Consider the following 126,847-nt stretch of genomic DNA (forward strand, 5'->3'; position numbering starts at 1 on the left):
TTTTTAATGCTCTCTATCTAGGCGAGCTTCCCTACTAAGCACGATTTCTCCAGGAACGTAGTTGCCAACTGCATGGTTTGTTCTAAACTGGGAAATAAAATGTGTCCACTAGCACATTTCTGGTCCTCTCTGCTGCAACACAGGCGGTGACTGCTATGTGGGAGAGACACTGGCTCAAATTCAGGAGGTAACTATTTTGCATATCTCAGCTGATGACATGGCAAGACAGGAGGTGTTTGCTTTTGCTTTATACACTTACTTGAACTCATTCCCCCTCTTCCCCCCCCTCTGCTAAAATTTTGCCCTTTTCCACTTTTCTCCAGACAAAAAAATACCCTCCTCATTTTTCAGTGATGCTTTGACTTAGTGGGTGCTTGTTCAGCATTGCTCTGCTCTTCCCTCAAGGGGCAACAATGTCAAGTTGTTCCGAGCGTAGCCCAAAATGAACATACAGTGCCATGTGTGGGTTGTTTTGCAAGTGCCTTTCATACGAATTGCTTCCCATGACAAATTGCACAGAGGTGGAAGCAGGGGCTGTGGGCATGTTCTGACTGCAGAGATAGACCAGGAGATCCTGCATCAGGGGTCTGAGCATCCAGGTTAGTCCAGCTATACTCAAATGACTACCTCTCTGCTGGTGCTGAACTCCTGGGTTCCCCTTCCCCCCTGTCTGGGGGTTGCTGGGATTTTGCATGTCAGATGTCATAATTCTTTCTGCTGCACTCACAGAACTGGGCTGCTCTATGATTCTTTCCCCGTGACCTGCAGGAGAATTTTTCTGTCCTTCTGGGATCATCGAGGGACCTGTGGGAAGGCACTTTGGGGTTATCAGCAGTCAAGCCGTTTAACCCAAGTTGCAAAGTGAGTACATTATCAACTCCATTGTAAATGGTATCCAGCTCTAATCTATGCTTCCAGCTGTTCTAGCTAGCCTGGGTGGGATAGAGAGTTTTGTGTGCAGACAGGAGGAAATACACTTGGGCAAAAGGGGCTACACCTGGGAAAAAGCCTTAGCTGTCTCTGTAGGGATGAGATAATTTTTATGAAGCATAGTTAAAGGAGAAGAGATGTCAACATGAAATGAAATGCCAGTGAGCCAGAGTAGTATAGGAAAACTCTTCCACATGGTCTGACCCTCTAGCAGAAAGGTCTTACACCAACAATGAGTGAGGACACTGCACACAGTGAAGGGAGAGAGAAAGGTGCCAAAGCCACTTAAAGAAACTGGAGAGTAAAGACAGAAACAAGGTCCATCAGGTAACTTAGAGCTAGTCCTCAAAGAGTTTAGAACTAGCCAGTTTTGATCTTGATGGGAACCAGTGGAGTGGCTGAGCCAGATCTGACATGATTATAATGCTCAGAGTATTTGAGAAGGCATTACCTGAAATCTAGAGAGGTTGGCTTAGAAGGCCATGGAGAAGAGGGCTGCAATGGGGAAGGTCAGGATGGGCAGGCTGACTAACATGGCAACTGTGAGAGTAGATGAGTGGGAAGAACCCACTCATCATAGTTTCACTTAGTGGAGGCAAATGGAAAGCCAGAGCAAGGAGAACAGAGAGAAAAATATTTGAGAATTCACCTCTACCCCAGAACTAAAGCCAGACACTTGTGTTATAAGACCATTGACTGTAGGCAATGAGGACAAAGTCATCACAACAAAGCAGAAAGGGCACACAAGATGTGGTGATAGGTAGCAGCACGACAAAAGTTTGACGACCAAACTTTTAACAGGGATGCGCAGATTTGAAGGCCTTGCCAATGCTCTCTGGGGCAAAAATTGTCTCTAGCTCTGTGTTTGTCCAGCACTTGCAATGGATTCCTGGCCTCTGACCAGGGCATCTGAGCAATGTGGGAGTACACATAATTGTACAAGAAAACTTGCACTGGCTTAATTAACAGGCCACTAGTTTTGGCTCTGCTAAGTAATATAATCCTCACTTAAAGCAGTTCAGCTCCAGTCAGTAAGTTACCAAATGAAGCTAAACTGATTTAAGCAAGGGTCAAAGCTGTTGTAAGTTTGAACCTTTACATTATGTTATGCACAGGCTTGTACCAGCGTCACGCGTCACCTTCAGATTTCAAGTGATCTCCTCAGGGTGTAAATACAGACTAATGTTACCAAAGTGAATGAATTAACTCTGGATTTACACTGTTGCGGCCGAGCTCAGAACACTGCGCAGGGAGTTCACACCCAGAGGTATTTCTCCCTAAGCAAATAATCTGACAATGTGACCCACTATAGCAAAGAGAGTTGCTGTTAGAGGTTACATGTTACTTTTAAACGGATGCAAGGGCTTGCTCAGCTGAAGTCCACAAATTCTGGTCAATAGCATAAGCTATACATAGTCAAGGCAACCGCATACTGCTTTGCTGAAACCCAAGAAAGCCTGGATAATATCCAAGAGGCACACTTGGTTCCCATATCAAGCCAACATCATTCTCTCACTGCTAAAACCCAGAAAGGTTTGCATTCAGATGAGGACCTGGATGCTTTTATAAGGGACTACATTTCATCCCAGCCTCCCAAGCACTAAGCACCAATCAGAGAAGGTAATACCATATAAAGAATTTCATTCACCCTGTCCCAATGGCCAGCCTCCGCCTCCCTCATGTATCCCATGGTCAGGCTCCTTGTCAGTGCATCCAGGAGGGTCCCTCTGTTCTGATTAAAGCAGTAATGAAGGGAGCAGTTAAGATGTGGGAAGAGTGAGAGGACGTATGGTCTCACCATGTTACCTCAAGTCTCTGGCCACTACAGTAGTGTAAGTAAGGGGGACAAGCAGGGCACCAGGCCCAGGCACTGAATCGGAGGAGGCACCAGTCTTTGCCATGACAGGTGCAGCCCTGCACTGCAGGGCCATAAGAGCAGTGCATCTGGAGGATGGGGAATGGTGACCCCACAGGGGAGATTTTATCAGAGCAGGTGCAGCTCTGCAACCCAGTAGCATATCTGGGATGGGGGGAAGTGAAGAGGGGACCAGGTCCAGAGGCATCCTGCTGAAAGCCAATCCAAGCCAATGCTACTACAACAGTGGCAGCAGTATCTGCTGTTTTCAGTGTGCAGAGAGCCCAGGCAGATAAGACTTCTCATCACTACCCCTCCTGGCAACAGTGGTCAGCATACCCCTGCCCCAGAGCTTGCTGCTCCTCTTCCAAACCAAGGTCCTCTGCCAAGGGGAAAAGGTCATGAGAAGCTACCACACCAGCAGCTCAGGAAGGGGGAAGCTGTTCTTTTCCTTGACTGCCAATTTATTGTTGAGCCAGTCCTCACGTGTTTGTCCTCTGTGTGAGGGTACCAAGAACTTCCTCTCCTTAGCTTTGTTAATCCCCCTTTGCACTTCTACAAACTGTGACCAGGTCCCTTTTCAGCCTGAAAATGCAGAACAGAACTTCTCACTCCTTATGCACAGCTAAAGCATTTGAGTTTCTGGATACTAGAGCCTTCCTGCAAGCAAAGGTGTCCCTACTATAGTAGGTTTACACATACATGTTGCATACTGTACTGGTCATTAAGCATAGTCATTGCCCTCTACAGGAATATATGGCTTCCAGTTATTTATATTGCCTTCCTCTGCTAACTCAGCCCAGTACAAATTGCCACCTTCTCCGCCATTGTATATTGGTATGAAGGTGGCGCTAGAGTATATTCAAGTTCATATTCCTTCCAGTTCATATTCCCTTTCTCCCTTAACTCACAGAATGAGGTGTTTTTTAAAACTAATTCTGACAAGGGTGAGAAATCAAAGTTTTGTCTTCATTTTAATGGATGTGCATCTCTGGAGTGATGATGATAGATGAGGGTAACGTCTGCAGTATTTTCTCATCATGGTTCTTAAAGTCAAAGAGGTGATGGTTAGGTCTCTTCATAGACTTCTGCACCAGCTCCCAGAGCTGAATTAAATGACTGCCCTGGGAAGAATCTAAGCAATATAGATTTTCCTGCTATTAAAAATAATCTAAGTGTGAAACCAACTGCAAATCACTACTCAGAACAACATGTGATTTTTGGCAACCCACATGATTTTTGGCATTTAAAATTGGATTAGAGGAGAATATTTGCTGGTGCTTCCAATAGTCCTTAATAATTAGCTCTTATTCCATGCCTGTCATCTTTAATGCTTTTTTAACATACATTAGCTAATTATTTTTCAGGGCACACAGAGGTATCTAGGTGGTCTTATTGCCCCAATTTACAGCTGGGTAAACCAAGGCCCAGAAGTGACTTGACTTGCAGTTTTGGGTTCTGCATTTTAAAAGAGACATGGAGAAATTAGAGAGGTTCCAAAGGCAGCCAACAAAAATGATGAAGGGCTTGGAAGGCAAGCCTTTTGAGAAGACATCAAGAGAAATAAGCATGTTCAGCTTGCAGAAAGGGTGATTAAAAGGGGACATGATGTCCATCTTTAAATTTCTGAAGAGCTTCGGTAAAGAGGGAGAACACCTTTTGTCCCTGTCTGCAGAGAGTAGGATGTATAGCAGTGGCTTGAAATTGTAGCAGAGTGGGTTTAGATTGGATTTCAGGAAAAACAACGTCACTGTTAGAAGAGCGAAGCAGTTCTAGGGATTGCCTAGAACTGTTGTTGAATCTTCTTCATTGGAGTTTTTCAAAAAGAGTTTGGAGAAGCACTGGTCAGAGATGATCTAGGAATAGCTATGCCTGCAGTGTAATGTGAATAGCAGTTGACCCACACACGTGCACCACTTGGAGATCTGACATGGGAAGAGCTCTGCAGCTTAGAAGAGGTGGAAATTGGCAGGGCCCATACTCAGCAGCAGGAGAATGAATCAGAGTTGCACAAATAGTTTTGCTATGAAAGAAAATTAAAGGAGCCAGAATAAGATCATGAAGAGAATAGGATGACAGAAAAGGTGGTTCTGGCTCTCCATTTAGGACATGTGGAGCTAGCTGTGTTTGAGGTCCCCAAGTTGCGGTGCAGAGTGGAGTTATTTTGGTTTTCCTGTGCTTCTGGGCTTTAATGTTTGCCGTGCGGGATCAGGAAAGAACTTTTCCCCCTCTGTTGCTAGGTATCAAGGTGTTTTTTTTATCTGCCTTCCTTAAAAGCATTGGGTGTTGGCTGCAGCCAAGGCTGGGGATTTTGCCTCAGGTGTGCTGATGGTCCTGCTATGACTAAAAAACCCAGAGCTTCCAATTTAGAGGGACTTGCTCCTCTGCTCAGGGCCAGAAAGATTGCCACATCTGGGGTCAGGGAGGAATTTAACTTGAGATCAGAATGAACTGTGGGAGGTTTTGCCTTCCTTTGAGCAAGGGGCATGGTCCTCTTTTTGGGATCTCTCAAATGTAGGGGCAGGGCACTGACCATACTCTTGTCCTCCTGCTTTACATGTGGCAAGTTAGAGTGTTCTTGGTGTTTTTTGGGTGTTGTGCCTGGTAGTTGTGCGGTGGGTTGTTTGTGTCGTTTTAAGAGTAGGTTAGGCAAAACACTTGTATTGGATGGTTTATACAGGGATGATCCTACCTTGAACAGGGGTAGACTTGATGGCCTCCTGCGGTCCTCTCCACCCCTACTTTTCTACAGTTATGACTCTTGCAACAGCTCAGCTAAGAGCTCCTCACAGAGTTACCACTCATGTCAGGTAGCTTTCTAGGGACTGGGCAACAAGCAAGCAGAGGAACAAATAACCATAAGGAACAGTAAGATGAGGAGGAGAGAGAAAAAAAGAATGAAAACAGTAAGAGAGAGAAAGAGAGAATTGACAATAGGCAGGAAACTGATGTCTATCCACCAATCTATCCCAAAGGGAGCTCCTTAACAAGAGATTGAACAATCGTCTTAATCCTCAGAGAATGAGCAGCGCTTAATACTACAATGTGTCCCACATGGCTGAGATGGTTGCTATAGAAATATATACTGTTGATTCAAAGAGTGCAGCACCAAAGGAATCGGATCATTTTAATATGGTGCTGCCTGCCTCTGCTTTATTTTCCAAATCCCCAAAGCAATTAGACTTTGTGTTTATAAAATTCACAGGAGAAATCTGAACACTGCACAATAGGCTCCAACCCCATCCCCCAAGGGACCTTGATCTCTGCTCACATTAACAATTTTAAAACTAGGCAGCTCAAGCTGTATTCATGCTATGTAATAGGAAAACCAAGCCCCAGAGGCTTGATGATATTTGATCCTTTCTTTAGCAGCTGTACCTGATTTGGATGTCCCTCAAACAGTGATGGCTGAGATCAGGGAATGTATGTCAGGGGATGAATCACTCTAGGACACTGGTTTAAACCTTTTTTCATTTGCGGACCCCTAAAAAATTTTGAACGGAGGTGCAGATCCCTTTGGATTGTAAGTGTAGGTATTCATGTACTTTTGATTGATTATAGTAATCTTTTGTAGACCCCTTAGACATAGTCTGCAGACCCCCAGAGGTCCACAGACCACAGGTTGAAAATGACTACTCTATGGCATTGATGCTCAATCATTTTAGACTCAAAGCCCCACTCTATACTTCTTCTCAATTTAGTGGCACTTCATTTAAAAAGCTCTTCCTACTCACATTTTGACTGTGGAAAAGTATTAAAGCAATTCTTCTTTTGCAAAGAACTCAGAAAGACCACAGCAAGTGTAAGAAGGAAAGAGCTCATTCAGGGCAAGAAAGATGGGGCTGAAAAAAGCTTGACATCTCTGTGGGGAAAAACTGCAAGATTTTCACTTTTCCTAGGAAATTTGGCTAGGTGGGGCTATAGTAATGACAGGTGCACACGCTCTAAATCCAGGTTACAGTAACTCTGAACTTGCCATCACTACGCTCCCCAGTTAGTTATATTTTTCATAGACATTAGGGCTGGAAGGGACCTCGGAAGATCATCGAGTCCAGCCCCCCGCCCAAAGGGCAGGAAGTCAGCTGGGGTCATAGGATCCCAGCAAGATAAGCATCCAGTTTCATCTTGAAGGTGTTCAATGAAGGCGCTTGAACAACCTCCGGTGGCAGGCTGTTCCAGACCTTGGGGGCTCGGACAGTAAAGAAATTTTGCTTATGTCCAGCCTGAAACGATCCTGTAGTAGTTTGTGACCATTCAACCTTGTCATCCCTTGGGGCGCTCTGGTGAACAAACGTTCCCCCAGATACTGGTGGTCACCCCTGATAAACTTGTAGGTGGCCATCAGATCAACCCTGAGCCTGCGCTTTTCCAGGCTAAAGAGCCCCAGGGCTCTCAGCCTGTCATCATAGGGTCTGCTTCCCTGACCTCTGATCATGCGCGTGGCTCTTCTCTGGACTCTCTCAAGCTTCTCCACATCCTTTTTGAATTGTGGAGCCCAAAACTGGACGCAGTACTCCAGCTGCGGCCTCACTAAGGCCGAGTACAGGGGGAGAATGACGTCCCGGGATTTGCTTGAGAAGCATCTATGGATGCAAGCCAGCGTTTTGGTCGCTTTACTAGCTGCAGCATCGCACTGCAGGCTCATGTTCGTCTTGTGGTCAATGATGACCCCCAAGTCTCTTTCTTCCATAGTGCTAGCCAACATAGCACTGCCGAGCCTATAAGGATGCTGCAGGTTTTTTTTCCCCAAGGTGGAGAACCTTGCATTTATCGGCATTGAACAGTATGGGTCCAAGGACAGAGCCCTGGGGGACCCTGCTGGTCACAGGACACCACGATGAGTGACTTCCATCAATTACTACCCTCTGGGTCCGACCCCGGAGCCAATTTTCCAGCCAGTGGATCGTGGAGGACCCAAGGCGACAATTGGCCAGTTTCTCCAAGAGACGATCATGGGACACCAGATCGAAGGCTTTTTTGAAGTCAAGATATATGACATCAATCTCATCTCCCTTGTCCAGGTGATAGGTCACCTGGTCGTAGAAGGAAATGAGATTGGTCAAGCAAGACCTACCCGCAACAAACCCATGCTGGCTATCCCTTAAGATGTTGGCGTCGGCCAGTCCATTAAGGATGGCCTCCTTAATAAACTTTTCTAAGATCTTCCCTGGGATATAAGTCAGGCTGATGGGCCTATAGTTAGCCGGATCCACTTTCCTCCCTTTCTTGAAGATAGGCACCACATTGGCCTTCTTCCAGTCTTCGGGCACTACACCAGAGCGCCAAGAGTTTTCAAAGATCCGTGCTAGAGGCTGGGCTATGATGCTCGCCAGCTCCTTGAGTACCCTGGGGTGAAGATTGTCAGGGCCGACTGACTTGAGGGTATCCAGCTTCTCAAGATGTTCCTTCACGAAGTCAGCATTAATGGAGGGCAGGGGATCACCCTCACCCGGACTTCCCGGCCCTGTAGCGGGCATGGGCGTCCCATGGGGCTGATGAAAGACTGATGCAAAGTACCTATTTAATAGGTTGGCTTTTTCCTGGGCGTCAGTTGTCAGTTGCCCCATCTGGTTCAGCAGGGGTCCATCGTTGCCCCTGCTTTTCCTCCGGCTCCCCACATATTTGAAAAAGGACTTTTTATTGTCCTTGATGCTCAAAGCTAGCTGGAGTTCAGTTGCAGCCTTGGCTTTCCTGGTCAGCTCCCTACAGGACCGGACCAGTGCAGAATAATCCTCCTTGGAGGTGACTCCCATCCTCCATCCTTTATAGGCCTTTCTTTTTATCCTCAGGAGGTCTGCTAGGTCCCTGGAGAGCCAGGGGGGCTGCTGTGCCCTCTTGCTGCCTTTCCTCCGAGATGGAATAGACTTAGTTTGTGCATTGAGGATCGCTCCCTTGAGGAGCAACCACTCTTCTTGAACTCCCCTCTCCCTGTGGTCACAGTCCCTTAGGGCCTCACTGACAAGCCTCCTGAGCTTGTCAAAGTCGGCTTTCCTCAAGTCAAGGACTTGCGTGTTGCTGACTGACTTGCCAGCTTTTCGGCAGATGGTGAAGGTGATCAGCTCGTGGTCGCTGTCACCGAGCTTCCCATCGATCACCAGGTCGCTGACTAGGTCATCCCCACTAGCCAGTGCCAGGTCGAGCAGCGCTTTGCCTCTTGTTGGCCCATAGACTTCTTGAGTCAGGTGGAGGTCATCCATGCACGAGAGGAAGCTCTGCGACCGCTCAGATTTTGCCGAGCGATCCTCCCACGAGATGTCTGGGTAATTGAAGTCACCCATGACAACCATGGTCCTGGAGCGAGCTGCCTCAGCCAGTTCCCGGGCAAACTCCTGGTCAAGCTCAGGACTTTGGGTGGGAGGTCTGTAATAGACTCCCACCATTGTGTCCCATGTGCCGTGTTCCCCACGGATTTTAACCCAGAGGGTCTCCAGCCGTCCACCCTGGTCGCCAATATCGGCTTGCAGGAACGCGTAGCTTTCCTTAACATAGAGAGCTACACCCCCGCCCCTTTTCTCTACACGATCCTTCCTGTACAGGGTATAGCCATCTATCCCCGTGGTCCAGTCATGGGTGGAGTCCCACCAGGTCTCCGTTATCCCTATGACATCGTAATTGTTTGCACTGAGCAGGAGGATGAGTTCCTCCTGCTTATTCCCCAGCTCCTGGCATTAGTGTACAGGCAGGCAAGTGCCCCTGGGGGGCTCCTTCCTTGCCCACAGATTTTACCAGGGCTGGGGCTGGGGTGGGCTCCCTTGAGTGGTCTGCTGGCTTTGCAAGGATTGCTCAGCGGGCCAGCAGTGGCGGTCGTCCCCCCGTCCCCCAGCGGGCTTAGTTTAAAGCCCGGTGGAGCAGGTCAGCCAGTCTGGCTGAGAAGAGCCTCCTCCCTAGGGGAGAGAGGTGGAGACCATCTCTTCCCAGCAGCTCGCTGCCTCTCTCGCCAAAGAGCGGGCTGTGGTCATGAAAGCCAAAGCCTTCCCGACAACACCAGCGCCGCAGTCTTTGGTTGACCACATAGATCCTCCTGTCCCTTCTCAGCCCATAGCCTGAGACTGGGAGGATCGACAAGAACACCACCTGTGCCCCCAGACCCTTAAGCCCCGCTCCCAAATCCCTGTAGCGCCTCATGACCTGGCTGGGAGTGCTCTGAGCCGTGTCATTGGTGCCCACATGAATAAGGAGCATGGGATAGTGGTCTGTGGGTTTGAGGAGCTTGGGGATCCTCTCCGCAATGTCCCGGATGAGGGCCCCTGGGAAGCAGCAGACTTGCCGGGCTAAGGGGTTGGGGTGGCAGTTTGGCCCCTCCGTCCCCCTCAGGAGGGAGTCTCCCACAACAAACACCTTACGTTTTGTCTTGGGGAGAGCAGGGGCGGGAGCTGCAGTTAGGCCCATGTTGCCCGTGGGGGCCGGCAACTCAGCAGGCTCTGCTGGGGCAGCAAGAGGTGCATACCTGTTGCTCAGTTCTGTTGGGGGAGGGGCCTTGGTGCGGCGGGCCTTAGGGCCCTTGACCACCTTGGTCCATGCCCCTGGCTGGACACAGCAGGAGGTCCCAGAGTCCTCCTTTGGCATGGAGGGAGACTGTGATCTACCCTCTGCCTCCCGGGGGAGAAGGGCCTGGCAGTAGGAGTCTATCTCCTGCTCACAGTCCCTGATGGCACGCAGTCTCTGGACTGTGGCCTGGAGCTCCTCCAGCTGGTACACCAGAGACCCCAAAATGGAGCAGACCCCGCAAGGGGAGGTCGCCATGCTCCCAGGCCCCAGAGCCTGAAAAAGGGACAGGCAGCCCCCGCAGCCGAGAGCCAGGGGCTCCGTCTGCGTGGAGCCTGGAACCAGGGGCTCCGTCTGGGTGGCCGTCTCTGAGGTGCCAGAGGGGGGGGCCGCGGAGCCCGAGGGGACCCTCGGGGTGCGGCGCGTGCCCATCCGTGTCATGCCTCTGGTAGGCTGGCTACGGCTGGGACTGTCTACCCTGGGGGGTGCGCAGGCAGGGTCCGGCGCCCTCCTGTACTCCCTCCCGCGCGAACTCACGCGCCAGCAGAGAAGCGCGCCTGTTTGCGCAGCTCCGGTCGCGTGGCTCCCTGGGGGGCTGGGCCAAGTAGGGGCCTGGGCGGGGCTTGACCCGGCCCGGTTCCACTCAGCCACCGCCTCCCACACACACTTTAAGGGGTTAGCCCCCTCTCTCCACGGGCCCCGCTTGCCCCGGCTGTGCTGGGGGTCGGCGGGGGGCTCCGCGGCTGCTGGAGGGTTTCTGGGGGGCTTCGGGGGAGCGGGGGCGCAGCGAGCTATCGCCCGCGTGTCTCCCGCCATTTCCGAGCCTAACTGGGCTTTTTCCCGGTCGGCGGGCCCTTTTAAACTGCGCACATGCACAGTGGGCCTGCCGTCGAGGAAGCTGCTCTTAGGGCAATAAGGGGGCCCTGCCTTATATAATAGCATTAGACATCTCCAGGGCATATTTTCAGTCAAAAACACTGCTTTCTGGTAACCTGCTTTGCAAAGCACCTGCATCAGCTCTTTCATGCTTTCCCTTGTGATAACATTAGGCTTGCACCAGGTGTGCAGAGGTTAAAAAGGGACAAAGGGAAAACAACCCATGAAACCAGAACCTCATCAACTGCCAGCTGACAGTGCTTATATCACCTCTGGGTTTGCCTACAAATGAAAAAGCTTTGCTTCAGGTTTTGGCAGATTCTCAAGAATGGAGGCAGGTCCAGGCAGTCTGTTTAATGGCCGTATTTTGCCCATCTCTTGCATTTTCTTGCTGACTTAGTTTCCTGCTGCTGAGTTGTCTAAGGGAACCATGCAAAAGAAAAAGAGATCTGGATCTCTGATAAACAATATGCTTTCTCCTGTGCCATCTCTCTCACTCAGCTTTAATCCAAAATGACATTCAACAGTCCAATTTCAGATTACCTCCGTTCTGTCTTTTGGCTGAGAGCCAGGCTACAGCTTGAAAAGCAATGTTGACACACAGTTTTCCACTCCTACCACATACAGGGCAGCTGCTATCCTCTCTTAACACAGAATCACAAACAGGCTCACTGGCAAAGGACTGCAAGCTAAAGAGGAGCAACACAAATGTGTGCAGGAAGAATATACCTTCAATGACATTTAACAGTCTTAGAAAGTTTGTTGTGAGAAATGAGATCTGTGCCTATTTATCTACTATCTTCCACTTTATGAGTAATAATCACTTCCCAGTAACCACAATCCCAGTATGATTGACTTTACAGGAATCAATTTCAAACACCAATAATACTGTTCCTAGTTCATGATGTGTTTTTGCCTCTCATTCTTTGGTAACTAGAAGCAGTGTGGCACATGAGCTAGAATGGGGTAGGACAGGGATTCATGAGTCCTTGGTTCTCTTTTCAGCTCTGCCATTGGCTTGTTTTGCAACCTGGGATGAGTCATGTAACCTATCTGGGCCTTAGTTTTCTGATCTGTAGAATGGGATAAAAGAGTGCTGTGAGGTTTAGCTGGTTAATCTGTGTCAAGTGAATGAAGATCCTCAGTGAAAGGTGCTCTCAAGTACAACGTATTAGTAGCATTTCATTACAATCCTAACATTCTGTACAGATATCAAAAGGAAGAAACAAGTAAAATATACCATGAAGATTTCACATACCTTCAGCATTTAGCAGGAGCTTCAGGAATATCCAGCTGTTCTCATCCAAGAAACTACATACCTGAAGTTACCTAATAATTGGATACAGTCAGCCTGTAGAAATCGTTGCTGCAACAAATCAGTGAAGCAGAATGAGAATATCCAGGGTTACAGTAAGGATTAAAGGTAGTGTTGGAGTGATGTTGTGGTCATGATGGTCCAGGAAATATGTGAGAGGCAAGAATTGTTGTGGGTGATATCTTTTATTGGACCAACTGCATGGCGGGATAGACACAGACAAGCTTTCAAATGCAATGCATGAAGAAGAATGCATTGCATTCAAAAGCTTGTCTAAGTCTATCCCAACTATGCAGTTGGTCCAATAAAAGATATCAGCCACAAAGTACCTTGCTTCTAGTACTATGGATTAAAAGCATCTATTGGAAGGGGTGGAGACACCTATTCAGGTATAAACCATAACTGAAAGGAAGGGGAAGAAATTTCCCATTGTACATGGCAGTCCATAGCAGCCTACTGTCAACAGCTTCCTGCTTCTTTCTTTGAAGCATCTGGACTCAGTGTCTGTCAGTGACAGGATACTCAGATCCATTCCAATCTGGCCATTGCTGTGTTTCCAAGATGGATTTCTGTGGGGATCTGAGGCAAATTTCCAACATAAGGGAAACCTGCGTCTCTTGAGAAGTTGACCATGTATCCCAAGGACCTCAAAAGCTTCTTCACCTTGCAAGTATGAAGTACAAGATTTATGCATCGTCCAAGCACTCTTCCTCTTTCACTTGACCATTTTTGGGTGCTAGACACACAAACACAGTTAGCTGCATGCTCACATGTTACATCTGAACATATCAGCATGTGAGGGGTGCACGAGAACCCATTAAAATATTTAAATATCAACTCTTGCCCCCACACCACTCTTTTACTCAAGGGAGAATGTGGTTTGCTAGTGTCTTGAATCTGGTTACTGCTGCCATCTACAGTGTGGAATATCTAAGACATGCTTCCTTACATGTACCAGTCCCCTCCACTGCTGAGATGATAAACCTGCTTCATTTAATTCAGCTACTAGCAACTTGTGTTTCTCAAAATTGTGATTATCCCTCTGTAAAGATGCCTAGTAGCTGATGTGGATGTATCCTCAATTTTGAAGAAGTCTGTCATTGTGGTATATACTGTACATGCAAACCATGAGGTACAAAACACCAGACATTCATAAATCAGAGAGAAAGAGTGAGAGATCTTGACATCGTAGTGTGAAACCAGAGCTTGTTAGTGTGCAAAAATGTATGAGTGTGGATTCACATGCTAGCAAGGAATGATGACTCTAAACGGTAAGAATGGGGAAGGATTAATGAAGGTGGCTAATAGAAGTCCTGCAATATTTATACAGCACTGACACACTGCGGAAAAATATGGTGATAAAAGGTGCCAATCCTCAAGAGCTGCCAGTCTACTAGAGAGACAACCTATAGGTGAAGGATACGGATTGGGCAATAACAAAATACTAGTGACACAAGTGAGGTGTTTAACACACCTGCTTTTTTGGGATGATTATTTTTGAGTTGTTCCTTTTGTTAGTAACTTAGATGGAGGACTGGGATTTACAAACGTCCCAGAAAAAGGGTGCTATCAGTAGGGGACCATGGAGTCAATGCAGTTGGACAAGCAGAAAATGTGACCCACTAGATTTGGGATGTACATTTCCTGGGAACCTCCCTTTACCTGATAGATTAACGTTTCTTCCCATGTTGCTAGAGACTTTCTTTTAGGAGAAAATGGTGTAATTTTCAAAAACAATATACTCTGTGAACAGCTTTCTCAGAGTCACAACTGCCACGGCACCTTTTTGCATTAATCTGTTCATAAACCTGAAGTGACTTTCCAAGGCACAAAGAAAGCAAAAATTGCCAACTCTGGCTCTTGCTTTCCTGCATTACATCTTTTAGCAGTCCTCATCACCTAGACCTCTGATTTCAGGGATATATCACAGAATGTCACTAATCTGCAATTAACTATAATAATCTTTCTTTCTCTCCCCTCCCCCACAAACATCAATATAATCTGTTTTCCCTTATGCCTATAGCTGATCCTACAAACAGATTTCGTTCTTTAACTGTAGATCATTGATTATGTTCCAGTTATATGAATGTACAGCTGCTAGAGGCCAAATTATTCCCTTACACATCTGCTCATCTTCTTTATTTTCTAACAAACACCCTCTGTTGCAAAAGGGGTGACTGAGGGCATAGCTGGAACACAACAGGATTGCAGAGATAATACTGAAGACGTGATTGATGACAGTGGGGTTTGCCTAGCCGTTGTTGGGACATCAATGAGAATGATGAATAAGAGAAGGGGGAAAACCCCACACGGCTTGATTCTCTACCCCAAACAGAGTCTATAGGCCTAGCAGTGAAAGTTGAAGTGTCCTTTCACATGTAAACAGAGTAAATTTGATATGGAAGCAAGAACAAATTTAAAAATAAGCTCTGATACTAGTTTATAGTCATGTTGAATGGAGATGCTTTTTAAGAGCACTCAGTCTAATTGCACCCTACTTGTAACAGCCCCATAGTAATGTAATAGAGTTGCACTGCTGTTTCTGAGGACACCGCAAACAGCACAAGCAAAGCACAGGCTCCTTAAAAATACTTAATTGATTTTTGAAAACTGGCATGCGGTGTCAGGTGAACACAATATTTTCTGTTTTCCTATCTGGGCTTGATTTACCCACTCACTTACCTTCAGTTACCACCAAACCAACAAATGTAAATACTACTTACTCACTGGCATCCCCCTACCAGACATCAGGAGAGCAGGAGCAAGGCAAACAAAATGTGCTTGGCAGATCATAGATAAGGGGCACTCACTATATGGCCACACTGCAGCTCCCAGCACACTAAAATCATGGAAACGGATCTCTCTACACTGCAACCACTGGATGAGACACCAACAGCTACACAAATAAAAATGTGGCAGTCATGACTAGGGGTGACCCAGGAGGGTGTTAGAATGAATATCAAAACTGCTGAATATCTCTCTGCAGGCACAGAGCTTGATTTGCCAGCACAGAGAAGCTTGAACTGCCTCCAAACAGGGGTTGGTAAGACTAAAGTTAATGTGCATCTGTTGAGATAGTCCAGCAACACAAGCACCATATGCAAACATGGAGGAATCTTATAGGCTATGGAGTACCTACTGGCCTGCCCATGTATTGGCAGTCCATGCACCAATGAGGACCTTGCTAAGACTACAGATTGAGCAATAGTATGTGCCCATTTCTGGACTCAAATTTGGACTTGATGAGAAGACACAAGAAGACCACCACCCTTAGCAGCACTCTTGAAATCTTCTAATAGGAGCAACTTACTTAGTAATCATAAGATGGAGCTTCATAATTTTATGACAGGGATTGTACCATATGGTGGACTGTGACAGCAGGGGCCTGGACTCAATGGCTCAGGAGGCTCCATTCAGCCCTATACTGCCAAGTCAGTGGGGGTAGCACTGATGTATCCTGGTGCACATTGAGAGAAAATTCAAGTACTCATCTTTTTTTGTTGTCAAGGTACTATTAGCACAAGGCTAAGAATTGTTGCTGCTCTGTTCATCCAGTGCTGCAGAAGAATCTCTGCAGCAACTGTACAAAAGGTTAGAAATTATTCCTTTCAGCCTCGTGTTCCAGGAAAGTGTTGGGTTAAAAAAAAAAAGACATAATTGGGTCAATTTAAAAGGAAGAGCTGCTCTACACAGCCTGAGTGGTACTTCCTCTAAACCAGTGGTTCTCAGCCTTTTTAGACTCTGGGCCCTCATTAGACTCAAGGCCCCCTCAGAAAATGTGAGTTTTTAGTTTTCACTCATTTTTTGACTATGGAAAAATAATAGAGCAATTCTTCTGTTGCAAAGAACTTAGAAAGACCACAACAGGTCAGACTATTTACGGCAGACAAGGTTCTTCGGGTGAATCTGCCTATGTCCTTAGATCAACATGGCTGCAACCTACACCCCTCAGACTATTTATGATACTCTGGATTCTTATTTGAAATCTGTGGGTTTATTTGGTGCATCGTGTGTAGGTGTTTGCACACCAAGTGGTGCTAATATCTTGTCTAACCCTACAGCACCATTAAAAGCACCTCAGCACACCTTGGTTGAGAATCACTGATCTAAAACAATTGAGTTAAACTGACATCATTCCCAGGTGTGCTTACTCCCTTACTAGAAGCAGAATGGCTCCATTTATAACTATAGTAAACATTTTCCATTATAGTTGCTTGTAACTTTGCTAAACTTTACCTGTTTGGGCAGCAATTTTCCATGATGGGTTTCTGCCTCGGACTATTTTTTTTTGTAAAGTTCAAGCAAAAAACAGTCCAATCACTCATCAGAACAAGGTTAAGGGAAATGGTGTTTTGCCCCCCCTTAAAGAACAAGAACAAAATCAAACTGCTCCTGATTATTTCTTGAAAAGCTCCAGCACCGCCATGTGTTAGAAAAGGGAATTGAAATTTGACCTGGAGATTCTGGTGAAGTCATGGACTTCTTTTTTCACCCACAAAATTCACCTAAATGTGATCAAATAATGAACCTTAGCAAAACTGCAGTCATCAGCTACTGGCCACTCTTATAGGCAGGAGGTCAGACTTCACAACCATGTAGAAATAAAACATGACCAACAATAGTTCTTCCCCAGTCTGGTATCTGTGCAGAATTGTAATGGACACTTAGTGCCACAAGTACAAAAACTTTTCACCTACAAACAAAGGGAGGATGGGGGGGGGGACAACAGAGGATGGATGTTGAGATGCTCTGCCCACATCCGCCCTGCTCCTAGCTACCTTCAATCCCTGTCCAACTCCCCCCATCCTTTGGCTTCTGCAAACCCATCTTGCCCATTTTTTACTTCCCTGTATTTGATTAGGGGCTTCTTCCTTTTCTTCTATGCTGAAAAAGGCACTGAGTATACAAAAGAGTATGACCCTGCTCTCAGGTTTTGTTTTTGGCTTAAGGCCAAATTAATTAGTTCTGAATTCCAAATCAACTGAGCCAAGCTTAATCGTTCAAGTCTGCATGCCTCTGCCACCAAGCAAGTCTCCTCCCCCCAGACCCATCAGTCTGGGACTATGGATACTCCCCAAACCTATAGCAGGCATCCTGCATGCAGGCCCAAAGGCACTGGAGTTCTGATGCCCCCTAGTCACGCTTACTCCTAGCCAAAAGGCTGAATGCACAAATACAGTCCTCCATTACCACAAAATAGTGTAGTTGAGTTTCCCACATTTGGGAAACTTGCAATATTTTTTTTAATAACATTTCATTTCCAGTGCCAGATCAGTTCCGAATTAAGTTCCAAATTTTGCCTGAGAAGAGCTCAATCATACAAGTCTGTGTGGTGCTACCACCAGCAAGTAACCTACCTCCCAGATTCTTCAGCCTGGTGCTTCAGATACTCAAAAATCTATGGCAGGCATCCTACATGCAAGCCCACCAAGTCCAAGCAATAAAAATCCCTTCATAGGATCCTGAGTCAGTTTGTACAGTGTGGTGTATGGAGGAGAGAGGCTGTCCTTTCATTCCTGGAATTTACGCTGAAGCAGGGGACTGGTTGCACTCATGAAAGACAAATATTAGAGCATACACACTAATCCAGCCCCTTAATATAAACCAGGACAGCCCAACTGATGGCCCAGTGGCTGCATGTGGCCTGCATGGGATTAACTTGTAGCACTCATGCTTCTGGTGTGGTAATGCTCCCCACAAGGCCTATCCGCAACAAACCCATGCTGGGTATCCCTCAGGATATTGCTGACAGCTAGTCTGTTAAGGATGGCCTTTTTGATAATCTTTTCCAAGACCTTCCCCAGGATAGAGGTCAGGCTGATGGGCCTGTAGTTTGCCAGATCTACTTTCCTCCCTTTCTTGAAGATAGGCACCACATTGGCCTTCTTCCAATCTTCAGGCACGTCACCAGAGCACCAGGAGTTCTTGAAGATCCATGCCAGGGGCTGAGCTTGTTAGCTCCTTGAGTATCCTGGGGTGTAGATTGTCAGGGCCGGCTGAGTTGAAGGTGTCCAACCTGTCAAGGTGTTCTTTCACGAGGTCAGCACTGATGGAGGGTAAGGAATCATCCTCACCTGGGCCTCCCTGACCCACAGTGGGCAGGGGCGTCCCATCGGACTGGTGAAAAACTGACGCAAAGCATCCATTTAGCAAGTTTGCTTTTTCCTGGGCGTTGGTTGTCAGTTGTCCCTTCTGGTTTATCAGGGGTCCAATGTTGCCCTTGCTTTTTCTCTGGCTCCCCACATATCTAAAAAAGGACTTTTTATTGTTCTTGATACTTGTAGCCAGTTGGAGTTCAGTTGCAGCCTTGGCTTTCCTGGTTCATTCTCTGCAGATCCGGACCAGAGCAGAGTATTCCTCCTTGGTGGTGGTTCCAGTCCTCCATCCTTTGTAGGTCTTTCTTTTAAGATGCAGGAGCTCCACTAGTTCCCTGGAGAGAAAAGGGGGCTGCTGTGCCCTTTTGTTGCCTTTCTTCTGAGACGGGATGGACTTTGCTTGTGTATACAGGATTGGTGCCTTGAGGAGCAACCACTCGTCCTGAACTCCCCTCTCCTTTGGGTTATGGCCCTTTAAAGCCTCACCAACAAGCCTTCTTAGCTTGTCAAAGTCAGCTTTCCTGAAGTTGAGGACTTCTGTATTACTGACTGACTTGCCAGCTTTACGGCAGATGGTGAAGGTGATCAGCTCATGGTTGCTGTCACTCAGCTTCCCTTTGATCATTAGATCACTGATTAGGTCATCCCCAGTTGCCAGTACAAGGTCAAGCAGCACTTTACCTCTCGTTGGCCCGTAGACTCCCTGCATCAGATAGAGGTCATCCACGCATGAGAGAAAGCTTTGCGACTGCTTGGATTTAGCTGAGTGCTCCTCCCATGAGATGTCTGGGTAGTTAAAGTCTCCCATGACAACCATGCACCAGGAGTGCGCGGCCTCAGCCAATTCCATGGCAAACTCCTGGTCAAGGCCTTGACCCTGGGTAGGGGGTCTGTAATAGACTCCCACCATAGTATCCCCTGTGCCATGTTCCCCACAGATTTTAACCCAGAGGCTCTCAAGTTATCCACCGTGGGTGCCAATGTCGGCTTGCAGGGATGCGTAGCTTTCCCTGACATAAGGAGCTACCTCCTCACCCTTTTTGTCCACTCAATCCCTCCTGTACAGGGTGTAGCCATCTATACCTGTGGCCCAGTCCTGGGTGGAGTCCCACCAGGTCTCCATTATCCCTATGATATCATAGTTATTTGCAATTAGCAGGAGAACACATTCCTCCTGTTTATTCCCCAGGCTCCTGGCATTTGTGTACAGGCATGCAAGTGTCCCCTTGGGGGCCCTTGCCTTGCCTACAGTACATCCCAGGGCTGGGCAGGGAGGGTTCCCTTAAATGCCTTGGCCTGCTGGCTTTGCAAGGATTGCTCAGCAGGCCAGCAGCGGCGGTAGTCCCCCCGCCCCCCAGCAGGCTCAGTTTAAAGCCCAGTGGAGCAGGTCAGCCAGTCTGGCTGAGAAGAGCCTCCTCCCCAGCGGAGAGAAGTGGAGGCCGTCCCTTCCCAGCAGCTCACTGCCTCTCACCAAAGAGCGGGCTGTGGTCATGGAGATCAAAGTCTTCCCAATGACACCAGCACCGCAGTCTTTGGTTCACTACCTCGATCCTCCTCTCCCCCTTTAGCCCGTAGCCTGAGACTGGGAGGATCGAAGAAAACACTAACTGCACCCCCAGACCTCTAAGCCCTGCTCCCAAATCCCTGTAGCACTTCATGACCTGGCTGGGAGTGCTCTAAGATGTATCATTGGTGCCCACATGGATAAGGAGCATAGGGTAGTGGTCAGTGGGCTGGAGGAGCTTAGGGATCTTCTCCACAATATCTCAGATTCGGGCTCCTGGGAAGCAGCAAACTTTCTGGGCTAAGAGGTTGGGCCGCCAGATTGCCCCCTCCATCCCCCTCAGGATGGAGTCTCCCACGACAAACACTTTGCGTTTTGTCTTGAGGAGAGCGGGGGCAGTAACTACAGTAGCGCGTATGTTGCCTGTGGGAGCTGGCAACTTGGCAGGCTCTGCTGGGGCTGCAAGAGGTTCATACCTGTTGCAAAGCTCCAGCGGGGTGGGGGCCTTGGTGTGGCGGGCCTTGGGACACCTTGGTCCAAGTCCTGGGCTGGACAGAATGGGAGGTCCCTGAGTCCTCCCTTGTCCTGGAGGGAGACCGTGGTCTACCCTCTGCCTCCCAGGAGAGAAGGGCCTGGCAGTAGGAGTCTATCTCCTGCTCACAGTCCCCAATGGCATGCAGTCTCTGGACTGCGGCCTGGAGCTCCTCCAGCTGGCATGCCAGAGACCCCAGTAGGGAACAGACCTCACAAGGGGAGGTGGCCATGCTCCTGGGCCCCAGAGCCTGAAAAAGCGACAGGCAGCTCCTGCAACCAAGAGCCAGGGGCTCTGTCTGCGTGGAGCCCGGAACCATGGGCTCCGCCTGGGTGGCCGTCTCTGAGGTGCCAGAGGGGAGGCCGCAGACCTCGAGGGGATCCTTGGGGTGTGGCGCATGCCCATCTGTGTCATGCCACTGGTGGACTGGCTACGGCTGGGACCGGCTTCCCTACGGGGCTCACAGGCAGGGCCTCGGGCCCCCCCATAAGCCCTCCTGTGCAAACTCCTATGCTAACTCACACTCTGGGCCCAGGAGCATGCCTGTTTGCACGGCCTGTTCACAAGGCTCTGGTCACGCGGCTCCCTGAGGGGCTGGGCTAAGTAGGAGCCAGGGGGGCCGCGACCCTCCTCGGCCCACTTAGCCTGCTCCCAGCTGGCTAGGTCCCTCCCTCCACAGGCCCCTGCTTACCTGGGGTAAGCCGGGGCTCACTGGGGGTCCTGGAGCCTCGCTGGGGGTCCCTGGGCTCACGGAGGCACAGCGGGCTTACACCTGCGCATCTTGCACTGGAGCCAGCGTTCAAGTGCTTGTCACTGGGCTCATCTACATGTTCATTAATGCACTGTAATTGGCACTACTGCACACTAGCACAGATTAATGCTTTTTTTGTGACACTAATACACATTAGACTACGTTGCGTTTTTTGCCAGCCACGCTAATGCACAGTAGAATTAGTCTTCTGTGCATTAAGCATCTCATGTAGACATGCCCATTGAGTCTTGAGTGCAGTTTTGACTCATTGATGTTCATCATTAAGAAGAACTGTTCACACTCATATGTTCTCAAGAATGCGGATAACATCTGTGATGCAAAGGATTTTATTGCTGGATAGTTTTCTCCCAGGTATTGGTAAAATTTGTGAATCCCAGCTGTTGAGAACTTATTCTTCAGCCTAGTGTTACACTGAAGATCAATGAATTCCATCTGCAGATCCTGAGGGGCATCCATTGGGTACCAATAGGGTACTGAAAACTCTGGACTTGGTTTCATAGCCCTAATATTTAGAGAACCTATCCTGAAATTTGTGCCTGACATCAGCAATCTTGACCACATACTGCTCCAAACCCTTCCCACCTTCAGCCCTGGTGATATTGAGCAGTGACTTCAATGGGGAGGGAATTACTCATTGCACTGAGAGACCTGTTTCTCCTAAAGAGAGAGCTTCCTTTCAGGGGTGCACACAGTGTCACAAAACTTGGTCACAACCTGGTTCGGACTTTGCAGTCTTGTGTTCAGAGCGCTGAGATGTTTCAGTATGTCCACCAAGAAGGCAAGGTCCTGCAGCCATTTTTATCTTGAAGTTCAGCTGTGGATTTCTCTCACTTATAAATCTCACTTCATAGTTTAAGACAGCTCAACGGCACAGCCAGTGCACTGCAACATAATATGACATTCCACAGTGAAAATCACCTTCTCCCAAAAGGTGGATGAACTGCTGATGTTTGGGAGCCTTGTCTCAAAAGATATTTACTTTTTTTTTTCTGCCAAGCATTCATCCTGTGGCCCATGCCTGCATGGAGAGATTCCTGATGAAGAATGCAATGACAACACAAAACTCATGGCCTGGATTGACACACTATACTTTGCTCTTGAATTAAATTCTGCCTTCCTTCCCACCATGGAATGAGCAGCATTTGTTGAACTATTCATTACTCTTTTCTATTCCATACCTAATTTGTCTGAAGCTGTGGCCACTCTGTTAGCATTATCCTTTCTTGTAGCTATGTCTTTTATTGGCACCAACTCCCCAAATGCCTTTCACATTCATATCTTGATTGACACCCTGAACAAACACAGAGGTGTACAGAGTCACACATGCCTGTGCTTTCATTAGCTGCTATGGAGAAAGAAGCAACCACTTTTTGCCTTGTTCTGGACTTGACTCTGCAAATTATCAAGTCAGTCACAGATCTTGTTGGCTTCTGGGTTTCTCGAGAGGCTGGTATTTGCAAAAGTTACTGCTTCTCTGGGGGCACAACGTCTGCAGCCTTCATCATATTTCTTCCAGAACTCTCCTTCAGTGAAGCGCTTTGAAGATGTAGCTGTTTCCTGAGAAAGAACATAGCTAGTTCTGTCACTTAGGTGATGTACTTGTGTGAAGATAGACTGTTGCTTTTTTAACTAATGCTCTAATTCACTCAATTTGGCTTTGCACAGTTTTCCAGTAAGCTTATTATACTGGACACCATGGCATGACTCATAATGTCTCACAGGGACAGAAGATACACATAAAGCGGTATAAGTGACTGGAAGCTGGTTCATACCTGTAACACAACAGAAGTTCAGTTCACATAAACCACTTTCAAAATGGCTGAAACTGGTTTAAAGTAAGCCTGATTGGATGTAGTATCAGATTTAACTGGTTTAGATTAAATCAGTTTATTGAACTTTTGTCCCAGATCCCCTCCAGATTCAAGTAAACTCATGGTTCCCAGCATCCCAGGATGCTTTTCACCTTCCCTGCAAACCCTGCCACCCCCTTGCAGGGTGGGCAAATTAACTTTGGCCTAAGCAGTCTGTTCCAACTGAGCAGGGAGGCACGCTCTAGCGCCCCCCAGCTTCTGGCCTGTACCATTGCAGGATGGGGCTGCATTTCTGGAATCAAAAGTGAATGTCTTTTCACTTATTGGTTCAATCTACACAGTTTAAGACTAACCTGAAAAAACTGAGACATTTCAGCCTCAGGTTTCTTGACTGTCTATACTTAATGTGTTCTTTGGGACCAGCCAGTACTTGCTTATAAATCAAACACATGGGCTTTCTATTCACTTCCATGAAGAATGTTTGAGAGCCTCTGTTTCTCTTGAAATACACAGTGCAGCTTGTCCACTTCCCCTTTCACAGACATCAGATCTGGGTTATGGGTAACACAAATATATGAGGCGTGACACTTGCTACATTTTCTTACTATGTAATGGGTGACTTAACAATATAGTTAGCAAATGTGGGCGTAAGTCTTGTAAATAATAACACTGACTTTGTTTTTTCAAACGCTTGTTATTCTAACCACCCTGTTCACACAATGTCACCTTACACGCAGTCTCACTTTTTCACTTGCAACCGCTACTGGTCAACAACAACCACCTGCTGCACTTTGCTGCTTATGTGTCACACTTGGCCATTTCTCAAAATGTGCCAGTGCTTTTCCTTCCAGAAAGATTTGTTTACAATTACTATGAACTTGCTGGTGTTTTTCTTTCCAGCCATGTCAGCAAGGGATAGGGAATGGATCGGAAGTAGCTGAGAAAGACAAATAGAAGGGAAGCCTAACACAAAGGCAAGATGCGCTTATTGAGAAGTGCTACACAAAACACAAGAAGAAGAAAGAAGGAAACTGAGAACAGAGAGAGAAAGATGAAGACAAATAGCAGGTGCACACCGGGGGTGGTCTTGGCGACTTTGGCTAGGTCAACATGAGAACGCTATCATCTGGTTTCCAGTAGTGAAGGAGAGTGAGGCCACCTTCAACTCTTCTTTGACATTAAGCTCACAGAGAGTGCCGCAAATTACAAGAGGAAATATCTGGAAGACAGTGGACTAGATGTCCCACCTCTGTGGACTGTATCCAGCCTGGGGGTTATGTTTGATACCACTGCTCTAAATCAAGCCTATCCAACTGACAGCCTAGAGGCCACATACAAGGGGTTAAATTGTGGCCCCCCAGGCTCCTGTCAGTCATTACTCCCCAGATTGCTCTGGCTGCAGTGGCAGCTGGAGTAAGTCCCTGGGGTCCCCCTCCCTCCTTTGGCTTCTGCTTCCTGCTGCCCCCCATTCCCAGAGGTGGGGCAGTACAGCAGTGCAGGCAGCTGAGATTGACCCTGAGATGTGCAGTACAGTGGGGGTAAAGGGTGTCTCAGGTGCATGGTACTGGTGGGGCATCCACATGGGAACACGGTATAGCAGGGAGGGGTCGCAGGCGTGGTGTGCAGTGTGTGTGGGGGTGCTTGTGTGGTGTAGCAGTGGGGGTGGTTGGTGGGCACATAGTGCAGCAGTGTGCAGCAGCACCTGTAGGGTGTGCAGCCCAAGACAGACATAGCCTACAGTAGAAGTCAGCAACATTTTTGGGCAGGGTGCCCAAAACACCCACAAACTTGACTTGTAAGATGTTGGCGTGCCAAGGGTGGATGGCCAGGGAGCCGCAAAGTGTTCGACCCTTGTTGTGGCAATGCAGCTTGGCCCCATCCCCACTGTCTTACCCTGAGGCACGTGTGCCAAGCAAAATGCCTTTGCATGCCACGTTCTGGCACCCGTGCCAGGGGTTACCTACCCCTGGCCTACAGGGTGTGTGGCCCATGGGGTGTGCAGCCCCCTTCCTCCCTCACTTAGAAGCTGGACAGCCCTTCTTTAAACCATTCCCAATGATAAGGGTGACACGTTTCAACAGGTACGACAGTCCCTCCAGCAGAAGGGAGAGGTTATTGTGCATACAAAGCAGCGGAGGGTGTAACACTTAGCTCCTGCTGGCTGACATGGCAGCCAACTATGTACATATGGGGAATGGACACCTGCTGTAAATGAGGATTAGGAGAACCTACTCCAGAATACCACAGGAGTGAACTCTCCGAGTCAATATTGCTCTAAAACAGAATGTTACAAATACAACCTAACGCTCCTGTTATGCTATGGTGGTAGTCACTAGGCCTGTGCGAGTCAGCAGCGATCTGATCCGGCTTCAGATCTGGCTGCTTTGGATGGCCATGATCCAATCAGGAGCTCCAGACTGGGTTTCTGCCTTGATCCGGCCGAAGCAGCTCTGAAGCTTTGGAGTCACCTCAGAGATCCGGCCATAGGGTATAATGGGGAATCAACGAAATATCTAAAACTTTGTTGTTTTTTTGTCCAATTTGGATTAAACTTTCAGGGCTGGTAGCTCTTGCTGAGGCCACAAAGCCTGCCAGGTTTTAAGGAGATCAGTGCAGGTTTTGGGGGGAACTGCACTTCAAGCTGCGGACAAGCAAAACTCGTGCCATGGGTGACACTGCGTGTGTTAAGGCACAGCGGGGTGACAGCTGCAGGGATGATGGCCCCTGCTGAGGCCATGACGTCTGCCAGTTGTGGAGGAGATCCGTGCAGGGGGGTTCTGGGGCCCTGCACCCCTAGCTACTGGTGGGCAAAACTCATGCCAAGACTGTCTCTGTCTTGGAGCAGTTGATTGTCTGTATTGATTCTTTTCTCTCCTTAGCCTGGTTTTGTGGGTGCTAATTGATGTCCGTTAAGCCGTTATGTAGTAGCTAGGTCCTGTGTATTGAGCTGGTCCCCGAGTCCCTGGTCCCTGAGTGAATCAATGATTGATTGATTGGTAACTGGGAACACAGTAGCTTAGCAGCCAGGCCTGCAGCAGTGTCTCCCCTCCCTGCCCCAAGACAGACAGTCAGTCCCACAAGCACCCATGGCACCAGTTTCGCTTGTCCACAGCTTGAGGGGCAGTTCCCCCCAAACTCCTGCACTGATGTTCTTGAAACTTGGCAGGCTTTGTGGTCTCAGTAAGAGCTACCACCCTGCAGTTTTGACCCTGCTATGTTGTACTGCCTAGACATGATATGAGTTTTGCTTTCAAGAATTTGGCGTGCCGTTCCCTCCAAACCCCTGCACCTAGCCTCTTTAAACTTGGCAGACTTCGTCCTCTCTGCAGAGTCTGTCACCCCTGAAAATTCCATCCAAATGGAACAAAAAACAACAAAGTTATAGATATTTTATTGTTTCCCCATTATACCCTCTGGCCGGATCTCCGAGGCGGCTCCGAACTGCTCCAGGAAGCCGAATGAGGCAGCGCTTTGACCTGCACGTGCTGGTTCGGACCCTGAAGCATCCAAAGCTTCTCCGGATCCAAAGCTCTGTCCAAAGCCTCGCACAACCCTAGTATTCGCCAGGGGGGTGAAAAGAAAGGACTGGTTAATTATGGATGGCTTATAGCTGAAGAGTAAAACAGGAAGACACTAAGGGTTATTTCATTATGTTTTCGAGCTGCTTATTTCATATTAGCATCTGTTCTTATAAATCTCCCTGTAAAACCTACCTCTGCCACAATACTAGCATTTTGTTACTGTCTGGCATGGGTCAATCCAGTGACCTGAGCTGAGATGTCCATTTTTGAGCGGAACTCTGCTTTCTTTCTTGTTATCTCACAAGTCCAGCCTCATGTGCCGGCTACATTTTTTCATCTACCTGTTTCATCATGTCTCAGGCCTAAGTTGTGAGCTCTACCTTCAGCAAAAAGGATCTGTAAGGCTATGTATTTCTGTTTTCTCCTTTATTTTTGCATGCTTTAGTTTTTATTCTCTTTGCACTTTTCCCTGTGTGGTAGTGTCAGTGAAGCACAACATAACCTAAGCATGGAGCTGATGCATAATGTTAATGTGAAACTATTTGTACAACAAATATTTTAACTGAGGACTTTTTTTCAGGGACTGATTACCTGGGGGTGGGGAGGAGGAACTGAACAGGTCACCCAGTTTGGCTTCTTTCCAATATGAAAATGTCTGAAGGTTTTGAGCTAAGTCATATCTGGATCTGCTAAAAGCGGGTGTTTCACATCCAGCTAATTGGCACTGGTGTGCCCTCTGTAGTTGGAGCACCTGACCTGTTTACCAGACTAGCTAGAGACTTGGAAACCTGCTTGTGCCACTGAAGCCTCATTCCCCACATTCCAGCACAATGAACTGCATGACCCCAGCTGCAGAAAGGGAGGATTTTATCACATCACCTATGTTTTCCTACTCATGCAGGCTACTTTTTTTTTAATTCATCCTGGTGATGTCCTCATAGATGAGAAGATAAACAACATCCATTCTGGGCTATCAGGGAATGGGATGCAACAGCTGGAGAGGCTGATGTAATTAAGCCTGTTAGCTCTCAGGCAGAGGATCTCCTCCTTACCTTAGATACCTCTAGCAACTAGTAAAACAACAGGAAACCAAAAGTTAATAGTCAGACTTGTGAAACATTGTAATGTGGAAATGGGTTGTGGAATCTTCCTTAGCAGGTTAAAAAAAGATCTGGGTTCCTAGGTCCCAAATGCTGCAACCACTGAATGGCCTTTTGATGGTCTGCTACATTCAGTTGATGGTCTTGCTCTTCCACCTAGCGGGTGAGTGACAAACCACATTTGGTAATCCCAGCAGAGAGACAAAGGGCTGAGGAAGAAATGGAACCTGAATGACTTTCTTAGAGGTAGTCCCTCCAAAACAGATCCAAGCCTATGGGAAGACAAGTCCACATTGTACCATTCTAGGCTTCAGGGATATTTCATGAATACTACATCGGGATATTGATCTATATCTTTAAAGGGCATAAAGGCCAGTAGGATGTCACCTGTTATTTTTATGGCCTCCCTTCATAGACCAGCACCACATACAGGTATATTCATACTCGCATCACCACCCCACACGAATTAAAAAAAAAAAAATCAATGCCCTGAGAGCATAGGCGGCAGGGGGAAGGATGCGGGGGCTACTGGGGCTCAGCCCCCCGCAATGCAGGCTGGCAGGTATGGCTGCAGGACAGCCCAGCCACAAGCTGCTGCAGCAGGGGTGGGGCACGCACATTCAGATACACTGTGCAGCCAGGATTGCAGCCCCGTTGTGTGGCTGCCCAGCAAGGCAGATGTTTCAATCTGCTTTATTTGTGACTGGGCTTAGTGGGGGCCAGATCAAAACCCCCACCGTGCAGGAGGGAGTGGAGCAGGAGTGAATCATTCACACCTGCCCCTGCCCCACTTCCTCCTACACTGTGGGGATTGTCCCACAACCTAGCCCAGCCAGGGCCCCATTTACCATGAATGGGGCCCTGGCCAGGCCGGGTCGTGGGACAATCAGAGCCTGGTGGCTTGTCTAAGGGCACAGGGGGGGCTCCTGCCACTGCACGCACCCCAGAAGGGCATGGGGGGGTGTGCCCTGGATCTGCAAGCAGGGTGAGGCTGGACTCTGCTCTGCCTCTGCATCTTACCATCACTGCTTCGAGAGCGGCGTGTTTCCAATGCCATGTGCCTCCCACTGATGGCAACCTGTCCTTGCCCTGTGTGCAGATCTGGGGCACATGCCCCCCATGCCTTCCTGGGGGGTGTGTGCAGCAGCAGGAGCCTCCACCCACTCCCTGGACCATGAACGGCGTGTGCCCCCAGCAGCTGGGGAGGCATGGCAGCAGCAGCAGGAGTGGCAGGAGTGCAGCAGCGGTAAGTGGGGGAGCTCCTGGAGATGCCACCGGCACTGTCGGCGGTGGTGGGGAGGGGGGTAGCGAGCACCAACCAAGGGTTGGCGACCACCTGCAGCTGCAACTGGCAACAGCAGCGGTGGCCAGCAGGGATCACGGACCGCCTGCAGACACCGCTAATAAGAGTTGGTGGTGGGGTGGTGAGTGACGACCACCTGCAGGTGTTGCCGACAGTGTCAGCAGTTCCTTTTTCTAGGGGGTGCACCACCATGCTTGGGGTGCACGTGCCCCCACACGCACCCCCTATGCATTGCCCCTGCCCTGGACGAGCCACTCACAGCTCCATCCCACACCCCGCCCTGGCTGCGCAGGGGCTGCCTTGGCCCCAGACCACTCCCCCCCCCCCTCACTGCTCTGGGGGTGGGGAGGGGGGGCAGATTGAGACCCCAGCAGTGAGGGAGGGAGTGGGGCACAGGCAGGAGCAGCGTCTGGGGTGACTGCAGTCCTGGCTGGGCTGGACGGTGGAACAAGCAGAGGCCCAGGAGGCATGTGCCCCCCAAGTCTGTGCACAGAGTAGAGGTGGTTGCTGCTGCATGTTGCGCTTTGCTTCATGCTGCAGCTGCCCCAGGAGTGACTGCCTCTGCTGGGCTGCACTGTGACCCCTGCCCCCCAGTGGCAGGATGCACATGGCATCACATGGCTCTCAGGGCAGCAGGGCTCAAAGCCCAGTGCGCAGTGGCAGCTGCCTCCACCCCATGCACAGATCAGGGGGGCATGTGCCTCCCAGGCCTCTGCTTATGATACTACCTGGCCTGGCCATGGCCCCACTCACCCCAGCTCCTGCTCCTGCCTGTCCCCTGCTCCCTTCCTCACCACTGAGGACCCATGATCTGCCCTCCCCCTACAGCAGCGAGGGAGGGAATGGGGTTGGGGCAAGGCATGGGATGGAACCATGAATGGCTCATCCAGGAGGCACCTGGGGCAGGGGGTGGTGGCTCCCACTGCTGCATTCACCCCAGTAGGGCATAGGGGGGACACATGCCCCAGATCTGTGTGTAGGGTGAGGATAAGCTGCCCATGGCCCTTTCCCCCCTCCCTGCATCCCTTCCTCCACAGACTAACCTCCTGGGGCGGAGGTGCATGTGTGAAAGCTCAGCCCCCCCCCCCAAAATAATTTTCTCTCTCTTTGCATATGCCTGAGGGAGGGCCCTGTGCTCCACAAGAAGAGGCCATAGGCAGCCACAAACTTTCCCCTTTTCCCTGCCAGCATCATGTTCTTTGTGCAGGTGTTAGGATACAGCCTTTAATAACATCATTGAAAACTATGTTTTCCACAGGAACCAAGCTTCATTCAGTGCAGAAGATGAACCTGCTCTTGACATGAGTCATGGAAGAGGATGGCTGTCTGTAGGACCCATTTATTGCTTATTGCAGGGGTGTGTGTGTGTGGGGGGGGGGGTGAATGAGGCAGGGCTTTTCAGGAAGAGATGGTCTCATTGTTAAAGCAGCATTGGAGAAATGGATCCTGTCCCTGCTGCCGCCACAGTGCAGCCATGTGATGCTGGATGAGTCACGTAAACCAGACTTGTCACAAGTACATTTTTCATTATTTGGGTGCTGGAAGATAGCGAAAACCAGGATCTCAAACAACCGCATCTGAAATCCATTGGAGCTGCTCTTAAAACCATATGCCAGGGGCTCTGGGAAAAAAAGATCAGGAGCCGACTGCAAGACACTGGGCACCCAAAATCAGGGAGTCCTGATTTTTAAAATGTTGGCTTTAATCTTCCTCTGTATCACCATCCCAGCTGTAAAAATCAAGATAATAATACCATCACATCTCACAGGGATGTTGTGAAGATGGATTCACTACTGGTTGTGAAGTGCTTAGATACTGCAGCAATAGTACCATGGAAACATGAGCCAGAGGAAATGACTAATTTTGTGTTTGGTGCAGGGTTTGGATGATGTGCAATAAAGAAAACCTGGGGCCACGCCTGGAGTGAGGGGAGTAGACAGAAACACTGGATAATTGTTCACCAAATAACACTGAGGCGATGTGGAAAAAAATAGCCTGTGAACAAGTAATTAAATTCTGTAGCAAAGGGATGGTGCATAAGGGAACCAAAATTAAAAGGTGTCCAGGCAACCTGAATTAGGGCATTTCTTAACTTTTGAAGTGCTTGGCTTTGCAACCAGAATATTCTTTTAAGGCCTTTATTTACCAGTAACATGATATTTTAAAATAAGACTGCCCTACTTGGTTCTTACAATGGATTTTTAATAGATGTAAGCAAAGTCAAATGAAAGTGTTCTTAGTTCAAATAACTCAGAGAAAATAGAAGTCTCATCATAGCAGCACAGCTATTGGAAGCCAGTCAGTTCAAGGGTAGGATTTAACTCTGAAATTACTGTGCAGTATGAGCATGCATCTACATATTCATGCCTGTACTGAACAGTAAATATGGTGACTTATACCAACTTGAGCATAAATTTGGTACCTGCATGATGCAGGTATCAACTTTATGCCTAATTAGTTACTGTTCACTAACACACGTGTAGATGGCTTACTGCTCAGTAACATGGTGTGCATGGACTGACTTAGGACTAACTTTAGTTCCAAGTGGGACCACACACAGAGTTAGTGTGCTTTAATGCCTGCATGTGTAAGTGCCGACCTGTTCCCACTTACTGTGCAGTAACGTACTACACAACAAATTTAAGTCAGCATAAATGCACATATAGACATGCCCCAAACTGAGTATCTTACAGCACAAACAGGAATAGCTTATGCTGCATACTTAAGTAGAGAAACAGAATAGGTTTCTCATTTGAGTCCCTGAGAACTGAGAGCAGGGAATGTGTTTATAAAATCTGGCAAAATGTTTTTATGAGCCCAAATATGGTCCTAGGAGTCTAATATAAGGCACCCAAGATTTTAAACTTAAGCTGTGAAGACCTGATGTTGCACATGATGCAGTTTGTTACTGTCACAGCGCAGGGTCCTGTGGGATGACTGATCTCCCCAAGGCCCCCTCCCCATGCTAAGTTGGCCCAAAGGGCACCCTCACTTCTCACCCACCACATCTTTGATGGAGAAAAATTATACGGGAGGTTGCTTTACATCCTCTTGGACACGGTTTGTTGTAATGCCTGACCCCATGGACTCTTGGACCCCTTGTGGGTCCTGATCTGCAATAGGTGTTTCAGGGGCAACCTAGCCTTACGGGCTATGCGTGGCTCCAGCCACCCCTATACCACACCCCAAGCCTCACAGGTGAAATAGATGTTGCTCTGTCTAGGCCCTGTTATAATTTGCCCCCTCCCCCCTTCTGGGGCTCTCCACACCTACACTGGGGCTTCTCATCCACACCCCTCTGGGGCCTCTCAACTGCCCCCTTTCTGGGGCTGGGGTCAGTGCACCCCAATTGCTGCACCCTCACTGGCACTGGGGTCCCCACACTGCAGTGGGTCCCCTATGAGGCCTCTTCCAACCCCTAATAGCCTCACCCAAACCACCAATGACAAACAGCAACACAAACCCCCTCAGCTATAACAAACTGAAGCCTCCCAGCTATAACCACGTTACTCAAAACACCCCATGGATGCGCCATCCTTTAGCCAGCTCAGACTGTACCTGCGCTCAGGCCTCGCCTCTCAGCTTTGCTCAGGGAGAGCTCCTTCCTCCCTGGCTACTAGCAGAAAACTGCCTCTAGCCTCTGCCCCTAGGGTTTATAAGGGAGCCAGGCCCTGCCCCTTTCAGTCAGCTGACCGCTGGCAGGTGTGGGTCGCTTGCTAGCTCCAGCTGCCCTGGAACCAACAGCTGGGCTCCTTATTCACTGCTAGGGCTCCTTCTCTAGCAGTTTCCCATCTTTAGGAGCAGGGCACCTCAGTGCTCTGCGACAGTTACATTTATGCTTACCTGTACTTTTGGGCAAAAATTGTACTGTAGATTTAATGCCTATTGGGGGCATCTACACGTTCATTAATGCACTATAGTTACTGCACATTAAGTTTAGCACCTGGTTAACCACGTACTAAGTCAACACACAGTAACACGCTACTGTGCAGTAGCACCAGTGCACGGCTTTTTAGTGATGCTTACTGTGCAGTAGCCCAATATTACTGTGCAGTAGCATATTAGCACGGTTTTTGCCCAGCACACTATTGTACAGTATTATTAGGCTACTGCGCAGTTAGTGTCTTGTGTAGACATGCTCAACATGTACAAGAAAGAGCTTTCTGATGGTTAAACGATAGTCCTGGGAATCAAGATTTGCTCCCTTCCCTGGCTGACATTTGTTTGCTATGTGACTTTTGGCATGTTATTTATTCCCAAGTAGGATTACTCTGGGACCGTAGGAATTGTGAGTTTTAATTCACATCTGTAAAGTACTTTTGATTTTCATATGAAACTTTTTTACACCTTTCTTATGCTGTGAGCTCCTTGGGGCTGGAGCTCCATTTTTGGTCTCTCTTTTGTGCAGGGCTTGGGATGCATTCAGCTCTCTGTTAACTACTACATTTACTGATAAGTACTGCATGAGGCCTGATGTGCTCTCTCACTGCAAGAGCAACATCATCCCTGAGTGCCAAGCAGTTCAGCAACAGTGTTCATGTCAGGAAGACAGAGTACCTCATCAGTCACACCTGCAGTAATCCCTCAGATAACAAACTCCACCCTACTTTAGAAACTGAGCTTCTTGATTGGCTCCCAGGGGTGCTGCCTATCCAATTTATACCAGTTAGGGCCATAAGTTTCCAGGCCACTCAACAGTTCTGACTTAGTCTGTTGTGGCAAGCTTTCTGATTCTCAAATTCTCTGGTTTCTGACCCTGATTTTTGGATTTTCTTCAGACTTTGTCTTTGGATTTCCCCTACAGATCTGTGTTCTGGTTCTGGACCCCTGGCTTGCTCTGTGTTTGGACTTCTACCTGTGGGTTCCCCCCTGGACTTGGTAGCTCAGCCTCTGACATCAACTTGTGTTATAGATGCTGCTCCAGTTTCCCCCTCCAAATCTGGTAGTTAGCCCTTGGACCTTCATTCCTCCCTCAGAGAAACAATTCCTGTACTAGACTGCTCGCAACCTGTTCCCTGAACAGTTCATGCCTACAGGATCATCAATCCTAGATTATCAGTGTGGAATTTTGTTAGTCTCCACAGCTGGCAGATAGTGTCAGGCAAAGGAAGGAATGATGAGAACTCTTTCCTGCCATCTCTTCTGTGGGTAGATTGGTCGAAGGGTCCCAGATGGCATGTCTCCAGACTAACATACTTATCTAATCACTTTTCCCTCCTTTGCTTGTGCTAACCTCAGCAGTCCAGGTCAGCAGATTGGCAAATGCTTAATTTCAGGAAAGGCTACCTTGTATCCTCTCTTGTTTCAGAAGGCAAACTTCTTATTCTGTCCCCATTCACATAGGATGGATAATATATCCTCTTTTAAAATACAGAACAGAAATATCCTTTCAAAGATTTTGGCTTTTCCTACATTGCTATTTACAGTTTTACCATCTGTGTCTAGCAATGATTATGTATGTGACCCAGTTTTTGGTTGTTTTTTTTGTTCCTAACATGCTTAGAAATGATTGCTTATTGTCTTTATCATCATGTCTCATCACCTTTTTGCCAGGAGTGGCTTCTCACTCCCTATAACTCTTTTTCCATGTCTGTGGAACTAGAGTCCTGCAGCCCAGTGCTGCAGCCAGGAACCACGTGGTGCCAGAGCAGCAGCAGGCAGGTAAGCAGGGAAATGGGTGTGGAAGGCAGGGGGAAGGGGCAGCGAGCGGGCATGTGGAGCATGGCAACAGCTGGGCAGAAGTGTACAGCCTGCACCAGTGCACTGGTAGGGTGCAGGGTGGCAGGGCCTCTATAGAGTTGGGCTGAGCTGCACCAGCAGAGGGGGGAGCCAGCCCAGCTCCAGAGCCCCTGCAAGCCCAGACCTTGTGTTCCTGCTGCCCTGTCCTGGGCCCCCACCATCACTGGTCCCGCCGCGCTGGCAAGAGCCCTGCGTTCCTGCCCAGCTGTTGCTGTGCTCCCATGCGCTGCCCCTTCCCATTGCCTTCTGCAGCCATTTCCACACTCCCCACCCTCAACTGTCTGCCAGCTGGCAGGCTGGCTGCTCCAGCACCACGTGCAGTGCTGGGACCACAGGACCCAGGCTGGCCCAGACCTGAGGACTGGGATGACTGTCTGCAGTCCTCCCCTGCTTTCTTCCCCCCCCCCCCCCGCCTACTTCTTATCTGAATTACCCTCCAGCGAAGGGAGGCAGAAACAGCCCCAAGGTCCTATGCCAAAGGCTTCTGGCTTTGGGGGGGAGGGGGGGGAGCCAGGCTGGCCTTGCTGCTGTGGCTGCTTCTGCTTAGTTCTGCCACTGGCTCCCACTGGGTCCTACTGCTACTGGGTCCTGTCATCTTTGACAGGCAGCCAGGGGCAGATAAATATTAATTTTCTAAAGTTTTTAGGGGCCCTGTGGACTGGACAGAATGGCCTGGTAGGCTGCATCTGGCCTGCAGGCTGTATTTTGCCTGCCTCTGGTCTATTGCTCAACTGAGAGAGAGAGAGAGGCTTTTGTAGCATGTAGAATGCCTAAATATACTTATGATCTCTTCCAAATGCCTATAGTTGCTGAATGATAGAATGAGGATTATTGGTGCGTAAGTAGCTGTAAAGCAGGCTCCTTACCCTTGCTTAATAACATCATAGATCTGTTTGTTTAAAGTAATTTTGTATGAGGGCTCTTCCATTCTCATATTCTAACATATATTTTGGTCAGAGGGAGAAACATCAAAAAAGAACCCCAGAAAATCCAGTTGGACATCAATGCATGGGATAATCCATATGGGAACTCTAACCTAAGAATAGTACATCATAATTTATATGTATAGTGCACCCTTCATACAGAAAAATCTAAAAGAGCTATTGATAGAGGAGAGCTATAAATTATTGATCTTCTTTAAGTAGATAATAACATAAATACAGTGGAAAAGAAACAGACAAGGAACAATGACACTTTCTGCAACATAATTTACACTGTAACTGCAGCAGCATTTCTACTCAGGCAGTGCTGAGGGAGTCAATTGGCTCATTATATTCTACCTGATCCCTTCTAAACTCTTCATTCCACAGGAGTTCATGACCGTCTCTTCTTTTTAATGGTCTTGATGTTCCACCAATCAAGCTGTCCCTCTGCAGATTGTTTTTTAACTCATTTCAATAAGCTATTGTTGTTTTTGCTTCAATCTTTAACTGAAGAACACAGCCCTGGGCCCCTAGCATATTAGTAAAGCTTCTAGCTTATTTTTAACTGGAGAAAAATATGTGTTGTTTTATATAGGATGGTGCATCTCACCATCTGTACTCCTCTTCTCAAAATCCTACAATCTGCCCATGGAAGTCTTGTACCCTTAGGATTGCGAGTGGGGGAATCTGGAAGTGTTTTGATTCCAATAGGGGGTTAAGCTGCCAAACCAATTTTTCATTTTTTAAATTTTGCAAAGGCAGTTTTATTTTCATGGAGATATGTGATGACCTTCCAGATGTATAGGCTCAAAATAGCAAATGGTTTTTAAAAAGCAGCACAGGCTTTCATAATCATACTTCACTTTCTGCAGCTCTTCAGCAATTTAGTGGATAAATAGGACCAAGTTGTTTAAAAAAGTGCTTTTTCACAGGCACTAAATCTCATTTTTCAGTTTATGGCCAAAGAAGTGGGCTTTGCTTAGCAAAACTATAAATACTCACATCAGAAACATCTTTATGGCATTGGACAAGAAAGAAATGCCCATGTTAAATTAAATGCAACTGGTACCAACATGCGATCAAAATAGTAAATTATATCTTTAAATTCTTCCGTTTTCAGTAACCCAGAATAGCATTACTAGCAGAGGGAAATGATGACTTTTATACAGAAAATGGTTTTAATCACGTTTCACTTTTGTCCTTTAAAAAAAATACTTAATACTTAAAGGAATACTGAAGACTTACTAATAATAAAACATTCTCCATTATTGGGATAATGTAATAGATCAGGTGTGAAATGCCTGTGGTAAACTTGAAAAGAAAATGTTTCAGATTCTCATTTAAAGTCATGTTTGCAAAGTTAAGTTATATTTGGTAAATTATCAGCTTTGCTACAGTCCTTCATGTTTTGTGGCAACACTTTGCACTTCTTTATTTCCTTTCATCTGAAGCTCTCAAAACACTTCAAAGACATTCAGATATTTTTTCCAAAAGCCCTTCCACAGGAACATTCTGCCTTCATAAATTCCCACTTAGTTTCAGTTGAATTTAGCATAGCCTGTGAATAGAGATTATATTATCCATCCATCTTCCTGCTACTACATGATTATCCTTCATGGTTTGCTTCCTATTGTTTGAACCAATCTGATTTACAATGCTTCAGGCTAGGTTATTCCAAGGTTTAATATCATTTCACTCTCAAAAAAGCTTTCCTGGTCTATTAGACTTGATCCCTGTAGCTTTTGTGCATCAAAGTTTAAGGAGGCTCTCCTAGCACTACGATGAAACTACAGCTAAGTACACTGTAGTCCTTCTGGCACTACACTGTGGGCACATCTACATATGCAATTATCACAGCTGAATAAACTCTGTTATTTCTTGCCAGAGTTTATCCTTAAGAGCAGCATTTATGTGTGTGCCTGGGACTGTAGCACACTGAGCTGAGGCAGCAGAGTCCCAGCTGCCAGGGAGTCAAGGGGGAGAGCCTGCCAGCCTGGAGCTGCTTCACCCCAGCTCAGTGCACTGCAGAGGGGCTGGTTGGGGCATGAGGGTGCTACAGTGTGGGGCTAGCTGGCAGGCAGCCCCTGCACTGTAGCACCCTTGTGCCCCAGCCAGCCCCGGTCATCATCTACATATGCATTGTACTAAGTAACTTCACTGTAGAATAGTACTTGCGTTGGGCAGCACTAGCCCGCGGTGGAGTTAATTAGTTTACTCTGACCTACTAGTGCCTCACATATAGATGGTGAAGTTTTACTGGGGAGCTAATTAGTCAACTGCATTAAAACATACATGTAGATGGAGGATGGATGCACCCTGTAGTGGTTACCAGGGATCCTGGTTTTCTCTGTTTGAAAACTGGAAATTCTAAAATTGGAAATTCCAAAGCTGCATTTTTCTGCAATTAAAATGAAACCCCACTGTATATATAGGTATCAGTTGAACACAATGTTTTATTGATATATTTACCATTTTAAAGCAGTTTGGAAGCTTGCCAGTGCCTCAGTCAGTATAATATAATACATTTTAAATTCCTAGAAGTTTTGGTGTTTGATTTTGGGTTTTTTATCAGGAAATCAGAGCTCCCCCTGTCCCCTTCACTCACCAGGATGTGGGTGCAGCTGTGGCTGTCCCTCCCCTACCCCACACTGCTTTGTGGTGCTGAGCAGCACTGATGTGCCAGTGCCCTGTCTATGCCATTGCCCCTCACTCCGGAGTCACAGCCTCCCAGCCCTGCCAGTGACCCTCACTCCTGCCCCAGAGCCCCCTGGCCCTGCTCTTGCCCTTTACTTCCCACCCACAGCACCCTGGCTCTGCTGCTGCCCCTCACTCCTCACTCACAGCCCTCCCACCCCACCCCAAGTCCTGCCAGAGGGGGCCATCAGGTGCCAGGGCTATGGGGCCAGGCAGACATGATCCAAGCAGGGTGCGGGGCCCCACCCCAGGACACGAGGAAGCCGGTGGTGGATTTGGCGGTGGCGAGCGGGGGTGGTGTGAGCGACTGGATGTGAAGCTGGCGGCAGCATGGAGTTGCCACATCACTGCGCTTGGCTCTGTGGGGCCCCCAAAGCAAGGGGCCTGGGGCAGTCACCCCGATTTGCTCCCCCCCCCAAGGATGGTGCTGGGGTCCAGGACCTGGGTCTGCAGCCTTCTGCCCTCCCAGCATTGCCCAGGCCCTGGCTGTTCCCTGTGGGAGGCAGCAGCTGCTGTGGCTAGAGTGGAGAGAAGAGCCCAGCTCCCCCTCCCACACGGGCGGCATGGCTGGAGCAGTCTGTGGAGGGGGGCAGATGTTGGCTGGCAGTTCTGGCCTCGGGTCTCCCTGCCCTACTGCTCTCCCCCCGAGGGCCTCTGTGGCCCAGCAGGCAGGGTCTGGTATGGCAGGGCAGAGCAGGGGGGAGTGGGAAGGCTTGTGCCACTGCTGGGAGCCCCGCACTGCCATGGCAAAGCACCCCCTACTCACCCAGCAGCAGCAGGGGGCACTATTCAGTGCTGCCACCCTTGCTGCTGCTGGGTGGGTAGAGGACGCCTTGCCATGATGGTGTGGGGCTCCCAACAGTGGCCCAAGCCTCTCCACCTTGCTCTGCCATGCCCCACTGGCTTCTGCCCACTGGCCCATGGAGGCCCCAGATAGAGGGCAGCAGGGAGGGGAGCCCCAAGCCTGCAGCCACCAGCCTGTAGCCACCCCACCCTGTGCACAAATCTGGCGGGGCACATGCTCCCTACGCCACCCCCTGGAGTGCACGTAACAGCTGGGAGCCACACCCCCCAGATGAGCCACTTATGGCTACATCCTGCTCCTTGCCTGCGCCAGTCCCAGGCCCCACACACCACCCTGGCTGAGTAGCACCCCCAACCCCAGTCCCACCCCAGCCTATCTTCCTTCCTCACTATGGGGGCCTCAATCCCCACCTCTGCCCTGACTTACCTGCAGGGAGCTGCTCTCATGGCACCTGCCTGGCTGCCACATGCATGTGTGTGTGCACACATGCACATGGCACCCCCTGCCTGATTGCCCTCCTCCTGCTCCCCCCAGCCCCTTGCAGCCTGGAACTCTGCCAGCCTGCATGGGGAAACCCACTGTTTCCCGCATTTTTCTCCTTTAAAGGAGAAAATCTGTGGTTTTCTCCTTAAAAGAGAAAATCTGCATTTTTTTTCCCTCAGAATAATAACATTAATGTTTTTACGCATTTTCCTGTGGTAAATGGAAAACTTGGATCTCTGGTGACTGCAGGTTTCCTGTTTCTTTCTTCAGCCTAAACTGTCTAGTGCTGCTGTTACAGCAGCTGCATTTCAGTCAGAGTTGTTGTTGAGTAAGAGTGCCATATGCTGGAATGAAGATTAACTATCTGCCAACATTGCTGGCCTGGCAGATAAGTACTAGAGGCCTTGTGCCGGCACAGACGGCTACACATTGAGGCATTCTGTGATTCAGCCATATTTATAGTAACAACTTCATGGCATCAGCTGGATTTTTCCATATCATCCCAGCATGGCTGAAAGATAAGAGCTGAGAGGCTAGGAATGGAGCATTACCTTGAGCAGCACCAGCAAGGCCATAGTCACCCGATTCTGCCCATAGCTCCAAATGCAGAATCTCTGGTCTTGATGGTGTTGACAAGTGTAGCAATGAAGAAATGTCCTGTAATTGTGCAATAAATGATGGGATGTTTTATCCTATCCTGACGGACTCAAGCATGGCAGTTTCATGACTCCACGCACTGAGAATCATACAGAAATTGTCAACATGCTAATGTTGGCAAGACAAAGTGCAATGAGCCACAGATATGCTCATGCAGGAGAAAAGGTAGGTGAATGATGGCCAGGCAATGGATGGGTCAGGAAGCTGCATGGAGGAGTTTGTCCTGGGAGGTCAAGGGAGAGACCCATGGACACAGGGCAAAGAAAGTGCTGAGGTTTTGTGTTGGGAAGGCAAAGCAAGTATGGGTGGGTCTGATCTAACCAACTTGTGGGGGTCAGAAGATGACTAATGAGTGATGGGGGGAGGAGGAAAGGGATACAGAAAGAGACGGAAGTGGTGGGTTCTTTGTTAGGGCAAGCTGACCTGCTGGAACCAGCCAGCAGGAGACAGCTAAGCTCCCCCTCACTAGCCCAGTTGGGCGTATTCATCAGATGTTTGTAACTATAATTACTGCATGGTTGGGGTTGTTAAGGAATATTGTAATACTGCTCTCTAATGAACAGTGAGTGCTTTGTTATAGTAGTTCAAAGCCTCTGTTTAAGGTAACAGTGTAACTGCTGTCAGCCTTTGGATTTTGCCAAGGCCATTTAGCTGATTTCCTGTCATAGTCAGTGAAGTTCCAGCAAGAAGTTAACAGGTTCGTTTATAACTGGCATCAATTGTGTCCAAGCTGTCACGGGCGACTGGTGCTTCCCAAGTCTGGGGGGGCAGCCACAGAAGTCGGCAGTGGCGTTGGGGATGGAGCTGGTGAGCACCTGCAGAAGCTGCTGGCAGCGCTGGCGGCAGGGATGGGGCTGGTGAGCACCTGCAGAAGCTGCTGCCTTCCCCTACCAGTCACCTATGCAAGCTGTTGCTTTTTGGTCCATCCCTTCTTTAAGAATGGTCATCTTAAGGGCTGCCTGTATATGTGTACAATATTGAGCTAAGCTTGCTGTGGAGTACACAGCCTGATTCCTGAGTCTGTAGGTCTGGCAAGGCTAGCCAGGCATCATAGTGGAAGACCTTTGTGCAGTTTTGATCAAATGGCTCCTTTGGCTCTCTTTGGCAAAAGAAAAAGGCAGGCTGACTTCAGGAAAGCCAGGGAAAAGCAACGCCTTGTGGTTTTTGGAGGTGCTTTTCCTCCTGCTGCCAATGGCCTTGTCCAACAGGGCTCAGGGGCCTTAATTCTGTGGCATGTCCTGTTCCTCCCTGGCCATGCCCCACAGCTTCCAGTAGCCTGGCAAGTCAAGTCTTTGATACCCTTGCATTAAAGGACTATCTGATCCTGCTGTCAATGGTTCTCTTCTACTCTCACAGTTTCTTCTTACAGATTGCCCATCACCCTAGTATGCAAGTGTAGCAGAAAGCCCCTTTTCCTCTTGCCTGCAGTTGCTCTCCCCTCCTTGGATATGTTTTTCCTCTTCTACCTTTTCTTCCTTCCTCTTTCTTTCACTTTAAGATAAGGAACTGTGTTTTGAAATTTGTATGTGTGCATTTTGTATCTCCCCTTGTATTTTGGTATTTTTATCTATTTGTGTGCCATGGCATTATTTTTGTAGCTTATATTTTATACTCCTCACCTTTCAACTAAATGTGTTTAGTTTCATAAGTAAGTTATACATTGTAACAATGTTAACAAGGGCAGGAATCAAACTGCTCTTCTCTGTACCAGGCTGGCCCCTGAAAGAGTGAGTGAATCAGTGACTGAATGTGTAACAGGGTAGCAGGCAGCAATTAACACCTGGGAGACTGCAGATCAACCAATGGAAGAACTCAATAGAAGACAATGTAACAACCAGGAAATCTCTAAACCTCACTGATCAAGGGCTAGAAGCCCTGGCCTGAGTTAATCAATGCCGGGGACCAACTTTTGGGCTGAATATCTCCAAATCGACCACTCCCAGAGCCCTGTTCAAAATTCATCAATGGACTCCCAAACCTGCATGTACATGCGGACGACCTCTGGGGCTGACAGATGCCATCCAGTAGCCACCGAGGGGGGGAAATCCCACAAGGGTCAACGACCCCTGGATTGGGCAAACCTGAAAGATGGGGAGTCACCAAAGTCTGCCAAGGACAGATAAAAAGCAGTGAAAAGTGACCCTCAGCAGCGCCCTCTTGATCCCCAACTTGACCAGCACCCGACCTGTCCAGCCAGAAGGACCAGCCAGCAACCTCCTTCTGGAAGATACCACGCTGAAAGAAGCTTCAACGACAGACTCCAGCGCCTGTGGGATAGATATACCTGACTCTTGTAACTTGCTAGTGTGTGTGTGTGTGTATGTAAGGACCAGCCCCAAGGTTTATGATTTAACTCATTACAGTGTCTCAGTCTGCCTAATACACCAGAATTTTAAGGCTCCCGAGTTGGACATTTGTAGCCAACACAAGATGTGTCAGTACTGCTCACTTCAAACAGAGCACTAGTGAGACATGATATAAACAGTGTTGCAGTAGTATTGTTCTCAGTGATAAAGCCAGGCACTACTGTCTGGGTAATTTTATGGGTCAATTACTCGTTTTACCAAAATTTAAGTTGTGATTTAAGTTGTGTGACTACCAGCCTTTTTAGATGTAATAAGCTATCAGCTGAGGGCAATCTGTCCATCTCCCCTAAGACTATTGTTTTGAGTTGTACAGGGTTCCTGTTAGACTAACAAAAAGTTAGTTTGAATTGATAGTTCAAAAAATATTAAATGGCCACAGTTCTCAATTACAGATGTTTACTTTTTTTTGTTTAAATGAATTAAAGTGCAAAAACTTCCAGCCTACCTCCAATTCATCAGCCAACATCCACCAGTGTCCATCCTGGCTTGCATTTGATGTTCTTGTGGATCTTTTGAAATCCCCAAACAAGTCAGGCCTCAGCGATCACTCTGATCTTCTCTTTTGGCGCAGACTTATCTTACTTATTCCATCTACTCTGCAGTGGCAGAAAAATGTGGATACTGTCTTGACATTGCTTCTCATTCTCACCTGTCAGTGAACTGACTGAGCTCTAGCCATTGTGTGCTTAGATTAGTATGTTGGCTCGCAGCCTACCAGGTCCAGGTGCTGTAAACTGATCTAAGTCTGAGTAGGTCCATGAATCGGGAAAGGGGAGCCTGCCAGGGAAGCAATATATGAAGGAAGCACTGGTAGTGCTCAGCTCCCATCTCTGTTGTACCCTGATGCCTGACTCCTGTGCTCAGGCCTGGTCAACATGGTGTATGGTATGCTGGTAGTTTTGCTGCCAGAACTGAGGTTCTGCCAGCAAAACTGTGACTACATCTACAATCTAAGTTCCCCTGTGGCAGCAGAGCCTGATTACATTTCAGGTGTGTGCTTAGGGCCTCAGCTCCCAGAGCTGTCGTAACACACCAGACTCTAAGATACTCATTTTCACTAGCACTAGAGTTGCTAGTCCCTAGGGCTATAGAGAACAGTTTGGCAACACCAGACAGCAATGATAGAGGGAAGCCTGACTGGGCCTGTGGACCGCTCCTGCCCTGAAGAACAGTGGCTTACAGGCAGAGAAGAAATCTCACTAGCAGAACTCCCCTGCTCCTTGAAGACAGAAGGAGCAGGCCTTGGACATCTCACTGGATTCTACAGCACTGCCTCTCCCTCCTGCTGACCTCCTGCCTAGGTGGTGTAGCTTGGAGGGGAAGAGGCAACTGCCCCAAGTAGTGCCCAAGATAAGCTGTAGATTGTGCTGGCTCCTGGAAGTAGCGTTCCCTCCTTTCCTACATGCTTTGACTGACAGTGACATCCTGAAGGGCGCTGCTATTTTGAATGCTCATCCAGCCACTGTCTCAGCCTCCCCCAGGTGAACTGGGCAGGCCACCCTTCTCAGAGGAAGCATTTCAAGCCGCCCGCTGACCTCACAGCTGCACCCCATGCGCACGGCTCCAGCTTTCGAGGCTTTCTCTCTGCCATCGTGAGGAACCAAGGCATTTACATCAGGGAAATCTGAGATCCTGGCCAACACATCCACGGCCTCAGGCAGCTGCTGGCAGGCTGGCTGGCTTGGGGCCACTTCGAGGCCAGTGTGCGCAGTCAGACCCTGGCACATAGGAAGGAAACCAGCTGCAAATGATGGGGTCTGCTGCTGGGGGGGAGGGAAGGGGAGGCGAAGCTAAGCTGCCATCAGAGCTTGGCTTTGGTCTCCCGGGGGCACTGATCCGGCTTTGTGCTCCATCCCTGTGGCTGTTAATAAGTGCTTGGAGCCGCTAATCCCCTCTCTAGGCCCTGGCATCGCGGAGGCGGCACCGCAGCCCTTTAATCCGCAGCAGCGCGGCCCCTTCCTGCCCCCTCCAGGAAGTGCCGGGCCGGACCGCGTCGCGCCGCCCCGCAGCCCCTAGAACGTCCTGTGCCTAGAGCCTAGCTGGAGCCATTGTGACGCCAGCGAGGGAAGGCGCTGCGGGCGCGACCATTGGCCCGAGCGCCGAGGGGGCGGGCACGGAACGTGGCTGTTTGTGTTTAAACGTTCCAGCGCGAGGGGCGGGAGTAGGCGCTGCGGGGGCGCGAGCCGAGCCGAGCTTGGCAAAGCAGCCCTGCGCTGTCCTGCCCCAGGCCGGCCGCAGCATGGTACCCGCGCGGCGGGTCAAGACCGAGTACATGAAGCGCTACAAGGAGCCCAAGTGGGAATCGTGCGGCGCCTGCTACCTGGAGCTGCTGCGCTACCGCCTCAGCCGTCGCCTCCTGGAGCAGGCGCACCGGCCCTGGCTCTGGGACGGCTGGGAGCAGGGCAGCGCCGGTTCTGGGTCTGGCTCCGGCTCCGGCTCCCTATCGCCGCCCGGCTCCGCCAGTCCCCCGCAGCAGCAGCAGCAGGAGGCAGCGGAGAGGAGCAGCCCGGCGGAGCCCCCGCGCGGGGAAGGTACGTGCGTGCGGGGGATGCTTAACCCCCCCCTCCCCACCGACATGTAGCAGGAATAGGGGGGCAGCAGAAGCCTGGGAGATCCCCAGGGAGAAATGACTGCGGTTCACTTGCGCTCTTGCTTTGCTCCCTTTCCCCCACATCTGCCGTGCAGAGGTGAAATCATCACACTGACTCCTTGGATGGCAGGCGGATCAGCCATTAGGCAGGAATGAGCAAAAGCATCACTCTCTCTAGGAGCACACAGCTCCGGTGCAGAGGTGTCATGGGAGGAGGGCAGTGGTCAGTGATGCTGTGCCCCCCTCCTTGGACACTGCCTTCCCTGTGAGGGATGCCCTGACAGGCACCTGGGACAGGTCTCTGCCACCCGGACAGTCCCTTCCAGCCCTTGGTATAGGAAGCTTAGCTGTGCTCTGGCCATGATATGGCTGTTCGTTCATCACAGAATGAATTGCAGCTTGACATTCTTAATTTAAGAAGGATTGTAAGATCATTTTGCCAGAGAAACAAGGAGTGGGGTAGTTTGCTTCCTGTGCAGCCAAAATGTATCAATTCCTTTATGTTTGTTCTTATGTAATGTCCCCAATTTAAGCAGGTTATGATAAAGGCTGGATTGATCCTGTCAGACACTGGCACAGGTCACTGTACAGTGGCTCGAGGCTTCCCTGTTCACCTTGCGTGCTCCTAGGGCAGGGGTGGGCAAAATGCGGCCCACCAGGCTATTCTATCCAGCCCACGGGGCCCCTAAAAACTTGGAAAATTAATATTAATCTGCCCTGGGCTGCCTGTCATGCAGCCCTCAGTGGCTTGCCGAAACTCAGTAGGTGGCCCTCTGCCCAAAATAATTGCCCACCCCTGTCCTAGGGGGAGTGTGGTCTGGTGCTTTGCTCATTCCTGCCTAATGGCTGATCAGCCTGCTGCCTGTGGTGATGCCAACAACTAGCAAGCTTTGTCCAGTGTCTGGTAATTGTTTTTGGTCACTGTTGGTCTGGACTGAATTAAGGCACAAATGCCAAAGTGTAAGGAAGGTCAGGGCTCAAGGTCACTAGGGCCCTTGAGAACCTGCAATTTTTGTGGTGGGAAGGGTATTGCGGGTGTCCTGTATCTTGTGGTCTCATGTTGCAGGACCCACCTGAAATGGGTTAAGGAAAGTCACATTTTGTGGTCCCCTTTGCTTTATCCTATGGCATCGTAGGCATCTTGTGTTGTGTCATGGTTGACTGTGGTTTCTCTAAGAGGTTAAATTATGGATTTGTATGGGATAGTTTTTAATAAGGGATGGTCCTGCCTCGGGTAGGGGTCAGGTTAGATGACCTCTCAAGATCTCTTGCATCCCAACCTATATGATTTGAAGTGAAAGCTTGAACATGCAGTGAAAGATGTGGTGTACATAAGTCTAGTGAAAGCAGTCCTAAGACCATATATGTATTTTGACTGGACTTAACGAGTTCGGCACAAGGCTAGTGCAAGAAACAAGCTACATTTTGTGAAATGTCTTCAAATAAACAAACTGATGGTAACTATCACCTGACTTACAGCTTCTTGATGTATATTGTTGCCATGGTATCAGTGTGTCACGGTAATTACATAAGCAGGTTCTCTGGCAGAAGCAGCAGTAATAGCAGCAGGAGCAAGAAAGGCTGCATGTTGGTAATGGGTGTTTTAAGAACACTTCCATTTCAGATTGGCTACAGTAGCTTCTCTGTCACTGCAGAAGGATGTAACATTTAAAGTGGAAACCTATAGAGACTGTTCTAGTTCCATAAAATGTCTACGAAGATATGCTGGAATAGCAAGCAGCACGTGGGCTTCGATCTCTAATTATAATGCCTCTTAAATGAATATCTGAGAAACTTGTTAGGTAGTTGGTCCTTTTCCTGGGGAACCTTGCAAACTGGACCTTCAAAAGGTACATATTGCAGCAAAGCTATGATCTTCCCCCACCACCTCCATTATGTTATGGCCTCCCATAGCTGGACGGATACAGTTGCATTTAATTTGGCCTCTGATCATAGATCTAAGTCCTGCAGCCTTTTCATTACTGTACCAAGAGTATTTTGCACCCATATCCTCTTGTCTATATTATAGTGATCAATGCTTTTGATATTCTAGCCCAGATTAAGATTTTTTTAAAGAAGTGTTTCTGTTGAAGGTTGACAATGGGCATTATAGGGAATTGTAATTACTTTCACAGGTAGCAATCTGTCAAGTGGATAAGAGCACTTTATGGTACTGGGCAGACAAAGTTCCTTGGGTGAATTTGATATCTTATATTAGACCAACCCAAATAGTTGGTGAATAGTTATTAAGCAAGCTTTCGGGTTCAAAAACCCTTCGTCAGGCTAAGGAAGTTTCAGCAGTTGGTGTATGCTCTTCCTGGATGGAATGAATGGTACTATGCATGCACCTTGTGTGTTCCTGTGAATATCTGAGCTGTGAAGGTTGTGGCCGGCATATGTGAGTTAAAACGAAACATTCCAGTAATGAGGGGTGCGAAACTCCACTTTGCTTCAAGTCGCATGTTGGGAAGCTCATGCTACAGGCCACGCAAAAACCAAAGAACCCATGCTGGTTTGACTATGCAAAGTCTCTGTAACAATTTAGATTGCAGAACAGTTTTTGCTACTTAATAACAACACTGTCACTTTTCTAAGGGCCCAAGGGATGACAAAAGTTGCAATCATATAATTTAATCTTTCTCAAGAACTGTAAGGATGGAGGATACATGTTAGCTACATATTTACGAGCCCTGGGCTGAGTGGTTAACAGGACCTTTTTCATGTGGACTAAACTTTTTTTGTTAGGCCTTTCTTCTTCAGATTAAAAACAGACCTATTGTAGATACCAGATAGATATAGGATATTGAATTAAGAAGGTGGAGGGAAAAATAAGGGTAACTAAAATAACCCAAAACCAGAGACCTTTTCTCTTTTGGCCATGCTATGAACATTTGATGCTGGGTAATGTGGTAACTTACATTTCCTAGCTGCTGAGCAAGCTTGTTGTGTATATGTAACATTTTTGCTTGGTGCCTTTTAACTCTCAGAGGGCAAAAAGGAAGTAGTAGAAAACATAACATTCATGAAGAGGTAGTATCTGTTTCTACCAGTGCTGTGGGGGTGCCATGTATCAGCTAGCTCTTCCAAGCTTTGTGACTATTATCCACCCACACACTGCAGTTTTCTGATAACAGCAGCTTCTCCTGGCAAGCTACTATTGTGAGTACAATGCATTAATTCTAGTGGCTGGTCATTTATCAGAGCTCAGATGTCCAGTCAGCTGGCTTGGTGCTAGACACCTTGTGCTTCTCGGTTTAAGTCACAAATACCAGATTGTTCAGTGGCTAGGACATCTTGTTCTAGTGCTGGGATATTTTGCTGCTGTGCTAAAATTCATGGGCACTGCTGCTGTTTCCTTCTCTGAGGAATAATGGCCATAATAGTAGTCATGTTGAAACTTCAGTTACTGTGTAACATTTTTAAAGACTTGTTCAGCATAAAACTGTTGTGCAGGTTAATGTTGGGACCATCTTCAAACTAACTCTTCAATTCATGGATAGGGAAGAAGGAAGTCGAGGAAGAGGAGGTAGTGTTTTGTTCCACCTCTGCAGAAACCTCTTATGTTAGGGACAGTACTGCTCCTCTTGGATCTGTGCCAAGTAAGTCTTGTTTGGACATTAGCTGATGAGCCCACGTGGACATCTCCAATGCTAACCTCTGCATTGGCACCTAAGGCATCTTTCAGCTATTGCAAGAGGGTTCTGACACTGCAGTTGTCAAACTGAATGAAAACACTGGTTGATTTATCTTCCACTACAAATTGTTCTCTACCAAAACTCGGCGAACTCTTACTTGCCTAAAAAAAATCCCCCCCCCCCCCTTGCCTTTTATAATAAATCAACTTGGTTCCCACACACTTGTACCTTTTTATACCAGTGCTTTTTAAATGGTTCGGGTTCTTGTGTAGATGGGATGCTGTAGCTTGGCTTACAGTACAAGTGGCGTTAGCCTGAAAACTCTTGTCTGGCTCTCTTCTGCTATTCAAGGAAAATAAATGCATTTTGTTTCTGACTCTGCAATCACATCTTGCATTTGCTTCTATGCATATAAAATACAGAGAACATTTTTTTTCTTGCCCCTATCTCCTTGCAGTCCTGTCCAGTGCCGCCTTAGTCTAGGATAGAACTGGCCAGCAGGCAGCTTCTAGGCCAGGGGCCTCTCATGCCCCTTCTCCCCCCACCATATCTAGTGTCTTCAGTTATCACTGATGGTGAAAACTGACAGAAAGAAAAAGGGGGAGCGAACATTCATCCTCTGCTCCAAGTTCCAGAGCCATGCCAATAAGGACTAGTGTGTTTCCCTAGGGTAGTCAATATTGACTTGGCCCTTCAATATGAATGAACTGTGTCCTTGTCTTCAGCATGACCCTGCCTCAGTCTGTAAGTCAGCTTCTCCAAAACAAAAAGCAGCTGAATGTCTCTCTCTCTCCTATTTTGGGGGGTATTTGCCTTGAACTCAAGTTCTACAGAGAAATTGTGAGCAGAAGTTCCTTAGAGTAAATCTTTTTTGTGAACTAGATCTAAAAAAATTAAAGATTCTTTAATCTTGGCAAATGGGGGCAGGACTGAATGAGACTGGAAGGGAGTCTGCAGTGAATAGTATCTGGATGCATAGTGGCTACAGCAGAACTCTTTAATTTGCAGTGTATGCCCATGATGATATATGGGAATAATATGGCAAAGAAAAATGTGGTTGTTTATGTAGTCCCTATTCTGGTCTATTGAAAGAGCAAACAAACAATTACCCTGGAAGTGCCTGTATAGCTATGATACTTACTCTTCTACCTACTACCCCCAACATACAGAGAACCTGTTAACATAGCACAAAAAATGACTAAAGAACTTGTTTTCTCCAAGGGAACCACAGAGAGGGAGAAGCTAGGAGTGGTGTAATAGCACTGCAGGGGAAAAAATCAAATTGTTGGCATGGAGACTGATTTGTACGTGTAATGAGCATTTCTGACTTTCCCTTGGCACCTGTAATGGAAGAGAGGAGTTTGCAGCCCCTCTACTGGGAGGGGATGCTTGGGATGCGGGGAGGCTAAAAACACTGTTCAGCACAGCAGACTGATGTGAGGGGAGAAAACCCTGTATGAGCTGCAGCACACTCCTCATTCAGTATCTCAAACCTCTATGAAAATAAAACTGACAGGTGACCTAGCTACACTAGACTGGTCAAGTGTTTGGAAATACCTTTTCTGTGCCATGGGATCTCCTGTGTTACAGCACAGCTGCTGCAGTAGCTGCTGCCTAATTCCTGTGCAAATTGGTAGGAAAGTGACCTTTTGCTTCCTTGAAGTTCTGCCACCAGAACGGGTCATCTCAGTGCTGCCTTCTCCCAGCTGGGGCCGGACATGGGCATAGGCAAACTGGGCAGCTGCCTGGGGCCTGCACAGAAAGGGAGCCTGAAAAATGGTATTTTTCCCCCCCTCCCCCCAATTGTCTGATTTTTATTATTACTATCATGATCTCTGGCAAAGGGGGGCCCGATTTTACTAAAAGTTCACCCAGGGCTGCCAGGAGCCTAGGTATGGTGCTGCTCCCAGTCAGTGTTCAGCAGCATCACTTTTCTTAAACGAAAGAGTCCTGGGTATACATTCTGCAAAAGAAACTTCTTGATTTCATCCTCTTGCCCCTACAGGAACGGGTATTTCTGCAGTGTTGACAGCCCTGTGAAATCACAGCACAACTCGGCATCCAGGGGCATCATCCTGCTTGTACTGCTGATGGTCGTGATCGCAGCACTTAGTCCCAGGTCATTCAGTGCAGCGCAGTTTCAAATTGATGCCAAGAGGAATTGGGAGGGTTTGTCACCTGAGTGACATAAGTCCCGGAATACCTGTAGTTCTTGGGTTGTATCCCAGAACACACAGCATGGAAATTCAAGAGTAGAACAATGGGTCATCGGATGCCTGCCCAGACTGCTGAGCAGTGAGAGCAAGCAAAGCTGCACGGATGCAGTGGGTAAATAGAAAAATGGCATCATAAAGTGGGTAGGCTACCTTTGCTACAGTAAAATGGTGGCTTTTCAAGTGAATGAACCAAAGCTGCTTCATCACCAGGGATCCTTGTTTTCTATGTACTGTATATGTATTTAATTTTAATTGCAGGAAAACATGGATTTTTGGGTGGTTGTTTTTAATTGGAGGATTTGGGAGGATATATGCATTTCCTGCCTATAAATAGTCAGTTGAACCCATAATTTTATTGATATATTTACAATTTTGAAGTCATTTTGGAAGCCTACCAGTGTCTCCAATCATTTATAATGAAATGCATTCTAAATACCTAAGTGTTTTGGCATTTTGATTCTATGGGGTTTTTTTTTTAAATTTGTTTTTAAATTTATTTTCTTTAATATGGAAAATCGGAGCTCCTCCTGCCCCCTTCACTCACCAGGATACAGTTCCAGTGGTGTCTGGTGTTTCTTCCCCCTGGTACTCTGTAGTGCTGAGCAACCCTGATATGCCAGGGGTCCCAGTGGTGGTGGTGGTGACAGCAGAAAAGTCTTGCTGCCCCACTTCATCCTCTGATGCCAGGTCCCCCCACTCCCTTCTGACCTAGTGCCTATGGTGCCCAAACTCCTTCCTGGGAATGCATGCAGCAGCAGGGAGTTGCACCCCCACCTCCCTCATGGGATGCCCATGGCTCTGTCCCACTCCCTGGCTGGGCCCTGCAGCCATGTATACCACCCTGGCTGGGCAGAGGTCCCAGCTGCCAATCCTGCCCCACTCCCTCCCTCACCATGGGGGCTTGGAGTGAGCTGTCATCACTGCCTCAATATGCTTCCCCCCCCCCAGCCCAGAGTTACCTGCAGGCAGCTGTGGGAGCTGTTCTCAACCATGCTGCCTGGCTGCCACATGGGTGCCCCTACCTGTGATTTGCCTTCCTCCTGCTCCCAGCCCCAAGCAGCCTTTTGCAGACTGGAACTCTCCTAGCCTGCAAGGGGAAACCTAGAGTTTCCTGCATTTTTCTCCCTTTTAAAAGAAAAAAATTGTGTTTTCCACAAATGGAAAACCTGGATCCCTGCTCATTACTGTGTAGATGAGACCTTTTTAAGCTCCAGAGGCAGGAATATAGATTGCCACTTTCCCCAATTCTGCTGATTCCTCCAAGTCGTGTCAGCTAAATAGTTCTTGATCTAAACTAATTCCCCACTCCACTCCTTCCTCCCCAGTTTTACATGAATGAAGACTTTGTGTCCCATTAATCATCCTTATTCAATCTGTTGGTATTGCAAGAGTCCCCTTTACTGGGCAATTCAATCAGCATTGGCTATGGAGTGTGTTCTTGATGATGAGATGTTTCTATGAACATGTGATGGGCTGTGAAACCACAGTCTATAGCCACAACCACCTGAGCCTCAAAATAAATATTCTGTGACTCTTTTTCCTCTGAAATGACTGACTGCTTTCTCCCGTACCACCTGAGTACTCAGACTCTAGCAGGGTCATCTTGCTCTTTGGTGAAACTGAAAACTTGCTCTGCAAATGTATCAGCAAGAGCTTCAAATGATGGGTGTTCTTTACAGTCAGTTTGGCTCAGCTTAGGCACTAACCATGTATTGCCAAAGACCTCTGAATTTGGCTGGCTTTCACTTTTTGTGATTGAGTGTAGGGCTTCTGTGTTGTGAAGGCATCTGGAATAAGAGGATGTAGAAGTTGCATGATCTCCCCTTTTTAAGGCTCTAGCAAAGTACAGCAAATATATGACAGGAGGGATGTATCCTCTTGAGTTTAGGGAAGCAGTTGACATGTCTTTCTCCATATGTCAAAGGTAGGTTGGGGTGATGGAAGGGGGGTGCTGCTGCCCACATAATGGCAGTAGTGCTTAAAATGAGAAGTTAAGGGGCAAAGAGGTCTTTGCATTTGCCTTTGTGCCCAGATGCTAGGCCAGCTGGGTTGTATGTAGCAGCTTTGGGTCTCGCTGTGGTAACTGTTTTCATTAGATGGTTCTTTTTAACAGTACAACTAGTCAAATATTATGGAATGATTTCAAAACTGAGACATCTCTTCTTATGCCCACAGCGTCCTTCTGCAACGAACTTTTACCATGCCAATCATTTTTAATTTTGCTGTAAGTGATGATGATAAGTGAATTTTCTCAAGGGTTTTCAAGTTAGGGCAGAAAAGGTTGCCCTAAAGTCTGTGCTCTTAAAATTGTGGCATTCCACTCTGAGGAAAAAGTTTCTAAATGGGGCACTTGGGACATGAGGGTATTTTTGTTGCATAAACAAGTCCTTAACAGGCCTATTAAGAGCGCTGTTTCTTAACCATGCTGAATCAGCTGGGTGAAATCCTAGTAATGCAGGGCAAGCTGAGTGCTGGGGCTCATGACTGCCCAGTGCAGAGTTGCTCCTGGGGGCAGAACTGTGAGTTGGGAGGATTTTCAGTTGGGCCAAGTGGAAGTGGAGCAAAGAAACAGGTGTGGGAGGGTGGAGGGGAACAGGGTTTACAGCACTGGAGTGGAGCTGTCCATAAAAATAGTGCAAGACTTCCATTACTCTCCAGTGCAGGGGGTGGGGTTGGCAATCTCTAGCCTGCACAAATCCAGTCTCCCATGGGGAGCGCAGAACTGTTCCATGCCTCCCACAGCTTGCAGCTCACAGCAGGGGCTGGGTCACAAAAGGTGGCTTAAACCAAGCAGGGGTTGGCATAATGATTGCAGCTAGGGAGGTTGTAGTATGGGTTTGGAATGGACCCGGGAACCTAAAAGCAAACAATGGTCCTAACTTTCCTGCCAAGCCAATAGACCAGCTAGTAATGCAAAGCTTTACTTCTAGGAGCCCAGATGGTGTGTTTTGGGTTTTTTTTTTGTTTTTGTTTTTGTTTTTTCCCTTTACTGAACACTATTGTGGCTTTACAGTACTGGACAGTAACTGGCAAATTGGCCTTTACTTTCCATGTCCAGAAAATGCATGCAATCCTGCTGACTTTTACTTCAAAACTGAAAAAAATGTTCAGAGGGCAGTATTGCAGGTGCTGGACCCATTGGGCTAAGTGTGGTGCTTAGCACCACCTCCCACAACTTTTGTGGTGTGGCAACATGCTGACCAAATCTGCATTTAAGCTGCCCCCCCCCCCCAACCCCTCTTCCTTAGAAAGCATCAGGAGCTTTTGGATAAGGGAGTCCAAACTACCTGCTTAGTATCCCTACAGTATAAGGGGGCATATTTTATGTGCTTTATTCAAATCTGTCCCTAGCTGCAGTGACAGGCTGGCAAAGACTAAATGCCATATGGGAGCCCACTTTTGTTGGCTGCATGGGGGGGATTGCAAGTGGGTAAATGCAGGCTGATGGAGTGGAAGGAGGGGAGAGATGCTAAGTACCTTGAGGTCAGATAAGTGCTGTTGGGTAGCTCTGGTCTCGCTTTTTAAATTTATTTATTTTTAATCATGAGTGCACATTCATTGGATCCTCAATGTAGGCAATCCTATTACGAGTACGGGAAGATCGCTGATAAAGGGAGCACATTTGTGTATAAATGAGAGTATAGAGATGAGAGGGAGTGTAAATAGTATAGTGTACATTTTTAAGCTTCAAATTCTTGAACTAGGGTAAGTAACTTCAATCTGAAGTACTAGTTATGAGGAGCAAGTATCAACTCCATTGATGCCCTGGTTTGCAGCTAAACTTATTTGCATTTAGCAAACAGCCATCTCTCTGCTCCCTTGCTGTCTAGAGGTCCAGCCCTATGATAGCACCTGCTGCTTAGGTGAGCTGCATGTCTGTCTACCTCATCCTGGCGTGATCCGGGTTGTCACAGATCCCGCTGTAGATTACCCCAGGCTACATAAAAGCATCTCTCTTGGGGACATGCAGGCTTGTATCTGGTGCCTTGAAGCTGGCAGCTGTTCTAATTTTGTTTAATACATTGCTTTAAGAAGAGCTCTTAAATCTCTCTTTGCCTCTCCCTAGATAGCTAGTATCTGCATGTAGGGGTATGCCATTTTGGCTTTTAAAAGCTTTAAAACCAAACTTATTTTTAACTTTCTCCTTTAGAAAAAAAAACAGAGGGAGAAAATCAAGAGAAAGCTGCAGAACAGGCTGCTGTGAAAGAAACTGATAAATCGACCAGCCGTGCAGGCCAGCGTCCAAGTCGAAGTGCCTTGTCCAGTCGTGATGATCGAAAATCAACTAAAAGTCCTCAAAGGACAGAAGCGCCAAAGGAGAATAAACATCCGTTTGCTTTATATGGCTGGGGAGAAAAGCAGACGGATACAGGAAGCCAGAAAACTCACAATGTCTGCGCATCTGCCTCTGTACGTGAAGTCAGTAAACTCTCAAATGCCCTTACAGTTTTTTGTGTTTAATCCTGCATAGGCAGGGGAAAGCAGTGACGCCTACAAGCATGTAATCAATTAGGATGGGTCTGCCCAACTGGTGGTCTGTGGGTGCCTGCTACAGTCTCTCCCGCTGTTATGTAATGGAGGAGGGTCTTGAGGAAGGGGGGCTGTGGACCATCCATGTGCCAGGGGGCTGTGCAGCAGTATTGTATGCATCTCCCAGCTGTACTTAAGTTGAACAGTCCTGTATTAGGAATTCCTTATTATTGGTAACAGTGTTGAAAACTTCTTTAACTTGCATCTGGGGCTCTTTTTGGGGCCTTACTATCTTGAAAGCTTCCCTAGCATAGTGCTGTTCTGCTTTATTAATGAGAAGGGACGACTTGGGGACTGGTGGGGGAGGCATTAAATTAGAAACATTTTGAATTCTCTGAGGTGAATTCTCAATGGTGTAGCGGGCAAACTGAGTTATGCTAAGGCTTTTAGGTATAGTCCAGGCCTTTCCAGAACTAAGCAACAAAATTGAACAGAGCGCCTCCTGTGGCACTGGGGGATGTGAGTGCTGTGACTGCTGTCCCTTGCTCGCCCAGTGCCCAGTTTCCCTATAAGGAATGTGGCTTGCACCGTACCAGGGGTTGGACAATTTGGGATGAGAGAACTTACGAAAGTGACGGACAAACAAAGGAACACGTGTGTTCTGTGTTGCCACCCTGGGGAGATGGGAGCAACCTTGGACTTCTTGTTTGAAACTTGCATCCTGCACACCCAGCAGGGGATCTGAGGCCGGTACCACCGAAGGTCGCTGCTGTAACGCCTGAAGGAACCGCTTGCCAGGTTGTATTGCAAAGAAGAAATACTTGTAATAAACCTAGGGGTTACTATTAAAAGTTCACTTGATACCAAATTGGACAAGGGGCTGTGTCAGTCCTTGGGGATCTCTGGTAAAAGGGATACCAGGAATATGGGTTTTTGATGCCTAGTGCAGGAAGACTAGCAAGTATGGCAGAAGACCAGCTTGGTTTAGTAAAGAGTTCCCTGCTAAACTAAAACGCAAAAAGGAAGTTTATAAGAAGGGGAAACTTGGACAAATAACTAGGGAAGAACGTTGCTCGGGCATGCAGTGTTGAAGTCAGGAAGGTCCAAGTGCAATTGGAGCTGCAGCCAGTAAGGGATGTATGTGAAGGGTAAGAAGGGTTTCTACGAGTATGTTGGCAGCAAGAAGATCAGGGGAAGTGTGGGTCTCTTACTGAACGGGGGAGGGAACCTTGTGACCAGAATGTGGAAAAGGCTGAAGTACTCAATGCCTCTTTTGCCTTGGTCTTCACAGGCAAGGTCAGCTCCCAGATTACTGCACTGGGCAGCACAGCTTGGGGAGGAGGTGAGCAGCCAACAGTGGCAAAAGAACAGGTTAGGGGCTACTTAGAAAACCTGGACATATACAAGTCCATGGGGCCAGATAAGATGCACCCAAGGGTGCTGAGAGAGTTGGCTGATGTGATTGCAGAGCCACTGGCCATCATCTTTTTGACAATCAGGAGAGGTCCTGGATGATTGTAAAAGGGCAAACACAGTGCCCACATTTAAGAAAGGGGGAAAAGGAGGATCTAGGAAATTACAGACCAGTCAGCTTCACTTCAGTCCCTGGAAAAATCATGTAGCAGATCCTCAAGGAATCCATTTCTAAGCACTTGGAGAAGGTGATTAGGAACAGTCAGCATGGATTCACCAAGGGCAAGTCATGCCTGGCCAACCTGATTGACTTCTATGATGAGATGACTGGCTCTGGATGTGGGGAGATCAATGGATGTGGTATATCTTGATTTTTTTTTTTTTCTTTTTTTTTTAAAGCAAGGCTTTTGATATGGTCTCCGACAACATTCTTGCAGGCAAGCTAAGGGAGTATGGGCTGGATTAATGCAGTACAAGGTGGAGAGAACTGACTGGAGGATTGGGCTCAGAGGAGTAATCAATGGCTTGATGTCTAGTTGGCAACCAGAATTGAGTGGAGTGCCCCAGGGGTTAATCCTGGGGCTGGTTTTGTTCAATGTCTTCAGTGACCTAGAAGATGGCATAGTGTGCACCCTCAGGAAGTTTACAGATGACACCATGCTGGAAGGGAGTAGTAGATATGCTGGAGGGTAGGGCTAGGATTCAGAGTGACCTAGACAAATTAGAGGATTGGGCCAAAAGGAATCTCATGAGGTTCAACAAGGACAAATACAAAGTGCTGCACTTAGGACTGAACAATCTCATGCACTAGCACAGGCTGGGGGCTGACTGCTGGGCAGCAGCTCTGCAACAAGCTGAATATGAGCCAGCAGTTTGCCCTTGCTGCCAAGAAGACTAATGGTATACTGGTTTGCATTGGTAGGTATGTTGCCAGTAGGTCCAGGGAAATTGTTATTCCCCTCTATTCAGTACTGGTGAGGTCACATTTGTAGTGGGGGGCCCAAAACCAAACAGTACTGCAGAAAGGATGTGGACAAATTGGAGAGTCCCAGTGGAGGGTGATAAAAATGGTGAGGGGGCTGAGGGACATGATTTATGAGGGAAGACTTGGGGAATTAGGCATATTTAGTCTAGGAAGAGGAGACTGAGAGGGGACTTAATAGCAGCCTTCAACTACTTGAAGCAGGGCTTGAAAGAGGATGGAGCTGGACTGTTCTCAGCGTTGGCAAATGACAGAACAAGGAGCAATGGTCTCAAGTTGCAGCAAGGGATGTTTAGGTTGGATATTAGGAAGAATTTTCTCAGGAGGAGGGTAGTACAACACTGGAACAGGTTACCCAGAGGTGGTAGAAGCTCCATCCTTGGGGGTCTTCAAAACCCCAGACAAAGCTTTGGCTGGGATGGTCCTGCTTGGAGCAGGGGTTGGACTAGATGACCTCCTGAGGTCCCTTCCAACCCTCACTTTTTCTATGATTCTATGACATCCCAGAGTCTTGATCACTGGGTGTTGCTAAGCAAATGTCCTCTGAAAAGTAGGCTTTTTGGCTATGCCTGGCTTGACACTAAAATGAGGCCTCCAAAATTGCCAGTCACTCTTAAATCTTGACTTGATCCTAGGGATGCTCCTTTTCTAAAGATTGGAAGCCTTTTAAACACCTGTTATCCTGGTGTATACAAGTGTGTGGCTTTTGGATAAAAGTTCCTACTTGAACAGCTAAGTCTGTGTAGTGGTTTGAGTGACTCTTCCCTTTGAGAACAATAGAATTAAACTTTTATATCCCAGGAAATCTTGGACAAGAAATGCAACCTACCTGGTCTTTGCCTTTTGATTTTTCCCTGGGATATTAAATATAAATTCACCAGCACCACTTCAGTGGGAGCTATGACTAGAATATTCTGACCTTAGCTGTAGTGGTTGTACTGTTTATTTATCTCAAAAATACTGTTTTACAAAATGCTTTTAATTAAACCAAGGGTTGGCAACATCAGGTCTGCAGGCTGAATCCAGTCTGCAGAGCCACAGGATCTGGCCCACAAAGCTGGAGGGTTTTGCCTGTGCCAGAGGTGAGCAGCAAGGAGGTAGGCTGGGGCTGGGTAAATTCCAGCTGTGCACATACAACTGCAGCTTGTCCCTGCACTCCCACCTCACACGCAGACCTACCCTCCTAAAGGCTGCAGTGTGGATGCAGCTGCCAAGCTCCGGCACAGCTCCCTGCTGGCTGGAAGCTGCTTCTATGCCCCATCCAGGGAGCAGGGGGGCTGGGACAAGTGGTGGCAATGTGTGATCAGCTGCCTGGCCCTGGCATAGGTGCAGGGAAAGCATCCCACTGCTGCTATGCTGCTGAAGCCACGTGGCCCACATCAGACTGGACCTGGGCTGTTCTGCCCCATGGCTTGTAAAGGGTGTGATCTGTAACCTATATCATTAGAGTTAAAACCTCTGGATTTGTTCACATGGACACGTTACATTGGTGCTGTGGGGGAAGGGAGAAGCTGCTTATGAATTAAATTTCCTATTCCCTTAAAATCAAAATGAACTCTAATTTGGTATTGTCATAACTTTCAAATGCATAGATTACTTCCGTAGCTTTCTGTTGGGTGGATTTAAGAATAGTCATACATGAATAGTGACAGATCACTGGGTTTAGGCATGTGATTTAGATTGCTAATTTAATTTAAAAATGCCATATTTGAAAACAAACAATACTTTTGAGCTTTGATTTTAATGCCTAGTTCTTGTTTCTGGCAGTTTCAATGCTTCAGGAAACACTGGCTGAGATAAATGTGCTCCTCCTTTTGATCTCCATGAAAGCAAAAGTGAAGCAGAAAAAGGCGGCAGGCCATTAACAACAAATGTCTCAGAGCAGGCAGACAGGTAGATGAACTGTAGCAATGATCTCAGTGGTTGAACTACTGAGGATTGAGTCCATTGGAATAATGCCCTTGGACTAGAGTGACATGAAAATTATTATTATTTTTTTTTAATTTTTAAAATTTTGCAGTAGACTAAAGTTGTTTCTTAATAATGGTAGCTCATTCCACTTAAATCAGTAGATTGCAAGGCATGCTGTTTTGTAGCCATTCACATTTATAAAGTTTAAAACTGGGGTGGATGGGGGAAGAAACATTCTGATGTGGCCTAACTCACGGGCGAATGAAGGATGAGCATCACTGTGCAAACTGGCAAAACTTGTACCTATTGTAGTATATATTTTGCATAATAATTTACACTGACCTCATTTTTTGGGCCTGGCCCTTGATTTGTTGCTCCCAACTTCTCTTGAGCTTAATAAGGGTTTTTGGTAGGCACAGTCTAAGCCCTTAGCAGCTGGCTTTCTCTCCTCTAAACGTAGCTGGAGTATATCAGTGCCTGATGTCCTGTGGTACTGGATGTTAAGGGTGCCTATACATGAGCAGCGAGGCTGCTTCACGCTGTAATTACAGCATTTGGAGCAAACTCTATTTTAATAGTCTGCTGGAGTATAGCAATTACTGTACTCCAGCATTTCATTTATCGGCATCCCCATGCTGGAAACATGGCAGTGGGGGCACTTCAACTAAAGTTTGTTCGAGCTTTAGTTAAAACACCCCTGCTGTCACCTTTTTCAGCATGAGAACACTGATGCACAAAATGCTCTGGGCACTTCAATTAGAGTGTTTCTTGGAGCCGCTCTAATTAAAGCCTCCCCCTCCCAGAGCACTTGTATAAATGCCCAAAGTGACTGTGTCCTCCTGGGTCTGACACTATATAATCAGTAGAGTACCCCTTGCAATGGTTGTGTATGTATTTATTTTTCTCTATCTCTGTCTTTATCAGGTTTAAACTGTTGTTGTCATTACCACAACCCCTGATGAGTAGAGGAGCAAGAATGATAGAGATCTTGATGTGTGCAGTGTAAGAGTTGTGGCTTTCTGACACTCTCTCTCTCTCTCTCTCTCTATTGGAGGGGACAGAAAGCTGCTGAATGTCTTGTTGTGAAGGCAAGACCTCTTTCACTCCAAAATGTAATGCTGTCTGCACCAGTCAAGGTGTTAAGAGAGAGTATTTTTTAAACTCCTCATTTTCTTATCCCAGCAATCTTTTGAATGAAGTCATCTGCCCCAGTACTGCCATTTCCAGCTATGGTGAATGAGTTTAAGTCACTGACCAAAGCTTTATTGTGACACTAAACAGGGAAACAACAATTGCTTGACATGCTGATCTTAAGATGAACAAGAGTACTGCCACCTTCTGGGAATGGGACTCTGGCTCTGACTCTTCCAGTCCCAATGTTTCAAGCCGTTTCTGAGAATTTGCCCTTACGGTGCCCAAAAGAGAGGTCTTTAAAACAAAGGTGTGATTCTAGAGCAAAATGACACCTTTTTAAAGCCTCTGAAAATTATATAGCTGTTTGTACAACTGTAACTGTATTGTGTACAGGGCTCATTTGAGGATGGGGGTGTTGAGTGGGGAAATGGGTTGTCATGTTGCCTTCAATTCAGTGCAACTGTTGGCTATGTGCATCTCCTGGGGTATAATATTTTGCTCTGGAATACATATTCCAGATAGATGTAATGCATATGTGAGAGGGGAAGTTTGATAGTCATGCTGTGCTACTAGAAATATGGGCAAGCATATATTTCTGTGGGACTATTCTGATGGCAACGCAATAATAATTTCATCACTGACAAGTCCTAGTGATCATAGCTTAATATAAAAAGTGATTTCTGTGGCATATATATCTTTTTTTTTTTTTTTTTTTTTCCAGTCTGTCCTGTAGAATGTGGAGTGGCACAGCACGCCTGCTATTTCTTCCACTGCCACCACATTGTCCCGCATCAGGCCCTGCAGGCAGTGACAACAGGGAAGGGGAGGGGCGGGACAGGCCAAGCCCAGAGCTGGTGGCCTTCCCACTCCTTCCTGCACTGCTGCCGCTGTCATGTGCAAGGAATAAGGGCGTGGGGGGGGCGAGGCCTCCTTTCCCCTCCCGTCCCCTATGTCCCACCATTACGGCAGCATTCCAGCATGCTGCCAGCTCCTGTTCGAACACTTGTTCGCACTCTGACTGTTTGTCAGCCAACTGGAGCATGAATAAAGAAAGCGTTACAGACAGACAGACTTAGGCTTTTATAATATTAGAATATATAAAATTTTAAGGAATGGCAAAACTAATTAAAAGTGGACCCTTACAACTTATAGTTCTAGTGTTTTGTTTTTGTTCCTATAATGGAAGAACACAACATTGCATAATCTTGTACGTGGACTATATATGTGATGGAATCGGATCATAATTGACATAATTATAGCAGACCCAGTAGAATCCAGATTGTCTATGAGCAGTTCAAACCAAATTGTACATGAGCTGCCCAGCTGTTTGCTGTGCTTTGTACTTCGCTCTTCCACTCGGTTGGAATGGGCTTGGCAGTCCTGTGCAGCTGATTGGAGAAGTGTGTTTTCTAAAATGAGTCATGGCAAGCAGTCTGAGCATCTCGGCAGACCTACATAGCAGTTTGCTGCAGCTCTGCATACTCCTGCATATGGGGGGGAGGAGGAACTTAACCCTGTGAAGTATCCAGGTTCTACTATATGAACCATGTCAATTCGGTTCCAGGGTCTCCAGTGGAGCTGTTTAATACTCGAGTCAACCAGTTATTAACTTTTCTGGATAGACAGAACAGTTGCATGCAAATTCACTATCACAATGATCTGTCTGCCTTCATAGCACTGAGTCAAGGGTTTATCATTGGTAGATTGTAGGCCTGTGCAAATAGGGAAGTATTTGATTTGGATTCAGCTGATTTGGAGGACAGTGATTCAATTCAGATGGCTGTCCTGAATTGATTCGGCTGAATTGGCTTTGAAAGAGTCGGTGCTGATTCGGAGAGATTCAGTCATGGACTATAACTATAACTTCATCATTTTTTGGCAGATTTGGATGAAAACAGCAGGGATGGTAGCCCCTTCTGAGGGTATGAAGCCTGCCAAGTGTTAAGGAGATGGATGCAAGGGTTTCTGGGAAACCACACCTCAAACTGTTCAAAGCAAAACTCGTGACATATGTGACTTCGTGTGTGTTGCACAGTGGGATGAAAACAGCAGGGATGGTAGCCTGTAACAGGGGGCCTTCCTGGTGCCAGTTAGATCTCTGCCCACCCACCTGTTTCTGGGCCAGCCACCCACCCCTCTTTTGCTCAGGTAAAAAAGGCTCACAAAAGGGACAAAAAGGCTGCAGACAGAGGCTTATGTGCTGTTTTTACATCTCTCCCCCAGAGCACTGTGATTGGAAGGGGATTCGGGGAAAGATCACAGTCACTGGCTAGCTACAGATGTCAATCCCTGCTCCCCCTCCCTCTTCCCAATTTTTGTTTCCCTGCCAGACTGCCTTCTGAATTGCCGAATCTCCTAATCGTTTTCCAAATCTGAATCAATTCGGAGGGGTTTTTTTTTGCCTCCCAATTGGATTCTGATTTGGTGACTCAGCCTCCGAATTAGGCCAAATCTTCTCCAAATCGAATTGGCAACCAAAGCTTCACACATGCCTAGTAGATTGCCTGTTCTAAGTGTTCCTTCTTTCAAGAATGCTGTGACTACTGATTAGTGCAAGTGTCTTGTTGGTTGAAAGGTATCCAGGTTGTAGCCATATTGCTCTAGAGGAAAAAGCAATCGGGACTTATGGTAGAGGTGTTATCTTTTTATTAGATCAACTAGATTTTTGCAAAAAAAAAAAAGTCTTTAATTGCAAGCTTTCACGTGCGCACACCCTACATCAGGTATCAGAGAAAAGATTGTAAAAGATGAAATTTTCATAATTTTACAAGGAGGAAGCAACTTTGACCACCTGAAACATGAGATCCTGCTCCTGCCCTTCTTTGAAGTAATTTGCATCATCACAGAGCTCAGAAATGCCTTACTAGACAAGAAATGCCTGCCCAGAAGAGCATTGCATCTATTTACTCCCCTGTGAAATATGAAATATCATAACCAGAAGAAAATATGACTACATCCTACTTGCCACCAAACAACTTTGAGGCAACCAGACTCTTCCAACTTTTATTTATTTATTTTTATCTCTGAGCCTAATCTGCATATACAATGAACTGTTCCAAGTAGGAGATTTTATCCCACCTTCAACTCTTCTATGGAATATGGACTTTCATTTCTACCCAGGAGAACTCTTTACAATCTTTTCTCCAATGCCTGATGAAGGGTGTTTGTGCCCAAAAGGTTGCAATTGAAGACTTTTTGCAACAACAACAAAAATAAATTTAGTTGGTCTAATAAAAGATATCAGCTCTCCCATGAGTCCTGATTGCTTGTTGGTTGAGAGATTCTCTACAGCAGTGCTGCCAGGAGCTGAGGGACAACTGTGAAATGAGCTTTTTAAGCATTGTTGTGAATTGAGAACAAGGCTTCTATTTTCCTATATACTACTTGCAAAGCTAGTATTGCCCACCAAGCCAAGATGCGGGTTACAAACTAAGAACTAATATATTTTGGGTTCTAAGGGCTGGTTGGTGTTGGTGAATCTGCCCTTAATTCAGGTGGGGGATGGGGGGGAAGCTGCTAATTGTGTACCTTAAAATCCATGGAAATCTCTTCTGGTGGTCTCTGGGTTTCCTATTTAGTGTTCAAATGAATCTTTCCTTTATTTTAAATTGGAGACATTCCAAGAGAGAACTTAAGTCAGATATGTGTATTGTACTATATAACTTCATTTTTAAGAAACAGCCATTATGAACTTGTGAAACTTTTTACTCTGAATTTCACTTACTTTAACATAATTTTATGTAAATGCAGCATGGTCAAGACATCTTTTGTCCTTCAGTGATATCTTGAAGGAGACGGAAAACAAGAGGGTGGGGGAACAATTTGGTTTAATCAGACAACAGGATGTTTGTCTCCTGTTGGTTTTTTAATGGTAATTTCTATCAAGATGTTCTGTACATTAATTCCTCTAGAATCCTTTGCAAATAGTTTACTAGGGAATGGTGGTGTTCCCCTTCTTGGCTTTGGGAGGGAAAGGTGAAGGTAGACCTTTTAGTTTTCTTTCTTTGAAATGAAACTCCCTTTAAAAAAAAAAAAAAAAAAAAGACTGACTCGCTCTGTTTTTGATAGATTCATGAGTCTGCACTACGAGCAAAGAACAGAAGGCAAGTGGAGAAGCGGAAGCTGTCTCAGAGGCGAGTGCGCTCTGCAGATGCGGAGAAAACCTGGAGAACAAAATCATCCCCACCAGATAATCCTTGGATGACAGAGTACATGAGATGCTACTCAGCAAGAGCTCGGTGAATCAAAAAACATCCTGGGACATTTTAAAAGAAGAAAAAATTAAATCAGGATATTGGTGCAAAGAACCAAACTATTTATGCAAGGTTTTTATAAGGGTTTCCACCAGTTTGTGACGATGTTTGTACTCTGTCACCTACCTCACAGTAGGGTGTATAGTTGGAGCCATAACATTTGAAGATGGTTTTTAAACATTCCACCTTTTAAAAATCTTTTGAAGAGGCATTTCAAGTTAAGAAAACAATTTCAAAACATTAAATATCTAAGCAAATGTTTACAGCCACTAGATGTAGGTCACAAACATGCAGCTACCCCTTAATACAAACGTTCATAATTCTCTTAAGTTGTGTATGTGGGTGTGATGTAGGTGCCTTTGTATTATTTAAAACAGTACTTTATCACTTCCATTCAGGTGGCTAACCAGAAAGCCAGCATGGCTCTAGTAAGCTTCACTAATGATAGGAGACCTGTGTTTCTGTCTCTGCAGACAGCTGCCAGAAGTTGTGTTTTTTTTTTTTGTTTTTTTTTTTTCAGGCTTTCAAAAATGTTAATGCGATACTCTCTCAAATTATTTTAATAGTGAATCTTACTGGTATGCTCCTATTTTTCATTGTTTTACAATGTCGTGGATTACATCAGTATTATCCTGTGATTACTTATTGCACAGCAAGAATTAATCACAAGATTAAATTGCTGTTTTCACAACGAACACCAAATGGTCGATTGTAGACAATCACTATTTAATGGCTGTCGGCCAGTAGACAGTTACTCACTCTACCAGTATTGACCAGGGACCACTGTATTAAGCTAGGGGACACATCTATCTATGTTTGGGTCTAATCACTTGAATACCAGTTTCAGATTACATTTTTAAAAGTGTGCACTCTAATGAGCAAGCTGGTTTCTGAATAGTGAAGTCCTATTTTTAACACTTGCATCTGTGAATCTGTCAATGCTCCAAGAAAAAATGGACTCAATTCCACCTGGTTTAGTGTAGTTAATACTTTGATAGAAGTTTTAGATTTGTAATTTTGATAAACACTTGCAAATTAATTTTATTTATGGGGTCCAATCTTCCCCCGAGGTATAGGCATAACCCCTTACCAAGGGGGGAAAAAAACATCCCTGGGAAACCCAGAGACTACCAAAATCTCTAGATATTTTTATTTCATGGGTTCTTTTTTAATTCCGTAGGATAGCCAGCACTTGTTTGATGTTAGATCCTCAATGTACCTCTTATCAGGTTGCTGTAAATGGAATTTTTACCTTTTGAATACTAAGTGTGAGCTTTAAAAAAGATGCTTATAATAGTTGTGAGCTTTTTTGAGACCTCTTTGAAGTGTGGTGTGTGTTTCAAGGTGCATTCTTTTATACAGAACACATTACTGAACCCTGAACATGTTTTACCATGGTTTGACCTTAACACTTCAGGATTTTTAAAGACCATCTTAAGCTAGTTTTGAGGTGGGAAGTTTGTCCTGAGGTGTGTTGGTATAGCAGATTTTTAAAACTAATGCATCTACCAGTTTCTGTTTGGCTTCACTGCACAAGCCTTGGAAAATGGAAGGCAGACATTGGATTCCAAAAACTGAAGGCAGTGATTTATCTGAGACTCGGTGTGCAGAAAGGTAATATCAAGGTTCCCCTTTCATAAGGGGATGACTGAAAGAGTCCAAGGCTGATGGAGCAAGCACAGCTTTCCTATTGCCTTGGTTTTTAAATTTTATAATCTTATTTTTTTTCATATACAGAGTAATAAAACTAACTTACTAAATCATTCCATCTCATGGAATTTAAATGATGGCCTTTTCACTTGGGTTGCAAAATTTACGAGTGAAAAACTTTGTAAAAGTTGTCTTCTAACCTGCCCTCAAACCGCCAACTACAGCAGGGGTCAGCAACCTATAGTCTGTAGGCTGGATCTGGTCTACTAAAGCCTTTTTATTTTATTATCTTTAATCCACCCCACCACCTTGGGGTGTCAGAGTTGCAACCAGCTGCCTGAATTTGAAGTTGGCTTAATTTGGTGCACTGTTCCTAAAAGATTTTTCCAACCCTTGCACTAGATACTTTCTAACTTGGAAAGACGACCTCTCCTCTGTGCAGTTCTTTTTAGAAATTCCTGAAAGATGCTTGCATTTCTGGGGGCATCCGATTCTACTGGAGATTACTTCTTAACCTCATGGAAGAAATAATACTTTGATTTTGTTTTTATTTTTCCTCTCTCAAATATTTGCTCTAAGTAGTCCCCAATTTTCAGGTAAACTTCCAGATCACTGGGCATCTTATCCCTTAAAATAGTAACAGAGATTAGTAGCAGCTATATTGGATGAACAAAAATGTGTGGGGTGTGTGTGTTTGGGTTTTTTTTCCCCAGTGTGTGTTTGGTTTTTGTTTTTTGGGGGTTTTTTTTTAAGTTTTTAACTCAGAATATTGGATGCAAGCCTTAATGTCAAAGCCATTCTGCCTACTGTTCTATGCTTTCAGTGCAGGTGTCAAATCAAGCGAAGTATGAGGAAGAAGAAGGTTTGCTTATATGCCCTAGATGGCATGAGAAACCTAAGTCAGCATCAGCATTAAAGTTGCTTCAGGCTTGTCTTTTACTTGTCCCCTGATAGACTGGTCAGTAGTTCTGCCTTCCAGCAAGTTAAATGTTGGTAGAATAAGAAGTGCTACGAAGTCAGATTGCATGACTGTCAAATGTCATTTTTTAGCTCTAACTTAAAAGATCCCTGCACACCTGAGTGCTGTATTTTCCCTGTTCTTACCTGGGGTGTGTGCATATATGCAGCCTGAACAGAAGCAACTTTTTTTTTTTTTTCCTGCAGAAAACATCTATTGGGAAAGCCACCTCACCTAACCCAACTTCTTTAGATGACCTTCTTGGGGGTGGGGGGTGGAAAGGATCTATCACAGTACTTAAAGCTATGACTTCAAGGGGTATAAAGCTGACCCCATGCTTGCTGCCAAGTCAGTTGTGGATGCAAAGCATCTTAATTTTAGAAAACTGCACAGGCAAGCTGACCACTTGAATTTGCAGTCCCAAGTGTTACCCTGCAGCTGTTGGTACAAAGTGATGCAGAGAGTAACAAAAATGCCTTCTTGAAAATGGTTTTTGCAGTTAAACAGCTTCCATATTAAGTTTAGGAATGTGGTATTGAAGGAGAGCCCTAATGAAAGGCTAGCTGCTTTTCAGAGAGCAAGAAACTCCTATTAATACTTGGCTAATGTGAGCTAGATTTGACATACATGTTCAGTGAAGTGGAATGGCTTTTGCATCAAGACAGTGTAAAAAGAAGTTTTCAGTTCTTCCAGTTTCAACTGTCTCCTGGCAGTTGAAGAATTAAGGATGCCATGCTAACTTACTGTAGCCTCAAGTATTTCCCTCTTGTTTTAAAAAAGAGTTTTGTTCCAATTTATTTTTGTGGTCAATTATTTCCTAGTTCTTTTTGTTAAGTCCTGACAAACTCTAGTGTCTTTCACTAGATGCTCGAAAGCACTCCACGTAGTAAAGCAGTGATTGTGTCCTGCTGGTGCAATGCACTTTCTTCAACTACACCAAGCTCTGAAGCCAGCGTGTTCAGTGTGCAATGTTACAATAAAAACTGTGTAAAAGAATGTCCTTGTACAGTAGAGTAGCATGCTTGTGCTCAGTCCTAGTGCTCTCACATCTTCCTCACACCATGTAATTTGATACTTACAGGGACACTTGCCTAGCTTTAGGGCCAAATTTAACAAACTTGCAATGGACAGGCTTGACTGTCCTTCTATCCAGGTAGCAGATGCACATTTAAACTATTTTTTTCACTCTAGGAAGAGTACATCTGCCTTTTTAATATTAAAATGTATGATGATGTGAAATTTGGCACTGAAACAAGATCTTCAGGAATGGACTCGGTTTTAGCTTGCAAAGAAGTGACCAAAAGTTAAGAGGGTCTGTGTACAGCAAGTTGCTCGTTTCAGTCTAGTTTCTGGAACAGGCGGTGCACTCAGCCACAAAGCCATAATTAGAGCCTGATTCTCAACCCTACAATTGGTCCCTCCTTGAAAGGGATGGGAAGGATGAGGAAGTTGCCTCATTCTGTTTTGCTAGCACTGAATTCACTTTAAAAGCTGAAGAAATGCCATCTAAGCTTGAAGCAATATGTGACTTCTTTTTTGTAGAATGGTTCTTAACAGTATTTGTTTATAAAGCTTCTGTATTTTGTGTATAAACAGTGTATTTAACATTGCAGTGTCAGATTGTACTTGTGAATAAAACTGAGTGAAATGATCTTGAGTGGCTTCACACAGCAGTACAGACACAACATGCATATGTCTTCTTGAATCTTGTTACCTTTGCAGTTGCGAAATTGCTAATGGAGTAGACAAGCATTTCTTGGACACAAGTTCACTCTACTAGTTTGGATTCATGCCCTACATTATGGTACCTAAATACACTTAAAATTTAGAGCCTCAAACCATGGCTCAGCTACCAGCTAATCTGGGAAAAGCCTCAGATCTGACAGGCAAGTAGTTAAGAATGTCTCATGCTTAAGCCCCATTGCTCTTGATTTAGGGTGTCGCAGAGCACTGAGGTGCTCTCCTCCTAGAGAGGGCAGAAACTGCCAGAGAAAGAGCCCTAGCAGGGAATAGGAGCCCACCTGTGGGTTGCCAGGGCAACTGGAGGGAGCAAATGACCCACACCTGCCAGCAGTCAGCTGCCTGTAGGAGGCAGAGGCTGACTCTTATAAAGCCCAGGGCTGAGGCCAGGCTGGCAGTTCCCTGCCAGCAGCCAGAAGTTCCTGGAGTAGGGATGCGAGAAGCAGCGAGACCTGCAGATACTGCTTGAGCAGAGTTATGGATGGCAGCTCTAGGGCGTCTGTGCAACGTGGTTTAGCCAGGCGGTTTTACATTATGTTATAGCCAGGAGGCTCAAGTTTCTGTAGCATTTTATTTATTACACCGGTGGTTTGGGTGAGGCTATAAGGGGTTGGAGGAGGCCTCATTGGGGACTCACAACGAAGTGTGAGGACCCCAGCACAGGCATGGCAAGCCCCAGAGAGGGGCGTTTTGAGAAGCCCAGTGCGGGTGTGACGAGCCCCAGGAAGGGGACAACTTAGAGAAGCCCAAGTTGGGCGTGACAGGCTTCTCTAAGTCGTCCCCTTCCTGGGGCTCAAGTTGGGCACAACGAGCCCCAGGAAGGGGACAGCCGTTTAAGAAGCCCAGTGCGGGCATGGTGAGCCCCAGGAGGGGGCACTACTAGGAAGTCCCAGTGCAGGTGTGATGAGCCCCAGAGACGGGGAGTTATTGAGAAGCCCGGTGTGGGTGTGGCAAGCCCCAGGGAGGGGAGCACACCTTTGAGAAGCCCAAGTGTGGGCACAGAGAGCCCCCAGGAGGAGGGCAGCATTTTAAGAAGCCCAAGGTGGGCACGGCAAGCCCCAAAGAGGGGAGCGCCTTATTAGAGAAGGCCCCAGGAAAGGGGGAAGCACACCAGAGAAGGCCCGGGAGACAGGCGTGAATATAGACAGAGAGACAGACCAACGTCAATTCCATCTGCGAGGCTTGGGGCGTGGTATCAGGGGTGGTTGGAGCCACGCATAGCCCATAAGGCTAGGGTGCCCCAAAAGCACACATTTGTGCAGGACAAGACCCACGAGGGGTCCAGGAGTCTACGTGTCCGAGAGGGCGTAAGGCAGCCTCCCAACCAATTCAAACCATCAAAGACGTGGCAGGCGAGAAAGAGGGTGCCCTTGGGCCAACTGGACACGGAGAGGGGGCCTTGAGATCACAGCCCTCCTACAGGACCCCGCCGTGACATAGGGCTATGGATTTTGTTACAGGGTGGGATTAGGACAGGATGTTTTAAGTCTCTCCTGAACTCTTTACAGTTGTCACCCTCCAGGTTCTGCTCCCTTCTTCCTTTTGCTGTTTTATTCCTGCAGTATTTGAGACAGCCAAAGCAAACACATGGTTCAGTATAACATGATCTCTTAATCCACATTGGGCCCCTAACACTGTTTTGTTTTCACAGGTTAGTGGAGGGGTGAAAATGGCTTCAATACTGTATGGTAGGGCTGCCCAACAGCTGGGCAGCCAGGGGCCATATGCTGCCTGGGCTAGTCTTAGGGGCCACAAATTGGGGATTGCTCTCCTCATAGGCAGCCTAGTAGGCTCCCCTCCTAGTTATGCACTGACCTGCAGTGCTGGCAGCCTCATTTATGCCTTTTTTGCCCGCAGTGTGAGCAACACAGCACCCTCCCTTGCTGTGCGCACAGCATGAGTGCCCTGGTCCCCACCTGCTTCGTTCCTCAGGAGCCGGGCAGGATGTCAAAGCTGGAGCAGGGTAGGGAAGCCTGGACAATCTGGTTCCTGCTGGCAAAAGCAACAGCAGGGCAACCAGGCAGGAACTCGCAAGCTGCATACTAACCCTTTAGGGGCCACATGCAGCCTATCAGCCCCCACTAGAGACAGCCCTGGTCTATGGCACTGATGTTGCTGTGACTCCCCAAGGAAGTGGCAGGGTAGGGTCCAACAAGGGCAAGACTAAATCCTAGCTGTCTCAGTGACCATGCATTACTCTTCAGCTGCTGGCACAAAAAAAGATGTTGAGAATTACAGACAGGCAAGGTAATGATGGGAGGCTAATGGGGGTCATCTATTAACTTAGTAGGCATCAGCTAGTAACTTCAGTAAGTTTGACAAGCTTCACTTGTGTTACTGCTGGGAATTATATTATCAAAGTACAAACTACCAGGAGCATTTTGTCTGAGCAGGGAGGACAGCCACATTGTACTCCAAATAGAAAAAATAGATTAAGATAGCTATGTTGAAAACTCCAAGTCCAGCACTTCCTGGTGAAGATGACAATATCTCAGGTAACCATGTCCCCTTGCTTTGCCCACTGGATTAGCACCACAGGTCCTGTATCTGGGGGGAGACTGTGTATGCATACTGGAAACCTAGCACTGAAGCTTCCCTCATTGGCTGTTTCAGCCATTGTCTCAAGTTTGTAAAATATTATTAAATTGATCTACAACACTCCTGGAAAGATGAAGATGAGACACAGATTAAAACCAAGCATCCACTACTGTTAGGGACCCAACATCTGAGGACTTAGTATTTGATAATATTTTTTTCTGGCAAAGCTGCCAAGATGCATGCACAGCTCATGTAGAAATTAGACCCCCAGTTTCTCAAGCTGGGTGTGCAAAGATCAGGGGGTAGAGAATGGTGAAGTTTGGTATGTGAATTGCCACTGCAAAATCTAATCTGGTCTTCTGCCTCATTTGCTACCTGCTTTCTGACCGAGATAGTTAGTTCTAGCTAGCTGACTCTAGAAATGCATCGATATTATGTTGTCTTGCTCCTATGGGAAAATAAAACAATCATAATTCAGCCCCTTATGTAGCTGATTCTCTTGCCTTTTGTACTTAACCTTACTTAAATTTTCAGAGCTTGACTTTGCAACTTCAAAACAGGTTAAGTTTCTTGGGATGTTACTTCCCATCTTTTTTTAAAACCCAAATTTAAAAAAAGCCTATACTGGTATCTCCCTTTCCCCACAGAGACAACCAGGGGGGTCATAAAAGCGCAGGAAAGTAGTGTTGGAAGGGACCCCAGGATGTCATCTAGTTCATCCCCCTGCTCAAGGTAGGATTGGCTCTGACTAAACCATCCTGACCCAACTGCCTAAACTGGTCTCAAAAAAAGCTTTGAGGATGAAGATTCCACTACCTGGGTAGCCTGTTTCAAAGCTTTACCACCCTCATAAATGAGAAAGTTCCTCCTAATATTCAATCTGAGGGTGCTGTTACAGGTTACCTTTATAACATTTTAAATCTGCGAAATGTTATGCTATTACAGGGGTGTAGGTTGCAGCTGTGTTGGTCTAAGGACAGACCAACTGCAGATGCTTCCTCAGCTGGATGAAGGGTGTTTGTGCCCAAAAGCTTACAAAGGATTTCTTCCAGCTATTTGAGTTGGTCTAATAAAAGAGATCAGATTTACCCAAAGAACCCTGTCATGCAGCAGTTTCAGAGCAGTCACAGATTAAGGTTTGAATGCCATCTCTGACCTGCACAACTGGCTTGGCACTAGAGGGCTGGCAAGCAGCAACAGGAGTCAGGACTTGATGCACTGCTGGGGGGCAGGGTAGGGCAAAGAGAGGTGAATGGAGAAGGGAGACTCAGCAAGAATGGTTTTTCTCTGGTTCAGTGATGGTTAAAGGTGCCATAGACAAGGAAGTTCTGAATTCATTCACGCAGTAGATATAGAATAGGCAGAAGCAGAGCAAACCTTCACCCACGTACCTGAACTGCAGCCTGGAGGGAATGAAAGGAATCTCCATTCCATCATACAATCCTTGATATTGTTCACATGGTGACAGGGTCCAAACAGGCAAGAAATTGTGTTGCCCAGCTCATGATCCAATTCATCAGTCAGGACAGCTGAGTTCTGGCCCTGGTCCTCCTGCTAGTTTACCAAGTGGTCTTGGGAAGTCTCTGCCTGTTTTCTGATCAGCCTCCTTTGCAAAGTACTTTGAAATGCATAAATGGCAAGTTCTGCATAAGAGCAAAGTAGGGCTTTGGTAGGTGCTTGCTGTCTAGTCTTGGAAGCGCCCAGCCAGGCCTCCCAGCAGCTATTTGTCTCTACCCTTATAGCTTCAGTGAATCGGATGCATTTAAATACCTTCAACAAGGTGCTACTTGAGGCACCCCTCAGTGGATTCAAGGCACCCCTTCGTAAATGCCAGCTCTTAGTTTTCACTCTTTTTTTTGTACTATAGAAAAAATAATAGACCAGTTCTTTTGTTGCAAACAACTCAAAGGCCCCAACAGGGTAGAGGCAGACAAGGTTCCTTGGGTGAATTTGATATCTTTTATTAGACCAACCCAAATAGTTGGAGAAAAGTTATTAAGCAAGCTTTTGGGTTCAAAAACCCTTCGTCAGGCTAAGGAAGTTTCAGCAGTTGGTGTGTGCTCTTCCTAGATGCTTTTAGCACCCTGGCTTCTTGTAATCTATGAGATTATTTTGTGAATTATGTTTATATATTTAACAGTTAGCCCCTGGTGGTCTGGCTGTCAGTGCAGAGCTACCATATCCGTTTTAATACCAGGAAGCCCAGAGAAGTACCTTCCCCTAGGCGCTCTGGTATCACTGAGCCCAGACAGCTGTGTGGAATGGAGCTGCTGAGGCTTTATTCCCTGCTGCAGCATCAGTTTGAGCCAGGCCATACAGCCAAGAGAAGCACATTTGCACAAGCTTCATGGTTTCTCTGCAATTAAGCTACTCAGAGAGGCTGCTCTCAGCATGGAAGAGGTAGTAGGGCAGGGGCGGGCAATTATTTCGGGTAGAGGGCTGCTTACTGCATTTTGGCAAGCCGTCGAGGGCCACTTTACAGGCAGCCAGGAGCAGATATATATTAATTTTCTAAATTTTTAGGGGCCCTGCAGGCTGGAGGGCCACATCCAGCCCATGGGCTGCATTTTGCCCACCTCTGTAGTAGGAAGACAACTAGAGTTTTGGAGGAGGGAAAGGGCTGGAGTGGCTGGTGTCACAACCAAATTAGATAGTGCCCATGTCACAAACAAGTAATAACCATTTAAAACAGTTTTTTCTGCACTAGGTTAACTAAGAGTTAACAATAATGATAGTAACCGCTTTTTTCTGCGCACGTCAAAAAGAAATTTATTGCTGCGCCACTAACAGAGATAAAAACTTTTGCCTTCTTTGCTTTATATAAATCATTATAATTGGTCAAAGAAAACAGGGAGTAACCCTATGATAACACCCTAGCGAAGACCGCTAGATAATTGCCGATTCTAATTAGATTTATGACATGGCGAAAAACAATTGGCTATCATACAAACAAAACCCTCTTATGTTTTTCGCAAAGTCGAAGACAACTCTGCCCACACCTTGGAGTAAATCTGACAATTTGATCAGTTGTCAGTGTCTTCCCGCTGCGACCTCCCTGGCGTACCCTTGCCCCGCATGCCCGATAAGCCGACCGCCGGCCCGTATATATATATCTGCAGAATAACTGAACGACGATCTCTAAGCTGTAACTAACTAAGTATCTCTGACCTCCGTCTTACACCACCTTGACGTGAGTAAACCATCTTGCTTTGCAACCGATAAGCGTCTGCCTAATTAATTCCACTCCACGCATCACAAGTACCCGCCTAACGGCCTTCTAAGGCCCCGGACCCTTATCTGCCCGGGTGGGAGTCAGGGAGAGCTGCTGGCCGGCTGCCCTGGGTCCCGACAGCTGGGAGCTATACATCCTGGGAAGCAGGCAGAATGAAAGTAAAGCATTTTACCTCCCCTGACCATTCAAACAATAGTCTAGAATGGCAGGGGGAAAATATTTTAAGGATATACCTCATTCTAAGTGGCTTATCTTTAAAATATTGAGGGTACTTATGATAGGTTAACACCCTTTAACAGGTGAATGCCCCTGTTTTTTTTTGTGTCTTTACCAGTTTTAAAGGTAGTCTGTAACATGGCCCTAAGTTATGCCTGCTCCAGTTTGAGACCACTGCTACTCGTCTCATCTCCTGCAGTCAGAGGCACAGACAATGCCCATAGTCTTTATAACCATCATTCAGGTATTTGAAGACTTATCAACTAAATCCATCCTAGCTCTGTCCTTGCTTTGTTTACATTCACACCAGTAGTGGAATATGAATAGCAGAAGAGAACTTCTACTCTAGACATGCTGAGGCAGGCGGGCGGGGGGGGGCGCGGCAGAAGAAGAGGGGAAGAGGAGGAGACTGGGAACAAAAACCCACGCAGGAATAGTAGATTTAATTCTGGATTCTGTAGAGCACAGTTTAGTGTTTCTGTAGCCAAACACTGAGTACACAAGGCCTTTAGCAGGAATTAAATCACTGCGAAGGGTCTAACAATTATTAAACCATCACCAAACTTTAAGAAAGGGGTAAGACTGTTATACCAGAAATAAGAGGTGCTGTAAACACTCATGATATCCAGAGAGTTCTTTATTCAAGATTAGATACAAGTGTCAGATGTACTGGCACAGTCCAGCAACAGACTCATTAAAAGTTAAGACAAAGGCTTTTGTAAAATATTTAAATCTTTAAAACAACTCGAACAATTAAAAACCTCCGTAAAGAACAACCAAGTCTAGACTTCAGTTGCCTGGCATAGTTTCTATAAAGCTTTGCTAGGCCATCTTGCTTTGGTAAGTCAATTAGAGTAAGGACTTCATCATAGTGGAATGCACACACATACAAAGGGAGGGGATTATTTTACCATTTAAACTTGCCAAGATTTTATTTATTGCATAAACCATTAAATTAAGAGTAAAAAATTAAATTTCTAGCCTTACAGGCATAAAATTGAAGAGTCTAGATCACATACCATTTCACAATGATAAACTATCATGAAGAGTTTTTTTCCCAGTGGTGGTTGTATTCAGCATAAAACAATGTTAGTTTAACCTATTATCAACATGGTATTAAAGCGAAATATGAAGCACAGTAATTTGACAGATAAATCATGCACTTTAACTGTGTTAATGTGCGCTCAGACTGCATGGATCCGCTTTATTTTTAGAAACACTTAGATGTTGATATCAAGTATATATAATGAACTCATTGTAACAAAGCTACTTTTTAACACACATAAGGGATATATGAGATTAAGACACTTGGTACAAAGAACTGTGCTTAGCTTATTTTTCATTCCAGAAAAATGACCAAAAATTGTCAAGCAGAATGGGTATAACCGACGGCTACTCTTGTATGCAAAGGACTGGAGGGAAGATTAGGAGGCATCGTTTCTACCATTCCAGATTTAAAGCTGGCTCACTTGTTACTTAAGATCATTTTGAAAACAAAACTCACATTTGCAAATGCAGAGAATGATTACATTATAAGAGAGTAGGAAAGTAAAGATTAGTGAAGGAAAGAGAAGGGGAAGAAGTGAAACTAGAGACCAAAGGTGACAGAAGCATGAAGGTGAAACAGAAGCTCATTAGGTAAGCAACATTTTCTCCCTCCCATCAACTGTGAGCAGACTGAGAATGAGAATAACTAGTTAATCAAAATGCCCTATAACCACCATAATATTTAAGAATGGTGATGTTGGCAAGAGAGGTCTTGGCTTGTGCTACATGTCAGAGCTAAGGAATAGGCAAACTTACCCTTCCTCACCATGTACAAAAAGTGACTTGTGATGCTAAGGCAAAACCCTGACACTTGCCAAAATGTTTCCCCACATCCACTTTTGCCTAGAGGCTGCAGAACACACAGGGAAAGGAAGTTCTCCCGTCTTCAAGAAAGTGGCAGGAAGCTCTTATAGGGAAATGCTCATAGTAAGACTTTGCTCCCAAAGGAGTAGATTTAAAAAAAAAAAAAAATAAAAATTCAAAGCTACAGCCAGGGTCTTTCAAGTCTGGGATTGTATCAATGCCTCCTAGTTTTGGGAGTCTGAAGTACCAGTTACTTTCTCTATTCTGGGAGAGGAAATGGAGTAACAGGGGAGATGGCCACTTCCAGATGCTAAATAAGGAAGACAATCCAGGAGATGGGATCAAAGCAGTTATTTATTTAATAAGTTCCTCTGGAGTTACTTGAGGCTCTGGTAAATGTAGCACTTAGCTTAATCATGTCAAACTATACCTGGAAAGGAACATTGCTTGGGAGCGGGTCTGGTCAAGTGTGTAACAAACATGCATGCTACATTGTATACAGCATATTCAGCAGGCGTTCCAGTCCAATAATGCATGCTGACCATTATATGGAGAGAGGGGACATGATCAAAAGCCTTGGCCTGCAAGCTAGGTTTTCCAGCAAAAATCTTTGACAAGGGCTTACACTGAATTCTTTTGATTTGATGCTGCTAATTTGGAGAGACCCACAGCCTACTTTTGGGGGAGGAGGGGGAATTGACAAATCTCTTGCCCCAGAAAGACTGTATTTAAGCCAAGCATTACACCAACATTAAAAGATCTCCCCACTCTAGGTTTGTTTTTGAGCTAGCATCAGCCCCTGGAAGTATAGCACCAATTCTGCTTTAGCCCTGAAACACATATATGCTACCCCAAAATGTTGCTTAATGAGAGACAGGTCATATAGACCATAGAATAAAGCAGTCTTTGCCCTTGACATTCCAATATAGGTGTCTTGTCTGAGTGGAACTATTTTTTGTGCGTGTTCCGATTTCTCAAGTGACATCATTTCCAGCTAGGACCGAGGTCAATGCAGTCACTCTGGATTTTTAGTAATATAATTAGGATCTCTCTGTGCCCTTTTTCACCATTAAGTATCACCTTTAAGCATACCCGGAAATACCCACTCTGTTCTACAGGTCCTTAACTTGCAATACAAAGCTGCAGTTTCCCTCGCTTCCTAACACGCACACCCCTAGCCAGACAGTAAGGTAGACACAGTCAGGGATTTGTGCCATTTCCAACTCTTCAGCTTTTTCCTACCTCTTCATTACAGCTTCAAATGCCAAGAGGACAGAATTTCCAGTGGCAACTGTTACCACAAATCCTTTTCCCACCATAAAAGGGGTGAGAGGGATATTCCAAAGAATGCTTAGCACCTTCATGCTAAAGCTAATCCATCAGGTTGAATGCTCTGGTGGTATTAGGGGGTGGGGGAATAAGACAAAAAAAACCCTACCCCCACATGCAGCCGCTCTCTTCTCATATAAATTAATCCCCAACCATCATGAAGTAGCTTCAGAGAGGCCTGGAGACAGGAAGGATGGCACTCCATACCATGCTGGTAGGGGAAATATGTAGAAGATGGATCACAAGAGGCTAGGTGGAGTGATACTTTTTACATTTATGCTAGGCAAATACTATAAAAGCATTTTAAAATGTACCCTAATAAATTTGAAAGTTTCACACATTCAGGGTCATTGATTTTACTTCTTATGCACTGTATGGTTGAAACACTTTGCTTCCAATTGAACTCTGCAGATACAGATTCAGCAGCCTTCTTTTTACAGTAGATTGCTTAGTTAATCCAATAATATAGCTAATGGAGGGAGGTGGTGAACAGGGTACCAGCCCTGGGTGCCGACTTCAGAGGGGAGCACAAAAAGTGACCACTAATGCTGGCTGTGGCAACCCAGCTACTGCCACATGTGCTGCTGCCGTCCAGGGAGAACTGCCCAGCCATGCCTCCCGAGTTAATGATTATACATAGTATAAGAGAGAGAAGTGTAACCTAGGGCGATTAGCACAAAAAAGAACTCCTACAGCGATGGTCCTCCAAGTCATCCCACTGCACTAGAATCGCAACACAGACAGAAAACATTCGGGGATGCAAAACACACAGACAAACAATCTCCATGACCCCCTTTCTACATAGCAAACCAGCACAGAGAAAAAGAAAAAAACCTCTCAAGATCTAAATGTCAAACAGCTGTCATTTCAGGGACTTAGCTGCAACACTTGTTAACCTACAAAGTTTGACAGAACACTTTTTGACATACATTTATTTAAGAATTGCCAGAAAACAGGGCAGATGCACTTCATTAAAAATGTCCTTTCCAAACATGACGGATTTGTAAACTTAAGTCCTTAACTGTACTGCAGAATGGATCATGTAAACACTTTATAGAAGTGGCAGAGTGAAGGGAGTGGGGGAGGAAGGGGGGAAGGTGGGGAAAAAAAAAAAAAAATCACTGACAGTCAATGCCAGTGGCTTTGTATTTCAGGTCATAAATACAACTGATTGTGCCATAAACACAAACATGATAAAGCCTACCTCACAGTTAAATTTTAGTTATGATAAAAAAAATAAAATATTAAATTGCTTTTAGTGCAACATTCTATCATACGTAAGTGTATCATGCTTTGGAACTTTACTGTTACATTATATACAGGATACAGTAATACTCTGAAGTGAAGTTGAGGGGACAAAAGAATGTAACAGAAAATGTTTACAGGTATGAGTTTAGTATTGTCCACTGAATATTTAGGTTTGTTTTGCAGTCTGCTGTGTCATGTGCACACTTCTGCATATTACCCTACAGTACTCTTTTTCCAGCAGTGGCCTGTTCTGGTTATATACAGTGGGGAAGATGTTTTAAAAAACTGCATAGCCTTCAAGCTTTGTCAGTCTGTTTCTCCAAACACCATTTGCACGGACAGCTGTAAAACAGAAAAGCTTTAATCACTGATGGGCACATTTTAGGGAGTTTATCCTTAAGGAACAGATACAACAATTGGATCCATGCACATGCAAGATTGTCTGGTGCCACAATTAAGTGAAAATGACTCCAAAGGGATGCCCTCTCCCTTCTTTACCCTGACTTCTGTCCTGCTCAATCCAGAGTATGAAGCAGGTATTAAGTAAAACACAAAATCCATCTCCCTTAGGCTACTCCTTGCCAGTCTCCTTCAGTTCTGCAGTGATAGACTGCCAAACTCTTTTAGGTACAAAGGTTTATTTTGCAATCGGTAAACAGAAGGCTTTATTATAGCCTAGCTTCACATTAACTCTTAAAATCATTCTCATTCCTTGCAAAAAAAAAAAAAGTCATTCCCAGTAGCCAATTACAATTAAACAGCATTGTCACCAACAGGGAGGCACAGCAGGATGCTCAAGGTAGGTGGTAACAGATGCAGAACAACAGAAGAAAATCTTCTACCCAGGGTTAGTCTTTAGGGCAAGTCACCCACCCACATCAACTCGACTGAAAGGGGCCAGATGAAAAGTCCCTCATGAAATCCCTTGGTACCTGGAGACTGCTGAGAAAAAAAAAAAAAAGGAAGTGTTCCTGGTGAAGACTGTTAGCTGAAACAATATTCTAACCCCTAGAACAGAACTTTCTAACCTATCTTTCCCTGTGTGGTACTGGAGAGGACACAGATGGTGTACTGGCAGTTTTCCCTCTCCAGTTCTGAAGTAGCACTACTTGTCTAGTTCTGAGTACAGCCAGCTGTACACAGCCCATTATTCTCCTCTTTTCGTAGCAGCTAAAAGCAACAACAAACTGGTGGAAAAAGAGTCCAGCATTACTGCAAGAAGCAATCAGCTGCAGACCTCTACTGGAATCTGTCCCTCTGATCCTCGCCCGCACAACTACTAACGGGAGAGTTAGAAGGAAACACTCCCGCCCTCCCTTCCAGCCTTTTGGATATCTCTGGAAAACAGGTCTCTCCTCCAGAGGCTATGAACAGTCTTGGGGCTGATTCTTCCCTTTTGCCCTCTTCCTTCCCTTGTGCTCATATCGTGAAGCAATGCAAGACACCAAGCGCTGGTCTTCCTTGTAGGGAGAGCAGAACAAAGATTGGAACCAAATACTGTACTTTAATTATTTTGAGAGCAGGATGAGTCTTTACCACTCATTCTTTAAAGCATGATTATGAAAGGCCTTTAATAAGATATGGGGCTGCACTATATATTTTATATTTACATTTCTGGTAGTATTTTGTGATCACATTGTAAAAACAGCCTGCCCTTGTCCAGTCATCAGCATCTTTTAAAAGGTACAAGATTGGCAGCAGAACTTGCCAAAGGATAAGCTTTTTGGATTTTCTGAGAAATACTATGGAATAAAAAGCAAATTATTTCAGATTTCAATAAGGACCTGAAGCATGAAAATTGCTTCTACTTAGGAGAAGAAAACAAAACACAACCCAACACTGGAAGCAAGCCCTTATTTATTATTTTGCTTGATGCTACCCTGTTCTACAATTTCACTCTGGTAAAAGTTCAATACCACAAAATTGGAAGGCTCTGTATTAAGGCATCAAATGAGGTATGGTAATCCACCAAAGAGGCTTACCTCTTGCATCTAAAATGAGCGTTCAGGACTTTTTTGTTCAGTTTTCTTAACATCCACATTCTTGAGCACTTTGGGTTTGTGCTCTACGTGGTGATCTCAGCTGTCTCAAGGCAGCATCGCCATATTGAATACCTGAGCCCATCCTTTCTGGATCCAGTTCACCTGATGAGAATTTTTTTTAATGGAGTTGATCATGTGTGGATGCATAAATATATTCCAAGCAAACTGGTAACATCAGATAAAACTGTTCATTTGTATTTGTATTTTCCTACCTTATTGTATCCCATCTCTACAAGAAATTATTACATTTCGTTTACTTTTGATAAACTTGTAAACATCTCAATCTTCTGTAGCAGGCTCTAATTATACAACCCAGAACACAGTGTATCTCCTAAACAAGGCACGTGGTTGCAACAAGCGTTCTTTTTGTATTTCATCTACTTTTTATGAAAAAAGAAATTATTTCTGGTTTGAATTTCATTCTCCAATTTTAGAGACTAATTTTCAAACAAAGGAAATCAAGATGCCAGAAACAAAGGCAAATAACTTAGAAAAGTCATAAACTATTTCTTTAAATAACTTTTAAATACAAATATTTCCTTGGCATTAAACACTTTAAACTGTGTCCATACATAACTGAGTTTTCATGTCTGAAAAAATTCCAAGTCAGGAAACACGCTGAAAGTTAGAAACAGACTAGAAACTGGAACCACTCTGCTGACAAAGTCAGAGTACCAAGAAGCCTCTTGTTGACCTAGACCTCCCCACTTGTATTGTGAAGCATGCAGCGTGTTTTGGCAGTTCCAGAATAATTAAAAATGAATTGACTTCAACCAGAAGTCACATGGGCACTTACTAGAAGTGCTCTCAAAAGCCTCATACTCTTTTTATATGATCTAGCCAATACCTTTGACACTATTCTGCACCCCTACACAAAGAATAGGTGCAAAAGTGGCCTGAAGAATCATATAGGCTCTGATAAACAAATGGATTAGCCTGTTACAATGTTTAACTATGTGTTTTCTTTCAGTCAATTACAAAATTTCATAGAGTTATTTGATTTACTGGTACATTCACACTGAACACTTACTGCTAGACAGTTTAGTGAAACCGTAGGACCAAAGCTGAAAACATATGCTTAATCAGTATCTTAATTTCAATTTACCTGATTCAATTTTATTGAGTATTTTTCTTGCACATTGTACAAAGGCCTCTTCAACATTCTCCCCTGTTAGTGCACTTGTTTCCAGAAACATCAGCTCTATATTTGGATGTCAGAAAAATAAAATCTCAAGTTAAACTTTGAAAGTCTGCTGCAGTAGTTGGAATAAGAAAATTATGTGTCAACAACTGTAGTCTCCCACATTTGCTGCTGAAAGCAGAAGCTCTAGATCAGCGGGGGACCAATCTTTTTGTCAGGCGTGCCACAAATTAGCCTCGCAATCTCCCCAAATGCCACTCCAGTCCCTTTCCCCTGGCCAACCTGCTGCTTCCTGCCTGTTCTTTTTTCCTTGCTATCCTCTGCTCCCTGCCTGATCTGTTGCTCCGATTTCTTCTCCCTGACTTATCTGCCACTGTGCTGCCTGTCCTCTCTCTAATCTGCTGAAAGCCCCCCACACACAGGCTGCCCCTGCCACTTGTGGCACGTGCCCCTGGTTGCCACCCCCTGCTCTAGATCAGTGGGAGCCAACCTTTGGGAAGGTATGCCACAAGTTAGCTCTGCATCTTCCCCCACTCTGATCCTTTTCCTCTACCCAATGAGCTGCTCTGTTTTCTGCTCCCTGCCTGCGCTCCTTGCCCAATTTGCTGCTTTGCTTCTCATCTTACCTGCTATTATGCTGCCTGTCCCCTCCCCATTCTCCCACATGCCACATAAAGGCTGCTTGTGCCGCAGGTTTTACAGCCCTGCTCCAAATGAAATTAAATATGAAAATGTTTTCAGTAAAACTGTTTTGGTTTGACATGTAAATGTTGCCCTTAGAGTGCTGGAAATCCAAATGCAACAGTGCTATATTAATGGACAGGAATCGGACTATGATGTCAACTGAAAAAGCGCATCTAGGTTTAATATCCAAACAGAATTAAATGAAAATAACCAGAATACATGATAAAAATAGTTTTAAAAATGTATTCATCAGGATTTTACTAATATAGGGTCTCACAGGTATATGCTTTAAGTGATTATGTTTTATCTTGGCTCTCTCTCTCTACTTCCCCATTCTGTTATTCAGCATAAATGCCTTCTAGTAAACAGTTTTAAAAAAAACAAACCACTCATAATTTTTACTGCTACTCTACTTGGAACTGTGATAACAGCCCCAAAGCATGGAACAGGAACAAAACATGGCTGAAGTACTTTTTTGAGCATTATCTTCTAAAGGAAGAAATTATGATCTACTGGAAAAAGTTACCTGCTAATTTAAGCCATATTGGACACCCCAAACTATTTTTTTTTTTTAATTGACTGCCCATTTGATTCTACATCTGTCACTTGATCTAGAAACCAAGCCTGACAGCAACACAGTTATCTCTAAGCTAACTTCACCTTTATCTGGTCCTCTAACATAATATATTCGTTTTAGGTAAAGTCCTCCCACTTTCCCCATACCATTCATTTTTGAAACTGAAGTTTTATATTCAAAATTCTCCTGAAAGTCAGCCACCAGCTCCAAGAGGTATTACATATTACCACCAATTGTGTGTCCTACTTTATGGGGTAAGTTACCCAATAGTCTTCCTCTTACTGGTCAGGAAAATAAAAAGGGTTTATTTCCTAGACTCATGTCCTCACATGTGTGACATTGCCTGATATGTTTAATTTGAACCATATTCAAATCATACATGGAGAGTTGGGGGGGGGGGGGGGGAGGAGTTATAAAAAACAACAACTTCCCCTAAGTCTCAAATAAGAATATGCTGGAAAAAGCTTCAACTTGAAAGCCAGATAATAGTAGTATTCATGCAGAAAGGGATCCCTTCATGTCTGCATCTTGCCGCTTACCACATGGACAAGGACTGTCTGTCTCTGTGATAACAAACTAGAAGGATCCTTCATTCTCTGCCTAGCCCAATAGATGCAAATGATAAGAGGTAATACAGTCAGTGGATTATCCTCTTCAGTTAGAAACTCCATTAGAAAGTCCCTGGGAGTAGATGTGGTCAGGGCTGGTCCATCTTAAAGAAAAGCTGCGTGATAACTGAAGGAGATAGCATTTCTAGAACTGATTTATAACCAGTTGCTTCCAACTGATTGGCATAGTTATGCATGGGGAGAAAGGATGGAAACATTTTGCTCAACATGGCAAACAGCTAGGACTGGAAGAATCCTTGGTGAGGTGGCTTCCTGGAGCTTTCCTTCTTTTTTACCCTAGTTTCAGGTAGATCTGTCTGTTGAAGTGGTAGGAAAAGGGATCACATTGATAATATTAGTTAGGTACATATGGACGAGCAGTATTTTGATGCACAAAAGGTGTATCATTAGAGGAATAGGAAAAAAAACATTACTTCAATACTAGATTTTTTAAAAAGGCACAAAACACCTACCATTTTCTTGTGCAAATCTGGATGCTTCTAAGAAAGTAACTTCACGATCTGCATCAAGATCCTTCTTGTTTCCACACAGTATTATCACAATATTTTGACTTGCTAACATTCTTGCATCCGTCAGCCAATTAGTAAGTGCATTGTAAGTTTCCCGGCTGTGTAATAACAACAACTCTGTTATATTATGGATATTTTTAGTGTTGCCTAGTGGAGAGAGCACTGGACTGGAATTCAGGAGCCTGGAATTCTATTCTTGGCTCTGCCACTGGTCTGCTGGCACAACCCTAGGCAAGTAATTTTTCCTTTGACTCAATTACATGCATCAATAATTTACTTTCTTTGCACAGGAAAAGACTTACAGGTAAAAACTGTAAAGAGACAATTGAATACTTCATTTCTTTGAGTGGTTTCTGCATATTCCACTTAGAAGATACTCTGACAGCAGAAACAAAATTAAATGAAGGTGGGAAAGAGTCATAGCTGAATTAGAAACCAATTAAAAACTGGAGTAATGCTTCGTCAGACAGCATCTGACATGACTAGCTCCATGAAGCAACAAAGTGAATGCAGAACTATAACTCTAAGATCTACAGATCCTTGCAAGTGAGTTTCCCCTTATCCATGACGTTAAGGCCGTGTTAACTTCTATGAAGTATGACTGACTCAGTGTCTACTAGAAGGGGAAATATACTTGTTCTTTATTACACACAAAAGCCAACACATAGATTGAGAGATTTTCTAAATTCTTTTTCTGGCAAGACTAGCAAAAGACCTTTTTGCATCAACAGCACATCCACTGTTTCAATCTCATGTGCATGAGCTTTGAGAAAAGAGTAGGAGACTTAATTTAATGATTTATGTAAAATTCAGCTGCTACTTTAGAAAGCATCTTGAGATGAGGCTGCAGAATCACACTGTTACAAAAAATATAAAGGAGTGAGATAATTGTGACTGCTTGCAGCTTACCAATTCTAAAATGCTGTTGCAATGATGAATGCTACATAGATCTTAAAAACTAGTTCTATGGCTTAGATGTTAGGTTCACAACCTGGCCACTGCCATGGACAGATCTTCAACTCATCAATACAATGATCAGAGGCCTTTCAGCTTCCAGGCAAAAAGACTGACCTCAGATCCTGGATTCCACTCATGGACTCCAATATATTACTAAACAGGCTACATTCCACTTTCAGGACACACATTCAAAAACGTGAATCACCACCATCATCATAGTACATTAACCTCACCCATCAAATCCCCCTAAAGCTCTTTCTTATTCATCACCTGAGCAACGCTCCTTGTTTTTTTGATGCTTTGGCCAGGATGAAAGGAGAGGCAGAAACTTGAAAACAGATGGTGAAAGAAGGCTAAAAACAGACAGGATAAACCAAGGCCTTCAGTGACATCATTACAAGTCAAAGTATTGTCATTACAGTCTCCACTTAAACTGCCAAATCCTCTCCCTGGTTACTAACCAAGGCATTGTACCACTTCTTCAATTCCAACTGTCTATGACCTTCAACAGATGAGTTAGCTCCACTTAAAACTACCAACAAGAGCTCACCTACTTTCCTAGAGTTCAGCGCATCCCACTCTTAAGTCTGACACACTAAAAAGACTCATCCAACCCATGTTCTTCGTGACTTGTGGAAGGGTCATGACTAATTCACCACTCCTAACCAAACTAGCCAATACCTCAGAGAAAAATCTTTCCTTCTCCTCTCATTATTCATTCCAACCAAAAGTTAAGAAAGCCATCCTAAATACATAACCAAATTACTACACAGGGACAATCCTTCCATTTCTGAACAAAGTCACAGAGCAGTTAACCAAATGGCAACCACAAATTCCTGTAACTGAAGCCAGTATTTTACACACATCACAATAAGAAGTAATTGAAACCTAATGGCACAGATGGATGATTTATAAGTGTATAGGAGGGACCACATTTAATCTAATTTTCCTGGACCTTTTTGTAGCACTGGACACTACTGACCACAAGCTAGTGCTGTCACCCCTCAAAGGGCAGGCAGGGGTCTAATGTAATGGTGGAAGTCCTTCCTGGAGGAATCCCATCACTATTCTTTGCATGCAAACTACATCTTCACTATTTGCTATAATATGAACCTTAAGTGAAAAAAGAACTAAAGTTGTTCATTGTTATTACCTGGTGATGTCATAAACAAGCAAAGCACCTGCGGCACCTCTATAGTAACTTCTTGTTACAGACCTGAAAAAGAATTACACAGTTATGTTTCTGCAATACCTTTACCATGTAAAGACTGGATTATGATGATGTATTCTACCTGGTGTTAAGGTACAAGTCACTTAGGAACTTAACTATTGTACAGTATTGGTGACCACTTACTAAGCACTATATTTTGGCAGAAGTACCAATCACCAGTATTTTGTGACCTGCAGCAATTACCAAATGATGTCTCAAGTGCTGGTTTGATTTATAGGCCCTGAACAATATATCCTGGCTATGAGAAAGTAACTTTACTATTCCAAGGCAGTTTCACTCATCTAACATGAATCAACAGTGCTCCTTACCCCTCTTGCCCTCACTTTAAAAATAGGCAGCGTCTGCCATGGAGCATTCACAGTCTGGGGCCATTGCCTTGGAAATTCATTTTCCTTTATTGCAGCAGTTCCTAAACTTGGGGTCCCAACGATAAAAAATAGGGTTGCAAAGATGTTTGACAGTGTCAACGGATTATACAGGGATCTGGGTTTTCCATCCGCTGTGGGAAATGTGGAGTTTTAACCCAAAGGAGAAAAATCTCTGATTTATTTCAAGATCAGTTATTTCAAATTTGCTCCTCATTTCCATGTGCTCAGGGAGAGCCGGGCCTGACAATAAGGAAGGGGAAGGAGCTGCAGAGAGAAAGGGGGCGGGGGGGGCGGGAAAGGAAGGAAGAAAGAGGTTAATGGGGCTACATGACTTCCCCAGATTTATTTTCCCTGTTGTAGCAGTGGGAAGGGGACAAATTTAAGACAAGCCTACAATAATCAGATTCTAGGCTAAAAAAATTCTATAAAATTTACAAATTTTCCATATACAGAATCTAAATTATTGGCAATTGTCTTATAATCGGGGTCATTTTACATTTGAATAATATAGCAATCTTTTAGCATCTTTGGACAGAGATGCATTTAAACATTAGGCGTTAAGTAGATGTTTGATGCATGACCAAATATACTGAATATATGAGCAAATCCAGGATTTCCTAAGAGGGGTATGACACAGCACCTCAGACTATGTGTGGCCAAGGCCTCCAGGGGACACTGGAGAGCCAGGCAAAGAGCAGGCACTGGAAGAAGAAATCCATCAACCCTCTGCTGTAGTCCCTGGGCTGACAAGCAGGAGGGAGATCCTAGAGTCAGTCCTGCCCCACACTCCAGCTGCTTCCTGCAGCCTGTGGCTGGAGCAAAACAGGAGTGGCTCCCCACCATGCCTGTCTCAGCTGGAAACAGTGGGAATGGCAGGGGGTAGGTTCTTCCTTCCAGTGTCTATTCGCAGAGAACAGGGGACACATAGGAGGGGACAAAAGCAGGAAATAGGATGAAGAAACCTGCTTGCTGCTGCCACTTTCCTCTACCAAGCCTGTTACCATATGCCCCATTTTAGTGCGGCAGTCCCAAATTTCAGATGCTGGTCCTAGCTAGCTATTGGGAATTATAATGGGTGTCTTGGAAACACAAGGGCACAGGGTACAGTCTGGCCAGGGGTTGGAGTGGCGTGGAGCACCTTGCAGGCAGGCACGTGGGTACCACTGCCTGCCCAGCACACAGCCTATCCCCACCAGCTTGTGAGAGCATGGGGGATGAGAAGGGGGGCAGTGTCCCAGATTCCCAAAATTGCTATATGGCCAGCCTACTTACCTGAGACAGTACATCCGGAGTGGGGTAGAAATGGCTCTGCATCTCACAGCTCCACATCAGCTGGAGATAAGTAATGACACAGGGGATGGGGTGGGGGGCAGAAAAGGAGGGTTCTTCCTTTGAGCATCTGGTCCTCATCAGCAACGGACAGGGCAGTGGGTGGCTAGGAGCAGGTGCAGGAAGAAGCAACCTGCTTGCTATCACCACTGTCCCTGGCACCCTCCAGCAACTACAGCCTGTGACCAGAGCAGGGCAGTAGTGGCTCTGAGACTAATCTCTGCACCTGCATCAAATCCAAGCTCCCAAATCTGCCACTGACAGGGTACAATGTTGTATAAATCAAAACACCAACATATCTTTAACAAGTGAATGGCACTGCCTCTCATAAAGAAGCTGGTACATTTAAGTATAACTGTTAGAATACAGATATATTAAATAATCAGATTACTTTCACAAAAGACTATACTGGGATCAAGACAGAGATCGGTCTTATTGCATGTTCTGACATGACTAGTTCCTTGGCACCTTCTTCATCAAGCTAAATATTTTCTTAACATAAATTTTGTACCTATTTACACCACAGATAAATCTAGTCCCCAATACCTCTAAGTTCCAATTTAATACCACAGAGAATAAATAAACGAAAAGATACCTGAATCTCTCTTGTCCTGCTGTGTCCCATATCTGCAATTTTACATATTTACCACCTACATTTATTATCTTTGAACCAAATTCCACTCCGATAGTATGATTTGAGTCATCTTTGACTAAAATAGAAAGGGAAACAAGTTTAATATTTTGAGAACAACTGAAGTGCATGATTAGATTTTTTATCCATTTAAATATTTCAAATATACTCATTTGGAAAACAGGAGCATAAACAGTGAAGGCACTATTAAAAGGAGTAATGAATATTTACTGTAAATTTTGAGTATATTATTTCTGCAAAGCATATTCAAATTTAGGCAAAAGTAATTTTTCAAAATATTACCATAACATGCAGAGTAACTAAATGCTTCTAGAAAGACAAAACTAATTATACATAAATCATATGGTTTCAGTATTACCAATTTATACTTGTAATATTTTTGAACATCCTGACTAACAACTCAAGGGCCATGTACAAACATTCAGTTTCTCCTGAGAAAGTCACTGCTCTCTCAGGAGGAACTAGGAATGTAAATATAGTTTAACTATATTTGTTTAGCCTCCTCTAATTACATAGGTTAAATGTTTAACCAATAACACAGTAGCTTGGACACAGCTGCTGCTGGGAGCCCATTGATGGTGGGGACAGGAGGCAGCAAGCCTAGCTAGACAATCTGGGTGTGCCCTGGGAGGGAGGGGCGCCTATGAATGAGCAGCTAATTGCTTACTTGAGTCATTAGGCTGCTGCTGTTTTCCTATTAGGTTATGAGTACTAGTCCCTATCCCCACCTTCCTGCCCTCTGTCTTCTGGTTCCTGCTGGGGCACTGTGAGGCTTCACTTCTCCCCTTCCCTGCCAGACTGTGCCTGCTTGGAACTAAAGGATAACCAGTAAACTAACTGGTTATTACTACACTTATTGGTTAAAAGATTAAATCGCTTAACCTTTCACATCCCTAGGAGGAACCACAATTGTAGAGATGCTCAGGATTTCTCTCCCAGAGAAAAAAAAAGTCTGTTTCTGGCGAAAAACAGCCTGAGGACCAACAGGGTTAAATCACTCCTGGGTGTTAACATATTTATGCTGCAGGGAGACATAGGTTAACCCTGAGCAGTCTGGGTCAGCCAACCAGGGCTGCCCCATGCACTGCTACCATTCTGTCTCCAGGCACACTAAGGGAGTCTAACCAGCAACCAAGACATGAGCATAGGGCCCCTGTGGCTGCACAGTATCAGCACTGCAAGCTCTCTGCTCTCCAGGGGCTCAGCATTCAAATGTCTATTCAGGCATCTTCAGATAAGTTTTGCCTACCAGGAGAACAAACCCAGGAGGATTTTCCCAGTTCATTTGAATGTGCCTATGCAGCCAAGGTCAATACAAAGGTCTTCTCTACTAAATAAAGCTTTTTCTGTTAGCAAGTTTTGGAGTGTTTTCTTATGTTCTGGTAGACCATGTTTTCTAAAGCTTTGATCTATTTTTAAAGCAAAATCAATACAAACAGCAGAACACTAAAAATAATCTCAGTTCTGCCTACAAATATTCTGGGCTCTATTTCTCTTTGCCGGGGGGGGGGGGGGGGGGGGGAGAGGGGGGGGGGGAAAGAGAAGTACAGGCAGTCCTCAACTTACAATGTTTTGAGTTACAACCTTTATAAATTAACACCCTGTTTCAACTTTCTGATGTCAGTTTCAACTTTACAACGCTTGATCCTACGCCACGCCATGCCACTGAACAAGTTTGCTGTGTCACCTATCTCCCTGTCCAAACTTCCTTGGAAACTTTCATTAAGAAAGCAGACAAGACTCCAGAAAAACCTGCAGACAAAACTCCTCAGAAGACTCCAGCCAAGAACCTTTTAAGTCCAATCAAGAGTCCTTCAAGAAGTCCAGCAAAGTCACCTCAAAGAAGTCCTTCCAAATCAATATGACTGCTATTTACAATATAAATACATTAGTATAGCCATATTACTCATCTATAATTGACTGAGTACAAAATTCTGGGTTATTTTTGGTGAAAATAGGGTATTGGGCCTTACTTCAGGAACCAATCCCCCATTTATAACATTGTTTCCTATGGGAAAATTGGTTCTGAGTTACAATGTTTTGACTTAAGATATGGTTTTCAGGAACCAATTGGTCATAAGTCCGAGGACTGCCTGTATACACTTTCACCTATACTCACAACTGATATTACAAAACATTCGGTAAAACATGCATTCATATTTAAATATACGATCACCTTCATAGTGCAAATATGAAGCCATGTAAGGGTTGCTTGATAAATGCATATCATCTGTTCTTGGGCCACTCAAGAGCTAAAATAGCTTATTCATCGGCCACAAACTGTACAAGGTACACCCACACCTTACTATGTTGTATTTCTGAACCCTAGGTATGTATTTTTAATTATCATCATAAATGTAAAACAAACAAGTAAACACTCAGCAGATTTAAAGAAAACCACTGCCAATTACTTAGCATGAAAAGCAGAGTTTCTAGCTTTCCAAGTCTCATGACTTTCACTCAAAGATATTGAGAGTTAGGGAACCTGGATTATAGATCTTGACCAACAGACTTCCTGTGCATCTTTGGGCAACTACTCTTTGCCTCATCTGTCCACTTAGATATGTAAAATAACTTGAAAGCCTTCTGCATAAGCATACAAAGAAATATGTATTCTGATGAGTTTTAGCCAGCTCCACTCTGTGATTAGAAATGTGTTAGCTATTTGTTTAAAATGACTCATTATTAACGTGCTTTAGCATGGCTTGCCAGGCCTTTGCAGAAAGGGATTATGACTACACATTAAGCTCTACACTACAGAGATTAAGTATACTATGCAGTTTTATAACATGGCTCAAGCCACACACTTCTCAGGAAATCCACATCTAGATTGTGGAAATACATTTTGCTAACTACAGCCTAGAAGTGGTTGAAGCTAGCAAAGAATTAAGATCAATATAGATAGTCATTAGTTTAAAATGCTGTACTGATAAAATGTCAAGCGCTCACTATCCTCAAGTATACTTACATTTCTTCTCAATAAATTGATGAAGTAAACAGGACTTGCCAGTTCCAGCATTTCCAATGACTAAGAACTTAAACAGAAAATCTGAAGAATGAAAACAAAAGAAACCATTTAAAAAAAAAAAAGAAGAGCCAAACATTTAAGACATTTGCTATTTTTAATATTTGCTTTTTACTTTTTCACAAGATCAAATATGGAGCGAAAAGTCTTCAGTCAGTCAGCTCATATTTTAGTGAGAAAACTCAGTGTGTGGACAGAGGAAACAATTTCGGAGGAGAAGTCAGTCAATCTACTGTAACTTTTGTTGGTCAGTTATCGTGGGGTAACTGGAAGATGCACTGCAATACTTACCCTTGTGTTTTGTCCATGTATAAGTTATTGTGGTTTAACTTCACTTATTATGGGGAAGGAGACAAATTAAATAATCACAACAGATCAGCTGATGCACATTTATGAGCTGAAGTCTCTCCTCGCAAAGCAGTATAATTTTGTCTGCCCATAGTCTCAGTAATATAGTGATTAAGCTAAGGAATAAATTTGTATTAAAGGTATTAAAGACTAGAGTTAGAAGAGAGCTAAGTGGACGTTTCTGGGGGGGTTGTAGAGCTACAGGAATGAGATGCTGTTAAAGAGCAAAATAAATTAATTGAAAGGTCAATTAAAAAAAGGTATGTATAATAAAGTAAGGTACTTTTAGCATTCCAAAAGTGTATGGTCTGGCCTTTCAATGGTGTCCCAATATCTAACAGCCCTAAACATGATTTGAAAGTCATTTTAAAATTGTTCAGATACCACAAGGAATCAGAACTTGTGGCAGAGGTGATATCTTTTAATAAACCAACTAGATATTTGCAAAAAAACCCCCAACCTTATTTCCAAGTTTTTGGGCATACACACCCTTCCTTAGGTATAGGAGAATGCAAAGATCGTAAAATTTCTCCTGGGTGGAAATGAAAATTTATATTTCACAGGAGCTGAAGGTGGTGTGAGATCTCCTGATTGGAATAGTTAATTTTGTGCAAATACCTCAGATACTACAAGGCACCACTTAGGCTCAAGGACCTGTTTCTATGAAAGCAAAGAAAGTCACATGCTGAAAGGCAGGAATCGGTTTGTATAAGGAGAAGCGATTATTTAGAATAAAAAAGCCTACACTTTTTAGTTGTTTGAATGTATTTTTGTCATTTAAACTGCTTCCAAGATTGAGAACTAGTTATCTAATTGATTTATATGCCACCTTTCCCATATTGAGAAACTCATCGTGCTGAACAAAATTCAAGACATACAAACTTCAGTGCTGAACAACATTAGACACAACAGATATACAAATGGACTGTTAGATTTCAGGAAGCACCAGGGCAGAAGCATATTGCAAATCAGCATATTGCTGAATTCAAGTATAATAGATTCATGACCCAATTTGTAAGGAATTATACACCTAATAGTCATTTACAATGTAAAATTCAATCATAAATTAAATGTTTTAAAAAAGTAATTTAATTTTTTTTTGTTAAAAGCATTACTAGACACTACCACCTCCAGACATCCTCATATCCTTTTGCCATTTGCAGTAGATTCTGATATTCTGCATATAGTTTTTATAACTGTCATGAATTTGTTCCAGTTCTAATTTTCTGTACCATCAATACAGATCACACTAGCTCCATCATGCAACTACAGCAGCAATTCTCAACCAGAATGCTGCAGCATCCCGGGGTGCTGTCAGATCTTTTTAAGAATGCCAGGGGTGTCGCACAATTTTAGCACTGCTTGATGTACAAATATCTACCCATAATTCACAAAAGAGGAGGAACTTGGAGATTTCAAATATGAATTCAGTGTCAAAAGCATTCTTGGGTTCTTTGCAAGAGAAAGAATGTTCTATTATTTTTCTGTCATCAAGCAATGAGTGAAAACTAAGAACTGGCATTTTCCAAGGGGTGCCTTGAGTCTAGAAACCTTGAGAACTACCGAACTACAATATTTGGTATAATGCTGAGGCAGCTGAAGGCACACCTTGGGCTAGGGCTATGCTTATTAAAAGCTTTTCTGGGATAATTACGCCTGTTAGATTTGTGAACAAGCTACCTCCCTAGCTGATATAAATTATGCTGGCAGAATTACTAGTGTAAATGTAGGAGTTATACCAGCAAAAAAGATAATTTTGCCAGTGTAACTTATTTTGGTTGGGTAGCTGATTTCAATCTTTTCTTGAGTGTAAGCTGCATGCACACTGGACTTTGTGTAAACAAACCATAAGCTATAGCTAATACAGCTGTCCTTTCAATGTATTTTTAAATTAAAATTGCTCATACAAAATCTACACACTTCAGGAATTCCATTTTTATGTTCTCCAGTTTCTGCTCAGTAGTTTCAGAACCTCTATGGTAATAGCTTAATTCCACAGTGCTATTATTTTCTAAGCTTGGAACAACTGCAATATTTTTGTATGTATTTACAGGCTTTAAATCATTTTTATTTCAAGTTTGTTCAGTGTTTGCCGTAACAAAATTAAGGTCTGCAAAATTGAAAACAAGTCATTTCTGGCCCTTTGGGGCTTCTATACACACACAGGGAAGCTGCTCCAGTGCTGGAATTCCAGCATGCCGGAGTAGACTCGATTAATCGAGTCTGCTGGAGCATGGAAATTACTATACTCCAGCAGACTCCAACATCACATGCATCAGCATCCCTGCACTGAAAACAGCAGCAAGGTGCTTTAAACTGAAGCTTGTTTGACAAGGTTTAGCTCAAATCACCCTGCCATCATTTTTCAGCATGGGGACAATGATGCACGTGATGTTCCGGGAGCTTTTATTTAGCATGGGTCTCGGAGCTCCGCTAATTAAAGCCCGCCCTCTCTCCTCCCAACCTCCCGGAACACATCTATAAATGCCCTTAGTGACAAGGCAAGAGGAGTTAGGAGATCTTGTCATATTTTTGGGGGGTCCACAAGCCCATTTGTATTTTTGGTTATGTGAATTTTGTCCAAGCTAACTTTATGCTTCCCTTTAATAGCAATTTCTACTTTTTGCTTAAAACAGAGAAGTGAAAAAAAGATTACGACTCAGCTAAGCATTTAAGTACCACTACCGAGAACAGAACATTGTAAGGGCTCCTAATACATTACAATTATGACTGGGTTACAATTAGCTAAAGTAACATATGGACAAAACTTATGGTAGGAGAAAAAAGGGCAAGGGCTTTATTATACATCAGCTGTTCCACAGTAACTCTTACACACTTCTTGCCTGCCCTACTCCCCACCACCATCTAGAAGATCAAGTACAGTAGCTTAGCCTTCATTAACAGAGAAAAGTCCAAATGGTAGGATCCTATTGTGAAGAGAGTAAAGATGAGAACTGCATCATACTCCTTCACTGTTTGGTGTGGAGGTGGTGGTGATGATAGTGTCAAACAGGTTATTCAAGTATTGGCTGTAGGAAAAAAAAAAGACCAGGCCATAGCTAACACACCAAGGCAGAGATGCCGTATGCTATCAGAAGTCCCAGATAAGCCACTTCTTTTACAGATTACTTTTTCCCAGGCTCATGCATACACTGAAGCCATTAGTTCCTTCTACTCCAGACAGGAATGATTCTGCATTACAGCGCATCATTAAATGTCTCCTAGCAATAGTAAATGCACCAAAAGTTTTTCACGCTGTGTATAAAATTCTGCTGTTGAAAGGGCACTGGGAGGACAAAACAGTGTTGTAGGTTCCCAGCATTCATAATGCTCTAGCTGGCTTTTACCAACAGAATTTGTTGATCTCTACAGTGACTATATATTACCAAGGAATTCTGACACCATTTTAGTTATCTGCACGTGTTGCTTTCTGGTGTCTCATATGGTGTTTGATGCAATTCTATTTTCTGCTCTTTTCTGAAAGCCTTGATTTGCTCACGAATATACAACTACACCTTCTCACTACAGTCTGTTGCTAAACTACTGCTATCTTTCACACCCCCACCCCACTGTTCATTCTTTCTAAGCAAGAAATTGTTAGAAATAAGGGTGCACTGATAGAGATTTTTTGGTCTGATACAACCCAATTCCAATATGCAGCCCTGTAGTGTGGAGAGCAGTGACTGGCTGGTAAGTCTGTTGTAGATAAGGGGTGGGGGGAGGGAAAAGGCATGGGGGCACAAATTTAGGCCTCCATGGTGAGGAAGGGAGGGAGGGGGGCTGGGGAAAGGGCAGCCGCTGTCCACCCACAGGACAGAGCTGTGGCTCATCGAGGGGGAGGCTTCTGTCACTGCACACACCCAGGAAGACATGGGGGGCATGTGCCCCTGGATCTGTGCATGGAAAAGGGTGGGCTGGGGCCATGCCAGGCTCTTTCCAGCACGGCGCTGGGCTGGGCTGCGCTCAGGGTGGGTGGCAACAGCACTGCACAAATTTTTGGTTGGCTGCAGTCCCCCAACCCAGCACTGTCACTGCCTGCCCCAGCCTCCTACTGGGAAGAGCCCAGTGCCGCTCTCAGCAGCAGCCCGCCCTCGCCCCGCACACAGATCCGGCACACGCCCCCCCCCCCCCCCCCCATGACATCCTGGGGTATGCACAGCAGTGGAAACCACTCCCCCTGGACGAGCTGCGGCTATGTCCCATGCCCCATTCTGCTACGTAGCATCTGCTCCTGCCCCAGGGACAGCCCCACTCGCTCCCCCCCCATGGGGCCTAGATCTACACCCCCTCCCCCCCCCCCACTTCCCCAAGAGACTTATTGGCTGTTCTCCACACTGCTGGGCTGTGCTCCCGGCCACCTGCATGCTGCACCACAGCTGTGTGCATGCACAGAACATTTAATCAGCCACATTATTGGCCACGAGTCAAAAAAAGCTGATTGCTGATACTCTCAATTTTCCTTATATCAGTGCTGATCCAATATAGGACCAATGCATCGGTGCATCTCTAGTTAGAAGGGGTTTTTTTTGTTCTGATTGGTGGGTATTCTAGATAGTATCTTCTCTAATGGGTTGAGAAGTCATTCAACCTGCCATCAGCTCTTGTCTGAACTTCTGAAATAACCCATAGGTGCCCTTAATAGAACATTTTATTTTCTACACAGTGGTTTTCAAAACTGTTAGGCAGAACCCTGGAGTTCCACGATAGGTCATCAGGGGTTCTGCAAAGAGACTGGGGATAACGGCAGAGCCAGTGAGGTGCCAATGAACCACCATTGCTGGGCTGGGTCACTTGGCATCGATCTTTAGGAAAAGGGTAGGGTTTTCACAGCAGAAGTGATATGAAAGGACTCTGACTTGAGGAAGTTTGAAAGGTACTGCTCTATGCCACCAGTAAGGGCTTCACAAACCACAACTGTTATGGAACTATTACATATACCATAAAAACTCAGTGAACTCTGAAAACTACTGAATTTCCCCTTTTACAGCCCAAAATGGTATTAGTAACTGCACACGACGAAGTCATAAACTTAAAAGATTTTCCACTTGCACAAAAATCCCCCCCCATCAGAAAAGCCCAAAGAAAGTTGTGAACAAAAGTTATAACAAAGAGAGAGTTTATTTCAATTTAAATTCTCCTATGTATAACATATGACAGTATCTCTTTAAAAATCCTTTTGAAATTTAGTCAGTTCCAAAAACTTAATTAAAATTATTTTCAGGTACCACAGCTGGCCAGGTTCCCTGTTAGATTTTATAGTTAAAAAACACAGAGAACAACAATATTTGCTTTAAAAACATTTTGTGTTTATTTTGTTGCTATGTGAAAGATCTATTGCATAGTGAGTATTCTCAAGCACATGAAGTACACTTAAAAGAACTGCATAAAATACTTTCACTAATTGTAAGAGTTACTTTGTAGCAACTGGAAAGAAAAGCTACCTGAAAATATTTTTTTTAATTGACAATATACACCTAAAATAGCAGCACAGGGATTATATGTTTGCCATCTCTCAGTCATCATTTGTATCACAGTAGCACTACTAATACAATCCTAATCCTGATTAGGATTTTCTTCTGCCAAACATCCACATTTTTTGAGGCAGGTAACATGTAATCTAAATGGCTGACTAGATCAAGTTTGCTGATTAAAATGGCCCTGTCTAGACCACAGATACACCTTTCTTGGCAGCACTACTCTCAAACAAACTGCTCTGCTCTACAAAGGCTCTTTCTCAAACTGGAAGCAGTACCATCTACACATGACACAGAGGGTGGGCTAACAAGCACCAGTGAGTGACAGTGCTAATTAACCCACCCACAGCAACATATGGATACGGCTACACTGCTTCTAGTTTAGGAAGCTGCACATCTGACATTTTCAAGGCAGAGCTTGGCCAAGTAAATTTGCAGTTTGGATGTGGTCCAAGATAGGGTCATCCAACTTCTGACTGGCTGGGGGCCGCACATGCTATGCTATATACCCCAACTCCCTCAACAATGTGGACCCCACCCCGCCATGCTATAGAGGGTTTCTGGGTCTCCTGGCTCTGCAGTCTGAGCTGTGCTGCCCCCAGGGTGTGGGCAAGAAGCAGAAGCAGGAGGAGGAAGGTGGAACCTGGAGACTTCAGCAGCAGCAAGAGAGCAATGGGGAGAGTGGTGCCTAGACTGTGAGCCTGGGAGCTGCAGGCTGCCAGTTGGACAGCCCGGGACCCCAGAAATTTCTAACTAGCAGCTTAACAAACTTTGATGCAAATGAACTGCATTAACAGTGAAGCTAATGCTGCATTAATGAGGTATCCATAATGTGTTACCTGAAAATCTTGTAGTTAGAGCTTACTGGATTCTAATGTGCAAGCCAAATAGGAATCAGTCTTATTCTTTCAAACAACTGAAGAACCAATATATAGCAAAGGTTTTTTTTTTTTTTAAATATTAAAGAAAACAGACATTTCTGAATACAGTGGGAGCAAATCTGTGAAATAAAGCAGTGCCACTTTTATACAGTCAGTTCTGTGATCATAAAGGAACTTGGAATTTAAAGTGAAGGTAAGTTCTTTGAGGAGAGAGATGGCCACACACTCAAAACCTGTTTTTGGAAGCAGTCTACTTCTAACAATAGGCAAGAACCTACGTTTCTGAAAAAGATGCACTATACATATTTAACTAAGCATTTCAAAGCTTTCTTGGTGAACCCAGGAAACTTGTAATCTCAAGAATGACAGCTAATGCAGACAACATGTATCTCTTCTAAACCCCCTTCCCCCCCCATCAGGCTCCCAAAACTGAGGTGAATGTATTAAGTGGGGAAACTGGTTTTCTGACTGGGACAGATGCACCCTGCTGTATTCCTGCTCCACAGTGCAGCAGCTGCGATATTACTATTAAGGAAGCTCAGGGAATACAACGGCTCATTGTTCTTCCCAGGTATAAAGAATCCTCTCTCCTTTTTACTGGTCTCGATTTTCCACTAATCAAGCTAACCTTTCGTGGGGCGATTTTAGTGTTTGCTAGCTGCTCCTGGTCTCTCCCCCTTATTTCACCAACCTGGAGACTATTTAGCTCTTTTCAAAATCAAAGATCTACCCATCGAAATGAGTCTTCAGCAGCAGCTAGGGCAGGGGTGGGCAAAATGCAGCCCACGGGTCAGATCCGGCCCATGGAGGGTCTTTGCCCAGCCTGCAGCAGATCCCTTGGTCCTGCCTGGTTCAAGCACCGTCCAGCCCATAGTTTGTCCTGCCGCCCTCTGGGCACACAGGGGGGCTGGGGTGGCTCTACAGCTGGACTGCCTTTCTAGGCAGCTCAGGTGAGAATGGCTCCTTCCAGCTGCCAAGGCTGCTGGTCCCAGCCTGTGGTACTAGTGAAGACCCATGGCCACAGCCACAACCCTGGCCCACACCCTGACTGCTCTGCACCGCCCACCCACACTGAGCAGCGACCAGGCAGAAGCTGCTGCTCAGCATGGGGGGAAAAGTGGCCCCTCCACCTCACCACTGCCAGCCAGTCCTTGCTGCAGCTGCCCTGAGCCCACGCCTGGGCTGCCCTACGGCTCCTCTGCACCATCACCGCTTCCCATGGGGTGACTCAGAGGCAGCGATGGCAGCAGACAAGAGCTGCAGGGCAACTTGGGCACAGGCAGTGGTGAGGGGCCACTTTTTCTCTGTGCAAGCAGCAGCTTCTGCCTGGCTGCTGCTCAGTGTGGGCAGGTGGTGCAAAGCAGGCACAGGGCAGGCTGGGGTCAGGGCTGCGCACTGTTGGCAGTGGTGGGGAGGAGCCACAGAGCATGCAGGCTCTGGGCTTTTGTGGGGAGTGATGACCAGCTTAGGGGGGCATGCCTGCTGGCTTGCTCATGCGCATGTGGCCTCCCCTGGACCAGCTCCTTTGCAACCATCCCTTCTCCCCCAGAGCTTGGGGGCAGAAGCCCTAGGAACTCACGCATACAGCACGCCCCAGCCCAGGACCTGCAGCTGCTGCCACAGGGGCCCATTGGCTTCCATAGCAATGGTGGTGGGCAGGGGGAAGGGAAGGTGGTAGGCCTGGGCCCAGGCATCTCCAGTTGCTAGGGGAAGGCGGAGCAGAAGCTCCAGTAACTAGGGCCATGGGTGCTATAAGCCCAGCCAGCAGTAACCACAGTCCTAGGGCTCAGTGGGCCCATCTGCCCTGCCCTGCCCAGCGTGTGGGGAGGACTGTCACCCTGGGGCATGCACACTTCTGTGTCACGCACACCCCACCATACCCACACATCCTCCTCCACAAACTCCACCCTCCCCCACACATACCACACCCACCCCATCCCCCCACACACAGCATGCACACATTCCCCCTACACACTTCCAGGCCCCCAACCACACCCAATATAAAAGAGTAAGATTTTATTTTTAGCTATTTTGCAACTGCCTCTATATGCACTATGCAAACATGTAAATAAGGACAAAAATATTTCTGAAATAAAATATGTTACAATAGATGTTTGTTTTTTAGTATATGATTTTGTTTTTTTTCCAGTTCCAAGACGGCAAACCCATCTTCCCAAAAGGAGTACTTCCAGGGGCAAAGGGAGGAACTTCTGGTGGCAGAGGGGTTAGGGGGCAGGACTTCTGATCCCAAGATGGCAACCACGGGGCAGGGCAGGGCAGAGCTACCCTTACAGCCCTCAACAGCTCATCAAAACTCATTAAGTAGCCCTCCAGCTGAAATAATTGCCCACCCCTGAGGTAGGGTTTCAACTTTTTAATTAAGAAGGAAAAGAAGGGCAAGTCAACTCTCTGTTCTATACAGACACAACTCTGGAAAAAAAATCTTTCTTTCTTCATTCTGCCTTTCAACATGAAAACGTGTATTACATTCTGGAACACACTGCATGCAAAAAAGGTATTATTGAACAAACCTATCCTGTCCTTTTTTCAAACAGTCATATTTCATCTTGATCTTTTGCAAATTGCATAGTATGACTATGCAATAAAAAAAATGTTCTGTTTATTAAATGCAAAGCCTTCTGATTTACTAATACACCAAGCAACAGGTAAAATGAGGGTCTAACTACTTCTCACTCTGCCAGTCTCACAAACTTCTCAAAATACTCGCTCTAAACTACCATCATAGCTATATCAACTGACAGTTACAATTTCTCCATTTCTGTAGTTTTGGCAAGGTTTACTTTGAATGATGTCTCTGAAATATACTGATCCATGCTACAGCTTTAGTATGATTCAGAAACCTATCTATAACAACAACAAAATTGCATTGCATCTGGGTCCCCTTGGCCTGGCCGTAATTTTAACATGTAATCAAATGCACTTAAGGAAACTTTTTATTTGTTAATTGTTTACAACACAGAGCACCAAATGCAATTGAGACTGTAGTGTCTGTAGGGCTGCTTAATTGCATGCGACTTTCCTCTTAGACTCTTCTTCCCAAAACAGAGATGAAAGCAAAAAGCCTTGTAAGTCACTTCATTTTGTGGTTTGTTTTCTCTCAACCCAACTGACAAAGCAGCTTTGAGTTCCTGCATTCCACTTAGCTGTCAAGGCTGTTGCCCTAGAGAAGTCTCTCTTTTAAACTCTGCAGTTTTCTTCTGTGCAGTGCAGCTGAAAAGGAGTATGTCATTTAGACATTCCACAAACATTTGCTGCCATCACATCAGCCGTAAACACAGGTTAAAAAGTGTTAAGAATCCATGGTTGTAATCAAGAAATGCTATAGCTAGCCACAAAGCTACACAGAATAGGTTCAACAAGGAGCCCAACTCTGTGGCTGTATTAATGTGCAAGACAGTATATGGAACCCATTTACTCTCCTGCATAGACTATCTGCTTCACTAGGCCTTTTGAGGGATTCAGGGGAGAGGGGGGCCAGCAGTACATGAGAGAAAAAGCAGTAGCCATTGGGGATATTCCTTTTCTGGCATCAGTGGGCAAGAACTAGCAAAGCTTTGATTCCACCCATAACACTGCACTGGTCAGCACAGCTTAGCTGGCACATAATGGCCGCGTCCAGACCAGCACAGTCATGTAGCCTGCAGCACCACATACCTCAGGTTCGGGCATTTCCTGTACGGCTATCTGGCAGCATTGTGGGGTGTTTGTTTTTTTTTTGATCCCTGGAAATCCAGGAGTCAAACAAAAAAACCCTCAAAATACTTGCACCAAAAAGTGGGGTGGTGCATGAGGGGACAGTGCACGTTGTCCAAAAAATGGAGCCTTGCTGGCCAGAGCTACACTCCAGCTGCCAGGCAGGCTCCAAGAGCAATGGAGCTGCAGCTTCCCTGGCCCTCACGTAAGGCTGCTGGGGCCACCAACTGCACTCGTCTCAGCCTCCCCTACCCCACCTGGGGCAACCTGTTGCATGCCACAGGCGTTCCCCAGCAGCAGCACAAGGTGTCCCGCTGCTAGTTGTTCCCGGAGAACCAGATGTCCACGCTTGTCTGGATGCAGCCAATGGGGACAAAAGTAATGAAACCATGTTTTATTTTCTGCTGCTTTCAAACGGAAGAGAGACGAAATTGCATTGTTCCTTACCCACGCCTTAAATAATACAGTAGTGCATACCTTATTTCAAAATGTTGAAACTGGGCTCTCTGCTGGACTCTTCCCAACTTATCTACAGCCTTCTTAATGTGCAGTGCCCCAACTGGACATAATGGTCCAGGTAAGACTTCACCAGTTCCGAACAAATTAAAAGAATAACTTCCCTTAACTTAACAGCAATGCTCCTAGAATCATAGGAAAGTAGTGCTGGAAGAGACTTCACAAGGTAACATAGTTGAGCCTTCCACTCAATACAAGATCATCCTTAAGTGACTCTAAATCATCCTGGCCAAGTGACTGGACATCCTGCTCTTCACTAGGTAGCCTGTTCCAATGCTTTACCACCCTCAAAGTCAGAAAGTTCCTCCTAATTTCCAGTCTAAATTTCCTCTGCTGCAGCTTGAGTCCATTGTTCCTAATCCTGCGCTGGACAGCCACAGTGAAAAGTCCTGTATGCTCACTAAAACTGCCTTTCAGGCATCAGGTATCTTTCTAACATAGCCCAGTATACTAGGACGGGGTCATCAACCAGGGGTACGCTTACCCCTGAGGGTACTTGGGAAGGCCCCAGGGGGTACATGGTAGCAGTGCGGAGAAGCGGGGGCACTTCCGGTTCTGCTGGCAGCACTCCTGGTTTCACCCCCCCCCCCCCCCCCCGCTCATTGATTGGCTGCTGGGGGACGCCCCCGCCTGTCAATCCACCAGCCAGGTAATTCCCTGCTTCTCAACTGCAGCTGGGGGTACACCAACCGAAAAAGGTTGTCATACTCCTAGCACAGGGGTTTTCAACAAGGGACTTTCCATGTTAAACGAGGAAAAGACCACGTCTCAGAATCAAGTATTACATTGAAAAACCTCAAGAAAAACCCAGAAACCAAGACATTTGAAAGTTGTTTGCTTTTCTATTTTTTGTTCAATAAACAAAAATAATCTAAAAACCAAAACAGTTGCATGTGTACTATATTTCTATGGGATGAAAGGACTGTGGTTAAACAGCGCGCATGCAAGCCTACTATGTCTAAAGTGTTAATAGGAATAATGTAAACAATTGGTAGTATAGTCTTATAACACAAAAAGTCACTAGTTATGAAACATACTACACAACATTTTTTTTTAACCTGAAGATTTCTACCATACTCTTGTTGGCCTTTGTTTGCGTGTCGCAGTTATTTTACTATTCAAGATTACAACCAAAGCTTCCTTTTTATGTGGTCATTTAGCTTTTTATTCAATTCTTTACAATGCAAAAAAGTGCCCCAAATATTTTACACCTTACTAAGGATAACCTCCTCCTTCCTGCTTCCACTTCCCACAGAATCCAGCTTCATTCCAGCATGTGTGACCAAAATCTGATTGTGAAAACCAGGTATGAGTTCTGACGAGAAAAATCACAGTTTTCAAAGACAAGTGGATACTTAACTCCTCTAGGTACACTTTGGATCTCATTCACATTACATATATATTGATAGTGATAGGTAGGAAAAGAATTCAATCTAATATTATAACAGCTTTTGAGCCAGCATTTTTGTTTAAAAAAAGTTATTGCATTTGGTACCTTCCCCTTGCACCATGGTCTCTGGAGCTGCCTCGGTTATATAAGAACTAGTGTAAACTCCCACATTTTTCCAACATTATCAGTAGCAAATATAACCGGAAAAGAAATGTACAGCAAAAGCGCTGTTATCCAGCATTTTACTAACCAGAATATCCTATGAACTGCAATTCTGGCTGGATGCAGGGGGAGGGGAAGCTCTCATGCAGCCGCCACCACCCACCACCCTGCACTGCTGCAGCTCCACGTCCAGCCAAAACGTCCACCCTGCACTGCCGCCGAAAACAGCCATCCTTAGGAAACTGGAATTTTTAGATACCCGGCACCCCCCATTCCCCACATGCTGGATAACAGGGCTTTTACTGTAATATCTATTATCTATATAAATAATTATTTGCAATAAAAAAGCCTAAGAAACAAACTGAAAGAGCAAACGTTTGCAGAGTCCATTTTTAAAACAGTGCATACACCCTGACAAGGTTGAAGCAGTCTTTCCTATGTTGATTACAGCACTTAGAACATTGAGAACAATGCTAATATAGCTGACTAGCTTATCTGACATTATGAAAGCATAGGAGCATGATGACCGCAGCCAGCAATATTGAAATATGGACTTTCTTGAGTACATGAAATATTCTGCCATTTTTAGGTTGTGAAATGGATGACTGAAACATGCATTTTTGCAAGGACATCACACACAGGACTACTTGATTTTGACACATTGGCTGTATCTACACAAGCAGGTATGTGCCTTTCCAGCAGCACAAATAGTAGTAGCACAAATTTGCGCTGCTACTTCATGCCACAGTGCATGCACCTGTCTGTATGATTTGCAGAGGGAACACATTGTCCTGCTGCTCCAAGTGCTACAGAGGGGGTCTGGCTGGGGCACAAGGTGTTCAGTAGGGGCTAGCCATCCTCTGCACTGAAGCATCCTGTGCCCAGCCACCTGGGGGAGCAGGCAGCCTTGGGCTGTCCAAGGCTGCCTGCTCCCCCATCTCCATCATTATGGAACCCCCATGCTGAGACACCCTGAACCCCAGCCAGCTGCTCACTGGGCTGCAGCATGCCTCGAGACAGGGGGGCAGGCAGCCTTGGGCTGGCTGTTCAGCTGTCTCCGTGTGTCTCAGCACAGGGGCACCCCCATTTCTGCGTTTGTCTGCCATTTTCTGTTGTTGGGTTTGTTTGTTTTTTCCTGCTGGAAAATCCCAGTATCAAATTTTGCCCCAGTGCTGCAAATTAGCTGTGCCATACACTGATTAAAGATGCAACTTTTGCAGTTTATGGCACTGCAAAGAGGTTTGCAGCGCCACAAATTACATGCGTCTCCACGTCTGGATCCAGCCATTGTGATCTTCATTAACTGAGTTCTAAATATAAATCATGCATTCCATGATAAACCTGAACTAATGATCTGTAGAAAAGCCTTGTTTTTTGTACCGCTGGTAAGAGACTACATTTTACACTAGCAACATTTAAAAATCAAACACTGAGGTTTTTTTGTGCTATTTTGATTAAAAATATGGGAGGCAACATAAAATAAACTGAATTTGCTGTTTATTCATCACAGATTCTTCTGATAATGCAGAGCTGGATTTCAAGTTGTTAAGGAAAATATTAAATTTTTAGTAGCTGGAAAAAGAATTGTTAGCATTTTTGAAACCTGAAAAAGCATAGGAGGCAGCCTATGATCAAGGGGAAATATATTAACTGTATGTATAAACAGTTTATAGTGAAATAATTAACTGTTCACGATAGTTAAAACTATGCCAAGATGTCTGAGACAGTCTGTAGCCTGGATTTTTTAAAAGAAAGCACTGCTTTCCTCCACATTTGTAAATTATCTAAAAGCAAAAAATCCACGACTGTTAATGTTCTTAGATTGTGTAGGTTAATTGATGCAAGGGGAAAGTTTCAAAGCAAATTCTACTGCTGCAAAATTCATAAGACCATACACATAATGGCAATCAAATGCACCTGTCAAAGTGGAATGGAACACTTCACTTCTACTCCATTATTTGCTTTCTATATTATACCAGTCTAAGACAAAGGTTAAAAACTTATGGCCCGTGGGCCAGATACAGCCCACAAAGGGATTGCATCTGACCCGAGACTGCTTAATCCAGTTCACAATTTACTAAGGGCATGCTGATTTTGCCAGCTGGTTTACGTTTTGCTAACAGCCAGCCTATCTGCTCCAAGCAGGTGCTAATGCCCATAGTGGAAGGCTATTCTCCTGGCTGCAGCCTGCATTCACAGTTGGGGAACGACACTTGGCCCACGGTGCCAGCCAGGTTGAAAGCTGTGGCCTACATCTGCAAAAGGCTGCTGACCCCTGGTTTTAAGAAACAGCAATCTCAAAGTAATGAAATCTGCCAAGCTAAAATTAGTGTATTTGGTATGCAACTTGAGACGCAGGTATGAATAGTCTGTGAGCTAGTACCAGCCACAAACTGACCCTAATTGGAATCTTGCTCACCTATGTTAATAGTCAAGTACAGTAAAAGCTCTGTTATCAGGCATGAGTCGGGGAATGGGGGGGTGCCAGTAATCTAAAAATGCCAGTTACCTGAGGCACGGGTTTCTGGCCACATGTGGAGTGGTGAAAGCACAGGGTGGTACATAGTGGCCGCTACCGCCACGTGCAAGCTTCCCCCCCCTCCTGATGTCTGGCTGGAAATTCTGGTTAGAGTGTGCTGGTTAACACAGAGTGCACAAACAGCTCTTTTGTGACTTTTCATTCCTATAATTAGGAAAAGCACTTCTTCAGAAGTAGATGGCATCTTTCTAATCCTGAGTTACTACGCTTGCAGTTATGTGTAAAAAAAAAAACAAAAACGAAAAAACCAGACAGACAAAGTTGGAAGTTTCTCTTTACTTTAAATGTTGTTTTGTTCCCTTTTTGAGGGGGTGGGCAGGGAGGAGCTTATACACAGCAGAAAAGACTACAAAAAGACAGACGTGTAAAACCACATGCTTTGAAGAGATTCAATGGCAGATACTATAAAAAAAATACTGTCAGCTTGCAAAATAAGTTTATCTTAAGAAAAATACTGTTTCCATAAAACTACTCATTGTACATTTATGTCCTACAACGATGGAGACAAAGCATGCCATAATATTTTAGAGGTCAGTTTTAATTCTAATGCATCAATGTTCCAAACACATGATATGGAATGGTACAAAGGTTTCAGTCACTCAAGTTACTCTTAATTTAGAAGCTACTATACCTATACAAACATTAATGTTAAGATAAGACACCAACAGCTTTAATTATGAATTAGAGAAGCAGAAGCTGATAATGAACAGGATCAACTAATATTGTATGCAACGACAGGCCATTGCTTGTAAATTAAAGAAAGCTTCCCATTTGCCGTCTCCATCAATATTAAGTTATGTGTTCTTTTTTTCCCCAAGGCTCCAATAAGCTCTACTGAAGTCTAAAAAGCTGACTGACTACCTCTATACCTTTCTTCAACACAAGTCTGTTCCTTCAGTGCTATTCCATATGTTGAAAGCCCTTGCCATGCTACCATGTCAAGTTTCCCTGTCGTCTCAAAAATATTATTTTGTCATACACACACACACTCCGCCTTACAGAGTTGGCTTCCTATCCTAACCAGTTTCAGATGAGGGAATGCTGGTTTTGCATTAATCCAAACTGTCATACAGTAACCTTTCCCAGGAGAAACAGACACCTTATTTTAGTATGTTCATGTCTTGAGGCACAGTGAAAGAGTTTACAGTATCAGTTGCTCTACAGCCATGTAGACTTTGGTGAAAGAGTGGTAAATTATCATGGATTAGCTTCCTGTTCCGGTGGGGTAAGAATATGTGCCATCTGCTCTGCAGTAACCATCCAGGCACATGATAAAACTTCACCTATTTACCCCATAGCAAAAAAACAGTGTTTTTCAAACTTTTTAAACACAAGACACTCCTCAGAAAATGCCAACTCTTAGCTGTCACTTACTTTTTGACTACAGAAGAATTGCTCTATTGTTTTTCTGGTTCAAAGAACCCCAACAGGCCAGAATGTTTTAGACACTATGGATTCCTATTTGAAATCTCCAAGTCCACCTTGAGAAATGTGTAGGTGTTTACACGCCTAGCAGTTCTAATATTGTGCAACAGCTTGGTTCAGAATCACTGCCACAGAGTCTTTCAAGCACTGATGCCCCAGGTAATATGCAAACAGAATCCTGAAGAGCAACAAAAACAAGAACAAAAATTATGCCAACTAATTCACTGAGAAATCTTGACAATATCTTCCATCTCCCTCACACCAAGTATCTACAGCCAACAAAAATTGCTCCATTCAACGTTCCTGTACAAGATAGATGTTGACAAACTAATTTTGTTCTAAAGTCACAACAGATTTACTCAAAATTGAACTGAACTCGTATAACCTACATCATAATAACAATTAACTATAATAATCAAACATTCCCAGAATTGTATTTACAAACTAGCTATTTCAAATGTAGCCTATGTGCAAGATTTCAATAAAAAGGTATCAAAAGAGAGGGCCAGGGTTGCACCTTAGAGATTAACTAGTTCAGAGAGACATGAGTTTTCATAGGCAGCAACCTACTTTGCCAGGTTGTGATTATTATTATTAGATATATCCGATGAAGTAAGTTGTTGCCTATGAAAGCTCATGCCTTTCTGAACTGCTGAGTCTCAAAGATGCCACCCTGACCTACCGTCTGCCTGATTTCATAACAAGACAGCTAACCACCTCTAGGGGTGGTTCAAAAGGGGACTAGACAACTTTATTTTAAATATGATACTTAGGGATAGAACCTCAAACACAGGATTTCTTAGGTCACTGAACACTGGGAGCTGTAGGAAGCACCTCTTTCTGCATATGCCCTACTTAAATACTTCTTAGCATCCTCTTCCTGCCACACACTGGGTGCGTCTACACAAAATGCTAAATGCGCAATAGACTAACTCTACTGCACATCAGTACATCACAGCAAAAGCCATGCTAGTGTACTAATGTGCAGTAGAGTTAATCCACTGTGCATTAGGGGTTTGCAAAATTTCGGCAGGTGTTTTGTTTCTAAGCTGTTTCAATGCATTTTAAGCTCAGAACAGCAGCGCTGAAACTGCAGTGGCAGCCAGCTGAAACCCAGTGTGCAGATCTGGGGGGCCGTGTCCCTCAGGAGGACTGCAGGGCTGTGCCAAACTCCCCGGGGGGTATAGGCCCCTGGATCTGCATGTGGGATAACAGCAGGCTGCTGTTGCCACCTAGGGCCAGCACCAGCACTGGGTTATTCCCGGTGCTCGATAAGGGCTATGCCAAGAACAACCCAGGGTTGGCGCTAGCCCTAGCTGGCAGTAGCTGCCTGCTGTCATCCTGAATGCAGATCCAGGGGCCCACACCCCCCAGAAGGAATCTGGCACAGCCCTGCAGCCCTCCCATGAGGTGTGGGCCCCCAGATTTGCATGCAGGATGATAGTATGCTGCCGCTGCCGGCAAGTGATAAGAGTTTTGCTTTGAACAGTTTGAGGTGCAGTTTCCCTAAAACTCCTGCACCTATCTCCTTGAAATGTAGCGGGTTTAATGCCCTCCGAAGGGGCTACCAACCTTGTAATTTTCATCCAAATCAGGCTTAAAATGACAAAATTATAGGCATTTTCATGATTCCCCATTATAGCCTATGGGTGAAACGACAAAACAGTTTTGAGGAAACAAAATGGAACAGTGCTTCGAAACAGTGAAACGAAACACTGTCCCTTTGAAACAGCAAAACAGAAGTCAACACGACACCGTGCTATTTCACACAGTCCTACTGTGCATTAGCATCGCTAAAAAGGCATATGCCAAAACTACTGCACGGTAGCTCCAGTTACTGTGCATTGAGTTAGTACCTATTAATACAGGTACTAAACTTAATGTGCAGTAACTATGACACATTAATGTACATGTAGAGGTGCCTGTGAGAGACCAGCTTATTTGTTATGCCTTGATAATGGGCCTAGGTCTATCAGAAACTATAAGTTGTCTTTAGTTGCTAGAAGGAGGCCACTTAACATGCAAAAACCAATTTCTTCAGACAACAAACAACAAAACAGGAATGACAGTGATGATGACTACATGTTAATAACTAGGGTGTCAAAGGCAGACATGGAGCAGAGAACTACAGCTAGTGCTCACAGGTTTTCAAAGACATCCTAGGAGCCACTGGATGCTGCCCAGTGAAATAATGCTTGGATATGGGCACAAATAAGGGAAATGAAGACAGCTCTGTAGTTGCCAGGGTCTCCTGTGGCCACACCTCCTTCCTCGTCATCAGGTAGATAGATATCCTAGCCAAGGCCAGGGGGAAACTGACCAGAAGGATTGGCTAGATTGACCTCTACTATGGACTAGTATGGCATTTCTTATACTCTTAATACAAACTATAAGAATATTTGTGAGCCTGAAACCATCATAATATAATAATACAAGATTGAAAGATGCTAACTTTTCAATTAATCATAGAAAAGTAGGGCTCAAAGGAACCTCTGGAGGTCATCTAGTCCAACCCCCTGCATGAGGCAGGATCATCCCTATCCAAACTATGGCATACAAATCAGATAATAAGCCTGGGAAACAATTCTGGCCCTGGTTGGCCTGGCATATATTGGTTCCTGCTTTCTTCAGTCTCCCCTCCCCCCACCACCTCCAAGCTGACAATTTAAATCACTGTCCAGCTAGATCACCCCAATGGCTGACAGTCACAGCTGTCACCTCTACTGCTGTGCCTCACAGCCATGGAGCTATCCCCAAACTGTAGGAATGTAAGGTTATATCTGCCCATCATTTATCCCCAATTAACTTCTGTGGCTCAAAGATCTGCAAGACAGTATGTAGACTGGAAAATAAAGCCTGTGTGAAATCCACTCTGACCCTATAGTGCCTAAGCTCCAAGATAACATGACAGGTGGAGAGGGAGCTGAAGACTTATGGAGGCATCTCAGTTTATTCTGGGAGTGTCAGGCAGGTGGCATATTAAGGTTATTCTCAGATCTGTGCAAAAAAAAGGTTTAACTTCTCCTAAATGAAACTTATACTACATCCTCCCAAAACTGAGAGGTATTCATCATCTCAGAAAGGCTGTTCTGTTCTCAAAGTGGAAGTATTATATGTTTGAGGAGAATAAACCTTTTATTGAATCAGCTATTAAGTAAAAAGTGCCAGAAAGCCCTGCTGAAGCTCCTGATCTATAGAGAGCTGGGCAAGCCAGGTGAAACTAACACAATGCCTCTTTCGGGCATGCACTCGGCTTCATGCAAGGATGAGCCAAGCTGAAAGTAAAGTGCTGGGATTTTTGGGGTTTTTTTTCATGTCGTCGGTTAGCAGCCAGTAGGGCATATAGGCTCATTTACTTACCCATGCACAAGGAATATTCTGGAGAAGAAATTACTCCTGGGAGGTAGTAGAGGGTCTCCATGCTACTACTACTCTGCCTCAGAGGTCCGTATTACCAAAGCTATTTCAGGTAGTGAGCAGTCACTGAACAGCACGCCCATATTATAATATGATATTGCCCTGGATTATTTTAATTTGACTTAATATGGGGATACATAGACAATTTTATCACTTCTCATTGTCCTTCCTCAAGCCCTCCTATGATTTCCTGTACTTACTTGTAGCTTCTCTTTTATGTTGTTGGGGAAAAGAATCACATCTTTCCATAAATCTGTAGGCTGTCTACTACCACAAGACTCTGCTCCTAATTGGGATTTCTGAGCTCCACTGCAAGTAATGAATAGTCACGTTCTGCTAAAACCGTGACTCATAACTGGAGTACCACAGTGCCTGGCCCACATGGGACAGCAAAGGCAGTCTCCTTCACAGTCCAGGCATCCTGAGCCTGCCCTGCCGTGTCCCACGGTCAAACGGATCCCTGCATCCTCTCCTACCAGTTCTGTGAGCATGCGAGGAGCAGATGAAGGAGCAGAGCTGAAAACCACAATTCCCAGTGGCCCCCCCCACTGCCACAGGTGGGCACCATTTTTTTTAAGTTTGGTGTATTCCCCCACTCCTCCCATGCTCCTGGAGCAAGTTGCTGGCATTCAAGTTCCCAGAGGAGCAGCTACAGCACCAGTGCTGTGCTCACCCCCTCATGTATTGATCAGGGACAGGCAACAAAAAAAAAAAAAGGAAAAGAAAAAAAAAAAGGCAGGGTCCAGCCCCTGCCATCCTCACTTTGCACAAGCAGTTGCACATCTAGTAGCCACGGCCACCCCTTCCTGTCCCCTGCAGGGGTCTGACACTCTCCCAAAGTCCTCAAATCTGCCTTGGCCGCACCGAGTACAGCCCCGCGCCATGCTCCGGGGCTGCTGAGCCTGCAGGTATCGAAGCCGATACCTGGAAGCCGAGACGACAGGTGCCGAAGAATCACAGAGAAGCGGGGCGGGAAAGCACCTCCAGCCCAACCCTGCCAGAGGCAGGACCACCCCTATGCCAGCAGGGCCAGGACAGGGACTCTCCTCACCCCCCAGGGTGGTAGGCCCGGCTCCGGGCCCGAGGCCGAAGGGGGAGCAGGGCACGGCCCCGAGCCGCCCCGGCGCCGCAGTCCCCGCCTCACGCGCTCGGGGAGACGCGGCCGCTCCTACCGTAAGTCTCAGACATGGCCGTCTGCGACATGGCGGGGCCAGACCCCCTCCGCCTTGGGCTGCTGCTGCTGCTGCTGCCCGCCGGCGAGTCCCAGCAGCGGACACCGGCCCCTAACCGCCTCAGCCGGGCCAACCGCCGCAGCAACGGTCGCGCGTCTGCGCCTGCGCGCTCCCGCCCCCCCTCGGGGCGGGGCTACGCGTCTGCGCCTGCGCGTTGCCGCCTCCCCACCTCCGCCACCAAAACAAAGCGCACGTGCGGCGCTTGGCGAACTGGGCCGTTGGGGGGGGGGAGGGAGCGTCTGCGCAAGCGCGCGTTCCGCCCGTGGAATGTAACGGCGTGCGACGTCAACGCCGCGCGGTTGGCTTCTGATGTGCCCGGGGAGGGGCCTCCTGGAGCCTATAATGGCGTCTCCTTCCGTCGCCTTGCCCCCCGGCGTCGGCCACGAGGGCAGCGCGTGACGCTGAGGCAACGCCCCGCCTCCCCTCAGGTTCAATGCTTGACGTTACCCACGCCTCAAGTTGTCTGAAGGCGAACGGGGCTCAGTGGCTGGCTGCGCGTGAGCAGTGCCGTGGAAGCCAGCTGATGCAGGGCTGCTGGTAGGCCCGTGCGGGCTGGTGCGGGCTAGTTGCTAGCCTGGGGATGTAATATGGGCCCTGGTGCTGTGCAGAGCCCTAGCGCCCACCCCCAGGGCCAACCCATGCCAGGGCCCCAGCACTAGTTCGGACTAGGCTTCATGTGGCCACTGACCCAACCCTAAAGTGCAGTGCGCCCTTAGTGAGGGTGGCCCCCCTCCACCAATCAGTAGTGGGGGTGGCACCTTCTTCCACCAATCTGAAGTGACAGGTGGGGTAGCTACCTCTTTAACCAATCAGCAGCAAGGGGCGGGGCCACCAGAAACTGGCTGCCTCCCCTCTTCCCTCCCTGGGTGGGAACCTTGAGCTCCTGGCTTTGCACCGCCTTACCTCTAGGCACAGCCAATAGAATTGGGAGGATAAGTGATTGGCATGTGTTTCCACCAATGAACTAGAAAAACAGGCTTTTTTTTTTTCTGCAGTGCATTCCTCGCTTAGAAACAAATAGGGAGCAGGGGGTGTCAGAGCTAATGGCCACCTTAGCCAGGCTCCATCCAAGGGGTGCCCCTTGGATGGAGGGAGGGGCTGCAACCCAGGGCCACTGGGGTTTGCTTCCCTTCCTCCCTGGGGAGGCCAGAATAAGCAGGCTCAGGTAGAGCACTGGTAGTGGGACTTAGGGTATCAAAGGGATCACTGAGGTTATAGACAGTCCCTGAATGATCGGCAGTCCAGCAGGGCTTGGTGGAAGGGGGGGGGGGGGGGGAAGTCCCAGATGATTGGAAAAGGGCAAACATAGTGCCCATATTTAAGAAAGGGGAAAAGGAGGGTCCAGGAAACTACAGACCAGCCAGCTTCACCTCAGACCCTGGAAAGATCATAGAGCAGATCCTCAAGGAATCCATTTGGAAGCACTTGGAGGAGAAAAAGGTGATTAGGAAGTCAGTTTGGATTCACCAGGGGCAAATCATGCCTGACCTGCCTGATTGCCTTCTATGGTGAGATGACTGGCTCTGTGGATGTGGGGAGACCAGTGGATGTGGTGTACCTTGACTTTAGCAAGGCTTTTGATATGGTCTCCCACAGCATTCTTGCAGGCAAGCAAAGGAAGTCCGAGTTGGATGAATGGACTATCAGGTGGATAGAAAACTGGCTGGATCATTGGGCTCAGAGGGTAGTAATCAATGGCTAAATGTGTAGTTGGTAGCCGGTATCAAGTGGAGTGCCGCAGGGGTTGTCCTGGGCCCAATTTTGTTCATAGAGTGCATCCTCAGCAAATCTGAAGATGACGCCAAACTGGAGGGAGTAGTAGATATGCTGGAGGGTAGGGCTAGGATTCAGAGACCTTGACACATTGGAGGATTGGACCAAAAGAAATCTCACAAGGTTCAACAAGGACAAGTGCAAAGTCCTGCACTTAGGACAGAAAAATCCCATGCACCAATACAAGCTGGGGGCTGACTGCTGGACAGCAGCTCTGCAGAGTAGGACCTGGGAGTTACAGTGGACAATAAGCTGAATATGAACCAACAGTTTGCCCTTGTTGCCAAGAAGGCTAACGGCATACTGGGCTGCATCGGTAGGAGCGTTGCCAGCAGATCAAGTGAAATGATTATTTCTCTCTGTTCATCACTGGTGAGGCCACATCTGGAGTATTGTGGTCAGCTTTGGGCCCCCTACTACAGAAAGGATGTGAACAAATTGGAGAGAGTCCAGTGAAGGGCAAGGAAAAATGATCAAGGGGCTGGAACATATGACTTATGAGGACAGGCTGAGGGAACTGGACTTATTTAATCTAGAGAAGAGAAGACTGAGAGGGGATTTAATGGAAGCCTTCAACTACCTGTAGGGCGGTTTGAAAGAGGATGGAGATAGATTGTTCTCAGTGATGGCAGATGACAGAACAAGGAGCAATAGCGTCAAGTTGCAGCATGGGAAATTTAGGTTATATATTAGCAATAATTTTCTCACTAGGAGGGTAGTAAAACTCTGGAACAGGTTACCCAGAGAGGTTGTGGAATCTCCATCCTTGGAGGTTTTTAAGACCTGGATGAACAAAGCTTTGGCTGGGATGATCTGGTTGGGGATGGTCCTGTTCTGAGCATGGGGTTGGACTAGATGACCTTTTAGGTCCCTTACAAGTCTTATTTTTTATGATTCTATGGAGCTTATCTGATTTAGTTAGTCTAGGGATGTCCAATTTCTGACAGACTAGAGGCTGTAGGTTCCCCCCTGCCACAGTGTCATGCAAGCACCCCTTCTCCCTGCACCCATGCTGCAGGGGACCCTACCAGCTGCAAGAGCCCACCTGCCACCAACTGCACTGCAGGGGCTCCCAGCATGGTACAATGCCATGCCCCCCCACCTCACCCTCCCTCCTGGGCAGCATTTCCTGCCCATTCTGCCCCCTTCGAGCAGTGGCACCAGCCCTACTGCTGCCAGCCCAGCCATAGACTTCCCCGCTTCCCTCAAAGCCCCCACCCCTATCCCCCACTGGAAGGGTAGGCACTTCCCCTCGCACCCGCTGCTCCAGTCCTCCAACTCTCCCCCACCCCACCACCCAAGACTTACCTGCATTCAGCTGCTGAGGCTGATGCAGACACACACAGATTGGAGTGGTGCCCTTGCCTCCAGTCGCCTTCCCTCTGCTTCCACTGGTGGAGCAAAGTAAAATCTCAGGCATTGGTTCAGATTTCAAAAAACTGCCTTGACAGAGATTGGAGAACTCAAAAATAGGACGTGTCTGGAAAAACCTGGACATACGGTAACACTAGTCTGGAGGAGGGAGGGAGAGCCTGGGGACTCAGGCAGCAGCAGGAAGAGAACAAAGGGGGGGAGCAGTGCTCAGGCCAGGGTCCAGAGGTCATTGTTTATCCCCTTAGGGGGTGCATGTGGCTCACAGGCTGCTAGTTGGACAGCCCTGAGTTAACCTATAAGGTTACCCTGCCTCCTGTCTCGTACGTGTTTCTCCTGTGAGACTCTGACACCTTCCTCTGGGACACTTGATTCTGCCTCCTGCCAGAAATAGGGTGCCAGAGGGCCTGGGCTATTATCCAGGATATCCAGCCTGTGTTCTTAAGTGATAACATTTTTTAAAAAGTGTTTATTGTCGGGACCCAGGGCAGCCGGCCAGTAGCTCTCCCTGACTCCCACCCGGGCAGATAAGGGTCCGCCTAATTAATTCCACTCCAAGCATCACAAATACCCACCTAACGGCCTTCTAAGGCCCTGGGCCCTTATCTGCCCGGGTGGGAGTCAGGGAGAGCTGCTGGCCGGCTGCCCTGGGTCCCGACATGGCGTCACGAACAGGATCAAGGGGAAATGTGATGGAGTGGGAATTAATTAAGAACTGCCCCTGGTGTAGTGGGGGGCGCTGCGTAGATAACGCGGATGAATTATGGGCCCACATCGCTTATCACCAAGTGAGCGGAGCGGAGACAGGGTGCGTCAGCGGCTACTTCTCGCTGAGAGGAGAGGAGGGAGTCAGAAAGGAGTGGGGAAGCTCCGAGTGGGACAAAGGGAAGATGATTAACATAGTGTCACTCCTACTGCGTGAAAATGCAAACTTAAAAACCCAGTTAGCTACAGTCAGCAAAGCTGCTGCAGAGATGGCAGCGTGCCCAAACCCTCCGTCGCCACAAAGAAATGGCACCGAGAAAAATATGAGCTGCCCGGAAGACCCGGAAAAGAAGGGCGGAGCCACAGAAGAACAGGCGGGACTCCACCCAGCAAGCCCGCCCCCTGAGATGACGTCGCTCCCAACGGCCCCACCCCCATACCACAGGGAGGGGACAACGAGCAAGAATCCGATCCTCCCATCAGACACAAATAAAACCCGTCTTCACTTCCGTGAAGAACGGGAAACCTCCGCACACACACCTGAAAAACCTCTGAACGTATGCGTGAGAATAACTGACAAATTAATCACTTGTCAGTCTCCCCCGTCTCGACCTAATCAGACGTAAATCAACGACCTGCCGGCCTGACTTTTTCCTCCATTTATCTGCCTGACCGACGAACTCTTATACAGACCGACATACGACCTACGAACCTTAAGCTGTAACTAACCAAATATCTCTGACCTCCGCTATTCACCACCTTGACTGTGTGAGTAAATAATCTTGCTTTGCAACCGATAAGTGTCCGCCTAATTAATTCCACTCCAAGCGTCACAAATACCTGCCTAACGGCCTTCTAAGGCCCCGGACCCTTATCTGCCTGGGTGGGAGTCAGGGAGAGCTGCTGGCTGGCTGCCCTGGGTCCCGACATAAGTTACAGAATCTATTGCAGCTTCCCAAGTTTATATGTACTTGTGTCATAGCTAATCTTATAAGTGTTCCTAGCCAGGAATTTTCTGTTGATTTTCTTTTTTTACTTAGACTATTTCACTAAACTTTTTGTGAAACGGGGAAGTCATTCCAGAATAGCTGATAGCCTAGTGCTTAGTGTGGTGACTTGAGCTGGAGTAGACCTAGGGCTCAAATCTTATCTGACTCAGTCTCTTTCCCAGGTGAGAACCATGGCTATCAGGCTCTTCTAGGGTAGGTGTCTCTTAATTTCTCCTATTGGAGCTGGTCCATTTTGTATATGCAGTTAAATATCCATTGGGTACCTTGGAAAGTAATAATTTCTTTATTTTTTTGTACCTCAAACACGATTTAGAAAATGATTTCATTGATTTGGATAGGACAGTGATTCTCAACCAAAGTGCCACAAGATCTTTTTAAGGGTGTCCAGGCATTTCAAGTAGGAATCCATATTAAAACCATTCTGACCCATTGTGGTCTTTCTGAGTTCTTTGCAAAGAAACATATTCATTATCTTCATGATATTTGGCGACTAGAAGTTGTATTTATAAGAATACATGAATTCCTAAACTTAAACACCACCTTAGAAGAGGTTGCTCTTGTGACAGGATCTGGGCCAAGTGCCATCTGTTGTCCACTCCCCACATTGCTTTCAGGAACCCAGACACTAGCTCCTTGCAGTTTTTGAAGCCTCTGCAATATTGTCCAAGAACTGATTCTGTCTTGGGCCCTGTCTCTAGCACCCTCTCTCTCCCATGAGCTGAAGCCCAGGCTCCAAGTCTCTGTTGTCAGGGTATAGCTCTAACCATCAAACTCCCAACTACCACACGTATAGCAGCCCCTTTCCTAGAGTCTCATTAAAGTCTAAGCCTCATGGCCTGTAAGCCTAAGGGTATAGATAGGTTTTGCACAGATCTTCATAAAAGCTAAGAAAATTCAAAAGATCATTCAAAAACAGCAGACTTCCTGAATGCAGGCCCTCTTAATTTATGAACACTCCCAGGTAAACAGCTTATAATTTTTACTCTGATCTAAATTAATCCTATCAAATAAATGAGGTCCAGACTGCTAAAATAGCCTGCACATCTCTTTGTTTTTTCCAGCTCTCATCCAACACTGTTCATGTCTCCCCAGTCATTTCCTATGACTCATTTAAAACTCCTTTGACTTGTTGCTGTTAGTTTCCATTCGTTCCAACCCCTGCCCAATTCTGAAGGTAGGAAAAACTACGTCTTCCAGTCTCAGCTACCTACTTACCATATCTATTGTTGGCCAAAGCACACTTGTTAAGTGTACTTAATTACCCCTAGTCTGATGGATAACAATATTTGTAATCACCCTTCTTCAGGCATAGGGTCTCTCTGCTGTTCTGAGACTGGAGTCTCAGGGACTCCCTATGCCTGAAGAAGGGTGATTGAACCCAGAAGCTTGCAGAGAACTTTTTTTCCAGCTATTTAGTTGACCTAATAAAAGATATCACATCTACCCAAAGAGCCTTGCCTGCCTGTGTCCTTAGACCAACATGGCTACAATCAAAAACTTAGCAAGATGAATACACATTGAAAGAGGTATTTATGATCTGGCCATTTTCATAGTTACAATTATACGACTTCGTAATATTAACCAGAATGTTTAAATAGTATGGTTAGATTTGTATAACTATCCCAGCCCTGATATGCACTATTTAAGGGGGTCTAAAATGCAGAAATTAAGTTCTCCCCAGGTGAGGTCCTATTGCTCAAGGGGCAGGTGCAAGAAGTAGGGAGCTTCATTAAAGTGCTTTAAACATGGCAGAGGTAGTCAACAATTGATCCTTCTGGATCATGATGTATGCTGTGAGAGATCACCAGGACCTTCAATGCGTCTGCTTAGGCAGAAGTACAGAGGAGCGGAGGCTGCCCAGACCATCTGTCCCCCACTTTAGACCACAGAGACAGTGCCCAAAGGCCAAATAGGGTACAGGACAGACATTCAGTGTATAAATGGTTGTAGTTATATGTACATTTTAGGTATCAAACCCAGGTCTCCTGCATGGCAGATAAGGATTTGATCACTGAACCACAAGAACAGGTTAAACATGGCAAGGTATTTATTAATAGTAATCAGAAAAAAAGGTAAGTGGGAAGGTTTTGGTGAAGACCAAGTGAGAAACATAGGGGCCACGTCTACATGAGAACCTGACTGCGCAGTAGCTTGTTACTACTGCACAGTAGTGTCGTATGGCATGAACCATGATGTGACACTGCTGCACAGTAGTAATGAGCTACTGCACAGTAGTAACAAGCTACTGTGCAGTCAGTGTCACCAAGAAACTGTTTGGAGATGCTACTGTGCAGTAACTCTTGTTTCTCTGCAGTCATTTAGTACTTTTATATACAAGTACTCCGCAGTAACAACTGCACAGTCAACATCTCATGTAGACGTGGCCAGGGTGAGTTAGATTAGGACTAGAATTGTAGATCAGAGATAAATAAAAAGATTGACAGAATCTGCAAAGCAAATGGATGACAGCTGTGCTGTGTGAAACTTTAGGGCATTGTTGCTTATTGCAAGTCATTTTAACTAATAAAATAAAGCTCCATTAAATTAATCTCACCATCATCTCATTTGAATGGGATTATGAAAAACCATAGGATCACATGTTTAAAATGACCTCTGATTTTATGCTTATAGATTTTGTATTCAGCTAGAAATTGCATAGTCTAAAATCATAGAAGACAAACATGTAATTGCCATGTCATGTCTGTAAATCATATTAGCAGGCACTTAAATTCTTTTGCACCCATAATTAAAGTTGCTACAGTTTCATGCTTACAACTGTTTGTAGGTGCAAAATTGCAGATAAAAAAGAAAATAGGAGTCATTTTGAAGCCCCTTTCAAAATGATACCCAATGTCATTTACAATTACAGCAAACTTCAATTACCTAGTATATACCAGAAATATAAATTGATGAGGCCTTTTGAATGGAGATGGGGCCAGCTGTAAGAATCAAACTGTGGATCTGGATTTATATAGGAGTACAGAGCTGGAACCTCTCTTTGTAATGTTCCAAAGCAAAAGACACTGAATACTAGGAAAATGTAGATTTGGATATAAATTCACAAGCCAGGATTTGTCCAGAACTTTGTATTTTACTCTGCATATTATATGGATACAAAGTTTAGATTGATTTCAAAATTCAGATTGGGGAATCTTGTTTAGGTCCATATCTACAGTAATGTTTGGGGTTTCAGGCTAGGCTTGGACTGCAGTAACACTCAGGTGAAAACTCTTACCTGGCAGGGCAAAAACCCTAAACAAGGTAATACAATTAAAATGGCACTGTGTAGTGGAGGGTTGCACCCTTGTCTGCTTGTGGAAAATACTCGCTACAAGATCCTCGTAGTTAGCTTCCCACTGACCAGCTTTCAGTGGGAGGATCTCACTGACTTTCTGGAAATGGGAGACTCCTCCCTAGCTTGCTCCTGTGGCCATACAGTTGAGGGCAAGCAAAACTCGGGGACATCTGAACCCCAAGCCTCCAGGCTTGGGCTTGCACGTAGGATGCCTGCCAAAGGATTTGGAAGTATCTGAAGCCCCAGGTGGGGGTAGAGGATACTTACTGGTTGCAGGGCCACATATGGTTTTTGAATGATTCAAACAGATTTGGACCTGATCTGGCTAATTTGACCTGGAACATGAAAAATTTTCCTTTAAGGAAAAAAAAAAAAAAAAAAAAAGGAAAGCTCTAGAATAATTCTTGGGTTAGCCTGAAGGTGGCACTAAAAATCTATAATGAAGGCACTGAAATCAATTTGTGTGTGGTTTTAATAACCCTGGTCTATATATTACACACAGCTCTTCCTAGATGCTCCGGAACTGTGGGAAAGTACGCAAAAATTCTCCCTCCCTGTCACATTTTCCTGGTTCTTGTGCTTGATGTTGAAAGATGGAGGGAATCTAGCATAGAAGCTGCTGAATTTGAAGCAGTGATGATTTTGTCTCAGAGTCCAAATTAAATGTATAGAGTCCAAATTAACTATTACAGCAGAGACATTCAAAAAGAGCCTCAAGGAGTTAGGTACTCTACTTGCACCGAATGTCACTGAGTGCCCATTCTCATGTTTATATTGTTGCAGTGTTTCCTTCAGCTCTCGCAAAAGGCTACATCCTTGCTCTTAACTCACGCATTCAGCTCCCATTGAAAGCTTCTAGCAATTGTGCCTGCAGTATAAAATAAAGGAATAGTCCTGAACTTTCAAAAATAGCCAGAAGTTTAAAGGGACCTGAATATCTAAAAGTGCTAAGCTCCCACCTCCTGGAAATCACTTAAGTATTTCAAGATGGACATCTAAATATTGAGACACCCCAAATTACCGATCACTTTTACAAATATGTCTCATTATGGAAAGTTAAAAAATAGGCAGAGCCTAGAATAACTATAGTGGAAACATCAACATGTAGTTGTCAAGTTAGCCTCATGGTGGCACCAGTTAACTGTTGTGCTGATGATATAAAGCTATATAACAAGCTGCATTTATTCATTTTAAACAGTTGGAAATGGCTGAAGCTTGGTATTTTTTATCACTGCATTCTTGAAATAAAAGGTTTGCTAATAGATTGCTAGGGAACGCTCAAGGCCTTCAGTACAACACAAAACTCATCCTTCAATTTTAAGGTATTCAGAGGCAGGTATGTAACAAAAGTCTGATCAACTGGATGCAGTTTATGAAAGAAGTAACATAATGTTCATGATTAAATGCCAGAACTTTCTGACCATCAGTTGATTCAAATGTAACACTGACTGCACTTGATGCTAGCTGATCTCTGCAATTTTTTCCTGCTTAGGATGCAGTGCTGAAGTTCTCATAGTCAGCGGAAGGTCAAATATATTATGGCTCCAAGGTCTGCTGTTCGTAGTTCATCATCCCATTAGAATGGTATGTAATGTTCAGTCTTTTCAGGGTTTCAGGCCTCTTGAGGCTCTTAAAAATGTTTAAAAATCTGGTTCTTAATGTCAGTTTTAACTTTGGAGTTGCTTTCTGACATGAATCTGATTGCAGTTGGACTTTTGACCTGTCTCTCTCTACAACCACATTTGGTTAAAGAGACACCTTATAGAGTTTAGTTCAGTAATTCTCAGACTGTGGCCCAGGATGCACTGGAGCCCTACAAAGTGCATGCAAGCCATCCACAAGAGCAGCAGTTAGTAACGTTTTCCAGCTGCAGGCCCGAATGACCCAGCTCAGGTCTGAGGTATCCCCAGTACTAGGACTGAGTTACCACCGCCACCTTCTTCCTAATGTCCAGCTGCAGTGCACTGTGAGCAAAGCTTCACTTCCATCAAAGTCCCTGCTGCCTGGCTGCAGAATGGTACAGGCCAAGCCCCCACTGCCTAATGCTGCCAAAGTCATGGCTCTGCAGGCTGGATCAAAAGGCTCCCTGGGCCAGATCTGGCCTGGTGACATGGTCATGGCCCTATTCTCGACTTTCAGCCAGTAGATCATTAAGGAAAGCTGAAAATACATTCCATATTGTCCTAATATTACTTTCCTGTTTGAACAATTACTACAATTGCCACCAAAGTAGTCACAAAAGGAAGGAGGGGAGGAAGTTCTATAGAACTTTCTTTATAGGAAGATGTGGTGCACACTTTGGAAGAGGTGTGAGAAGACTTGCTTTAAATAGTTCAGTGGATCATTATTTTACCTCTATGTGGAAAAAGTTGCAGTCCCTTTCCTATCATACAGGTGTCATAATGTGCTGTCCCAATCAGCACTAACATCCGTAGTGGTAATCTTAACAGAGGAATAGGAAAGGGCTGAATTGCTCACATGCCAGACCATGACTGCAATGGAGTGCCTTGGCTTTCACTGCTGCTTATTGTTCTGAACTCATTCTGTGGATGTATTGAATTTCCAAGTCACTAGTGGTGGGGAATATACTAGTGGATGGCAACTTGGGCAGCAGTGATCAGGAATTCTTAAGTCAGCTTACAGAGGTAGTTAGGTCAAAGGACGTGGTCATCATGGATGACCTGAACTTTCCAGATATCTGCTGGGAAGAGCAGTCAGCCAGGTCTGACCGCTCACATAGGTTCCTAGCTGAGATACAGGACCCAGGATGTTCACAGCCACACCAGGGGAGACACCTTGTTGGATCTGGTCCTGGCCATGGGCGATGACTTGGTGAGGGGTCTGCAGGTGCTCGACCACATGGGCGACGGTGATCATCGCCTGCTGGAATTCACCATCCAGCACAAGGTGGCAAAGGGCTGCAGCGAGGCAGCAACCCTGGACTTCAGGAGGGAAGATTTCAATGAGGTAAGGAGAATAGTTGGTGAAGCACTGAGGTCCCAAAGGGGAGAAGAGTCAGGTGTTCAAGAAGAGTGGTTGTTCCTTAAGGAGGCGATCCTCCAAGCCCAAAGGGAGGTAATCCCAACACGGATCAAAGGGGGCAAGAGGGCGCAAAAGCCCCCATGGCTCACCAAAAGCATATGGGAACATCTCCTAGCTAAAAAGGAGGCGTACACCCAATGGAAGGGAGGGGCCATCACCAGGGAGGACTATACCTCGGTTGCTCGAGGCTATAAGGGGGTGGTCAGGAAAGCCAAGGTAGAGATGGAACTGGGACTTGCTACCCGGGTCAAGGGCAATGAGAAGTCCCTTTTTAAATACATAGGGGGTAAAAAGAAGGTACTGGGTAACGTGGGGCCTCTGCAAGACACGCTAGGAAATCTGGTCGTCGCACCACACAGCAAAGCTAACCTATTTAGCAATTTCTTTGCCTCCATTTTTCTGAGCAGGGACCGGGTCACATCCCCCACCAGGACCCCCATAGGACCCAGGGGAGGCGCACCCAGGCCTAGGGTCAGTGAGGACTTAGTCAGGGAACTTCTGGAGGGACTGGACATATTTAAATCAGCAGGTCCTGACGCTCTCTACCCCAGAGTGCTGAGGGAATTAGCAGAGGTCATTGCGGGACCCCTGGCACGGCTTTACGAGCACTCATGGTGCTCTGGCATGGTGCCAGAGGACTGGAAAAGGGCCAATGTGGTTCCCATTTTCAAAAAAGGGAGGAAGGAGGACCCAGAAAACTATAGGCCAGTTAGTCTTACCTTGATCCTGGGTAAGCTTTTTGAGAGAATTATCCTGGTGCATGTCCATGAGGGGCCAGCAGGGGAGATTATGCTTAGGGGCAACCAACATGGGTTCATTAGAGGCAGGTCCTGTCAGACCAACCTGGTGGCCTTCTATGACCAGGTCACAAAATCTTTAAATGCAGGAGTAGCAGTGGACGTAGTCTTTCTGGACTTTAGGAAGGCCTTCGACATTGTCTCTCACCCCATTCTCATTAAAAAACTAGGGGACTGTGGCGTCAACACCTACACAGTCAAATGGGTCACTAACTGGCTGGAGGGCCGCACCCAGACAATGGTGGCGGACAGGTCCTATTCGACCTGGAAGGGATGTGGGCAGTGGGGTCCCCCAGGGCTCGGTCCTTGGACCTGCGCTGTTCAATATCTTCATCAGCGACTTGGACGAGGAGGTAAAAAGCACCCTGTTCAAATTCACAGACAACACTAAGATGTGGGGGGAAGTGGGCACACTAGAAGGGAGGAATAGGCTGCAATCAGACCTAGACAGGTTACAGGGGTGGGCAGATGAGAATAGGA

The 126,847-nt window shown here is 45.7% G+C and overlaps 2 protein-coding genes across 3 annotated transcripts; one reads left to right on the forward strand and one right to left on the reverse strand.

Annotated features, from left to right (window-relative positions):
* Positions 1-44,849: 44,849 nt before the first annotated feature.
* Positions 44,850-69,629, forward strand: CCSAP (centriole, cilia and spindle associated protein). 2 transcript variants are annotated; one of them, XM_014596788.3, is made up of 3 exons: positions 44,850-45,297; positions 55,358-55,626; positions 65,186-69,629. In XM_014596788.3, the coding sequence occupies exons 1-3, from the start codon at positions 45,006-45,008 to the stop codon at positions 65,357-65,359; spliced, it is 735 nt and encodes a 244-aa protein (XP_014452274.1). In that variant the 5' UTR covers positions 44,850-45,005; the 3' UTR covers positions 65,360-69,629. The 2 variants fall into 2 exon arrangements, with proteins under 2 accessions (XP_014452274.1, XP_006269915.1); XM_006269853.4 differs by having other exon boundaries at positions 55,358-55,617.
* A 6,694-nt stretch (positions 69,630-76,323) lies between these two features.
* On the reverse strand, positions 76,324-114,516 carry RAB4A (RAB4A, member RAS oncogene family). The gene is made up of 8 exons (XM_006269856.4): positions 114,315-114,516; positions 93,220-93,300; positions 90,195-90,309; positions 87,825-87,887; positions 85,658-85,812; positions 83,280-83,375; positions 82,115-82,276; positions 76,324-80,474 (listed from the first exon to the last, which is right to left on the reverse strand). The coding sequence occupies exons 1-7, from the start codon at positions 114,343-114,345 to the stop codon at positions 82,161-82,163; spliced, it is 657 nt and encodes a 218-aa protein (XP_006269918.1). The 5' UTR covers positions 114,346-114,516; the 3' UTR covers positions 76,324-80,474; positions 82,115-82,160.
* Between the last annotated feature and the right edge of the window lie 12,331 nt (positions 114,517-126,847).

This window comes from Alligator mississippiensis, chromosome 1, assembly GCF_030867095.1.
Source record: "Alligator mississippiensis isolate rAllMis1 chromosome 1, rAllMis1, whole genome shotgun sequence".
NCBI lineage: Eukaryota > Metazoa > Chordata > Crocodylia > Alligatoridae > Alligator > Alligator mississippiensis.

Bases quoted from the DNA above. Each gene is read 5' to 3' on its own strand.
- RAB4A (XM_006269856.4), bottom strand. From the start codon at position 114,345: ATGTCGCAGACGGCCATGTCTGAGACTTACG. The intron at 90,310-93,219 runs GTAAGTATACTT...TTTCTATTTTAG, and splicing joins TCAATTTATTGAGAAGAAAT to TCAAAGATGACTCAAATCAT. The intron at 83,376-85,657 runs GTAGGTGTTTTG...ATCCAAATATAG, and splicing joins CAGATTTGCACAAGAAAATG to AGCTGATGTTTCTGGAAACA.
- CCSAP (XM_014596788.3), top strand. From the start codon at position 45,006: ATGGTACCCGCGCGGCGGGTCAAGACCGAGTACATGAAGCGCTACAAG. The intron at 45,298-55,357 runs GTACGTGCGTGC...TTTCTCCTTTAG, and splicing joins GGAGCCCCCGCGCGGGGAAG to AAAAAAAAACAGAGGGAGAA. The intron at 55,627-65,185 runs GTCAGTAAACTC...TGTTTTTGATAG, and splicing joins CATCTGCCTCTGTACGTGAA to ATTCATGAGTCTGCACTACG.